Source organism: Carcharhinus amblyrhynchos, unplaced genomic scaffold (genome assembly GCF_965287045.1).
Source record: "Carcharhinus amblyrhynchos unplaced genomic scaffold, sCarAmb.v2.hapA scaffold_66, whole genome shotgun sequence".
NCBI classification, from domain to species: domain Eukaryota; kingdom Metazoa; phylum Chordata; class Chondrichthyes; order Carcharhiniformes; family Carcharhinidae; genus Carcharhinus; species Carcharhinus amblyrhynchos.
This window is the reverse complement of record NW_027649806.1, coordinates 639,670-783,848: the sequence shown is the minus strand read 5'-3', so window position 1 is coordinate 783,848 and position 144,179 is coordinate 639,670. Positions and strand designations below refer to the sequence as shown.

The following is a 144,179-nucleotide window of genomic DNA, read 5'->3' as shown; positions in this document are numbered from 1 at the left end:
TGCCTTCCACTTAGCAGAAGTCACTGTGTCTTCCCACGGACGCCATCCGTTAACTTTTTGACAGTTCCTGCCTTACACCGTCAACATTGGCCTTTCCCAAATTTAGAATATTAACTTTTGGGCCAGACCTATGGTAGTTCACTCTATCGTCCTTCGTCTCTCCCTCTATCTCGTTCTGATACCCATTTTTTTTACTGTTCTACCTCTCTTGGCTCCTTTATCTCACTGTTTCTGTCCGCTTTCCTCCCTGTTCTTCCTTATCATCCTCTCACACAATTTATCTCCGCCCTTTAGACTGCATTACTGTGAAACGTTTCTAACTGAAGCCACTGCCCGTTTTGTTTCTTACTTTCCTTCGAATGGGAACTGCCCTGTCTTCAGATGCTACCCTGCCTGACATTCTTTTAGCAATGTGTGAGCAATGAGCTCTCCTCGCATCGGAAACAAGAGAGCACTCGCTGTCTGTCCGGAGAAGGCAGAAACTCTTCAATAATGGCTGTCCAAATACCAGCAGAGGAATTCATTAAATATCTTGAAAATCTGGGTGTACATTTTTTGACAAGATGTACACACAGACACTTGAAGTATACAATCGTCAGCGGGCAGTTGTTCTTCTGAGCACATGGAAAGGATGCAGTAGGAAATGAGATAATTAAATCTTGATCATAAATTTGTTCTGGAGATGGTGGCGATAAGACATATTCCTGAACAGATAGATGCAGTCTGGACAGGAAAGGTAACTCACGATCCTACACGAGCTCCAGGATTTGAGCGGAACAGCAACAAAGATGCAGTGACATAATTTGATTCAGAACGGTGCCTCGCCTCGTAACAACGGTAGCAATGACTGTGTTCCCACAAGCCTACTCTCTTTATTCTAGCTATTGGTTAATATCAACGCTACTTGAAGGCCAGGCACCCCCGACACTCTTCCCTTTCATTCCCTAAACTGATATCGTGGGCAAGAACTTGTGAAATATTGAGGCGAGTGTGTATCCCACGCCTTGAGCTGAACCCCTCGCATGGGCTGATGGACCACTCAAACCATCCAGAGGGACCGTTACCTCTGATCAGTGTGACTGTGTTCAAACAAATTTCCAGCAGAGTCCATTGATCTGGACACCCGATCTCCACAAAGAAAATGTATCGAGTTGTCATTCTTGATATTAGCGGGAAAGACTCACATTCTAGTCAGTATTCTGTAAACTGTGGGTGCCTTTATATGCCCTGTTTGTGAGCAGAACTCTCCACTCACCTGACATTAATATATAACAATTTCTCCAAGTGCAGTTTGTGTTGGGAGATTGTTTTTCTTCTCATTGTTTCTCTTGAAGGGGCTCATGCATCATGTGGGTGAATGGTGTGGCTGGTGGGGGCATTGGAAACATTTCCTATCCGTGAGGGGTGTTGGAAGTCTGTGGAGTTGTGGAGGAGTAATATTTCACACGACAAGGAGGTAGGGAAGTGGTATTGAATGGAGTGTTCCAGCAATGATACGCATTGTAGCACTCAGCTGGGGTTCAACCTTTGTGTTAGCCGGGTGATCTTGTGCAAGGGCTGGGGGGTTTATGGGGTGTTATATTGTGACTCAGGGGAACAACTGATCAGCGTTCACGCCGCGCACCCCCCACCCCACCCCAGCAGTACCCGGAGTGGCCCAGCAAATTTAATGATCCTACCCACATTCAAAATGCCAAATGTTTCATGAGTCGAGTCCACAAAAGGATTCCTACTAAAAGTTCCAATGTTGAAAGGAACAATAAGAACCAGCTAAAAACTGGAGTCATGAAAACAGCTTGGAGAAGGACATTGTGAAACAGTGTGAGACCCAGGTACAGAATTGTTGTTGAAGACAACTACTTAATTATGGGGATAACACATTTTCAAAGTTAATTGATTTATGTGCAAGTAATTCTCCAATATTTTAGGATTTTCCAGTTCCATTTCAGAGCCGATTCTCTACTCCCACTATGGGGATTTAACCTGGCGGTCTTTGGACCAGCACAGCCGTTTGGCACTTGAAGAAATGAAAAACAGATCACTGAAACTACCATGAGCAATGTGGCAACTGCAAATTCCCTTTAGAGACCCTACACTGTATAAACCTGAGAACCTGGCAAGCTTACGTCAGATTCTTAATTGGGAGATATTGCTTGCTGCAAGAAGGGATTGATCACTCAAAGTGAAAATGCTCGAAGCATTTTACAGAATCCGAAAAATATGGTATATCATTCTTGCTGCCACTGGTGTTCCCGCTAAGTGCAACGCATCATTTATATTGTGTTAAGCTGTGTGTGAGCTGGTTTGTGTTTTTGCTGTGTTATTGACAATATGAAATCCTGGCCAGTGCTGAGCTCATTGTCTCTCATTCAGTCAATGTATCAACTCATTTTACTCCGAAATGCCCTGAAACTGCAATTTCTGCGCTGTTGTAACAACTGACAATAACAGTTCTTTTTTGGGTGAGGTGAGTAACAACTCAGACATGTTTATTTGGTCGAGTAACATGCACCGTAAAACCTTGTGGAGGGTTGTTACTGATCACATGTCATTAAGCTTGCAGTGGAACATTGTCCTAACTGCAGTTTAACTGCAGCGATCATGTCTGACTGGGAGAGTCTATACGCTAAATTTATACAGAATTTGGACCAATGACCAGAGGGTAACATTGATGTCAGAAGTCTTGTGTTACTTGGTGCACCTGTAACAGTACAATTGCTCTGAATGTTGGTTACTGGCAGTGGTAGAACAATGCTTTTCTACTTTGTAAAAATTGTTAGGATGACTAACATCACAACTGTGTTGACATGTCTGCTTTTTTAATGCATAAAATCGATAGCAACGGGGAATATTTTCGACCATTTGTTAAAGATGTTTGAAAAGAAGGGCATAAAACAAGATGGTTCTCTTCAGATTGCATTTCACCAACAGAAAACTTTACTAACAATTCACAGAGTGGGGACATAACAGTGCAGTGGTGAGACAGAACACGGATAATCACAATCAGCAAGAATTGATCTTATATTTGTCTATCCACACTGCACAAGTGAGTCTCTGTGCCAATGTGGGTAAATACAACACCTAATTCTTTTCTTTCAGATATTGTATCCAGCTTGTTATCAATGTTCCCAGACACACCTTGCTCAGAAATTCGTCATGAGTCAGCTCTTCCATTCATTATTATAAATCTGCCTCTGTTGTGTCCATTTTATTGTGTTTATCAAACATTTTTTTAATAATGTGGTAATGTTTGGCAAGCATCTCTTTCTGCTTCAGACTACATGCTGACTGCTCTTTATTGTACTTTGTGTTTCTATTACAGAGTTCAGGAAAGTTTCCAAAATGTTGATGTTTTTCTCTTTCACTCCACAGGTGTGTCGGTCCAACTTGTTGTCTAACGGGGGGGGGGGGGGGGGGGTGCATGCACACGGTGGGTCGTGCGTGGGCTGCTCTTGGATGTTTCGAGAGTAGCCCAGTACTTTGAGTTGTTGTGTATGCTTAAAACTGGACCAGCAGATGGGCACCACGACAGCTCAGTGACTATCACTGCGAGCTGTGCAGATACATGGATTTTGGCCGGTGTCTGTGGGAGTTTGTGCATTCTCCCCGTGTCTGCGTGAGTTTCCTCCGGGTGCTCCGGTTTCCTCCCACACCCCGAAGATGTACTCTTAGGCTGATTGGTGTAACAAATTGTCCCTAAATTATTCTCCCCTGAATCTGGTTTCCAATGGGGGTACCATAAGCATAGACAAGGGTCAAGGGTGGAGGAGAAGCACATTGTTAAGATGGCGGCGTGGAATCGTTGGGCCGAATGGCCTGTTTCCCGTACTGTGTTGTTCTTTGTTCTTTGTTACCTTTTTGTTGCTAATTGTCCTTTAGTTAATTACACTCCCATTTTCAATACATGAGAGTCTTGTTGATCTTTAATATTATTGGCTCCTCAATAAATATTTATAATGGTTTGATGGTGCATTTTTTAATTCTTTTTTTTCTCTGAAGTGATGGTTTTCAGCTGAATCAATGCTTTATCCGTTTTTTTATAACTGAACCAATTATTTCCCATCACATTGCATGTTTTGAGGTTGTTTGATTAATTTATCTGATTATCATTTGACAGTCTCGATTCCTTCCATAGATTCCTTCCACTTCTTCATACCAAATATCACACTTTCCACAGTGGCCTTACTGTCACAGAAACCACATACTGTCCTTCCAATTGACGTCATGATCTGGAGCAGATATCCAAGAGTATTACGGCATAAGGCAGTCAGACCCTACATATTTCCGAGACCAATCAGCCAGATACCCCACCTCCACTCCACCCTCACCACCTCCCTGAGTAAAGCGAATAGGATCCTGCTGGTCACAAGCATAAAGTCATTAAAAATAACCAAAGTATTGAGGATGCTGCAAATCCCAATTCACAGAAAATGCTGGAATGATTTAAGTCTGGCAACATCTGTGGAGCTGCAGAGAGGGTTACCGTTTAACGATTGTACGATTCTTTAATCGAATTTCCTAATCAGAATGTTAACTTTGTTTCTCTCTCCACCGAGTTTGCCAGATCTACTGGCAATTTATGATTTTATTTAGCAGAATATCATTGTCTATCATTCAGTTCTCAGACATGCTGATTTATATATCAGTTATTTACTTTTTGTTTCCCCTTCTTGTTTTTACAGTTAATTTAATGACAATCGTAATTTTTTCCCGTGGTAAGTGTGGCCTCTCCAACTGCACCACTCGCTACCTGGTGGCCATGGCAGTGGCAGATCTACTGGTCATTGTTTTTGATGTCCTGATGAAACGAATCAATGTTTACTACACCCCGGGATCGTTGCTGAATATTACCTATGTTTGTGCAGTGTTGACGGTTCTCACTCGTGCGTCTACAGACTCTTCTGTCTTGTTCACAGTCACTTTCACCATTGATCGATTCGTAGCTATTTGTTGCCAGAGGCTGAAAATGAAATACTGCAATGAGAAAACTGCGACTGTGGTTCTAGCAGCAACAGGGATCCTGCTCTGTTTAAAAAACATTCCCGTCTACTTCTTATTTGAACCTGAAGCAATAATCGACAGAGTCCCGTGGTTCTGCAAGATAAAGCCAAACTGTTACACTGAGCCTGGATAGGTGGTATTTGACTGGTTTGACACAGCTTTAAATCCATTGCTCCCATTCATTTTAATTCTGCTACTCAACAGTCTGACAGTCAGACATATTTTACTGGCCAGTCGAGTCCGTAAAGGACTGCGGGGTCAGGACAAGGGTGAGAATTACAACGACCCAGAGGTAGAGAGCAGAAGGAAGTCTGTGATTTTACTTTTTGCCGTATCTGGCAGCTTCATATTGTTGTGGATTGTCTATGTTACACATTTTTTATATTACATCATAACAGGAATAAATCCCAGACACTACACTGATCCTGTATATATGTTTAAAGAATTTGGTTTTATGCTGCAGATTCTAAGTTGTTGTACAAACACATTTATATATGGGGTGACTCAGTCCAAGTTCCGGGAGGAGTTCAAAAGAGCAGTGAATTGTCTACTGAAATGAATTATTCAACTAATTAATAATCAATTCAAATGACCACAGCTCAGAGCTAGTTTTCCAGTAGAAGAATTTAGTTTATAAAGGAACAAACATTCAGTGTGAAAGGTACTATTTTTCAATCAGATTTCTGATACTTTGTTTTGACATAGGCCCATCTTATTTGCTGCATTTTGCCTGAACTCCGCTATAGCGACTCAGTTCAAAGTTTTAGGAGAAATTTCATTCTCACCTTTGAGAGGAATCGTATTCAACATGAAGATGGAGGTTGGCTGTGGTTTACAGGCCTGTTTTACACTCACAACACAGCAAAAAATGCCAATCAATTCAAATAATGACTACTGATGGTCATATTTAAAATGACCCCTGTCTTACTGTACTCCTGATGTGGAGATACTGGTGTTGGACTGGGGTAAACACAGTAAGAAGTCTGACAACACCAGGTTTAAGTCCAACCGATTTATTTGATAGTAAACTCACAAGCTTTCGCGGTTCCCCTCTTCGCTAGGTGAATGGAGAGTTCTGGCCTCAGACAGAGCATATAACAGCACAGACAGTTTACAGATTACTGATTACTGTGCTCGGTGCTCCTTCCACTCACGTTGTCGGCCACTTTCAGACTTGAACAGCAGGTAAGGTGTAAAGATTCGCATTCGTATCAGTAATCTGTGAACTGTCTGTGCTGTTATATGCTCTGTCTGAGGCCAGAACTCTCCATTCACCTGACACAGAGGGGAACCTCGAAAGCTTGTGAGTTTACTCTCAAATAAATCGGTTGGACTTAAACCTGGTGTTAATAGAACATAGAACATAGAACATTACAGCGCAGAACAGGCCCTTCGGCCCACGATGTTGCGCCGACCAGTTACAAAAACAATGACCCACTAGCCTATACCAATCCCTTTTCGTCCATAAACCTATCCAGAGATCTCTTAAACGCCCCCAAACTAGACGCATCTACAACTGCAGCAGGCAGGGCATTCCAATCCCTCACCACCCGCTGGGTAAAGAACCTACCCCTGACATCCGTCCTGTAGCTACCCCCCCTTAATTTAAAGTCATGCCCCCTCGTGCTAGCTTTCTCCATCCGAGGAAAAAGGCTATCACTATCCACCCTATCTAAACCCCTAATCATCTTATATGTTTCAATAAGATCCCCTCTTAGCCGCCTTCTTCCCAACGAAAACAACCCTAGATCCCTCAGTCTCTCCTCATAGGACCTCCCCACCATACCAGGCAACATCCTAGTAAACCTCCTCTGCACCCTCTCCAACGCCTCCACATCCTTCTTGTAATGCGGGGACCAGAACTGCACACAGTACTCCAAGTGCGGCCGCACTAGAGTAGTGTACAGTTGCAACATTACACTGCGACTCCTAAATTCAATCCCCCTACCAATAAACGCCAAGACACCGTACGCCTTCTTGACAACCTTATCTACTTGATTCCCAACTTTCAGGGATCTATGTACACACACACCTAGATCCCTATGTTCATCCACACTATTCAAAGTCCTCCCGTTAGCCCTATACTCGACACATCTGTTGCTCCTACCAAAGTGAATTACCTCACACTTCTCCGCATTAAATTCCATCCGCCACCTCTCGGCCCAGCTCTGCAACCTATCTAAGTCTCCCTGCAGACTATGACACCCTTCCTCACAATCTACCACACCTCCAACTTTGGTGTCATCAGCAAATTTACTAATCCACCCAACTATACCCTCATCCAGATCATTAATAAAAATTACAAACAACAGTGGCCCCAAAACAGATCCCTGAGGCACACCACTCGTAACTGCACTCCATGATGAATATTTACCATCCACCACCACCCTCTGTCTCCTATCTGATAGCCAATTCCTGATCCAACTTCCTAGATTACCCACAATCCCATACATCTGCATTTTCTGCAGAAGCCTACCATGGTGAACCTTATCGAACGCCTTACTAAAATCCATGTATACCACGTCAACTGCCTTACCCCCATCCACCTCTTTGGTCACCTTCTCAAAAAACTCAATAAGGTTAGTAAGGCACGACCTACCTGCTACAAAACCATGCTGACTATTTCTAATCAATTCATTACACTCCAAATAACTATAAATCCTATCCCTAATAATTTTTTCTAAAACCTTGCCCACAACAGAAGTAAGACTCACCGGTCTATAATTCCCGGCAAAGTCTCTGTTCCCCTTCTTAAACAATGGGACAACATTCTCTATCCTCCAATCCTCCGGGACTACACCAGAGACCAATGACGACCTGAAGATCTGTTGTCAGACTTCTTATTGTACTCTCTCATAACAACCACTCAGCGTATCTTTCCATTCAATTTTATCTTCTGTATTTGTCCACATTAAAGGTTTTCACTTTGTCCAATTTTTGTTGCTGCTTACTCCATATTTTATCAACTCACTGAGTGCAGTAAATGTTTATTTTAAATTTCCCGATCGATTTAATCAGTGACTGCCACTGTGTTTCTCCCACACATGAAAACTATCCTTTAGTGTCAACCAGGTCCAAATTAGTCTTTATATAAAAAGAATCCTGGACCAGGATTCCTCGAAAGGTGTTCCCCTTCTGAAGTAAAGGAATTTCTTCCATGTTCTTTATCCCTGATGGCTCACTTTGTCATTCCTGTTTCCGTGGAACGGAATGTTGAGAATGCCAGTCAAACGGACTCTTATTCCATCCGTGAACCCGATCACCAAAAAATAACACTCCCCTCACAACTGTCGGAGTTTCAAGCAGCGTTTCACAACTTTGGCGACAAATTTCACCTTGGTGTGTGGATCCAATGCATAAGCAAACCATCAGAAAGCTGACGTACATCCACATCGCGTAACGGCATTGCATTTCAGCTGAAATTAATCTGGCGACTTGACCAGATACTTGTTACGTGTCAAGTCTGTTTCGAGTCAATTTTTTTTTGTAAACTGTCCTAGTTTAATACAATTCATACACAAAGGCACTTCATTCCACAAGCACAGATTTAGTGTCTGTCATTAAAGGGCCATTCTAATATTGAACCCTTTGATTCACTGCTGTATATTGTCCTCAATTCTGAAACAAGTGCTGTTTGGCGACACTCTCTGTTCCATTTAAAATTATTTGTTATTCTAACTTATCAATGTCTGTATCAGTTCTGAAGTTTCATTTGTGAAAATCAAACCTGCTGTGTGATTTTTTTACCTGCCTTTTCAAAGTCCGGAGACACAGGACTTGGAACACTGCTCTCACAATATTTCAATGTTTTCTTGCAAAGCGTTTTTGAACCTGTCGTAAAATTAGTTTGTCATTTCATTGCCTGCTCGACACGATTCTGTATGTTGGGTGTCATGATTAATGCAGACCTTCATCGTTAGGATCAAAGCATTATTTTTATTAAAACAGAATTCAGAAAGGCAGACATTATAGTGGGAAGTTTGGAACGACGTAAAAATCTGTCTTCATGCACAGCAGACAAGACGATAACAATAAGAAGGGTGCTCACACTGAAGAACATGTTCATGACTGAATGTGATTTGAATGTGTATAGTATACAAAATAAAGTTAATTGACTTGTAGCACAGTTTGAAATTAGTAGAATGATTGTGTGGATGTCACAGAGACGTGGCTTCAAAGGGATTGGACTGGGACCTACCTATACAAGTGTACACATCATATCAAAATAATAATAACCATAATTCTATTAGTTTTAAGATACCAATGGGGAATGATAGGTCTGTCACAAAAAATAATATTCCAAATTAGGGCAAGGCCTATTTCGATGATATCAGACAGGAACATTCACAAGTTAATTGGGGAGGAAAAAGGATGTCTGGTAAGTGGCAGACTTTCAAAAGTGAGTTTGCCAAACTTCAGGGTAAAAATATTCCTCTTTGAGTGAAGGGGCAAGGCTGGCAGAGGTCGGCAACCCTGGATGACTCCGAGTGCTCCGGTTTCCTCCCACAGTCCAAAGATGAGCGGGTTAGGGAGATTGACCATCTCAACCTTCCGTCATTGCGAAAAAAACCCCAGATATTTGTCTGTGGTGGAATGGCCATGCCTTTCAATATCATGGGCCCAATTGTCTCTGTTTAAAATGTTCATTGCTTTGTCATCTGTCTAATCAGTGTGGCAAAGTTAAAGTTTATTTAGTCGTCAAAAATGAAGCTTACATGGACACTCCAGTGAAGAAAACTCGAAAGTCCACTTATCGCCACAATCCTGGTGCCTGTTCGGGTCAATTTTCCTATGTTTCTCACAATGTGGGAGGAATCCAGAACACCCAGAGGGAACGGACACACTCACGGGGAGAAGGAGTGGATTCCGCACATTCAGTGACCCAAGACGGGAATTGAAACCATAAAAACATATGACTATAAGATAAAGAAACAGAATTAGGAGCATCGAGTCCACTCCACATTTCAATCAAAGGTGATATTTTCCACATCCTTACCCTCCTGCCTTTTCCACATAACCACTGATCCTCTTACGAATCAAGAACCTATCTATCACTTCTTAAAGACACTCAGTGATCTGGCCTCCACAGCCTTCAGCCGCAAAGAGATCCACAGATTCTTCACTCTCTGGCTGAAAAAAAATCCTTCTCATTGCTGTTTTAAAGCATCGATTGTTTCGCCTGATATTTTGCCCTCTCGTTCTCGTTTTTCTTACTAGTGGAAACGTCCTCTCCACGTCCACACTATCCAGGCCACACAGCGCGCTGTAATTTTCAATATTTCTTCCCTCATCCACCTATCCTCCAATGAATACAGACCCAGAGTCCTCAACCGTTCCTCAAAAGACAATATCTCCATTCCAGGGATCATTCTCATCAACATCATGTGGAACTTTTTGAAGGCCAAGAACATCCTTCCTTAGACACAGGGCCGAAAGTTACTCACAATACTCCAAATGGGGCTTGACCAGAGCCTTATACAATCTCAGAAGTACATCCCTGCGCTTGTATTCTCGACCTCTCAACATGAACGCTCATTTTGCATTTGCCTTCCGAAATACTGACTGAACCTGCATGTAAACCCTAACCAGCACGTTAACCCTAACCAGCACGTAAACCCGAAGCAGCACGTTAACCCTAACCAGCACGTTAACCCTAACCAGCACGTAAACCCGAACCTGCAGGTTAACCCTAACCAGCATGTAAACCCTAACCAGCACGTTAACCCTAACCAGCACGTTCACCCTAACCAGCATGTTAATGCTAACCAGCACGTTAACCTTAACCAGCATGTAAACCCTAACCAGCACGTTAACCCTAACCAGCACGTTAACCTTAACCAGCACTTTAACCCAAACCAGCAGGTTAACCCAGGTCCCGAGCTCTGTGAGGCAGGATTACTAATCACTGTGCCACCGTGCCGGCCGTGTCATTTTGCACCAAATTCCTGGATAGTCCCCAGGTCTTGCTTCATCCGGCAATGGATTGCCGACGCGTTTGAGGAAGAGTGAACGGAGTTGAATAGTTTGGGGTGGCACGGTAGCACAGTGGGTTAGCACTGCTGCTTCACAGCTCCAGGGTCCTGGGTTCGATTACTCAGCTCGGGTCACTGTCTGTGTGGAGTTTGCACATTCTCCTCGTGTCTGCGTGGGTTTCCTCCGGGTGCTCCGGTTTCCTCCCACAGTCCAAAGATGTGCGGGTTAGGTTGATTGGCTGTGCTAAGAAATTGTCCCTTAGTGTCCAGGGATGTGTAGGTTAGAGGGATTAGTGGGTAAATATGTAGGGATATGGGGGTAGGGCCTGGGTGGGATTGTGTTCGGAACAGATTCGATGGGTCGAAGGGCCTCTTTCTGCACTGTAGGGTTTCTATGATTCTATGAATATTGTCCAATTATTAGCAACCCCCCCCCCCCCCCGACATGATATTCCAAATCTCAATCAGGAAGGAGCTGAATATTTTATTACGATCATCGTCTGCCTGTTTACTTTCTCTGAAAATACAATGAGCGATGCGGGACCACAATCTCCCAGAGGTGCTAATGTGGTTATAAATAAATGGATTTGACAATGTGTCCCCTCAGCCTGTGGGACAAAGCAGTTAAGTGTGGGACAAAGAACACACCTCTTCACTCTAAAAATAATGGAATCACTTGAAACGGTTAAGAGAATATTTTACACTTTTTTGGCAGTTCTCGGCATTCCTGGTAAGTGAAAATAACCAGTGAATTTGTGTAATTGTTGTGTGTTTGATGCAGTGACAAGTCACGTTTCTGTAGAAAAGTGATGTAATTTGCTTGAGGTGCGTGCCTTGAAGTATTTGTGTGTTTGAGTGGAATTTCTCAGTTGCGCTCTTTGAAATTCTGAATCTCCCTGAATTCTCAATCTATTCCCCAAATAAATTGTCCCAAAGACAGAACAACCATCAGCGCCCACAAAGGTGCATCTTTGTAGAATCCAGGTGATGCTTCAATACTTCAATGGCCAGAGAATTCCAGAGATCCACTACCCTTTGAGAGAAGAAGTTCCTCCTCAACTCCGCTCTAAACTGACCACCCCCTCCCCACACTTATTTTGAGGCTGTGTCCTCTATCCTTGTTTCCTTTCTAAGTGGAAAGAATCTTTCTGTCTCGACCCTGTCTAGCCCCTTCATTATCTTATATGTCTCTATAAGATCACCCCTCAGCCTTCTAAACTCCAACGAGTACAGGCCCAATCTACTCAATCTCTCCTCATAATCTAACCCCCTCATCTCCGGTATCAGCCTGGTGAACCTTCTCTGTACTCCCTCCAAGGCCAATGTATCCTTTCGCAAATAAGGGGGCCAAAATTGCACCCAGTACTCCAGCTGCGGCCTCATCAGTACATTCTTGTACATTCTTTTCATACTTTTCACAAAATTCTTTCCATTGCACATTCTTTCTGATGTACATCTCTGCACATTTCTGTTGGAATTCTGCCTTTTTTCAGAATCAAAGATATCAGCTGGTCCAGAATCAATTCATTTGAGATGCCTGTTCTGGGGCGCACATCACGTACATTTTGAGGGAATTTTGATCGGGCGTGAGGTCTGGTATTGAGCGCAACTCAGTTTTACTGAAGATGAAATGCAGTTTTGTCAATTTTGATGGAGAAATGCAACCCGCTGAGGGAGATCAGGCATGTAGATTCAACCAACCTTTGGGCAGTGTCAGAGCACTGTTCTCCGATTATGAATGGTTCAGAGAATGAACAGAATCAGTCATGACGAGGTTTCGAGTGCTTAAGATATTTCTAAAGCTGGCACTGGTGTTCTTGGGGAGAATCGAACCTTTCTCTGCGGCTCCCGCTCTGCAGATGGTCTATTCCTTGGAGTTGCACCCGCTGGGAATAGCTGAAAGCGTCTTGAATGAGGATCCTTGCGGGAAGTGTGTCTTGCTCTGTGTTGGTAACTATATTATGGTGAGAGATCTGACCTCACGATGTGTTTGCCAATCCGTGGGGATCACGATAAACGTGTGTTCAAAACGTCCAGTCGCAATTAGAGCCCAAACCACAACAGGATTCATGTATTTGGGTGGTGGGATAGTTTGATGCCATCCTCGAATATCGTCGGGAAGTTTGTGGATGGCTGTAGAGACAAGGGGCCCTTCAAAGACAAACAAATTAGCCACATGTCCTTCTCATTAACATATTTATAATAACAAATAATTCGTGGGAGTGGCAGTTTGTCTGATCCCAGTGCAAACGGCGGAGTGCTGGCACAGTGGTTAGCACTGCTACCTCACTGTGCCAAGGACACAGGTTCAAATCTGGCCTGGGGTCGCTCTCTGTATGGAGTTTGCACATTCTCCCCGTGTCTGCGTGGGTTTCCTCCGGGTGCTCCGGTTTCCTCCCACAGTCCGAAAGATGTGGTTTTGTTTGATTGGCCGTGTTAAATTGATGGCTGTGTCAGGGGGATGAGCAGGATAAATATGTGGTGTTGTGGAAATTGGACCGAGGTGAGATTGTGGTCAGTTCCGATTCAATCGGACAAATGCCCTCCTTCTGCATGCAGCGATTCCAGCCAACGTGAAATTTGCATGGAATAGAGGTGTGTTTTACTGGGATTCAGCTTCTTCTTCATAAAATAAAGTATTTCCAATGGGCAAACTGTTCGCTGTGAAAATATTCCTGTGTGCCAAGGAAAGGTTAGGAGAATATTAGATCATTAATTCAGAATATTTCCTCCATTCTGCTTGTTACAGTTAATTTAATCGGAATTATTATCCTGTCTCGGAGAAAATGTGGTCTCTCCACCTGCACCACGCTCTATTTGGTGGCCATGGTAACGGCGGATCTACTGGTGGTAATCGTTGTTCTCATCCTGAGCTACATGAATATTTATTATTTCCCAGTAACTTTCCTGTACATCACCCCTGTGTGTCGCACTCACAGTGTCCTCACCGGTGTAACACGGGATTGTTCTGTCTGGTTCCATGTCGCGTTTGCCTTCGACCGATTTGTTGCAATTTGTTACTCGAAGCTGAAAACAAAATATTGCACCAAGAAAATTGCTGCTGTGGTTCTGGCAACGACCAGTATTCTGAACTGTTTGAAAAATGTACCTTTCTACTTTACACAGAAGCATTTATTCATATTCCAGAATGTGCCCTGGGGTTGTCTAACAAGGGTAAGCCTGTTCACTGAGCTTGGATGGATTGCATTTACATGGTTCGATCGTGTTTTAACCCCTTTGATCCCATTTGGTTCAATTCTTTTGCTAAACACTCTAACAGTTCGTCACATCATAATAGCAAGCCGGACCCGTAAGAAACTGCGAGGTCAGATTAACACAGACGGAAATAGTGATCCAGAGATGGAGAGCAGAAGAAGGTCTATGATTCTACTCTTTGTTATATCCGGCACCTTCATTCTCCTTTGGTCAGTCAATGTCATAGAATTTGTATATGTTAAAATTATAGGAGTATTTTCTGTCACCACATCTGCCCGTACATTGCAAGATGTCGGATATATGCTGATTAATTTAAAATGCTGCACAAACACATTTATTTATGGGGTCACACAGTCCAAGTTCAGGGAGGAGATCAAGTTTGTGTTGAAATATCCACTGAAGACAATTGGTCGGAGACTCCGGCAATCCGATAGTTCTGCCCGCTGATGGAAAGCAAAATACGCCAACAGCGTCATCTGCTCACTCACGGCTCATTCAGGCAACAAGCGATGTTCATCCTGTCATTTTCTTCATATGTCGGTGTCACAATCCCACAATTCACTCTGGTAAACATTCCCTGCACTCGCTTTATGGCAAGAACATCCTTACGTATCCACCGAAACCAGAACTGCACAAAATATCACAGCTACGGCCTCAGCAAGGTCCTGCATTATAGCACCAAGACATCCTTACTCGAATCCTCTCACTTTAAAAGCTGACATACGATGGGCTTCATTTAACACTTGTGACACCTGTAGCATTCTGAGATCAAAATAACATCTCGGAAAGAGATTTCCCAAAGAGCGAAGGAAAACTCAGTGGACCCTCGCCAATGGAGAGATTGGAAAGGAAGCTCAGAGCTGGGGAGAATACAGGAATACGTTTAAAATGCAGATTGGCCATGGAGACTGGGAAAATGAATGTCCTTATGTGAGAAAGGTCCAGGCAAAGTTTCTGCTACAAGAATTGGAGTGTATTCTTTATTTCTATTCAGAGAGTTAACACACATTATTGCTAAGAACAGTCTTCCAGCCTTGAGTTCCATCCGGAAGTTGGGGCAGGGAATGGACAGGGAGTGGTCAAAAAGAACAGGAGGTGAATTGCGTTCACTGGACACCGGAACACGCAGAACTCCCAAAGTGGGTATGGGTTCAGCAAGATCCAAAAGGAACCTGATAGTGATGCACATGAACAAAAACTGTCTGAACGCGGAGAGGAAGCAGTGAGCGACAAAAGTAGGCATGGAAATAGTGAGGAAATGTAAGAATCAAAAAGGACGAAAGAATAGGGAGGTCTCCTGGGGCTTACGCCATGAGAGTGTGAAACAACAGAAAAGTACCACCATCCATCGAGAACAGGGAACAGAGACAAATGGTGATGGGACAGATGTTCCAAAGGAAATGTGGGCAAAGAGAAACTAATTCGAGATACTGTAAATGGAGTGGAGACCAGGAGCTGTTTAGATTGGGGAATAGAGTGGGAAATCAGGAGATGCCAGTGTCCATGGTGCTGAATGTGCAGTAAATGGTCAAGGTGGGATTGGGACTGCGGGATTTCTGACTTTAGAAAGGAGGTGATGATATCTCAGAGTGACAGGGGATTTGGCGCAGTCCACAACATCAAGTGTACAGGGCGCGGACCACAGTGGAAACGGCAAAAATAGAAAAGGAGGTAATGAAAGTGGCATGGGGAGGCGTGGGGGTATGGGGAGGCGTGGGGAGGCGTGGGGAGGCGTGGGGAGGCGTGGGGAGGGGTGGGGAGGTAAAGTGATCGGTCACTGTTTCCAAAGGCACAGCAATTGCGGGATTTCAGACAGGGAGCAGTCTGCGGAAGAACATAGTTTACTGCTCCCAAATGAAGAAGATAAGGCACTAAATCTCAAATATCTGGATTTCTAGTACAGGGGCATGAACAATCCACAACTTTCTTCCACTTATCTCCCTTACTCTCCGCTTTGAACAGAAGCTGTTTCTCTCCAGTGAGACGAGCCCACTTGTGTTGTGCATTTCTCGTTATATTTTAAATCTTCATCATTCATTCCCAGATTCCAATCACACTTGACCTGGACAGGAGACTCAGTCTATCTTCAACCGATTCTACATAAGAACATAAGAACATAAGAAATAGGAGCAGGAGTAGGCCATCTGGCCCTTCGAGCCTGCCCCGCCATTCAATAAGATCATGGCTGATCTGTCGTGGCTGATCTGTCGTGGCTCAGTTCCACTTTCCCGCCCTCTCCCCATAACCCTTAATCCCCTCTCTTATCAAAAACCCATCAACCCGCTTCTTAAAAATATTTAGCGAGGCAGCCTCCACCACTTCAACGGGCAGAGAATTCCAGAGATTCACCACCCTTTGAGTGAAGAAGTTCCTCCTCAACTCCGTTCTGAACCGCCCCCCCTTTATCTTGAGGCTGTGCCCCCTAGTCCTACTGTCTTTTTTGAGCGGGAAGAGTCTTTCCACCTCTATCCTATCCATCCCATTCATCATCTTATACGTCTCAATGAGATCTCCCCTCATTCTTCTAAACTCTAACGAGTACAAGCCTAGTTTATTCAGCCTCTCCTCATAGCTCAACCCCCTCAACTCCGGTATCAGCCTAGTAAACCTCCTCTGCACTCCCTCCAAGGCCAAAATATCCTTGCGCAGGTGCGGCGCCCAAAACTGCACACAGTACTCCAGCTGCGGCCTCACCAATGCCCTATACAGCTGCAGCAAGACCTCCCTACTTTTATATTCAATCCCCCTCGCTATGAAGGCCAGCATCCCATTCGCCTTCCTGACCACCTGCTGCACCTGCAGGCTGGGTTTTTGCGACTCATGCACAAGGACCCCGAGGTCCCTCTGCACCATCGCCTGCTGCAGTTTTTCGCCACGTAAGTAATAGTCCTTCCTACCATTCTTCCTACCAAAGTGGACCACCTCACACTTGCCAACATTAAATTCCATTTGCCATTTCCTGGCCCATTCGCCCAGCCTATCTAGATCCTTCTGCAGACTCTCCACACCCTCCGCACAATTTGCCTTTCCCCCAATCTTGGTGTCATCAGCAAATTTCGACACCCTACACTCGGTTCCCTCCTCCAGATCATCTATATAAATGGTAAATAGCTGAGGCCCCAGCACCGACCCCTGGGGCACCCTGATTCTCCTCCAGGTCTTCTCCAAGACTGTGTGATGAACAGACGGGTCAGTGAGCGCTGAGTTGGGACCTGAGTGTATTATTTTTCAGTCGAGTTAATACTGTGCAGTGACGTGTCCATGTGGCTGGAACAATAAATTTGTGATGATGAGAAATGGAATGACGGATTTGGTTCAGGAGATCAATTTGAGTCGCCTCAGTCACTTCAACACATTTTACTCAGTCACTGCACCCCCTCACCCCTCAGTCACTACACCCACACTCCCCTCAGTCACTGCACCCCCACTCCCCTCACTCACTACACCCCACTGCCCTCAATCACTACACCCCCACTCCGCTCAGTCACTACACCCCCACTCCCCACAGTCACTACACTCCACTCCCCTCAGTCACTACACCCCCACGCCCCTCCGCCACTACACCCCACTCCCCTCAGTCACTACACCCCCACTCCCCTCAGTCACTACACCCCCACTCCCCTCAGTCACTACACCCCCACTCCCCTCAGTCACTGCACCCTCACTCCCCTCAGTCACTACACCCCCACCCCCCTCAGTCACTACACCCCCACTCCCCTCAGTCACTACACCCACTCACCTCAGTCACTACACCCCCACTCCCCTCAGTCACTGCACCCCCACTCCCCTCAGTCACTACACCCCCACTCCCCTCAGTCACTACACCCCCACTCCCCTCAGTCACTACACCCCCACTCCCCTCAGTCACTGCACCCCCACTCCCCTCAGTCACTACACCCCCACTCCCCTCAGTCACTACACCCCCACTCCCCTCAGTCACTACACCCCCACTCCCCTCAGTCACTACACCCCCACTCCCCTCAGTCACTACACCCCCACTCCCCTCAGTCAATACACCCCCACTCCCCTCAGTCACTACACCCCCACTCCCCTCAGTCACTACACCCCCACTCCCCTCAGTCACTACACCCCCACTCCCCTCAGTCACTACACCCCCACTGCCCTCAGCCACTACACCCCCATTGCCCTCAGTCAATCTCACCCCCACTGCCCTCAGTCACTACACCCCCACTCCCCTCCGTCACTACACCCCCACTCCACTCAGTCACGACACCCCCACTCCCCTCAGTCACTACACCCCCACTCCCCTCAGTCACTACACCCCCACTCCCCTCAGTCACTACACCCCCACTCCCCTCAGTCACTACACCCCACTCCCCTCAGTCACTACACCCCCACTCCCCTCAGTCACTACACCCAACTCCCCTCCGCCACTACACCCCACTCCCCACAGTCACTACACCCCCACTCCCCTCAGTCACTGCACCCCCACTCCCCTCAGTCACTACACCCCCACCCCCCTCAGTCACTACACCCCCACTCCCCTCAGTCACTACACCCACTCACCTCAGTCACTACACCCCCACTCCCCTCAGTCACTGCACCCCCACTCCCCTCAGTCACTACACCCCCACTCCCCTCAGTCACTACACCCCCACTCCCCTCAGTCACTGCACCCCCACTCCCCTCAGTCACTACACCCCCACTCTACTCAGTCACTACACCCCCACTCCCCTCAGTCACTACACCCCCACTCCCCTCAGTCAATACACCCCCACTCCCCTCAGTCACTACACCCCCACTCCCCTCAGTCACTACACCCCCACTCCCCTCAGTCACTACACCCCCACTCCCCTCAGTCACTACACCCCCACTGCCCTCAGCCACTACACCCCCATTGCCCTCAGTCAATCTCACCCCCACTCCCCTCAGTCACTACACCCCCACTCCCCTCAGTCACTACACCCCCACTCCACTCAGTCACGACACCCCCACTCCCCTCAGTCACTGCACCCCCACTCCCCTCAGTCACTAAACCCCCACTCCCCTCAGTCACTACACCCCACTCCCCTCAGTCACTACACCCCCAATCCCCTCAGTCACTACACCCCCACTCCCCTCAGTCACTACACCCCCACTCCCCTCAGTCACTACACCCCCACTCCCCTCAGTCACTACACCCCCACTCCCCACAGTCACTACACCCCCACTCCCCTCAGTCACTGCACCCCCACTCCCCTCAGTCACTACACCTCCACTCCCCTCAGTCACTGCACCCCACTCCCCTCAGTCACTACACCCCCAATCCCCTAAGTCACTACACCCGACTCCCCTCAGTCACTACACCTCCACTCCCCTCAGTCACTGCACCCCACTCCCCTCAGTCACTACTCCCCCACTCCCCTCAGTCACTACACCCCTACTCCCCTCAGTCACTACACTCCCAATCCCCTCAGTCACTGCACCCCACTCCCCTCAGTCACTACACCCCCACTCCCCTCAGTCACTACACCCCCACTCCCCTCAGTCACTACACCCCACTCCCCTCAGTCACTACACCCCCACTCCCCTCAGTCACTACACCTCCACTCCCCTCAGCCACTGCACCCCACTCCCCTCAGTCACTACACCCCCACTCCCCTCAGTCACTACACCCCCACTCCCCTCAGTCACTACACCCCCACTCCCCTCAGTCACTGCACCCCACTCCCCTCAGCCACGACACCCCCACTCCCCACAGTCACTGCACCCCCACTCCCCTCAGTCACTACACCCCACTGCCCTCAGTCACTACACCCCACTCCCCTCAGTCACTACACCCCACTCCCCTCAGTCACTACATCCCCACTCCCCTCAGTCACTACACCCCACTCCCCTCAGTCATTACGTGACACTCAGTCGCTACTTCGCACTCCGATCAGCCTCTTCACCCTCGCCCCTCAATCATGACTCCCCTCTCACCTCAGTGACTGCATCCCACCCGACTCAGCCATTCCATTCCCCTCCATCTCGGCCCTACCTGCTGCTCCTGCATTCAACTCCCACTGTCTTTTGTCAGTATATCATCCTCCCCTCAGTCATTCATTCACAATTCACTCCATCCCACTGCCAGCAGCCAGTATCTCCCACCTCCCACAGGATCTAGGAGACACTCGGCTCACTCACCACATCTTATTTCAGTCGGTCCCCACAGCCCATTCATCACATTCACTCCAACCCCTCAACTCTACTCATTAAGAAGAGTCCTTCACCACTGAGTAGCTTTGTGTCACTCTGCTGGGTGACTGAGAACCTCACAAATAGAGCACTCAGCAATCCAGCCCCTCGAGCTGGCTCTGCTGTACAATACACTCATGTTAGACAATGCATTCCCATCCCCAAAATCACTCCATTCTCCTCCTCAGAATTACTCCAGTCATTTCACATCATCACCATAACCCACTCCCCTCAGTGACTGCTCCTCACCGGGCCCAGCCAATGCTTCACCCTCCGCTCATTTTCTCTCCGATCCGTTAAGACATTGTCCCCTCCCCTCAGTCAGTGAAACCCCTTCCCCCCAATTCACAAACGCTCGGGTTGCTGTCACAGCTCCATCGATACCTGCCCTCAGAGGCTGGAGGGACCTCCAGACCCACAAGTCAATTTAAAAGTGCCCTATCGGGTGGGTGGTTGGAAGGTGGGAGTTGGTGTTTAGAAGGGTGGGCCGGTTGTAACAGTGGGGAGTGGAGAGGAGGGGGCTCTGGCCTGCAGGAGGTCACAGCTCCCCCCAGTCAGAGGGTTTGGGAGCTGCGTTGTCTCTGTCTCTGGGAGTCGGCAGAGAGAAGGCTCTGACCCTGAGGGAGCTTGGCACTCGGATACCAGGAAAACGCCACCGAAGTCAGCAGCTCCAATCTGCTCGTCGCGAACGACTGCATTCCTTGGCCTACAGAGAGCTGCGACCTCAAGGAGAAAACGACAAAGAAAATTCCAGCACAGGAACAGGGCCTCCAGCCCCTCCAAGCCTGTCCCGACCCATGCTGCCCCCGACTGAACTAAAACCCCCTACCCTTCCGGGGACAATATCCCTCTAGTCCCATCCTATTCATGGATTTGTCCAGACACCCCTTAAAACTCACTATCGTATCCGCTTCCACTCCCTCCCCCAGCAACGAGTTCCAGGCACCCACTACTCTCCGTGTAAAAAAATCTGCCTCGTACATCTCCTTCAAACCTTACCCCTCACACCTTAAACCTGTGTCCCCGAGTAATAGATTCTTCCACCCTGGGGGAAAAGAAAGGCTTCTGACTATCCACTCTGTCCGTGCCTCTCATAATCTTGTAAACTTCTATCAGGTCTCCCCTCAACCTCCGTCGCTCCAGTGAGAACAAACCAATTTTCTCCAACCTCTCCTCATAGCTAATGCCCTCCAGCCCAGACAACACTCGAGTAAATATTTTCTGTCCCCTCTCCAAAGCCTCCACATCCTTCTGGTAGTGTGGGCGACCAGAATTGAACACAATATTCCAAGTGTGGCCTAACTAAGGTTCTATAAAGCTGCAACATGACTTGTCAATTTATAAATTCAGTGCCCCGGCCGATGAAGGCAAGCATGCCGTCTGCCTTCTTGACTGCCTTCTCCACCTGCGTTATCACTTTCAGTGACCTGTGTACCGATAGACCCAGATCCCTGAGAATCTTAACAGGTAATCAATCTTTCCATATACAGACACTGAAAGTGGAGAGAGGGTTTAAGTGCAGGTTAATTAAGTGTTAATTGTCTCAATCCAGGTCAGTTAGTCACATTTTGCAATTTATGGGGGTTACAGATAGTGTAATATGAACCTAAGATCCTGGTTGAGGCAATTCTCATGTGTGCAGAACTTGGCTATCAGTTTCTTGGAGAACACTTACCTAAAGATCAAAGACTGAATCCCCGTGACGGTGGAAGTGTCCCCAGACAGGAAGGGAACATTCCAGCCTGGTGACTGTCCAACAGCGTCCATACATCCCATCTTGTAGCGTTTGCATCATCTCACCCATCGACCAGGCCTCAGGACATCCTTTCCTGCAGCGGGTCAGGTAGACAACGTTACCCGAGACACAAGAGTTTGTCCTGTGTCCCTGCTGTCCACCTGAGATGGTGGAATCTGAATAGAGGATTGGACACACCTTGCAGAGGTTGCTGTGGTAGGATTGTGTTGTGTCCTGGTCACTGTTCTCCTGAAGGCTGGGTAGTTTGCTGCAGGCAATCGCCTTTCCGAGGCTGTGCGGTGGTTTGAAGGCAAGTTGTGGGTTTGTGGGTTTGTGGGGATCCACCCCCTCCCCAGTACTTGCCTTCGAACATCCCGACACCTCCACTACTGGCCTTCAAAGAAATGGGCAAACTCAAACCGAGTGTGTGTTTTTGTGCGTGCGTATCAGTACATGATTCCGTGTGTGTGTGTGTGTGTGTGTGTGTGTGTGTGAGGTGCCTGTGTGTATGTGTATATGTGTGTGTGTGTATGTGTGTGTGTGTATGTCTGTCTGAGGGCAGTGGTTTTGTGTGTGTGCGTGCGTGTGTGTGAGGTGTCTGTATCTGTGTGTGTATCTGCGTGTGTGTGTGTCTGTGTATGTGTGTCTGTGTATATGTGTGTGTGCATGTGTGTATGTCTGTCTGTGTGGGGGTGGTGGATTTGTGTGTGTGCGTGCGTGTGTGTGAGGTGTCTCTATCTGTGTGTGTATCTGCGTGTGTGTGTGTCTGTGTATGTGTGTCTGTGTATATGTGTGTTTGCATGTGTGTATGTCTGTCTGTGTGGGGGTGGTGGATTTGTGTGTGTGCGTGCGTGTGTGTGAGGTGTCTGTATGTGTGCGTGTGTGTGTGTGTGTGAGTATATGTGCATGGGAAGTGTGTGTGCACCCGTGCCTGTCAGTAAGTGTGTGAGAGAAATTGTGGGTGTGATTCTGTGTGTGGGTCTCCAGGAATTTATCTGTGTGGGTGTTAGTGTGTGAAACACAGGAATGGGAAGAGGGAGGAAACCATTCGGACCCAAGCAGGGAATCGAATCAAGGCTCCTGGCGCTGTGAGGCAGCAGTGACCGCCACTGTGCTACCCCTGTATGTGTGTGTGTGCTAGTGTTTGCCTGTATGGGAGTTAGTGTGTGAAACATATAAACTCAAAGCAGGAGGGGGCCATTTGGAAATTAAAACTGACTCTGTCATTCATTTTGGTCATAACTGATCATTAAATGCAATATCCTGATTCCCCCGTCCCCTCGATATCCCTTCATCCCTTTACCTTCAAAAGGGAAACCCAATTTCTTCTTGTTATCACATGTCACATGTGCAATTTCCTTGCTCTGTGTGTGTGTGTGTGTGTGTGTGAGTGTGAGTGTGTGAGTGTGTGTGTGTGTGTGTGTGTGTGTGTGTGAGTGTGTGTGTGTGTGTGTGTGTGTGTGAGTGTGTGTGAGTGTGTGTGTGTGTGTGTGTGTGCGTATGCATGGGGGAATATCCTTGTGTGTCAGTCCGTGTGTCTCTGTGTGTCTCTGCTCCCATTCTCCGTGTCTCTGGAATACAGATTCTGCCTGAGCATTTCAGCATTTGATCTTTTTATATTTCAACATCTGAACTTTCCCCAATGGGACTGAATCGTCTGTAAATTAGTGACATTAGGCCCTCATCTGCCATTGGCGGAGAGACAGAGAGGGAGATACAGAAAGAGGAAGAAATTGGGATATTTAATAAGGGCCAATCTTGCTCTCTCTCTCCCTCTCCTCTCTCTCTCTCCCCCTCTATCTTTCTGTTTCTGTCTCTCTTTCTGTCCGTCTGTCTCTCTCTCTCTGCCTCTGTATCTCTGTCCTCTCTCTCTCTTTCTGTCCCTGTCTGTCCTTTGTCTCTCTCTCTTTCTCTCTCTCTCTCTCTCTCTTTCTCTGCCTCTGTGTCTCTGTCCTCTCTCTCCTTCTCCCTCTCTCTTTCTGTCTCTGTCTGTCTTTTGTCTCTCCCTCTCTTTCTTTGCCTCTGTCTCTCTGATTCTGTCTCTCTCTCTCTCTCTCTCTCTCTGCCATTTGATAATTTGTTTTCGGAGTGTCCCGATGTGAAGTATCTTTGGGATGTTCCATTCTGTTTCTGGTTCCCCATTACACTCAATTCCTTTACTGTTCAAACAATTCTGTATCCTTGTCTTAAAGACGTTTATTGAGGTTGTTTCAACTACTTCGCTGGACAGGGAATTCCAGAGATTTACAAGCTTTGGGTGATGAAGTTCCTCCTCAACAAGATCCTAAATCTGCTCCCCCTTATTTTGAGGCTGTGTCCCTTAGTTCTATTCTCACTCACCAGTGGAAACCACCTTCCTGCTTCTATCTTATTTAGTCCTGTCATAATTTGATCTGTTTCGATGAGATCCCTCCCCATTCATATAAATTCCACTCCTAACTGCCTCCATCCGCTGGCGCCGCTCTCTCACTGCACTCAGTTGTCCCCTCACTATCTCCATTTCCTGGTGTTCCTGCCGCTGGGAAATTTGGAGAGTTTTTTTAGAAATTAAAGAGAAGCTTACACTCCAATAATCCAACGTCAATGTTTATTATAAAATTCACTTGTACCGTTTTGAGTTTCATATCTAACTATTTAGATTCGATCAATTTGGTTAAATCCGCGTTTTTAGTGAACCAAACTTTGTAATCGATGTGGAAATGTCAACGCTTACATCAAACTGTGCAGTTTTCATCAGCGGTGGACACTTTCAAGATGTGTTCAACATGGAAATCTGCTGCTTTCTCAGCCAACCGCAGTGGTTGGGGATGGGAGTATGAACTACCTTTAAAATAGACGTGTTAAATAAATTCTCAACCTGTAGACATTTTGACGTGCACTAAATTCTTGAATTTCATTTCCATCGGTTGCAACGGTGGATCTGAGCTGTTGGTGCACGGAAGTTAGCTGGGGGTTTTGCATAGAAAAGGTGAAAGTGACTGTGAACGACACAGAACAATCTGTTACTGTAAAAATGCAGGACAGTGTGGATGTTACACACTGGGATTGACTGCAGGAACAGAAACTGCTCCTTGTAAAGAATTGGAACTTGTCGAATGATCAGATGGAAGATAATAACTAGTTGATCCACCGCTGCCAATATTATGTAGTTATGGGTCTGTTTTATGTGATGTTTGCTGTGATTATTGAATGATCAAGGTTTATTTTAAATTTAGTCATTATATCCATTGCTTCCACGTAGTGAGATATTTTACTGTGATCAATTAATATCTATTTTTCTTTGTTAGTTTGATACATGTGGACTCTATAGATTCTGACTTCAGACACAGATACTTCTTTGTTACTGATTCACTGTTACTCACCAGAGCAAAACTGTCTAGACTTGATTCTGGAAATTAATATATTGAATTAATCGAGGTTTTTGATCACGCCAGTATTTTTTTTATCTAGAGTGAATGGATATTTAACCAGTTTTCGAAATTGTTCCCGGAACTTACTCTGTGTTACAGCATAAATATAAGTGTTTGTGCAGCAACTTAGGAGTTGGAGCATGTATGCCAGGTCTTGTACATATCCTGGAAATCTAAAGAACACAAACCCTATATTCAGCATTCGGACCCATATAAAATACCACATGTATAAGGACCATAACAAAATGAAATTGCCCGAGAGAAGAAATAGTAAAATCATAGATTTTCTTCGACTCTCCATTTCGGGGTCTCTGGTGGACGCCCCATTTCTCTGACCCCGGAGACTCGTGCGTGCTTTGCTGTTCACTACAACGTACCTCACTGTGCAAGCATTAAGCAGGACAATGAGAACAAACGGCAGTGCCGGAGTTAAAATGTAATGTGTGAATTCGATTGCTGCCCACACTGGAGAAAATTTATTTGCCAATGTCACCTCACAAAATGACGGGAAGTTCTGAAGCCAATAGTGGTCAGTTAGCATGAAATACCAAAAAATGTTCAATGAAAAGATCAGAAAAGCCACTGCCCCCAAAACCACTGTCGCCCGTTTCTCGGTGCAATATTTACTTCTCAGCGTCTGGCAACAAATGGCAACAAAGCGATCAAAGGTGAAAGTGACAGTGAACCATACAGAACAATCTGTTACTGTGAAAAGCAGGACAGCGTGGATGTTACACACTGGGATTGACTGCACGAACAGAAACTGCTCCTTGTAAAGAATTGGAATTTGTCTTAAGATCAGGTCGAAGATGATGACCAGTAGATCCGCCGCTGCCATGGCCAGTAGGTAACGATTGACACATTTGGAGATGTTGCAGTTCCCGCGAGATAAAATCACGAGCGTTATTAAGTTCACTGTGGAGAAGTTGAAAGAAAACGTAAACAGAAATCATTCACGTGGAAACAAAGTTAATATCACGGCAAACGATGTGTTGAAATATTCCAAATTTCACATTCATGTCGAGATCTGCAGAAAATCTAATCCTGCAAATAAATGACCTGCTGGGTTCAGTGACCAATAGAAAGTGGAAATGATATTTAAAGTGAAAGCTGAGATCACATTAACAAGAATGTGTTGCTAAAAATAGTAATGTTGGAACAGAAATTGTAGACCATGGGAGCTGTTTACTTTGATCAGCGTTGGAACCACCAGTCCTCACCGAGATCACCCCATCAGCAGGTCATCCTAAAGTCCAAATGTGTTTTTATTTCCCTGCTATCCATGAACACTGCTAGACACCGCTAAACCTTCCGAAATTCCTTCAGAATTTCTTATCAGATGTGACAAAAGTCAAAGTTTTTTTTGTTCAAGTGTTTTGAAAAGAGTGCAGGCAGCACAGTTTCCAAATAGATCTCTACAGAATATCGTTTCCATCCTTGGTAACACTGAAATCCAGGAATGACGGCATGATGTGTTTCCTTCTCAGCCAAAATTCGGCAACAGAATTATCAAGATGTTTTATTTTGTGTGAAACAGTTTAACCGACGGGTTGTGATGACTTTGATCCTGTGAGGGGGAAAATGTGTCCCTGTAATTCCTGCCAATGTTACTGAATAACAAGCCAAGCTTTCACTGTCCATCCCTGTAGCACTGCCTGTTGGAGAACTTACCGACTGGGGGAACGGATCCCAGCTTCTCCAGACACAGTTTGCAATCTCTCAAACACTGGGTTTCCAGAGGAATCACATGCTTTCTTGTGGAGTTGGCTGATAGAGGCTCCATCAGTAAATGTGGGATAAAGACCACGATAGAACCTGAGGCTTCCTTGGAGAAAGTGAGAGGGGATTTCTCCAGCACCGTTTGGTGTCACTTGTACCCAATCGATATATCAGCCCAGAACAGTCGGGTGGTTACATCAGCTGTCCTGTACAGTTGGAAATCTGATGGGATTTTGGGAATATTGCTGTAAAACATTCATCAATGTATCTAAGAAAATACTGAGCTGGTTTGGCCTGACTGATGAGGCTGATACTGGATAGTATTTTATCTTCAAGGATTACTTTCTCAGAGCGGAGGTTCCAAACACTTGAAATGTTGCAGCATTTCCACTTTCTGTGTAAATAGAATACGGAATATTTGGCAGAAAACGTCCTCATTTGACACTTGTCAACTTCATTTTGCACACAGCATTTAAGAGGTGAAAACTGACCTATATTTTCATATATGTGTGTGTGTGTGTGCGTGTGAGAGAGAGAGAGAGATTGTCTGTGTATGAGAGAGAAACTGTGAGAGACTGTGTCCATATCTGTATGTGTGTGTGTGTGTGTGTGTGTGAGAGAGAGAGAGAGAGAGATAGAGAGAGATTGTTTGTGTATTAGAGAGAGACTGTGAGAGACTGTGTCCGTGTCTGTATGTGTGTGTGTGTGTCTGTGTGTGTGTGTGAGAGAGAGAGAGATAGAGAGAGATTGTTTGTGTATTAGAGAGAGACTGTGAGAGACTGTGTCCGTGTCTGTATGTGTGTGTGTACTTGTGTGAAAGAGAGAGAGTGTCTGTGTGTGTTAGAGAGACTGTGAGAGACTGTGTCCATGTCTATATGTGTGTGTGTGTGAGAGAGATAGAGAGAGAGAGAGACAGAGAGATAGAGAGAGATTGTCTGTGTATGAGAGAGAGACTGTGTCTGTGTCAGTATGTGTGTGTGTGAAAGAGAGAGAGTGCCTGTGTGTGTTAGAGAGAGATTGTGTATGTTTCTGTATGTGTGTCTGTGGTGCACGCGTATGTGTTTGTGTTGTATGTGAGTGTGTGTGTGCGTGTATGCATATATGTGTGTGCGTGGTATGCCTGTGTATGGAGAGAGGGTGGGGATGGAGGAGGTGTGGGGCAGTAATGGATGACAAGCTGTTAATTCCCCATCCAAATCTCCAGAATGAGTTCCCATGATGTGAGAAAAGCTTTCCAGACTGGAAGCTCCACCTGGGACAGGGCGGTGACTGTGGGTGATGTTACATTCTGATGTGCCGTGGGCGCATGGTGGCACAACAGTTAACACTGCTGCCAGGGACCCGGGTTCGATTCCCGGCTTTGATCACTGACTGTGTGGAGTTTGCATGTTCTCCCTGTGACTGCTGGCTTTCCTCTGGCTGTTCCAGTTTGCTCCCACAGTCTGCTATGTCAGGTGCATTGACCCAACCAGACGCCGGAGTGTAGTGACAGTAATTTAATTGTAGTGATAATGTGAGCCTTATTTGTGAACAGTGTACACACTTTAACTGAAGGTCACATTCCTATATCTGTTTGAATGGAGGTTCCTCTTATCCCAGTGATGTTACAGGAGCCCAGACAGCAGTGCGGTAAAGTTTAGAGAATACCAGGGGCTCGTGCAGATTGATGCTGAGGAACTGCTGAAAATGAGACTTTCAACGCTGTCACGATAAGAAGACAAACACAGTGTGAGCGAAGAGAATTTCCTTCATTATTTCTTCAAAAACTCCAGATGGCGAGGTTAAAAAAACAACTATTTCAGGATTTATTTCAGGCTTTATATCATTCAGTTGTCTGTAAATTCTGGATTTGTGTTTGATGGTGAGTTTTGTGTTGGTTTGGAAACTATCTCCCTGGTTATCTCTCCTGTGCAGTGAACGCTGCTCCCTTTTCTCCTTCAGGAATATTCAATTTCTGATCAATGCTGGCTGATGGAGCCAGAAAGACATTGACTGGACACATGGTGATGGTAACAAAAGGGTGGAAATGATCTCAACCTTCTGTATATGAGTTGGGTTCTTAAATTAAATTTGATGCATACGGTAGCACAGTGGGTTAGCACTGCAGATTCACAGCTCCAGGGTCCTGGGTTCGATTCTCGGCTCGGGTCACTGCCTGTGGGGAGTTTGCACATTCTCCTCATGTCTGCGTGGGTTTTCTCCGGGTGCTCCGGTTTCCTCCCACAGTCCAAAGATGTGCGGGTTAGGTTGATTGGCCATGCTGAGAAATTGCCCCTTAGTGTCCAGGATAGACGGATTAGTGGGTATGATATGTCGGGATATGGGGGTAGGGTCTGGGTGGGATTGTGTTCGGTGCAGACTCGATGGGCTGAATGGCCTCTTTCTGCACTGTAGGGTTCTATGGTAACCCTACAGTGCAGATAGAGGCCCTTCAGCCCATCGAGTCTGCACCGAACACAATCCCACCCAGTCCCTACCCCCATATCCCTACATATCATACCCACTAATCCCTCTAACCTCCGCTACCCTGGACACTAAGGGGCAATATCTCAGCACGGTCAATCAACCTATGATAGCATTTTGCAGCAGACTGTCCTGACACTTGAAAGTCCCCATTTCCGGTTCCACACCTTCAGCGCTGACTCGGTGTTCATTTCCTTTAGACCACTGGGTCACATATTGTATTGTTTGCTGTCTGTACATTGTCGAGCAAAGCAGGAATGTCCTGCGGGGGAACAATTAAACATCCACCCCCTTCCCTGCGCCTCCCCCCCAACCCCCCCTCACCACCTCTACCACCCACACCTTGCAATGTAGATATGCGTGTTTTTTTTTAATAAGATCCAGGCATGAGGACATATATTTATTTCCTTCATAACATGAATGCAAAATAAATGTAGAATATCCAGATTCCCAAGTGGACGAGTGTTCTTTAACCTGTGTCAATGAGGAGAATGTGGACATGCAGCACCTCATTCAACATGTCACAGTGCGGACAGGGAATGAAAATTTGTTCGGCAGCAGGAACTCAAAGGATTGGAATGAAATTGATGTGAATTCCTCGCGAATTGCGCTGATAAATACAGAATGGAAATTCCAGAATACAATGCTCAGGATTACATTTGCAGTGGAATGAATAAGGCCAATCATTTTAATTAGAACCATCGCCATTACTGTTATTAGTATGGGTGGGAGTATAATTACTCTTGAAGATGCCTTGTTCAGCGAAGACTTGGCACTTTTCACAATCGGATGAGTGCGATGATCGGACTGTCAAATTCATGCAAGATTTTGTATTTTACGCACAGAGGAACAAAATAATAAAAGTGAATAGAGTAATAAGAACATAGAACATAGAACATAGAACATTACAGCGCGGAACAGGCCCTTCGGCCCACAATGTTGCGCCGACCAGTCTTATTTTTTTAAAAAAAACATTGACCCACTAATCTAAACCAATCCCTTTTCGTCCATAAACCTATCCACCAATCTCTTAAACGCCCCCAAACTAGGCGCATTTACAACTGCAGCAGGCAGGGCATTCCAGTCCCTCACCACCCTCTGGGTAAAGAACCTACCCCTGACATCCGTCCTATAACTACCCCCCCTTAATTTAAAGCCATGCCCCCTCGTGCTAGATTTCTCCATCCGAGGAAACAGGCTATCACCATCCACCCTATCTAAACCTCTAATCATCTTATATGTTTCTATATAAACATATAAGAGTAAATAACAAGAGTAAATAGATTTTTTTTTAATGTTCTTATAGATCTGGTTGACATGATGTGGAGTTTCCGCCGTTGGACTGCGGTGGGCACAGTTAGAAGTCTCACAACACCAGGTTAATTCCAAATAACCCTGTTGCATTTCACCTGCTGTTGTGAGACTTCTTACTTTATCCGGTTGAGTAATGTGTCTAAGTTCAGTTCCTTCCATACGTCCAGAGAAATAAGATCAGACTGATTTAAATCTGCAGGATTCGAGTTGTGTTGAAATCACATAGGATGGGATACTTGTATTTTTCTTACATTTAGAACCACGACATTAATAGGGGATCAGCTGCACAAAATATATTGCTGGAAATATCTTGATGCAGTAACTAGTGGACAGGTGGTTCCATGGACTGAAGAACAAAGTGTATCAGTGTTCAGAGTAAACTTAGAATACGCTCCAGATACTCAATGGATCAGGGGACTCCTCGGCGCTTAAACATTTTATAAATAACAACGTTCATGTTCGGGGTCACAAAACAGCCTGAAACGTCACATTATCCGTACCCACAGCCATGTCGATATGCAGACTACCGAGCCCACAGGTTCACAGGCAAACTGGCGGACAGCCATATGGACACGGAACAGCAACACATCTCTGAATCACTGTGTACTTCATAGTTCATTTAATGTGGTCACTTTAGATTAGCTCTATTCATATCACTAGTTACCCTTGAGACTGAGTGTGTAATCTGGATTTGTGCGTGGCTGAAATATTAGCGAAGTTATGCCGCCTGTTTGTGACTCATATTTTAACAGCAGATTGTTTGGATTCACTTTATGATTTGTCGGGATGATGGGAGTGTTTACAAACTATGGCGCTGATCATTACAACATTTTAACACACAGTAATCCAATGAGAAATGACTCCCATTGGCACAGATTGATATAATGTGGAGATGCCGGCGTTGGACTGGGGTAAACACAACAGGAAGTCTCACAACACCAGGTTAAAGTACAACAGGTATGTTTGTAGCAAACACCACTAGCTCTCGGAACTGGTTGTTCCTTGGTGAGATGGAGGGAGTTCTGTTCATAAACAGGGCATACAAAGACACAAACTCAATTTACATGAATAATAATTGGAAGTGAGACATTACTGCTAATCAAGTCTTAAAGGTACAGACAATGTTGGTGGAGAGAGCATTAAGCAAAGGTTAAAAGATGTGTATTGTTTCCAGACAGGAAACATAGTGAGATTTTGCAAACCCAGGTAAGTTGTGGGGGTTACAGATAGTGTGAAATGAACACAAATTCCCGGTTGAGGCCGTCTTCATGTGTGCGGAACTTGGCTATCAGTCTCTGCTCAGTGACTCTGTGCTCTCATGTGTGGTTAAGACCGCCTTGGAGAACGCTTACCCGAAGATCAGAGGCCAAATTCCAGTGACAGCTGAAGTGTTCCCCAACAGGAAGAGAACAGTCTTGTCTGGTGATTGTCCAGCGGTGTTCATTCATCCATTGTCACAGCGTCTGCATGGTCTCCTCAATGTCAAATGACTCGGGACATGGACTTGGCAAAATGTTCGTCGTCACCAATGACGAGAATCTTGCCAAGGCAATCTCCAGACTCCTACTTCTCGCCTTCAAACAACTGCACAACCTCAAACAGACCACTGTCCACAGCAAACTACCCAGCCTTCAGGAGAACAGTGACCACAAAACCACACAACCCTGCCACAGCAACCTCTGCAAAATGTGCCGGATCATCGACACGAACACCGTCATCTCACGTGAGAACACCATCCAGCAGGTACATTGTACATACCCTTCCAACGCGGGCAATGCTGTCTAAATGATACACTGCAGGAAAGGATGTCCTGAGGTTTGGTACATTGGGGAGACCGTGCAGACGCTACGACAATGGATGAATGAACACTGCTCAAAAATCACCAGGCAAGACTGTTCCCTTCCTGTTGGTGAACACTTCAGCCGTCACGGGCATTCAGCCTCTGATCTTTGGGTAAGCATTCTCCAAGGCAGCCTTCAAGACACACGACAACGCAGAGTCACTGAGCAGAGACTGATAGCCAGGTTCCGTACACATGAGGACAGCCTCAACCGGGAACTTGGGTTCATGTCGCACTATCTGTAACCCCCACAACTTGCCTGGACTTGCAAAATCTCACTAACTGTCCTGTCTGGAAACAATACACACCTGTTTAACCTGTGCTTAATGCTCTCTCCACTCACATTCTCTGTACCTTGAAGACTTGATTAGCTGTAAAGATTCACATTCCAATCATTATTCATGTAAATTGAGTTTGTGTCTTTATATGGCCTGTTTGTGATCAGAACTCCCACCCATCTGAGGAAGGAACAACCAATTCCGAAAGCTCGTGGCGTTTGCTACAAATAAACCTGTTGGACTTTAACCTGGTGTTGTGAAACGTCTCACTACAGGTTGATATAGACATTTACAGGATCTACCATCAGTAACACACAATGTAAGAACACATTACACGGTGTGTTGTATTGTTGGCAATGACCAATAATATTATTATCCATAAACATAACCTGTCAGGCCTAGAACAAGAGTAATGAAGGTGCGGCAAACTCAAGTAAAAACGCAGCGGTTACATATGAATAATAAAATAAATAGTTGGATATAAACTTACCAAGGACACTGACAATAGCGAGGATTGGATAGTAAAAGTGGAGGAAAATCTGAAGAACCAGCTGAATGCGTTGATTTTGTGACAGGGTGTCACCATAAATTGTTAATAAATCCATCTCCCAGAAGAAATTCCTGCCCATGGCTCTAACATTCCAATCCAATCCATTGCTCCAATCGATCATTATTGCAAACTGTTTCCGATTGATATTTATTTGTACATCAAGCTAATCATTACTCTCAGGATTGGTTTCTCCGGGAATGCACTCTGAAGATTCAGTGCACGGAAAATTCCAGAGTTATGTTCCACAGGCAGTGTGATAACACTTTGACAATCCCTTATGAAGAACAGAGCTAATATTTTCAGTTACACAATCACGTCCCATCGAGACCGGAATCATTAACAGTCAATGAATAAACATGTCCATTAACTCATTCCATTCCAATGTTTTTTTTAATAAGATTTATGTGGGGAGAGCTGAGAAGTCTGAGGTTGCCACGGAAGACATTGTGAAATTACTAACCCTCAATCCTTCCTGAGTCGGACGAAAAATAAGAGAGGTCTATAGCATGTTTAAAAATTGGTAAACGTTGCAAAAATCACGGGTTCAATCGTCCTGTATTTCGGGTAAAATCTCCGAACATTGATATGGGATCAGATTGGAAATGCCACAATTTCTGGAGAGAAATAATTTAATTGCGGCAAAGCTGTTTATTCTACAGTAATCAGCCGAATGTCAACCAAAACATGGTCCCACAAACCTGTATGAATTCTGGGATAAAGATGTGGGGGCCATCGCTGATAGTCACTGATCTTATATTATTTAACAGGATTTGGGAAAGACAATCAGTGCAATATTTGGAAGACTGAAATCAATGTATTAAAAGGGAAATCTCAATAATGGAAAGAATTTGACGACATTAAATTAACACTGTGAAGTTTGGACCGTATGCAATGATATTCACATGAACACCAACTCCATCTGATTGTAACATTAAGGTCCCACTTATACTGAGCTCTGTCTGTATTGTGTGAATCCAGCCTTGAAATATCCACTAATGTTACTAAATTCTGCCAAGACAGAAACAAAAGAGTGTTTGTGTTCCCGTGATGAGATCCGTTATTGATCAATAACGTGGTGGATGAATGGGGTGGAGAGAGAGGGAGAGATGCAGAGTAACAGAGAGGTAGGGAGACAGAGAAGAATGCAGTTGTCTGAATACACATTATATTTTATTGTAACATGTACGGAGCTCACCAGCATTTGCAGGCGCCATTATATAAATACCGTTCTGTCTGTATTGTGTGAATACAATCTTGAAATATCCACGAATGTTGCTAATTCTGCCAAGGCAGAAACAGAAAGAGTAAATTCTGCATGATTAGACTCCTTAACGACAACAACTTGGTGGATGAGAGGGACAGAGAGAGGGGAAGAGAGAAAGATATGGAACGATGAACAGTGACATATAAGGGGGATAGAGCAACGCAGAGAGTTACAGTTAAACACTGAGGAATTGAGATTAATTCAGATGGTTAGAGAGTGTCAGGGAAGTCCAAGAAACTACAGAATCTCTATAAAGATTTGGGATTGAGGATTATTTCTGACCCACTTTTAAAAGACAATGCACACTCATACCAGTCACATTTCAAATTCTCTGCTCAGTCCTGTGTTGGGGGGTGTGGACTGTGGGATCAGTGTTTGTTTTTCTAAAAACACAGCGATATTCTAACAAGGACAAGAGGTTTCAATGTTTAAAACATGTAAACATTTTAAAGAGGACCAGACAGAAATTGTTGAGGCCTCACACGCTCAATGTCGTGATCTTCCCCCAGAATCAGAGAGATTGCGGGTTCAGCTCAGAGCTTAAAATACTCGGCCCTTAACATCGAAACACACAGATACACAGAGGTAAATACACAAACAGAGAGAGACACAGATACAGAGGAATGCAGCGAAAGGGAGATGTAGAGAGACACAGATGCACATAAATACAGAGACAGAGAAACGCACGCAGATACACAGTGTTAAATACAGAGACAGAGACACACAGATACAGTGGGAGAAATGCTTATAGACACAGAGAGGGACACAGATATAGAGAAGTACAGAGATAGACACACACACAGATACACAGAGGGAAGGAGACAGAGAGGCAGAGAGAGACACAGATACAGAGGAATGCAGAGATAGAGAGATATAGAGAGACAAAGATGCACATAAATGCAGAGACAGAGAAAGGCATGCAGATACACAGAGTTAAATACACAGACAGAGAGACACACAGATACAATGGGAGAAATGCTTAGAGAGACAGAGAGAGACACGGATACAGAGATATACAGAGACAGAAACACACACAGATACACCGAGAGATAGAGACAGAAAGGCAGAGAGTGGCACAGATACAGAGAAATACACGACATCAACACATTACAGGAGATGAAACATTTTCTTCGCAATGTTCCCATCCTCACCAGATCTCATTCAACAATCAACAAATGTGTGTTGCTCTAATTTCATCAGTGAGAGATGGAGCGTTGTTGTCCACTAACTTGCGCTAACTTGCCCCAGAGATGGAGAAACAAGGACACAGGGGAACCCGAAACGCTACAGAAAGACGCTCTCTTGCACACACACACTCTCTCTCTCACACACCCTCTCTCTCTCACACACATACACACTCTGTCTCTCACAGACTCTCACCCACACACACGCTCTCTCTCACAAACACACACACTCCCTCATGCATATAATCTCTCACAAACTCTCTCAGCTATCTCATCCTCATACACACTCCCCCACACACTCAGTCACACACACACACTCCCTCACACGCACTCACTCCCTCACGCGCTCACTCCCTCACGCACACACTCTCCCTCTTGCCCACAATCTCTCTCTCACACACACTGTCTCTCTCGCACACACTCTCTCTCTCGCACACACTCTCTCTCGCACACACACACACTCTCTCACTCACAAACTCCCTCGCACATGAACTCTCTTCCACACAATCACACTCGCTCACAATCTCACTCGCACACAAACCCTTTTGCACTCAATCTCTCTCCCAGACATACCCTCTCACACACATACTCTCTCACACACACAATGTGTCACACACACAATCTCCCTCTCTCTCTCACACACACACACACACACATTCGCTCTCATACATTCTCTCCCTCTTTCACTCGTACTCTCTCTCAAACACACTCTCTCTCTCACTCTCTCTCTCACACACTCTCACACTGACTCTCTCTCACACACACACTCTCTCACACGCACTCTCTCTCTCACACACTCTCTCTCTCTGTGTGGTGTGTGTTCTGATAGGGGGTGGAGCAGTCTAAGTGTGGCTGGGGTGTGCGTTCTGATGGGGGGGTGGTGCAGTATAAGTGTGGCTGGGGTGTGTGTTCTGATGGGGGGGTGCAGTATAAGTGTGTCTGGGGTGTGTGTTCTGATGGGGGGTGCAGTATAAGTGTGGCTGGTGTGTGTGTTCTGATGGAGTGGGGAGGGGGTGCAGTATAAGTGTGGCTGGGTGAGAACATGCAAACTCCACACAGACAGTGACCCAAGGTGTGAATTGAAGCGAGGTCCCTGGCGCTGTGAGGCAGAAGTGCTGATTACTGCCCTCTTGGTTTGAGGGTAAGGGGGTAAACCTTTGAGTACAGGAGAAGGGATGTGTTGTAGCAATTACACAGGGCCTTGGTGAGGCCACAGATAGAGTATTGTGTGCAGTTTAAGTGTATTTATCTGAGGTAGGATGTCCTTGCTATAGAGGAGGTACAGAGGAGGTTTACCAGGCTGATTCCTGCGACGGCAGGTCCCTCATACGAAGAGAGACTGAGTCGGTGAGGATTATATTCACTGGAGTTTAGACGAGTGAGCGAGGAGCTGATAGAAACTTATAAAATTCTAACAGGGTTAGACAGGGTAGATTCAGAAAGAATGTTCCCCATGGTGGGGGGGAGTCCAGAACCGGGGTGGGGGGGACTCTCAGTTTGAGGATAAGGGGTGAACCTTTTAGGGACTGAGGTGAGGGAGAAATGTCTTCACCCAGAGGGTGGGGAATGTGTGGAATTGACTCCCACAGAAAGGAGTTGGGGATAAAACGATGTGAGATTTCAGGAAGGAATTAGATTTCACTCTTGGGGCAGAAGGGATGGAGGGATATGGGGGGGGGGGGATCTGGATATTGAATTGGATGATCAGCCATGATGGTAATGAATGGGGCAGCAGATTGGAAGGGCTGAATGGTCTCCTGCTGCTTGTAGTTTGTGTGCTGAGGGTGGAGAGGAGAGGAGTGCAGAGCAGGGAGCAGCACTGCAGCTTCTTTCCCTCCCATTGAAACTGGGACCATTGCTCCATCTGCTGCAACATCCCAAGCACAGCCACTGAGGGGGCTGCAGGGAGACCTCACTGCGCCTGCGCACTCCCGCCGGCCATCTTGGATTGTCCCCCGAGCTGAGAGAGGCTGGCGGCGGCCATCTTGCGTTGCCAGGGGAGACGCTGGGCCGCCATCTTGGGTTGCCAGGCGACGGCGGGTGTGCGGCCATCTTGCCCCTCCCGCACATGCGCACACTTGAACCTGCTGAATGCGGTGTATTTTATAAACAGGATGATTCTTTTTCACCTCCTCCCCCCACGGACGGGACTTTTGCTCCCTCAAGCGCCTTAATTCTCAATTTTTAATTGATTATTGTGATTTTATTAATTTTTAAACCGCGCGGTACTCGCTGAAAGAAGCGGCAGCACATGCGCAGTTCTGACTTCGGTTTCTAATAATGTTTTTATTCAAATTACATTTTAATTTAAATTAAATACCCTCCCTTTCTGCATTTCTCCTCTTTTCCCCCCTTTATTATTTTTAAATGCAAAGGAACGAGTTGGCGGTGACGTCACGGCAGTATGGCGGAGGGGGCGTTGCCTCCTTTGACGTCACCAGAATAGGGCGGAGGGGGCGTTCCCTCCACTGACGTCACGGCAACGTGAGGGTGGGTGGTGTTTGGTGACGTCAGGGCAATATGGCGGAGGGGGCGTTGCCTCTGGCGACATCACGGCAATATGGCGACGGGGAGCGTGGAGCCTCGTGTGACGTCGCGGCAATATGGCGTAGGGGCGGGCTTTATCCTGACGTCCCGGCAAGATGGAGGCCCCACTCCACAGCGACCCGGATGTTGCCGCCAACGAGCAGCGGGCGCAGTCCAAGAGGAGCCCCTGGGAGGAGCAGGACAGCGACCCCCCGGCGGCCGGGAAGGGAAACAGCAGCATTTCTGATCTGTGGACCATCCCGTGGAGATGCTGGAGTTGGGCTGGGGGAGCAGTGCTAACCACTGCACCACCCTGCCACTCAGGATCACTGCCCTGACACCTTGCTACCTGTATCCTGCTTCCAGCACCTCAGCCTTTTGTCTTCACCTGTGTAGTTTGTACATAGTCCAGTATTCCTCTTCACTCCTAACAATCATGGTGACAATCCCTTCCAAACTCACATTTCCATCATTTCTGTGGGTAGCAAATAGTAAGGGAGCAGCACTAAAATTGTCCGGTACTCTACTGGACACCAACTTCAGCCACTTCAACATCTCGCTCTACACATTGTTTTCAACCAATTTCGAATGCATTTCGTGAAATTTCCATCAATTCCATGTGTTGAAATCTTATGAACCAGTCTCCCATGTGGACCCTTCTCAAAGGCTTTGATACAATCCAGAAACTACATCATCAGCCCTTCCCTCAGCTGCAGAGTCGGTCACATTATCAGGAAATTCTGTCAGATCTTTTAGGCATGACTTCTGCCTGACAAAGCCAAGCTGAGTTTCCCTTATTTATCCCTCCTTTACTAAATAGAGATTAATTACCTGCTACAGAAGGCCCCCAACACTGATCCCTCTTCAACGCTTCTCGATCGAGTCCTGGATGGACATATCATCCTGGAGTCACTTTCACATCCGCAGAAGCGCCAGTCTGTGCCTCGAACTAGAGACCCCAATAACTATAGTTCCTCTGCACTTTGTCCCTCCCTGACTGACAACAGGGCCAGCCGTGGCACGCCCGTTACTGCTGCTGTTATCCTCTGTTACATTCTGACACACTTCCTGTGCTCACTGTTGTAAATAATGACACAATCTCTGTGGACGCTGTTGGAAAAACTGAAAACCGCCCTGTCACCACTGCTGTAACTAGTATCACATTCCCAAAGGGGGGCTGCTGTAAATACTGGCACACTACCTGTGGTCACTGTGGTAAATGCTGTCATACTGTGGTCAGTGCGGGTAGGAGTGGAACACTGCTTAGGGACAGTCAGCACCATGAGGAGAGTGTGAGAGGGAGACACTGGGACACTGGGACAGACAGACAGCACCTTGAGGAGAGTGTGAGAGGGGGACACTGGGACAGACAGACAGACAGCAGCTTGAGGAGAGTGTGAGAGGGGGATACTGGGACAGACAGACAGCACCTTGAGGAGAGTGTGAGAGGGGGACACTGGGGCAGACAGACAGCACCTTGAGGAGACCGTGAGTAGGGGACACTGGGACTGACAGACAGCCCCTTGAGGTGGGTGTGAGGGGGGGGGGACACCGGGACAGACAGACAGCACCTTGAGGAAAGTGTGAGAGGGGGACACTGGGACAGACAGACAGCACCTAGAGGAGAGTGTGAGAGGGGGACACTGGGACAGACAGGACCTTGAGGAGAGTGTGAGAGGGGACACTGGGACAGACAGACGGCACCTTGAGGAGAGTGTGAGAGGGGACACTGGGACAGACAGACAGCACCTTGAGGAGAGTGTGAGAGGGGGACACTGGGACAGACAGACAGCACCTTGAGGAGAGTGTGAGAGGGGGACACTGGGACAGACAAACAGCACCTTGAGGAGAGTGTGAGAGGGGGACACTGGGACACCGGGACAGACAGACAGCACCTTGAGGAGAGTGTGAGAGGGGGACACTGGGACAGACAGACAGCACCTTGAGGAGAGTGTGAGAGGTGGGACACTGGGACAGACAGACAGCACCTTGAGGAGAGTGTGAGAGGGGGACACTGGGACACACAGACAGCACCTAGAGGAGAGTGTGAGAGGGGGACAATGGGAGAGACAGACAGCACCTTGAGGAGAGTGTGAGAGGGGGACACTGGGACAGACAGACAGACAGCACCTTGAGGAGAGTGTGAGAGGGGGACACTGGGACAGACAGTCAGCACCTTGAGGAGAGAGTGAGATGGGGACACTGGGACAGACAGACAGCACCTTGAGGAGAGTGTGAGAGGGGGACACTGGGACAGACAGCACCTTGAGGAGAGTGTGAGAGGGGGACACTGGGACAGACAGCACCTAGAGGAGAGTGTGAGAGGGGGACACTGGGACAGACAGACGGCACCTTGAGGAGAGTGTGAGAGGGGACACTGGGACAGACAGACAGCACCTTGAGGAGAGTGTGAGAGGGGGACACTGGGACAGACAAACAGCACCTTGAGGAGAGTGTGAGAGGGGGACACTGGGACACCGGGACAGACAGACAGCACCTTGAGGAGAGTGTGAGAGGGGGACACTGGGACAGACAGACAGCACCTTGAGGAGAGTGTGAGAGGGGGACACTGGGACACACAGACAGCACCTAGAGGAGAGTGTGAGAGGGGGACAATGGGAGAGACAGTCAGCACCTTGAGGAGAGTGTGAGAGGGGGACACTGGGACAGACAGCACCTTGAGGAGAGTGTGAGAGGGGGACACTGGGACAGACAGACAGACAGCACCTTGAGGAGAGTGTGAGAGGGGGACACTGGGACAGACAGTCAGCACCTTGAGGAGAGAGTGAGATGGGGACACTGGGACAGACAGACAGCACCTTGAGGAGAGTGTGAGAGGGGGACACTGGGACAGACAGACAGCACCTTGAGGAGAGTGTGAGAGGGGGACACTGGGGCAGACAGACAGCACCTTGAGCAGACCGTGAGAGGGGGACACTGGGACAGACAGACAGCACCTTGACGAGAGTGAGAGAGGGGGACACTGGGACAGGCAGACAGCACCTTGAGGAGAGTGTGAGATGGGGACACTGGGGCAGACAGACAGCACCTAGAGGAGACCGTGAGAGGGGGACACTGGGACTGACAGACAGCCCCTTGAGGTGGGTGTGAAGGGGGGGGACACCGGGACAGACAGACAGCACCTTGAGGAGAGTGTGAGAGGGGGACACTGGGACACCGGGACAGAGAGACAGCACCTTGAGGAGAGTGTGAGAGGGGGACACTGGGACAGACAGACAGCACCTGGAGGAGAGTGTGAGAGGGGGACACTGGGACAGACAGACGGCACCTTGAGGAGAGTGTGACAGGGGGACACGAGGACAGACAGACAGCAGCTTGAGGAGAGTGTGAGAGGGGGACACTGGGACAGACAGACAGACAGCACCTTGAGGAGAGTGTGAGAGGGGGACACTGGGACAGACAGACAGACAGCACCTTGAGGAGAGTGTGAGAGGGGGACACTGGGACAGACAGACAGACAGCACCTTGAGGAGAGTGTGAGAGGGGGACACTGGGACAGACAGACAGACAGCACCTTGAGGAGAGTGTGAGAGGGGGACACTGGGACAGACAGACAGCACCTTGAGGAGAGTGTGAGAGGGGGACACTGGGACAGACAGACAGACAGCACCTTGAGGAGAGTGTGAGAGGGGGACACTGGGACAGACAGTCAGCACCTTGAGAAGAGTGTGAGAGGGGGACACTGGGACAGACAGTCAGCCCCTTGAGGAGAGTGTGAGAGGGGGACACTGGGACACCGGGACAGACAGCACCTTGAGGAGAGTGTGAGAGGGGGACACTGGGACAGACAGACAGACAGCCCCTTGAGGAGAGTGTGAGAGGGGGACACTGGGACACCGGGACAGACAGCACCTTGAGGAGAGTGTGAGAGGGGGACACTGGGACAGACAGCACCTAGAGGAGAGTGTGAGAGGGGGACACTGGGATAGACAGACAGACAGCACCTTGAGGAGAGTGTGAGAGGGGAACACTGGGACAGACAGACAGCACCTTGAGGAGAGTGTGAGAGGGGGGACACTGGGACAGACAGACAGCACCTTGAGGAGAGTGTGAGAGGGGGACACTGGGACACACAGACAGCATCTAGAGGAGAGTGTGAGAGGGGGACAATGGGAGAGACAGACAGCACCTTGAGGAGAGTGTGAGAGGGGGACACTGGGACAGACAGTCAGCACCTTGAGGAGAGTGTGAGAGGGGGACACTGGGACAGACAGTCTGCACCTTGATGAGAGTGTGAGAGCGGGACACTGGGACAGACAGACAGCACCTTGAGGAGAGTGTGAGAGGGGGACAATGGGACAGACAGACAGCTACTTGAGGAGAGAGTGAGAGGGGGACACTGGGACAGACAGACAGCACCTTGAGAAGAGTGTGAGAGGGGGACACTGGGACAGACAGACAGCACCTTGAGGAGAGTGTGAGAGGGGGACACTGGGAGAGACAGACGGCACCTTAAGGAGAGTGTGAGAGGGGGACACTGGGACAGACAGACAGACAGCACCTAGAGGAGAGTGTGAGAGGGGGATACTGGGAGAGACAGAAGGCACCTTGAGGAGAGCGTGAGAGGGGGACACTGGGAGAGACAGACGGCACCTTGAGGAGAGTGTGAGAGTGGGACACTGGGAGAGACACACGGCACCTTGAGGCGAGTGTGAGAGGGGGGACACTGGGACAGACAGACAGACAGCACCTTGAGGAGAGTGTGAGAGGGGGACACTGGGAGAGACTGACAGCACCTTGAGGAGAGTGTGAGAGGGGGATATCGAGGATTTAGTCTATTGGTTATTGTCATGAGCACTGGGTCCACGACCGTTTTTTTTTTCATGCTCTGTGGTGCTGAGGATTCTCTTCAGTATCGACTCCAAAGTCAGGTTTCAGGGAATACAACTCTTTATTCCATCTGTTCACACAACACTCCAAATATTGACTGCCCGATCTGGGAGGATCCCAACAGCTCACCCCACACCTGAGATCACATGGTCTGTCATTCTCTCTGTTCTGTTCTTCTCTGTATTTCCGGTTCGCGGGGTTTTTGTTTGTTATTTATTACCGTAGCAGAAGTTAGGCGAGGGGGCAGTCGGAATGGAGAGCGGGGGGTATAAAAAGAAGGCAATAATAGATAGCGGGCAGCGTCGGGAGCGGCAGCGGAGTGAGTTGGGAACAGGGTGAGAGCTATAAGGGCTTTGGATCGCTGGGCTTAGGCGAGAGCAGGCTTCGGCAAGGTGAGTTGCGGGTCCCATCTTTCCTGTGTTCCATTTCGGTGTATATAATTCCAAGGGAGGTCAGGACATGGCAGGGGCTATGGGGAGGAGCGTTAGCTGTGTTAGGTGCCACATGTGGGAGTTCCTGGAGGCATCACGTCTCCCGAAGGCCCACATCTGTGTCACGTGTTTAGAGCTGCAGTGCTTGAGGGGCCGGGTCAGGCAATTAGAGGTGCGTTTAGAGGATGCGTTTCCGGTCAGGGAGAATGAGGAGTTAATGGCTAGAAACCATGAACAAGTGGAGGTCCCAGGGGCTGAGCAGCAGGATGGGTGGACAACTGTAAAGAGGAAGAAGGACAATAGTCCTGGTCCAAAGACCACCCCAGTGGCCCCCCAAAAGGCATCGACAGGGGTACAAAAGGATAGACAAGAGGGCCAGAAGGACTCAGAGGGAAGGAAGGGGGCTGGCAATGAGATAGTGGTGGGGGATGGGAGGGTCAAAGGAATTGACAGGCGGTTCTGTGGGCAGAAGCGTGACTCCAGGATGGTGGTCTGCCTCCCTGGAGCAGGGGTACAGGACATATCGGAGAGGATAGAGGGAATTCTGAATGGGGAGGGGACCCAGGCAGAAGTAATTATACACATAGGAGAGAAGGATGTAGGAAGGCAGAGTAGGGCAGATGTACGCAGGCAATTTAGGGAGTTGGGGTCCAAACTGAAGAGCAGGACCTCCAGGGTGGCATTCTCTGGGCTGCTGCCGTGTACAAGCAGGGCTAGGAATAATGAGATCATGCAGCTGAATTCATGGCTGAGGGATTGGTGCAAGGTTTACTTTTGTCGATGACTGGGAAGTATTTGTGAGAGAAGGGCACCTGTACAGGAGGGATGGGGAACATTTGAATGGGAGAGGGACAAATGTCTGAGCAGGGAGGTTAGCTGGAGTGTTTAGGCAAGGTTTAAACTAATAGGGAGGGGGGGTGGGGATGAGACTGATAGCTCATTAGACACTGGGGCTGGGAGAGAGTTGGGTGACAGGGTAGGTTTGGTTGAAAGGACAATTATCAGGGGAAATGAGGATCCGAGTGGGCCTGGAGGTTTGGATTGTGTCTGTTTCAATGCGAGGAGTGTGACGGGTAAAACGGATGAGCTTAGGGCCTTGATGTTCGTGAGGAATTTAGATGTGGTGGCAGTGATGGAGATGTGATTAAAGGAAGGGCAGGACTGGCAGCTAAATATTCCTCGGTATAAGTGACCTATTAAGAGTATAAAAATGCAGAAGGACCTGGGAGTGCAAGTGCACAAGTCTCTGAAGGTGGCAACCTAGGTGGAGAAGATTGCGAAGAAAGCCTATGGTACGCTAGCCTTTATAGGAAGGGGTATAGAGTATAAGAGCTGGCGTCTAATGCTGCAGTTGTACAGAACGTTGGTTAGACCGCATTTGGAGTACTGCGTCCAGTTCTGGTCACCTTACTACCGGAAGGACGTGGAGACTCTGGAGAGAGTGCAGAGGAGGTTTACCAGGATGCTGCCTGGTATGGAAGGACTGGGGTATGAGGAAAGATTGGGTAAACTGTGGCTCTTTTCCTTAGAAAGACGGAGATTAAGGGGGGATCTGATAGAGGTGTATGAAATAATGAAGGGTATAGATAGAGTAAACAGTGGCAGGCTTTTTCCTAGATTGGAGACAAATATCACGAGGGGTCACGAGCTAAGGGTGAGGTGGGAGAAGTATAATTTGGATGCTAGAGGGAGGTTTTTCACACAGGGGGTCGTGAAAGTATGGAATGCACTGCCAAGTAAGGTGGTGGAGGCAGGCACGTTGGACTTGTTTAAGGTTTACTTAGATAGACACATGAGTGAAACAGGGATGGAGGGTTATAGGAAACAGTTTTAAATAAGGATCAGAGCCTCGGGACGTTCCTAGAAATCTAATGCTACACGTGTTGATGTTTTTCTCTTTTACTCTGCAGGTGTGTCGGTCCACCTTGTTGTCAAACGAGGGACATGCACACGGTGGGTCGTGCGTGGGCTGCTCTTGGATGTTTCGAGAGTAGCCCAGTACTTCGTGTCGTTGTGTGTGCATAAAACTGGACCAGCAGATGGGCACCCCGACAGCTCAGCGACTATCACTGCTAGCTGTACAGATACATGGATTTGGGCCGGTGTCTGTGGGAGTTTGCGCATTCTCCCCGTGGTTGCGTGGGTTTTCTCCGGGTGCTCCGGTTTCCTCCCACACCCCAAAGATGTGCTCTTAGGCTGATTGGTGTAACAAATTGTCCCTAAATTATTCTCCCCTGAATCTGGTTTTCAATGGGGGTCCCATAAGCATACACACGGGTCAAGGGAGGTGTAGGAAAAATACATTGTTAAGATGGCGGCGCGGGCTCGTTGGGCCGAAGGGCCTGTTTCCCGTGCTGTGTTGTTCTTTGTTTGTACTACAATCTCCAGACAATATCTCCCATAGGGAATGAGGGAACAGAGTTCATGTACAGTGTCTGGTGATAAAAGGGTTAATTCACCAGCCGAGGTTCCTGCTGTAAACTCCAATCCCTGCCAATATTGTTCAATATTCACACTGCAGTAACCGGTTCCCAGATGCAGACATGGGACTGACTGAACTTGTCTGAGGCTCACAAAGAGCAGCGCCTGCAGTAGGTGTGAGCCGCCAGCAGATGGTGGCATTGTGTGACTTTAATCCCCAGATAGTGAAAGAGGTTTTGAGGAGAGGCTGGTGGAGCCTTTAATTCATTCACAGAGACAGAGAGGAAACTCTGACAAGATTGACCAATCTGTCCTCTGCTAGGTACTGTCAGAATCACACACACTGTTCCCTCTCTCTGGAGAATGATCTCTGCTGCTCCATTTTGAAAGGAGGGTGAAGACTCTGTTGCTGAGAACACTGACAACACATTGCTGCTTAAACAATGGTTTGCAGCAATCTTTCCTTCAATGTGGAGACTAAAACTACAACAGTTTTCCAGCTGGGAAACCAGGTAAGCAGGGAAATCACTGCCAGGCCGGAGGGGCTGATGGAATAGGGAGGGAGAGGGGCAGGAATGAAGGGTTTGGAAGGAGCTGTCGAAGATCTTCACAATTCAGGATTTCACTGTAACCGGTGGAGCAGCAATGTTCATAGATTGAAATGTTCACACGTACACCGCCATTCCCAGTCTGGATCCCCGCAGTGACTGCAGCTGTCTCCTTCCATTTGGACTGAACTGATTCCTCTCCAGCCTGAAACAGATTAAAGATGAAACAGGAAATAAACAGATTGAACAACAGGGTAAATAACAGGAGACTGGAGTTAATGGGACAAATCTTCTGGTCTCTGGATCACTAGAGACCCAGACACACAACTGAAGATGAGCATCGGGACCCTGTGGATGTCCTGACACACTGATCTACCTGGGAATTGTCCCAGAGGTAGTAACTACTATTGGGGAAGTCCCCTGCTGCAGTTAGAGTCAGAGACTTGGGACAGATCCACAAAATTTACCTGGATAGTTACTCAGGTAATGTTAGACAGCTCACCACCTGGGCTAATACCTGAATAGCACAACCGAGTCCCCCAATCACTTCCCACTGATCCCCCATACTACACCTCCCACAATCTGACTAGACCCACTCATCCCTACCTCCCCTCCAGCCTGGCAACCTCCCATGAGCCCTCAAACTAATCGGACTAACCCTCCCAACTTGGCCTCATCCTGAGCCAACCTCTCCTCACCTGACATAGAAACATAGAAGATCGGAGCAGGAGGAGGCCATTTGGCCCTTCGAACCTGCTGCACCATCCATCACCATCATGTCTGATCGTCCAACTCAATAGCCTCATCCTGCTTTCTCCCCATAACCTTTGATCCCGTTCACCCCAAGTGCTCTATCCAGCTGCCTCCTGAATACATTCTTGACTAAACCTCTGACTTAAACTCATTCCCCCAGAACCAACCCCACCCCACTACCCTCTTCAAAGCTATTAACCAACCCCAACCCCCCACCACACAACCACATCTGTTTAGACCCCAACAACATGACCAACTCCCAGCCACCATCCAAACTCCCGATTAACCCTCCAACCCAACACAATACAACTCGTCCACTCCCCTGATATCCAGAACTAATCCTCCAACCTCTCCCCAGCTCCCTGACTAACCATTCATCCATCTACATACCAACCCATTCACTCCCCCAATCAACTAACACTGACGGAGCTCCCCGGGGTCACTGTGCTGTAAATAGGGTGTGTGCTCTCTCTTCCCCGACTCTGCTCTGACGGAGCTCCCCGGGGTCACTGTGCTGTAAATAGGGTGTGCGCTCTCTCTTCCCCGACTCTGCTCTGACGGAGCTCCCCGGGGTCACTGTGCTGTAAATAGGGTGTGTGCTCTCTCTTCCCCGACTCTGCTCTGACGGAGCTCCCCGGGGTCACTGTGCTGTAAATAGGGTGTGTTCTCTCTCTTCCCCGACTCTGCTCTGACGGAGCTCCCCGGGGTCACTGTGCTGTAAATAGGGTGTGTGCTCTCTCTTCCCCGACTCTGCTCTGATGGATCTCCCCGGGGTCACTGTGCTGAAGATTCTGGGAGAAATATGCAGCAGTTTCAGGTGGGGGGAATTTTCACACATTCCGGCAATCTGCAGACCATTGCTGCTGCTTGGAAGATTCAGGCCCATTTATATTTTAAATCCATTTATATTTTAATTATTACACTAAAAATTAACACAAACACTCACCAGATACATTCCAGACTCCTGCAGGTCAGTATGAGGTGGCGGAGAGCAGGGACACATTGATCTGTGAAGGAATTTAATCCCAGGTTCAGAAACCTCAGTGACTGGTTTGTACAGAGAGCGGAGACGAGATCCTCAGCACAAGAATCTGTTAGAATGTTCCAAAGCAGACTGGAGACCAGAGAGAGAAATAACAGGAATCAGGCTCAATCTCCAGTGTTTTATATAATACTGTTAATAACAATAATAATGTATTGTAGGAGACATTCCAAAAACACAACTTGCATTTCTGTAGAATGAGGAAATACTCAATGCTGAAAATGAAATATAAATAAACTGGAAATGCTCAGCAGGTTAGGGAAATATTTGTGAAGAGAGAAACAGGGGTAAAGTTTGAGCTTCCATTGGAACTGGGAACTGGCAGTGAATTGACAGGTTTGAAGGGACAGCGGTGGGTGGCTGGGGATGAAACAAAGAAAGGACAAACTGGAATGACAGGAGTGATTAAATGGTAAAAGTGATGATGGGACAGGACCATAATCACAGGATCCCCATGTCCTTACTCGGAGTGGCTCGGGAGGGACATGGGATGGTCAATGGTTTGGGAATGCAGTTTGTGGTGAGGGTGAAGATAATGGCTGTGATTTTCCCAGAAGCTGTGAATTCCCACATGGGGATTGGAAATGGGTGGTGTGTCTGTGTGGGCAGGATAGGCAGAGTTATGAAGGTGATATTGTCAGAGGCGGACAATTAACGGCTGGCAGGCAGGGGGAGCTGCCCACTGAGGCAGCCTGGGCAGGGGGCAGTCCCGGTTCAGGCAATGCTGGCACCATCTCCAAAGGCAGCCAGCAGGACTTTCAAACACAGCAGCTCTGGAGGGAGCAGCGAGGGAGCTCTGCTTACTGAATGAGGGGCTGAAATGTCAGAAAGCAGAGCAAGGATTATTCCCCCAATCACTAATTCCTCCCTGGAGGGACTCCTCCCGGCTGCTCAGGCTCGGAAGGAGGTCCTGTTCCCTCAGGATGGGAGGAGGTTATCCCATCATTACAAGCCAGTCTGGATGGAGATTGCTGGGAGGTGAGCAGGTTTCAGACACGTGGTTACAGTGTGGAAAAGGATCAATGTCCTGATGTGTTCTGACACGGTGAGTGCAGCACAGCCTGATATGTGAATAAGGATGAGAGGGAAATTGTAGAAAGAACATCTCCACCCAGACACTGGCAATGCAAAGGCAGCAGCATTGACCGTCAGAGACATGTCCGTTAGGCTGGCACCAGCATAGGTTAGAGCAGGGTTCACCAACATATTCACTGGGCAAACACATGGCAATGTTTTTCTCACTCAAGGGACCGATGAGTAAATTTCAGAATGATCAAGTTTGGCACAGCAGAAATTTCAATTAAAAACTAAACTGAGATATGAAAAGAAACAACTTGCTGAGCACAATAATGAGGAATAAATAAAGATGATGATTAGAGTTTAATCCTCATCAATCACAAATTGTTTCTCTCCCACATTTGCTGCAGATTGGCTCAAACAGCCAAACACTGATCCCTGCCGGATTCCACTCGTTAGAGGCTGCCAACCCAAAAATAACCCATTTATTCCAACTCCTTGTTTCTGTCCACTAACCAGTTTTCAATCCATGCTGGTACATTCCACCCAATCCCACGTGCTCCAATTTTCTTTATTAACCTCTTGTGTGTGAATCATCCAACTGTAGAATCCCTAGTGTAGGAGGTCATCCTTCAGCCCATCGAGACACTCTGACGGAGTTTCTTACCAAGGTCCGCTCCCCATTATCTCACAAATTTACGAGGGCTAATCCACCTAACCAACACATCTTGAGACACTAAGAGCAATTTTACCATGGTCAATCCATCTACCATGCATAGATACCATGCATAGATGGGGACTGCAATGCACGGCATCGTGGGGGTGGGGCGGAGCAGGGTTTGAAATGCGTATACTTTAATGCGAGGAGTATTCGCAATAAAGTGGATGAACTTGCAGCGTGGATCAGTACCTGGGACTTTGATGTTGTGGCCATTTCAGAGACATGGATAGAGCAGGGTTGTTGCAGGTTGTTGTTGGTTGTTGCAGGTTCCGGGGTTCAAATGCTTCAGTCGGAGCAGAGAAGGAGGTAGAAGGGGGGGTGGGGTAGCATTGCTAGTCAAGGATTGTATCACAGTGTCAGAGAGGAAGTTTGATGAGGACTTGTCTGTTGAGGTAGTATGGGCGGAGATTAGAAATAGGAGAGGAGAGGTCACCCTGTTGGGAGTCTTTTATAGAACTCCTAAAAGTTCTAGAGAGGTTGAGGAAAGGATTGCGGAGACGATCCTGGATAGGAGTGAAAGTAATAGGGTAATTGTTATGGGGGACTTTAACTTTACTAATATTGATTGGAATAGCTATAGCTCTAGCTCATTAGAGGGGTCAGTTTTTGTACAAAGCGTGCAGGAAGGTTTTTTGACTCAGTATGTAGATAGGCCAACTAGAGGTGAGGCTGTATTGGATTTGGTGCTGGGAAATGAGCCAGACCAGGTGTTAGACTTGGAAGTTGGTGAGCATTTTGGCGATAGTGACCACAATTCGGTTACGTTCACCTTAGTGATGGAAAGGGATAGACATGAACATCGGGTCAGTAGTTTTAGCTGGGGGAAGGGTAATTATGAGGCTATTAGGAGAGAATTAGGAAGTATAGGTTGGACTAGGAGACTACAGGGACTGGGAATGTCCGAAATGTGGAGTTTTTTCAAGGAGCAGCTACTGCGAGTCCTTGATATGTATGTCCCTGTCAGGCAAGGAGGAATTGGTCGAGCAAGGGAACCGTGGTGCACTTAAAAAGTTGATTCGCTGGTTAAAAAGAAAAAGGAGGCTTATGTTCGGATGAGACTTGAGGGCTCAGGTAGTGCACTAGAAAGCTTTAGATTGGCTAGGAGGGAGTTGAAGAGTGAGTTAAGAAGGGCTAAAAGAGGACATGAGAAGACTTTGGCTGATAGGATTAAGGAGAATCCTAAGGCGTTCTATAGATATGTTAAGAACAGAAGGTTGGTCAGGGAAAAATTAGGGCCAGTTACAGACAGCAGAGGGAAGTTGTGTGTGGAACCGGAAGAGATTGGAGAGGCATTGAACCAATATTTCTCTTCGGTATTCACGCAGGGGGACATAAATGTAGCTGTGGAGAACACTGGGTTACAGGGGTGTAAACTAGATAGTATTGCAATTGATAGGGGGGATGTGCTGGATATTCTTGAGGGTTTGAAAATAGATAAGTCCCCTGGGCCGGACGGGATTTATCCTAGGATTCTCTGGGAGGCAAGAGAGGCAATTGCAGAGCCTCTGGCTCTGATCTTCAGGTCGTCGTTGGTCTCAAGTATAGTGCCGGAAGATTGGAGGATAGCGAATGTTGTCCCATTGTTTAAGAAGGGGAACAGAGACTTCCCCGGGAATTATAGACCGGTGAGTCTTACTTCTGTTGTGGGCAAGGTTTTAGAAAAAATTATTAGGGATAGGATTTATAGTTATTTGGAGAGTAATGAATTGATTGGAGATAGTCAGCATGGTTTTGTAGCGGGTAGGTCGTGCCTTACTAACCTTATTGAGTTTTTTGAGAAAGTGACCAAAGAGGTGGATGGGGGTAAGGCAGTTGACGTGGTATATATGGATTTTAGTAAGGCGTTTGATAAGGTTCACCATGGAAGGCTTCTGCAGAAAACGCAGATGTATGGGATTGGGGGTAATCTAGGTAATTGGATCAGGAATTGGCTAGCAGATAGGAGACAGAGGATGGTGGTTGATGGTAAGCATTCGTCATGGAGTTCAGTTACGAGTGGTGTGCCTCAGGGATCTGTTTTGGGGCCTCTGCTGTTTGTAATTTTTATAAATGATCTGGATGAGGGTATAGTTGGGTGGATTAGTAAATTTGCTGATGACACCAAAGTCGGAGGTGTGGTAGATAGTGAGGAAGGGTGTCATAGTTTGCAGGGAGCCTTGGACAGGTTACAGAGCTGGGCCGAGAGGTGGTGGATGGAGTTTAATGCGTAAAAGTGTGAGGTAATTCACTTTGGCAGGAATAACAGATGTGTCGAGTATAGGGCTAACGGGAGGACTCTGAATAGTGTGGAGGAGCAGAGGGATCTAGGTGTATGTGTACATAGATCCCTGAAAGTTGGGAATCAAGTAGATAAGGTTGTTAAGAAGGCATACAGTGTCTTGGCGTTTATTGGTAGGGGGATTGAATTTAGGAGTCGCAGCGTCATGTTGCAACTGTACACAACTCTGGTGCGGCCGCACTTGGAGTATTGTGTGCAGTTCTGGTCCCCATATTATAGGAAGGATGTGGAGGCTTTGGAGAGGGTGCAGAGGAGGTTTACCAGGATGTTGCCTGGTATAGAGGGGAGGTCCTATGAGGAGAGACTGAGGGATTTGGGGTTGTTTTCATTAGAAAGAAGGCGGCTAAGAGGGGATCTTATTGCAACATATAAGATGATTGGAGGTTTGGATAGGCTGGACAGTGATAGCCTTTTTCCTCGGATGGAGAAAGCTAGCACGAGGGGGCATGGCTTTAAATTAAGGGGGGGGGGTAGTTATAGAACATAGAACATAGAACATAGAACATTACAGCGCAGAACAGGCCCTTCGGCCCACGATGTTGCGCCGACCAGTTACAAAAACAATGACCCACTAGCCTATACCAATCCCTTTTCGTCCATAAACCTATCCAGAGATCTCTTAAACGCCCCCAAACTAGACGCATTTACAACTGCAGCAGGCAGGGCATTCCAATCCTTCACCACCCGCTGGGTAAAGAACCTACCCCTGACATCCGTCCTGTAGCTACCCCCCCTTAATTTAAAGCCATGCCCCCTCGTGCTAGCTTTCTCCATCCGAGGAAAAAGGCTATCACTATCCACCCTATCTAAACCTCTAATCATCTTATATGTTTCAATAAGATCCCCTCTTAGCCGCCTTCTTTCCAACGAAAACAACCCTAAATCCCTCAGTCTCTCCTCATAGGACCTCCCCACCATACCAGGCACCATCCTAGTAAACCTCCTCTGCACCCTCTCCAACGCCTCCACATCCTTCTTGTAATGCGAGGACCAGAACTGCACACAGTACTCCAAGTGTGGCCGCACTAGAGTAGTGTACAGTTGCAACATTACACTGCGACTCCTAAATTCAATCCCCCTACCAATAAACGCCAAGACACCGTACGCCTTCTTAACAACCTTATCTACTTGATTCCCAACTTTCAGGGATCTATGTACACACACACCTAGATCCCTCTGTTCATCCACACTATTCAAAGTCCTCCCGTTAGCCCTATACTCGACACATCTGTTGCTCCTACCAAAGTGAATTACCTCACACTTCTCCGCATTAAATTCCATCCGCCACCTCTCGGCCCAGCTCTGCAACCTATCTAAGTCTCCCTGCAGACTATGACACCCTTCCTCACAATCTACCACACCTCCAATTTTGGTGTCATCAGCAAATTTACTAATCCACCCAACTATACCCTCATCCAGATCATTAATAAAAATTACAAACAACAGTGGCCCCAAAACAGATCCCTGAGGCACACCACTCGTAACTGTACTCCATGATGAATATTTACCATCCACCACCACCCTCTGTCTCCTATCTGATAGCCAATTCCTGATCCAACTTCCTAGATTACCCACAATCCCATACATCTGCATTTTCTGCAGAAGCCTACCATGGTGAACCTTATCGAACGCCTAGTTTGGGGGCGTTTAAGAGATCCGTGGATAGGTTTATGGACGAAAAGGGATTGGTTTAGGTTCGTGGGTCATTGTTTTTTAACTGGTCGGCGCAACATCGTGGGCCGAAGGGCCTGTTCTGCGCTGTAATGTTCTATGTTCTATGCATATCTTTGAGTGTGGGTGGAAACCGGAGCACCCAGAGGAATCACACACAGACACTGGGAGAATGGATTCTCAGAGGCTATTTCCCCGGGTTGAAATGGTCGCTACGAGAGGACACAGATTTAAGGTGCGGGGAGGAAAGTACAGAAGTGATGTTAGGGGTAAGTTTTTCACTCAGAGGGTGGTGAGTGAATGGAATTGGCTGCCATCAGGGGTGGTAGAGGCGAACTCGCTGGGGTCTTTTAAAAGACTTCCGGATGAGTATATGGGATTTAATGGGATTGGGGGTTATAGATAGGTGTATGGATTGGTAGGTGTTGATGTGATCGGTGCAACTCGTGGGCCGAATGGCCTGTTTGTGCTGTAGTGTTCTATGTTCTATGTTCTAATGCAGAAACTCCACACAGTCACCTAAGGCTGGAATTGAACCCAGGCCCATGGCTGTGATACATCAATGTTAACCACTGTGTCACCGTGCCAGCCTTTCATAAATCCATGTTGGCCCTGTCTAATCCTGCCATTAATTTTGAAGTGTTCTGTCCTCACTTCCTTTATTATAGATTATTATAGGATCTTCTATACTATCACTGTCAGACTAATAAATCTGCAGTTGCACGGCTCTCTGTAACCTCACATATTTACATTGCTAATCCCCTGAATTTACACATCTTGGACACTAACAGGCAATTTAGCGTGGCCAATCCACCAAACCTACACATTTTTTGGACTGTGGGAGGGAACAGGAGCAGCCGGAGGAAACCCACACAGACACGGGGAGAACGTGACAGCGCCACAGACAGTCGTCCAAGACTGGAATGAATCCGGGTCCCTGATGCTGTGAGGCAGCAGTGCTAAACCCAGTGCCGCGTCTCCACTTAATCTCATACACTCCTTGAATTAGTAATGGCTGGAACACTTCTGCTGCTGTTTTTCAAATGAAAGGAATCTATTTTTGCTGGAAAGGCCGCACATTTACACATCACCATGTCTAAAACAGCTTGTTTTGTGATTGGCACTGGAACGTGCTTCTCCAGGAAATTACTTGAATACATTCTGTGAACTAATCTTCTCTTCAACTTCTGACAATCTGAGCGATTTATACAGTAAATGGAAGAACCCACAGGAGCATTGACCTACAGAGGGATCTGTGTGTACAAGTCTACAGATCCCTAAAATGGTAACACAGGTGGATGAGGTGGTCAAGAAGGCAGACAGCATGCTTGTCTTCATCGACTGGGGCATCGAGTATAAAAGTTAACAAGTTATGTTTACAGCCAAATGAAACTTTAGTTGGCCACATGTGAATATTGCTTGCAGTTCTGTTCACCACACTACCAGAAGGATGGGGATGCTTTGGAGAGGATGTAAAGAAGGTTCACCCGGTCAAGGAGGCCATGGAGAGTTGTTATGAGGAGAGATTGTATAAACACAGATTGTTTTCACTACAGAAAGGGAGGCTGAGGGGTGACCTGATGGAGGTTACACAATTATGAGAGGCATCGACATGGTGGATAGTCAGAGACTTTTCTCATGGGTGGAATGGTTAACTACAAGAGGTCACAGGATGAAGGTGAGAGGGGTAAAGTTTAGGGGAGACGTGTGGGGAAAGTTTTCACAGAGGGTGGTGGGGCCTGGAATGCACTGCCAATGGAGGTGGTGGAAGCAGACATGTTACCAACGTTCAACATACATCTTTATAGACACAGGAACAGGAGATGAACAGAGGAATAGAAACCGCAAATGGGCACTAAGTACAGGGTCTGAATAAGGGTTCGGAGTTGCCATGGGCTTAGTGGGCTGAAGGGCCTGTTACTGTGTTGGATGGCTCTTTCTTCTTTGCACATGAAACGTGATTATTGCAGTTTGTGTTTACAAGACCCCATTATTTTTCCTGTGTACTGTGTCAGAGATTCTGAATATTGTTCGGGGCTTAAATGATTCCCACAAGTGACTTTTTAACTTTGTTAATTCTTATCTCTCCCCAAACTGATTCTGCATCTTGATCATTGGAACTAAGTTCACCTCTCGCTACTGTACTGTCATCTGTTACTAACAGCGAGACTCCACCACCATGTCCTGTCCTCCATTTACTGTCATCTATTCACTCTCCCCACTTTCACAAATCAATGGATGCTGTGTCCGGGGAGAGCTGTGCACATCTGAGGAGGAGGAGAGAACCTCAGAGGGTGCACCTTAACATTACTCAGAGGGTAGTAAGGGCGTGGAATGCCCTGCCCGCAGCAGTTGTGGAATTGCCAACTTTAAGGGCATTCAAATGGTCAGTGGATAGGCATATGGATAAGATTGGAATAGTTTAGGTTAGAGGGTCATTAGATTGGTTCCACTGGTCGGCGCAACATTGAGGGCCGAAGGGCCTGTACTGCGCTGGAATGTTCTATGTTCTATTATTCCCCCACACCCTCAACATAAGGATCTGTGGGACTGACATCCCATTGCTCAGGGATCAGAGAGAGAAGCAACAGGAGTCAGAGGAAAAGCAATTTTCCTTATTCATAACTGACACCAATAGTAATGGGCAGTGTTTTTATACAAATACCAGTGGTGAAATTATATTGTTGAATATTCAATTGTTATAAACACAATCTCACACAGTCTGCTACTTACCCCAGTTTCTGTATTTTACAGTCCGGATTCCTCAGAGCCACAGACAGCCGTTTCACTCCTGAATCTCCCAGTTTATTGTTATCCAGATTCAGATCTATCAGTGAGCGGTTTGTACTGAGAGCAGAGGCCAGGTCCACAGCACAAGAATTGGTGAGATCATTATCATAGAGACTGTAGATCAGAGAGAGAAAAATAACAGGAATCAGGGTAAATCCACAGTGTTTTTAAGAATAAGATCATTAACAATAATAATGTACAGCGCAGGACATTCAAGAAACACAACTTCAGTTCATACAGAAGGCAAAATTATATTAATGCTGTAAATCTGAAATATGAATAAATATGTTGGAAACTCTCATCAGGTCAGGCAATATCTGTGAAGACAGAAACAGATTTAGTTTCAGCTCAATTAGTTCAAATTAGAACTTGGAAGTAGCAGTGAATTAAATTGTTTGAAGTGACAGGGAGCTGGGGATGGGCGGGTGACAAGGAAAGAACAAAATGGAAGTGTCGGAGTGATTAAATGACAAAAAGGATGATGGTGAAAGGGAAGAGCTCAGGATTCCCATGTCCTTACCCTGAGTCACAGGGAGGGACATGGGATGGTCAGTGGCTCAGGAATGGAGTGTGTCGTGGGGTTGAAGATGATGAGAGAGAAACCTTTTTCACACTGCCAGTGGTTCGGGTCTGGAATTACAGCCGGGAAGTGTGGTGGAGGGAGGCTGATTCGAGGCATAACAGAGGGCAGTCGATGAACATTCGAATGAAACAATGTGTAAAGATACGAGGAGAAGGCAGAAGAATGAGACAAATTCCTAATACTAGTTTGGTGAGCCGGGGCAGACACACATTTCACCTTGTGGTGCTCGGCAATAATTCTGTGAAGATAATGGTTGGAAATGTATCGATATTTTAACTGGAAGCTGGTGATGTTGCACTGTTAACAGGGTCAGGTAATTTAACCAGTGTCCACTCAGGGCCATTGGCATCTCTCTCAGGTACAATCACAGAATTGTTACAGAGCAGAAGGAGACCATTCGGCCCACACTGTCTGTACTGGCTCTCTGAATCAGCAATTTACTCAGTGTCATTCCCCCAAATTCTCCCCATAACCCTGCACATTCTTCCTTTTCAGATAATAATCCAATTCCCTTTGGAAATTTTCAACTGAACGTGTCTCCACCACACTCTCGGACAGTGAATTCCAGCCGTTAACCACTCGCTGCAGGGGAAGTCCCGGTTCAGGCAATGCTGGCACCAGTAGCAATTTCATAGGCAGCAGCTCTGGAGAGAGCAGTGAGGAAGGCCTGGTTACTGAACACTGGGCTGAAATAGGAGGAGGAAGGTTAAACTCAATTCAATGATGCACTTGGCAACACTTGGTCGTGTTCCCCAAGGCTACGTGAGTTTGGAGCAAATTTCTGTTCTCTCAGGACTGGAGAGTATCTGCCACATCAATCCAAGTATAACGGGATGGAGATTGCCAGAGACCTGAGCAGGCGTGGGTTATATGGTTGCAGTGAGGCAAAAGGATGAAGAACCTGCTATGTTCTGACAAGGTGGTGAAGCATCCTATAACATGTAAGCAGAGGCATATGAGGTCAAGTGAGGAAGAAAGTGAAATGGTAGAAAGGTCATCCCCACACAGACACTGGCAATGTCCAGAGAGCAGCATCGACTGTCAGAGACATGTCAGTCTCTCTCTGCAGCGTTCTGGTTAGTCAGATAACTCTTGCACTGTGAGAATGGGATGGTCATATGCAGGAAACCTTTGCTCTGCAGACATGGTCAGTCAGGTTGTCACTAGCACAGGCTTGTGTCTTTGATGGGAGAGTAACAATGGAACTTTATATGCCTGTAGAAGAGAGCACGAAATGTCAGGAAATGAATTAAAAATGGTGACAGCATCCAGATCTTGCCATCCTTACACCTAGAATTCGCAGCGCTGGAACTGTGTAAACAGCAGACAGGGTGGGAAATCACTGATTGTGATATTTGTTGTGGAGCTGAGAGCGAGCGGTTGAATGGATGGACACAGGAGACTCTCTGGTACCCGCAACACCTGGGCAGGTGTGGGTTATATGGTTACACGAGGCAAAAGGATGAATAACTTGCTTTGTTCTGACAAGGTGGTGAATCATTTTATAGCACGTGAGGTTGAATCAGGGTAAATCCACCTGTTTGCCCATCACTGGTCACATGGAACCAGCTGAAGGATGTGTTGGAATGTACATTTTGTTACAAACTATACCCTGAAGAAATATACTCAATATTGAAGGATATTGAATTCGATGACCAGCCATGAACAAAATGAATGGTGGAGCAGGCTCGAAGGGCCAAATGGCCGACTCCTGCTTCTAGTTTCTATTTTAATCATGTTTCTATGTAGGTTATACTGTCCGCACTGTGCTATCTGTAACCGGTTTCCTTTATTGTTACTGAAGCAGTATAATTGACATCATGTTGATTTTAATCTGAACAAATGCAGTGTTCTGTTGTTTCAGTGTTCCCCTGGGATGGCAGAGTAGAGCTTGATTGTGGGTGATTGACAGGTTATGTCATGTGACTGAGGGACAGCTATTTTTCACAGAGCATTCTAGTTTTTATTCTGCTTTCAGAAGCTGCTTGAAGTTAAGACAAACAGCAGTGCTGATTCCCTCTCTGAAGTTGGAGTTTTTGCTGTTGAAATGTTGCTGTGTTGGAAGCTGTCAGAGACTGGGGTTACCTCTCTGCGATTGGGCCGTTCAGAGGCTAAATCCTTCTCTGAAAACAATTGTCGGTTGGCTGTCCGGAAGTGTTAAAAAGCTGGAAATCGGCAACACGTGAGCATACTTGTTTTTGTGCTAACTAATGTTGGTGACATCTGTCCCCCTTTAAGCATGTGAATGGTTCCTCATGGGGTCACCGTTACATTATTCCCCTACACCCAGGGCACAAAAATCAATGTGACTGACATTCCATTACATTGGGATCAGAGAGAGAAATAACAGGGATTCGTGAAAATTCAGGGTCTGGTTCATAACTTTCAATCCCTGGGCCTTTATAGAGGTTTTCAGCACAGAACGAGGCCCTTCGGCCCACCGTGTCTGTGTCAGCCATCAAGCACCAATCTATTCTAATCCATTACCAGCACTTGCTCCATAGCCTTGTACACTGCGGCATTTCAAGTGCTTGTCTGAATGCTTCTTAAATGTTGAGAGTGTTCCTGACTCCACCACCCTTTCAGACAGTGAGATCCAGATTCCCACTACTCTCTGGGTGAAAAACAATTCCACAGAACCAGAGAATCCCCACTGTGCAGAAGGCTCCCAATCGCCCCATCCACTCTACACTGACTCTCCGAAGATGCATCTTAACCAGGCCCACACAACTGCTTATCACTGGACATTTACCATGGCAAATCCACCAAAACTACACATCTTAGGACACTAAGGGATAATTTAGCATGGTCGATCCACCTAACCTACACTAGTTTGGACTGTGGGAGAAACCAGAGTACCTAACAGAAACCCGCACACACGGGGAGATCGTGCAAACTCCACAGGCAGTCACCCGAGGCTGGAATTAAACAAAGGTCCCTGATGTTGTGAGGCAGCAATGCTAACCACTGAGTCATCTTCAATTCTCCTCTGGAACTTCTGTTCAATGTCTTAAATCAATACAACTGGTTACTGCCCCCTAAAACGAAAGAGAAAGATTTCTTTCTATAATTTGATAGAACTCCACATGGTTGTCCCCCAGCCTTCCCTGTCTGAGTAAAACACCAGGAGCATTGACATACAGAGGGATCTGTGCGTACTTATCCACTGATCCCTGAAAGTGGTAACACAGGTGGATAACCTGGTCAACAAGGAATGCAGCCTGCTCGCTTCATTGGCCGGGACATCGAGTATAAGAGTTGGCAAGTTATATTACAGCTGTATTAAACTTTAGTTAGCCCCAATATGGAATATTGAGTGCAGTGCTGATCACCAGACAACCAGAAGGATGTGGATGCTTTGGAGAAGGGGAGAGTGAATAGATGACAGTAAATGGAGGACAGGACATGGTGGTGGAGTCTCGCTGTTAGTAACAGATGATGTAAGTAGAGAGAGTTGAACTTCGTTCCAATGATCAAGATGCAGAATCAGTTTGGGTACAGATAAGAATTAACAAAGTTAAAAGATTACTTGTGGGAATCATTTATAGGCCCCTATGGGACAGTTTGAAGGCAAGAGGGGGGAAGTTTTCACAGAGGGTGGTGGGTGCCTCGAATGCACAGCCAGTGAAGTTGACAGAAGCAGGCACGTTCCCAATGTTCAAGGTTTATCTCGATAGAAACATGAACGGGAGACGAACAGAGGAATAGAAACTGCGAATGAGCAACAAGTACTGGGCCTGAATAAGAATGAGTCGCTGCCACAGGGTTGATGGGCCGAAGGGCCTGTGTCCGGGGAGAGCTGTGCACATCTGAGGAGGAGGAGAGAACCTCAGAGGGTGCACCATAACATTATTCCCCCACACCCTCAACATAAGGATCTGTGGGACTGACATCCCATTGCTCAGGGATCAGAGAGAGAAGCAACAGGAGTCAGAGGAAAAGCAATTTTCCTCATTCATAACTGACACCAATAGTAATGGGCAGTGTTTTTTATACAAATACCAGTGGTGAAATTATATTGTTGAATATTCAGTTATTATAAACACAATCTCACACAGTCTGCTACTTACCCCAGTTTCTGTATTTTACAGTCCGGATTCCTCAGAGCCACAGACAGCTGTTTCACTCCTGAATTTCCCAGTTTGTTGTGACCCAGATTCAGATCTATCAGTGAGCGGTTTGTACTGAGAGCAGAGGCCAGGTCCACGGCACAAGAATCGGTGAGATCATTACCAACCAGACTGGAGATCAGAGAGAGAAAATTAACAGGAATCAGGGTAAATCCACAGTGTTTTTAAGAATAAGATCATTAACAATAATAATGTACAGCGCAGGACATTCAAGAAACACAACTTCAGTTCACACAGAAGGCAAAATTATATTAATGCTGTAAATCTGAAATATGAATAAATATGTTGGAAACTCTCATCAGGTCAGGCAATATCTGTGAAGATAGAAACAGATTTAGTTTCAGTTCAATTAGCTAAAATTAGAACTTGGAAGTTTCAGTGAATTAAATTGTTTGAAGTGACAGGGAGCTGGGGATGGGCGGGTGACAAGGAAAGAACAAAATGGAAGTGTCGGAGTGATTAAATGACAAAAAGGATGATGGTGAAAGGGAAGAGCTCAGGATTCCCATGTCCTTACCCTGAGTCACAGGGAGGGACATGGGATGGTCAGTGGCTCAGGAATGGAGTGTGTGGTGGGGTTGAAGATGATGAGAGAGAAACCTTTTTCACACTGCCAGTGGTTCGGGTCTGGAATTACAGCCGGGAAGTGTGGTGGAGGGAGGCTGTATCGAAACAGTCAGAAAGGAATTAGATGATTATTTGAATATAAACAATGAGCGAGGATACGAGAAAAAGGCTGGAGAATGACACAAACTCCTAATGCTAATTTGGTGAGCTAGTAAAGACACGATGGGCCAAATGGCCTCATTGTGCACCGCAACAATTCTGTGAAGGTAATGGTTGGAAATGTATTGATATTTCAGCTGGGAATTGGTGATGTTGCCGTGTGGGCAGTGTTAGTAGCCATAGTCCCCAAAGAAATGTTAATATTTCTCTCCAATAGAGAGAGAGACAATTTGTTACATGTAGCTTCAGGGTGACAAGTCTCCTCCTCCAGTCCTGAGGGAACAGAACCTCCCTCCAAACCGATATAGCCCTGAGAATTTCCAGGGAAGTGTCAGTGAATTGGGTTTAATCTGCCTTCTGCCATTTCAGCCCTTTGTTCATTAACCAGGGCTCCCTCACTGCTCCCTTCAGAGCCTTTAAAAGTGCTGCTGGCTGCCTTTAAATCTGGTGCCAGCTTTGCCCGAATGGGATCTTTCCCTGCAGCCAGTGGTTAAACTCTGGAACGACCAGAGCCCCAGAATAGATCACCAAACTTAAAAGAATGGGTCAAAGTACAGTAGGTGAAGTAGATGTTCATCTGTGATGAAAGAGTGTGAGAGTGTGTAAGAGGTCTGAACTGAACATACATGGACAAGGAGGCATTTGTCTTTACAGACCCAGCCTTAGACCGGTGAGAGGAATAGCCTCCCCCCACGTGAAGATCAGGATGTTGAAATGGGTGTGGAGAAAGATGCCTGGGGTGTGATGTTCAGATGTGAGTAAGAACGAACCTGAGTGGACAGTGCTCGTAGCCATAGTCCTCAATGAAATATCTGTATTTCTCTCCAATAGAGAGAGAGAGACAATTTGTTACATGTCACTTCAGGGACAAAACTTAATAAACGTGGGGCACTGGAAGGAGTTGTGTGAGAAGTAGTGTAATTTTTAAGGCTGCAAGAGCTAACAGTACAATCAGCAGTGATGGACGAGTTCAGCAGCATACAGAAAGGGGGAGGCACATGACAGACAGTTAACTAGGTTACACGAAACAGATAACCGCAGTGATGAGATTAAGCGCAAAATGGGAGTTGAGAGAGTGTTAATTGAAGGAATGACACAATACAAGCCATTTACAGTGTTTAAAGTTAACAAGGTTAACAGCCAAATAAGGGGGAATAACACAATACAAGCCATCACAATGTTTGAAAAACAGTATAAAATGTGCTGCAAATCTATGTAAGGTGTGCCTATTTTGACTAGACACCCGGTCTTGAAAGAACGACAAATAAAATCTTGCTCCTTCAGAACTTGACTTGACTAAATTGTTTAACTGTGAGCTGTGTTTCTCACAATTGGGGGCTCGTCCGGGATCCTAACATCCCTGGTAGGGAGGTTGCCGGTGACAACTGGGAAGACGCGTCCCGTTCCAAATTGAATGGTCCCAGGTGTTCATCGGTGGACTTCTCTGCCACTGACTGTTGAGAATCCTAGGAAAGTTGTTCTGAACGAGTAAGTGGGAAATGGTAGGCACCGTCGTGTGGTCGGGCAACGCTGCGGACCAAGGTAAGAAAAGTGACTTTTAAGTATTGCCTTGGCGACCGGGTCGTGGTAGGTAAACCATGGGAAGTGGGGGTAGTAGGACAAAGTCCCCCGGGAAAGGTGCTGGGAATCCGCGGAGAAAGGGTGGGGCCCCAGGGAACATCCCTCCAGAAAGTCCTTTGGGACGGATGTTGGAAGAAGGGTGGGGCCCCAGGGAACATCCTTCCAGAAAGTCCGTTGGGAAGGATGTTGGAAGGTTTGGGCACTAGTACTAGGGATAAAAACAAGACGACAATGATGAAATATTGTGTTTTGTTTGGGTGAAGGAACCAATCAGGAGTCCGTCCGTCTTCTGGCCAAAGTACGGTTCGGTTGAGGATTGGGTTTGTCAGATTCTTAATAAATATGTGAGACAGAAGCAGCCGGCGTCCCAGGAAGGAATTGATCATGCAAGTTGCTGGATAATGTTAATTTAGGGGCTGCGGGGGAGGCCATGTGATGAGGGAGCAGAGGAAAGTCGAATAAGGGAGGTGCCCCTAGAGGCACTGGAGTTTGTGGATGGGTCACAAAGTATATAGATGGATCAGCATGAATGGGATGGACCTACAATTGGTCTGAGCAGAAAGAGGTAGAGAGAAGTATGTCAGTGGAACTGGGAACCCTGACATGGGCTTTTACTGAGGTGCAGGGAGAACGCTAATAGTGGTTATGTATTTGGAATTGTGCATGACTATATGACTGTTTGAGAGAGAAAGGGATTTGTCACGACATGAGGCACCCAAATCAAACATGGTCAAATTTATTAGAGGCCAGTGAGCTCCCATCAGTAAAGGGTTAAAAAGAGACAAGCAGGCTGACTCTGTATGTACAGAGAGAGAGAGAGAGAGAGGGTGTAACTGTGTAATTGAGACCCTCATGTGATGTAATAGATATAGCCAATCAAAGTGAATTGCTTTAAGTTTTTAAGTTTACTAAATTATGTAGGGATCGGACAGAAATTTGAATTCTGCCAAGTGGGAAAGGTGGCATTATATTGCATCTTAAAGTTGTGAGGAGAGATAACCATTTAGGCACACAGTAGATTTGATTTTGTACTTGCCTGTGTTGGTTACAAAGGCAGAGCTGTAGAAATAATTAAACATGTAGATTGCACATTAGAATGCTTTCAGTATTTCTTCGTGCATCTGTGCTCCAAGTGATGTTTTGTTTTATTGTACCAGAATTGTAAGAAGGTGCAAGGGTCTTGATTTAGTGAGGATATTTAATGGTGATAAAAATAAATCTTATTTTGGATTTTCTGAATCAGGCTTTAGTTAATTAAACTGCTGTACTTTGACTCACAATTAGTCTCAGAGGTATCTTTACCTACAAGGATTGGTGCCGAAACCTGGGATTTGTTTACGGGTCCGGTTGAATGGCCACAACTGGAGCTCCGGAACAGATTACCAAATTTAAGGGAGTGAATCAAAGTACAGTAGGTGCTCATCTGTGATGAAAAAGTGTGAGTGTGTGTGGGAGGTCTGAGCTGAGCACATACAGACAAGGAGGCATCTGTCTTTACACCTAGCCCTAGACCAGTTGTTAAGAGGGGTAGCCCCCTACGCAAAGCTCAGGAGTTTGAAGTGGGTGTAAAGGCTAGAGAAGGATGCCTGGGATGTGGTGTTCAGACGTGAGTAAGAAAGAAAGCCAGCTTAATAGTGTGAGCTTAAAGGTGTAAGCTCACGAGTGTAAGCGGTGGTACGGAGGGGACTGATCACCCGTGATAGGTATCACCGGACTGTGATAAGAGCGACCTAGGGGTGGGATCCATTTCACCCACTAGATCAACAATGGAAATGATTGAAAAAAAAAGGACAGAACTAAGAAAATTGGAATTCTCTTAGTTCGAATTAATTGAACAGGTTTAAACCAGATTAATTGAACACATCTCAGTCTTGGGTAAAAAAATATTGGGCTGACGACAAGGAGAAAATTAAAACGTCAGAATCACAGATTAGAGAGTTAGAAAAGAGAAACCAAACAAAGAAAATAGCAGTATTGTTAATACATCAGTTAGCTGGACTAATTGAACAAGTAGTCACTTCCACTAAGAAGTGGAGTGGGGATAAAAAAGATTAAGGAATTAGAATTCAGAGTAAGGGAACTGGAGAAACAAAACCAAGTGTTAGAAGACTACTGCAGAGGGACATCACCTCCCTACACCGGCAGTATTAACAGACGGACAGGAACAGCAAATAGACCCGATAGTCTGGGCAGGGGAAGGAAACCGAGGGGGATTAGACGCTCCTCCTCTGCAAATAAATTTAAAAATGGAGAGACGGTGTGTGTTAAGCAATACCCTATACCTTTGCAAGGAAAAAAAGGATTACAGCCAGTAATTGAAGGATTGGTTAGAGATGGACTGTTAGAACCCTGCATGTCCCCTTATAATACCCCTATATTGCCTGTAAAGAAGCCTGAGGGAACGTACCGCCTGGTACAGGACCTAAGGGCACTGAACCAGATAGTGACGATGCGACACCCCATTGTCCCTAATCCTTATATTTTATTAAGCAAGATTCCTCCTGATCACGGATGGTTCAGTGTAGTGGACCTAAAAGATGCATTTTGGACATGCCCACTGGTGGAAGAAAGTCGAGACTTATTTGCTTTTGAGTGGGAAAATCCTATCACAGCACGGAAACAGCAGTTCAGGTGGACAGTGCTCCCACAGGGGTTCACAGAGTCCCCAAATCTTTTCGGTCAAGTCTTAGAGCAGGTGTTAGAAAGATTTAAAAAGCCTGATGAAATTACGTTACTACAATATGTAGATGACCTACTAGTAACAGGAGGAGGAAAGGAAAAGGTAATAGAAGCCACAAATAGCTTATTGAATTATCTGGGACAACAGGGATTCAGGGTGTCAAAGAAAAAGCTGCAGTACGTAGAGAAGGAAGTTAAATACCTTGGACACCTAATCAGTGAGGGAAGGAGAAGAATAGATCCAGAAAGAATACAAGGAATCCTAGATCTAAATATACTATGGACTAAAAAGGAACTTAGGAGGTTCTTGGGATTAGTAGGATACTGTAGATTGTGGATCAAAGGGTACGCACAGAAAACTAAACAACTATATTTGAAACTGTTAGAAGAAGAACCTAATGTTTTAAAGTGGACAGAGGATCTAAGCTGATAATAGAAACGAAACTCCCTTGGACTAAGTGCTTACCAAAAGCACTTTTGCGTATTTGTACAGCTCCTCGAAAGGATTTGGGTTTATCCCCCTATGAAATGCTATTTGGACTACCTTATATGGGGGCAGTCGGGGAGTTACCGGTTCCTGAAATGAATGATCAATTTGTAAAGAAATATATACTGGGCCTGTCCTCCTCGATATCTTCCCTTAGGAAACAAGGATTATTGTCGCAGACTCCAGCCCTCGACTTCACGGTACATACAATTCAACCAGGAGATTGGGTCCTGGTAAAGTCATGGAAAGAAACTAAGCTGCAACCGGAATGGGAGGAACCATATCAAGCACTCCTAACAACTGAGACAGTAATCAGGACTGCTGAAAAGGGGTGGACACATCATACTATAATCAAGGGACTGGTAAAACCTCCAGATAATTCCAACACGTGGATGGTCAAACTGACTGAAGAACCTTTGAAGCTGAAATTTAAAAGACTCTAAATAATCAATTTTTAGTTGCGGCGTGAGCGCGGGAAAGGAACTGTTTTGAATTAAGTTCTCTCCTAAAAGGTAACGAGAAAGGGATAGAATGGAAGGGGTAACCTGGATAATGCTTTCCTTCCTCTTGTCCAAGAGAGTACTTACAAGTATGGGATATAATTCAGATAAGTTAGAAGAGGACAAGGGAAACACTATGAGCTCAGTTACGGTTCTGGATCTCACTACAACACAGGTAGTAGAGACAGACCTGTGTTCTTTGGTAATATGTGGGGATCTGGTGAGCCAGCAAAAATATTCGGTAGAATCCTTACAATTTTATGCCGACGGAAAGTATCCTTGGGGTAAACTCCCTTCCATAATATCCCTTCATCAGAAACATATGCAGCCAAGATCAGAATGCCTAGATAAGGAATACAATCTTATAGGGACCAAATGGACTGAAAAAAAAAAAGCAGTCCAGTCTTAGATCCTAAGAACCTCTCCCGGTACTCCATAGCTGGTGGGCCCTTCTTTACAGGTAACTGGACCAGGGACCAACAATTGCACCAGGCAGTATTTGGAATTAGGGTAAAGGAGGGAGGAAAATATAGCAAATTGAAATGTTGTTTCCGAATCTATGTAGATAAAAATTTGAAAACACCCGACTAGAATGATAAGGTTCCCCAAAACGACCCAAGGGCAGTAAGAGTGGTCGAAGTAAACAACCTAAAACAAATCCTTGAAATAGAGACTGGGTATGAGGAGACTAATGCCTGGGTAGAATGGGTCAAATACACTGTAAAAAGCTTAAATAAAAGCAATTGCTATGCCTGTGCGTCTGGGAAGCCAGTGGCCCAAATAGTACCCTTCCCTCTGGGATGGAAACGCGACAGAAGAGGTATGGAGTGCATGTTAGCCCTGTATCAAGAAAAGGAAGCATGGGGCAACCCGAACTGCACATCCCTATCCCTGATGTTCCCTCCTGTGGAAGCAAAGAACTTAAAAACTCCCCCTCAGTTTCTCACTGCCGTTGTGAATCACACTTCATGTGTGAACCGACAAAGGGCAGAGTTAACTCATAATATGGGGGAGTTAGAATCATGCTCAGAGGTCAGGAGCATTACAGAGAACGGAATGGGAGGGAACTATTCATCATTGAAAATCCCCAGAGCAGATATATGGTGGTATTGTGGAGGAAGGGTACTGAGGCCAACTCTACCCCCTCAGTGGAAAGGTACATGTGCAATTGTCCAATTGGCTATACCATTTACCCTGGCATTTGAAAAATCAAAAGGATCAGGAAAAACAAGAGATCAGTGATAGGAATTTCTTTTGATGAAAAGATATATCTAGATCCCATAGGAGTGCCTCGGGGAGTTCCAGATGAATTTAAAGCTCGAAATCAGATTACAGCTGGGTTTGAATCCTTGTTTTGGTGGGTAACAATAAATAAGAACGTAGATTAGATAAATTATATAAGATTGGGACGAGCAAGTGAATAGTATGTTAGCCAAACTGGAACAACCTACTCGCGCATATCTGGACTAAACCTGGAAAAAGGGATGCTAGTGAAAAATTACAGACAGTAAAAAGAAAAGGGGGGATTGTGAGAAGTAGTGTAATTTTTAAGGCTGCAAGAGCTAACAGTACAATCAGCAGTGATGGACGAGTTCAGCAGCATACAGAAAGGGGGAGGCACATGACAGACAGTTAACTAGGTTACACGAAACAGATAACCGCAGTGATGAGATTAAGCGCAAAATGGGAGTTGAGAGAGTGTTAATTGAAGGAATGACACAATACAAGCCATTTACAGTGTTTAAAGTTAACAAGGTTAACAGCCAAATAAGGGGGAATAACACAATACAAGCCATCACAATGTTTGAAAAACAGTATAAAATGTGCTGCAAATCTATGTAAGGTGTGCCTATTTTGACTAGACACCCGGTCTTGCAAGAACGACAAATAAAATCTTGCTCCTTCAGAACTTGACTTGACTAAATTGTTTAACTGTGAGCTGTGTTTCTCACAGTTGGGACTCCATGAACCCCACAGCCGGTACGAGGACCAAACCCTCAACATTAGCATCATTCCACATCACACTCCAGACACCAAACCAACTGAACTAACCAACTCCACACAGAACCAGAACGGACACATTAATATCTGACAGGTTAGGGGAATCCGTCCACTGAGGCAACACAGGCAGAATCACAGAATTGTTACAGAGCAGAAGGAGGCCACTCGGCCCATTGGGTCTGCACTGACTCTCCGAATGAGCAATTCACTAAGTGTCATTCCCTCACCTTCCCCCAAAACCCTGTGTATTCCAGAGCTTAACCACTGGCTGCAGGGGAAGATCCCATTCAGGCAAAGCTGGCACCAGATTTAAAGGCAGCCAGCAGCACTTTTAAAGGCTCTGAAGGGAGCAGTGAGGGAGCCCTGGTTAATGAACAAAGGGCTGAAATGGCAGAAGGCAGATTAAACCCAATTCACTGACACTTCCCTGGAAATTCTCAAGGCTATATCGGTTTGGAGGGAGGTTCTGTTCCCTCAGGACTGGAGGAGGAGACCTGTCACATCAACCCAAGCAAGTCTGGATAGAAACTGCCGAGGGCCAGAGCAGGCAGCACGTGGCTGCAGTGAGGCAAAAGGATCAATAACCTGATATGTTCTGACAAGGTGAGCGTTAAACTTACAGGCTGATATGTGAGTAAGGATGGAAGAGAAATGGTGGAAAGAACATTTCCACCCAGACACTGGCAATGTCCAAGCAGCAGCATCAATCTTCAGGAACATGTCAGCCTCTCTGTGAAGGGTTCCGATCAGTCAGAGATGACTGCTGTACTGCCCACACTAAGTGACCATCCTGGTGGGCCCATGATGGGCAGTCTGGCAGCACCATAGGCTTGTGTGTGTCTTTGATGGGTGAGTAACAATGGAAATTTATGTGCTTGTAGAAGAGGGCACAGAGCGTCAGAGAAGGAGCCAAGAGTGAGATTGTCTGGATTGTGTCATCCTTATGCCAATGGAAGATGAAGTGCTGGAGCTGGGAGACCTGGAGGCTGGGTGGGCAATCACTGATGGTGAGATGGGTTGTGGATCCAGAGACAGTGAATGAGTGAGTGATGGGCACAGGAGAGACTCTGCTGCTGAGTCCAAAACCTGGTGCTTGTGTGTTCACCATTGGTCAGATGGAGCACTGGGTTAGGAACAGTCTCCAGGACATGTTGGAATGTGCATTACCCTCTAACAATCTTCACTCTCTCACAAATCAACAGCTGTGGTGAGCGGGAGACGGGTGTGCACCTCTGAAGATGAGGAGGGGTCCATAAACTATAGACTGTGATATTATTCCCCATAACATCCGCCAGAGCAGATACTGTCTCACGCGAGTAGCAAAGGGGTTACAATCTGGCAGCACAGGACAGCACACACAAACCCGAGCAGCTGATGTGAGTTCACTCACACTCTTGAGGGGAGAGAGCAGAGCCAGCTTGTGGAAGGTGAAATGTGACTGGAGTCTTTAACAATGCAGCAGATACTGGAGCTGCAGTGTAAGGTATTTTAACATCCGGTGGAGTTTCCAAAGGCTGTGTGTATCCATACACAAAGGATGGAGGAGTCAATCCAGACCAGCAGTGTTACCATGTCTCAGGTATGAGCACAAATAACATCCTCCACAGAGAGATTGGTGACCTTCATGGAGAGTCACATCCAGCCTATCACCCACAGCAAATACACATGAGCTGCATGTTCTCACCACCTCCAGGAGCTCTGGGGAACACGGGCTGTGGGAGGGATGGGAAAATGTGCCTGGAGTCACTGTCAGGACCTCCCAGCTGAACAGGGAGGGTCCAGTTTGCCCTGAATGGATAGAGGAGTGGCTGCCTGCAGCATTTGGGAGCTCCTCTCAGGATGCCCCTGGTGTGGGCAGTGGGTCCTCTTCTGCTCCGACTGTAACACAAGCACTTCACGAAACTATGATGATGGAGACAACTCCAGTATCTGTGCAGAGGATTCACAGTTGGCTGGATCCTTCCAGGACTCAGGAAATCCGAGGACAAAGACCACGGTCATCGAAATTCCCAGACAGAGTAAAAGATCCTGCCTGTAGCTCAGTGGAAAGTGCGGGGATGGGGGTGGTTGTCATGGTGGGTTTGCTGCCTTGGGTTTCACAGGGTTATACTTTGTTGTTACTGGTCACTTTGTTTTGTTTGTATTTTCAGTAAATTCAGAGATGGAACACCACTAAATAAATCCTTCACCATATTACTGGGTCTTTAACAGTTCACTGGGAATGTGAGATGGGAAATACAGCACTGAATGAGCTCAAAACAATTCCAATGCCTTTGTTTCATGTAGTGACGGCTCCAGGGAAATTATAAAACATTCACAGAAACAGTAACAGTGCTGGAGATGGTGGAAGATTTATTAGACTGAATGGCTGTGTGAGTTAAGGTCCATGGAAAACATATCTGTATTACTGAATCTCCATCCTCCCTGACACATATCCCATGTCCCTGGCCTGTGGTCCATGGGGTTCCTCATCATGAAGCATCTGGTCAACATTGTATTGCATCGCACTTTGTTCAAAGCTTCTCCACTCTAACTCCAGGTTGTATAGAACACAGCACAACACCAGGACATTGAGACCCTCGCTGGGTATATAGAAGGGTTCCATCAGATCTATCTTTAGAAACCCTTTGGCCTATGCAATCGTCACAGCTGTGTGTCTCTCGTCTGTAACTGTGTCTGGGCACAATTACCCATCCCTTCAGTGGGTAGCTCTTGTCTTTATTAATTCTTTCAAAGGATGATGGTATGACTGGCAATGCAAACACTTGCAGCCCAACCACATTGTCCTTGAGAAGGGGATGGTGAACCATCTTGTTAAATTCTGAAGACCCTCTGGTACAATGCGGGAGGAAGGGACATCCAGGTTTATGATCCCACAATTGTGATGGAAAAGGAATACATTCTAAGTCAGGTTGGTGTCTGGCTTGGGAAGGAATCTGAAAGTGGTTGGTGTTCCATTCATCTGATATTTTCGCCCATCTCGGTGATAGAAAAGTCTTCTTATTTTCTATCACCGAACTAGCACAGGCTTGTGTCTTTGATGGGAGAGTAACAATGGAACTTTATATGCCCGTAGAAGAGAGCATGAAATGTCAGGAAAAGAATTAAAAATGGTGACAGCATACAGATCTTGCCATCCTTACACCTAGAATTCGCAGCGCTGGAACTGTGTAAACAGCAGACAGGGTGGGAAATCACTGATTGTGATATTTATTGTGGAGCTGGGAACGAGCGGTTGAATGGATGGACACAGGAGACTCTCTGGTACCCGCAACACCTGGGCAGGTGTGGGTTATACGGTTACACGAGGCAAAAGGATGAATAACTTGCTTTGTTCTGACAAGGTGGTGAATCATTTTATAGCACGTGAGGTTGAATCAGGGTAAATCCACCTGTTTGCCCATCACTGGTAACATGGAACCAGCTGAAGGATGTGTTGGAATGTACATTTTGTTACAAACTATACCCTTAAGAAATATACTGAATATTGAAGGATATTGAATTCGATGACCAGCCGTGAACAAAATGAATGGAGGAGCAGGCTCGAAGGGCCAAATGGCCGACTCCTGCTTCTAGTTTCTATTTTAATCATGTTTCTATGCAGGTTATACTGTCTGCACTGTGCTATCTGTAACCGGTTTCCTTTATTGTTACTGAAGCAGTATAATTGACATCATGTTGATTTTAATCTGAACGAATGCAGTGTTCTGTTGTTTCAGTGTTCCCCTGGGATGGCAGAGTAGAGCTTGATTGTGGGTGATTGACAGGTTATGTCATGTGACTGAGGGACAGCTATTTTTCACAGAGCATTCTAGTTTTTATTCTGCTTTCAGAAGCTGCTTGAAGTTAAGACAAACAGCAATGCTGTTTCCCTCGCTGAAGTTGGAGTTTTTGCTGTTGAAGTGTTGCTGTTTTGGAAGCTGTCAGAGACTGGGGTTACCTCTCTGCGATTGGGCTGTTCAGAGGCTAAATCCTTCTCTGAAAACAATTGTCAGTTGGCTGTCCGGAAGTGTTACAATGCTGGAAAATCGGCAACACGTGAGCATACTTGTTTTTGTGCTAACTAATGTTGGAGAAGGGTGTATGTCTGTGGGTATTGCTTTATATTGGAGCAACAGAGATAGCTAGCTGTTATGAGTTATACTGTGTCATCTTTATGTCTTGCAATTGGTAAAGGTTATGCTATTTTTTGTTGTTATATTCTAATTGCATTCTTAAATAAACTGTGTTTGATAAAAGCATCCTAGTGGGTCACTTGATTCATACCTGGAGTGAAACACCTCATGCTCATCAATACCAAAATCAAATGTAAAACCAAAGGTCCAGGCTAACTTCACAAAACACCTCAGAGTTTCTGGCCCGTGTCTTAACAATTGCCTCCATTCACGCTTTTCTCTTTCTCACAAAAGGATTGTGAGACTGGGTGACACCTGTCCCCCTGTAAGCATGTGAACGGTTCCTCACGGGGTCACCGTTACATTATTCCCCTACACCCAGGGCACAAAAATCAATGTGATTGACATTCCATTTCATTGGGATCAGAGAGAAATAACAGGGATTAGTGAAAATTCAGGGTCTGGTTCATAACTTCCAATCCCTGGGCCTTTATAGAGGTTTTCAGCACAGAAAGAGGCCCTTCGGCCCACCGTGTCTGTGTCAGCCATCAAGCACCAATCTATTCTAATCCATTACCAGCACTTGCTCCATAGCCTTGTACCCTGCGGCATTTCAAGTGTTTGTCTGAATGCTTCTTAAATGTTGAGTGTGTTCCTGACTCCACCACCCTTTCAGACAGTGAGATCCAGATTCCCACTACCCTCTGGGTGAAAAAACATTTCCACAGAACCAGAGAATCCCCACTGTGCAGAAGGGGCCCAATCGCCCCATCCACTCTACACTGACTCTCCGAAGATGCATCTTAACCAGGCCCACACAACTGCTTATCACTGGACATTTACCATGGCAAATCCACCAAAACTACACATCTTAGGACACTAAGGGATAATTTAGCATGGTCGATCCACCTAACCTACACTAGTTTGGACTGTGGGAGAATCCAGAGTACCTGACAGAAACCCGCACACACGGGGAGATCGTGCAAACTCGACAGGCAGTCACCAGAGGCTGGAATTAAACAAAGGTCCCTGATGTTGAGAGGCAGCAATGCTACCACTGAGCCATCTTCAATTCTCCTCTGGAACTTCTGTTCAATGTCTTAAATCAATACAACTGGTTACTGCCCCCTAAAACGAAAGAGAAAGACTTCTTTCTATAATTTGATAGAACTCCACATGGTTGTCCCCCAGCCTTCCCTGTCTGAGTAAAACACCAGGAGCATTGACATACAGAGGGATCTGTGCGTACTTATCCACTGATCCCTGAAAGTGGTAACACAGGTGGATAACTTGGTCAACAAGGCATGCAGCCTGCTCGCTTCATTGGCCGGGACATCGAGTATAAAAGCTGGCAAGTTATATTACAGCTGTATGAAACTTTAGTTAGGCCCAATATGGAATATTGAGTGTAGTGCTGATCACCAGACAACCAGAAGGATGTGGATGCTTTGGAGAAGGGGAGAGTGAATAGATGACAGTAAATGGAGGACAGGACATGGTGGTGGAGTCTCGCTGTTCGTAACAGATGATGTAAGTAGAGAGAGTTGAACTTAGTTCCAATGATCAAGATGCAGAATCAGCTTGGGTACAGATAAGAATTAACACAGTTAAAAGATCACTTGTGGGAATCATTTATAGGCCCCAAACAATATTCAGAACCAAAGAAGGTTTACAAGGATGTTGCCAGGTCTGGTTAAGGTATGAAGAGAAGTTGAATAAACTCGGATTGTTTTCACTGGAAAGACAGAGGCTGAGGGGTGACCTGACAGAGGCAGATATATGGTTGATAGTTGGAGTCTTTTCCCCAGGGTGGAAAGGTCAACTACAGGACGGGACAGTTTGAAGGCAAGAGGGAGAAAGTTTAGAGGAGATGTGCGGGGAAAGTTTTCACAGAGGGTGGTGGGTGCCTCGAATGCACAGCCAGTGAAGTTGACAGAAGCAGGCACGTTCCCAATGTTCAAGGTTTATCTCGATAGAAACATGAACGGGAGACGAACAGAGGAATAGAAACTGCGAATGAGCAACAAGTACTGGGTCTGAATAAGAATGAGTCGCTGCCACAGGGTTGATGGGCCGAAGGGCCTGTGTCCGGGGAGAGCTGTGCACATCTGAGGAGGAGGAGAGAACCTCAGAGGGTGCACCATAACATTATTCCCCCACACCCTCAACATAAGGATCTGTGGGACTGACATCCCATTGCTCAGGGATCAGAGAAGCAACAGGAGTCAGAGGAAAAGCAATTTTCCTCATTCATAACTGACACCAATAGTAATGGGCAGCGTTTTTATACAAATACCAGTGGTGAAATTATATTGTTGAATATTCAGTTATTATAACCACAATCTCACACAGTCTGCTACTTACCCCAGTTTCTGTATTTTACAGTCCGGATTCCTCAGAGCCACAGACAGCCGTTTCACTCCTGAATCTCCCAGGTTATTGGTACCCAGATTCAGATCTATCAGTGAGCGGTTTGTACTGAGAGCAGAGGCCAGGTCCTCGGCACAAGAATCGGTGAGAGCATTACCATCCAGACTGGAGATCAGAGAGAGAAAATTAACAGGAAGCAGGGTAAATCCACAGTGTTTTTAAGAATAAGATCATTAACAATAATAATGTACAGCGCAGGACATTCAAGAAACACAACTTCAGTTCACACAGAAGGCAAAATTATATTAATGCTGTAAATCTGAAATATGAATCAATATGTTGGAAACTCGCATCAGGTCAGGCAATATCTGTGAAGACAGAAGCAGATTTAGTTTCAGTTCAATTAGTTAAAGTTAGAGCTTGGAAGTTTCAGTGAATTAAATTGTTTGAAGTGACAGGGAGCTGGGGATGGGCGGGTGACAAGGAAAGAACAAAATGGAAGTGTCGGAGTGATTAAATAACAAAAAGGATGATGGTGAAAGGGAAGAGCTCAGGATTCCCATGTCCTTACCCTGAGTCACAGGGAGGGACATGGGATGGTCAGTGGCTCAGGAATGGAGTGTGTGGTGGGGTTGAAGATGATGAGAGAGAAACCTTTTTCACACTGCCAGTGGTTCGGGTCTGGAATTACAGCCGGGAAGTGTGGTGGAGGGAGGCTGTATCGAAACAGTCAGAAAGGAATTAGATGATTATTTGAATATAAACAATGAGCGAGGATACGAGAAAAAGGCTGGAGAATGTCACACATTCCTAATGCTAATTTGGTGAGCTAGTACAGACACGATGGGCCAAATGGCCTCATTGTGCACCGTAACATTTCTGTGAAGGTAATGGTTGGAAATGTATCGATATTTCAGCTGGGAATTGGTGATGTTGCCGTGTGGACAGTGTTAGTAGCCATAGTCCCCACAGAAATATTAATATTTCTCTCCAATAGAGAGAGAGACAATTTGTTAAATGTAGCTTCAGGGTGACAGGTCTCCTCCTCCAGTCCTGAGGGAACAGAACCTCCCTCCAAACCGATATAGCCTTGAGAATTTCCAGGGAAGTGTCAGTGAATTGGGTTTAATCTGCCTTCTGCCATTTCAGCCCTTTGTTCATTAACCAGGGCTCCCTCACTGCTCCCTTCAGAGCCTTTAAAAGTGCTGCTGGCTGCCTTTAAATCTGGTGCCAGCTTTGCCTGAATGGGATCTTCCCCTGCGTTCAGTGGTTAAACTCTGGAACGATCAGATCCCCAGAATAGATCACCAAACTTAAAAGAATGGGTCAAAGTACAGTAGGTGAAGTAGATGTTCATCTGTGATGAAAGAGTGTGAGAGTGTGTAAGAGGTCTGAACTGAACATACATGGACAAGGAGGCATTTGTCTTTACAGACCCAGCCTTAGCCCGGTGAGAGGAATAGCACCCCCCCCACGTGAAGATCAGGATGTTGAAATGGGTGCGGAGAAAGATGCCTGGGGTGTGATGTTCAGATGTGAGTAAGAATGAACCCGAGTGGACAGTGTTCGTAGCCATAGTCCTGAATGGAATATCTGTATTTCTCTCCAATAGAGAGAGAGAGACAGTTTGTCAGATTTAGCTTCAGGGACAAAACTTAGTAAACGTCGAGCAATGGGAGGAGTTGGGACTCCATGAACCCCACAGCCGGTACGAGGACCAAACCCTCAACATTAGCATCATTCCACATCACACTCCAGACAGCAAACCAACTGAACTAACCAACTCCACACAGAACCAGAACGGACACATTAATATCTGACAGGTTAGGGGAATCCGTCCACTCAGGCAACACAGGCAGAATCACAGAATTGTTACAGAGCAGAAGGAGGCCACTCGGCCCATTGTGTCTGCACTGACTCTCCGAACGAGCAACTCACTAAGTGTCATTCCCTCACCTTCCCCCAAAACCCTGTGTATTCCAGAGCTTAACCACTGGCTGCAGGGGAAGATCCCATTCAGGCAAAGCTGGCACCAGATTTAAAGGCAGCCAGCAGCACCTTTAAAGGCTCTGAAGGGAGCAGTGAGGGAGTCCTGGTTAATGAACAAAGGGCTGAAATGGCAGAAGGCAGATTAAACCCAATTCACTGACACTTCCCTGGAAATTCTCAAGGCTATATCGGTTTGGAGGGAGGTTCTGTTCCCTCAGGACTGGAGGAGGAGACCTGTCACATCAACCCAAGCAAGTCTGGATAGAAACTGCCGAGGGCCAGAGCAGGCAGCACGTGGCTGCAGTGAGGCAAAAGGATCAATAACCTGATATGTTCTGACAAGGTGAGCGTTAAACTTACAGGCTGATATGTGAGTAAGGATGGAAGAGAAATGGTGGAAAGAACATCTCCACCCAGACACTGGCAATGTCCAAACAGCAGCATCAATCTTCAGGAACATGTCAGCCTCTCTGTGAAGGGTTCCGGTCAGTCAGAGATGACTGCTGTACTGCCCACACTGAGTGACCATCCTGGTGGGCCCATGATGGGCAGACTGGCAGCACCATAGGCTTGTGTGTGTCTTTGATGGGTGAGTAACAATGGAAATTTATGTGCTTGTAGAAGAAGGCACAGAGCGTCAGAGAAGGAGCCAAGAGTGAGAGTGTCTGGATTGTGTTATCCTTATGCCAATGGAAGATGAAGTTCTGGAGCTGGGAGACCTGGAGGCTGGGTGGGCAATCACTGATGGTGAGATGGGTTGTGGATCCAGAGAGAGTGAGGGAGTGAGTGATGGGCACAGGAGAGGCTCTGCTGCTGAGTCCAAAACCTGGTGCTTGTGTGTTCACCATTGGTCAGATGGAGCTCTGGGTTAGGAACAGTCTCCAGGACATGTTGGAATGTGCATTACCCTCTAACAATCTTCACTCTCTCACAGATCAACAGCTGTGGTGAGAGGGTGACAAGTGTCTATCTTGGAAGAGGAGGGGTCCTCAGAGGGCGCTCTGTTGCATTATTCCCCATAACATCCGCCAGAGCAGATACTGTCTCACACGAGTAGCAAAGGGGTTACAATCTGGCAGCACAGGACAGCACAGACAAACCCGAGCAGCTGATGGAGGCAGTAGTAGCTGAGTTCACTCACACTCTTGAGGGGAGAGGGCAGAGCCAGCTTGTGGAAGGTGAAATGTGACTGGAGTCTTTAACAATGCAGCAGATACTGGAGCTGCAGTGTAAGGTATTTTAACATCCGGTGGAGTTTCCAAAGGCTGTGTGTATCCATACACAAAGGATGGAGGAGTCAATCCAGGCCAGCAGTGTTACCATGTCTCAGGTATGAGCACAAATAACATCCTCCACAGAGAGATTGGTGACCTTCACGGAGAGTCACATCCAGCATAGCACCCACTGGAGACACACAGAGACCTGCTTGTTATCACCACCTCCAGGAGCTCTGTGAAGCAGTGGCTGGACGAGAGGAGAAAATGTGCCTGGAGTCACTGTCAGGACCTCTCACTCCTCAGCTGAACAGGGAGGGTCCAGTTTGCCCTGAATGGATATAGCATTAACTGCCTGCAGCATCTGGGGGCTCGTCTCAGGATGCCCCTGGTGTGGGCAGTGGGTCCTCTTCTGCTCCGACTGTGACACAAGCACCTCATGAAGCTATGATGACAGGGACAACTCCAGCATCTGTGCAGAGGACCCACAGTCGGCCGAATCCTTCCAGGACTCAAAATCCAAGGACAAAGACCACGTTCATCGAAATTCCCGGAGGAGAGAGGGAAAGATCCTGCCTGTAGCTCAGTGGAAAGTGTGGGAATTGCTGTGTTTGTCAGGGTAGGGTCGCTTCCTTGGGTTTCACAGGGTTATACTGTTGTTGTTTGCCGGTCACCTTGTTATGCATGTGTTCTTAATAAATTCAGAGATGATGCACTACTAAAACAATCCTTCACCACATTAGTGGGTTTCCAACAGTTCACTGGGAATGAGAGATCAGAAATATTCCACTGAATGAGGTGAATACATTTCCAATGTCTTTGTCTCATGTAGTGACAGCTCCAGAGAAATGGTAGAACATTCACAGAAACAGCAATGGGGAGCAGAAGGGGGAAGGTTTATTACATTGAATGGCTGTGAGAGTAAGATTCATGTAAAACATATCTGTAATAGTTAATCTCCATCCTCCCTGACACATATCCCATGGTCCCTGGCCTGTGGTCCATGGGGTTCCTCATCATGAAGCATCTGGTCAACATCGCACTTGTTCATAGTCACACTTTGTTCAAAGCTTCTCCACTCTAACTCCAGGTTGTATAGAACACAGCACAACACCAGGATATTGAGACCCTCGCTGGGTATATTGAAGGGTTCCATCAGATCGATCTTTAGAAACCCTCTGGCCTGCTCAATGGTCACTCTATTTGCCGTGTCGCAGCTGTTTTCTCTCTCCTCTGTGACTGTGTTTGGGTTACACACAGGCACAATTCCCCATCCCTTCAGTGGGTAGAGCTGGTCTTTATTAATTCTTTGATAGGATGATGGTGTCACGGGCAATGTCAACACTTCCAGACAATCCCCAATTGCCCTTGAGAAGGGGGTGGTGAGTCATCTTCTTAAATTCTGCAGCTACCCAGTACAATGCCGTTAGGAAGGAACATCCAGGATTATGATCCCAGAGTAATGATGGCAAAGCAATTTTTTCCAAGTCAGGATGGTGTGTGGCTTGGAAAGGTATCTGAAGCTGGTTGGTGTTACCGTTTTCTGTTCTTTGTATATGAAAATTAAAATCACCCGTGATTATTGCAGTTTGTTTTTACAAGACCGCATTATTTTTCCTGTGTACTGTGTCAGAGATTCTGAATATTGTTAGGGGTCTATAAATGCTTCCCACAAGTGATCTTTTTAACTTCGTTAATTCTTATCTCTACCCAAACTGATTCTGCATCTTGATCATTGGAACTAAGTTCACCTCTCACTGCTGTACTGTCATCTGTTACTAACAGCGAGACTCCACCACAATGTCCTGTCCTCCATTTACTGTCATCTATTCACTCTCCCCACTTTCACAAATCAATGGATGCTGTGTCCGGGGAGAGCTGTGCACATCTGAGGAGGAGGAGAGAACCTCAGAGGGTGAACCATAACATTATTCCCCCACTCCCTCAACATAAGGATCTGTGGGACTGACATCCCATTGCTCAGGGATCAGAGAGAGAAGCAACAGGAGTCAGAGGAAAAACAATTTTCCTTATTCATAACTGACACCAATAGTAATGGGCAGTGTTTTTATACAAATACCAGTGGTGAAATTATATTGTTGAATATTCAGTTATTATAAACACAATCTCACACAGTCTGCTACTTACTCCAGTTTCTGTATTTTACAGTCCGGATTCCTCAGAGCCACAGACAGCCGTTTCACTCCTGAATCTCCCAGTTTATTGTTACCCAGATTCAGATCTATCAGTGAGCGGTTTGTACTGAGAGCAGAGGCCAGGTCCTCGGCACAAGAATCGGTGAGATCATTATCATAGAGACTGGAGATCAGAGAGAGGAAAATATCAGAAATCAGGGTAAATCCACACTGTTTTTAAGAATAAGATCATTGACAATAATAATGTACAGCGCAGGACATTCAAGAAACACAACTTCAGTTCACACAGAAGGCAAAATTATATTAATGCTGTAAATCTGAAACATGAAATTAGAAGTAGCAGTGAATTAAATTGTTTTCAGTAACAGGGAGCTGGGGATGGGTGGGTGACGAGGAAATAACAAAATGGAAGTGCCGGAGTGATTAAATGACAAAAAGGATGATGGAGAAAGGGGAGAGCACAGGATTCCCATGTCCTTACCCTGAGTCACAGGGAGAGACATGGGATGGTCAGTGGCTCAGGAATGGAGTGTGTGGTGGGGTTGAAGATGATGAGAGAGAAACCTTTTTCACACTGCCATTGGTTCGGGTCTGGAATTACGGCCGGGAAGTGTGATGGAGGTGGGCTGCATTGAAACAGTCAGAAAGGAATTAGATGATTATTTGAATATAAACAATGAGCGAGGATACGAGAAAAAGGCTGGAGAATGACACACACTGCTAATGCTAATTTGGTGAGCTAGTGCAGACACGATGGGCCAAATGGCCTCATTGTGAACCGTAACAATTCTGTGAAGATAATGGTTGGAAATGTATCGATATTTCAGCTGGAAGTTGGTGATGTTGCCGTGTGGACAGTGTTAGTAGCCATAGTCCCCAAAGAAATATTAATATTTCTCTCCAATTGAGAGAGAGACAATTTGTTACATGTAGCTTCAGGGACACAACTTAATAAACGTGGGGCAATTGGAGGAGTTGGGACTCCATGAACCCCACAGCCGATACGAGGATCAAACCCTCAACATTAGCATCATTCCACATCACACTCCAGACACCAAACCAACTGAACTAACCAACTCCACACAGAACCAGAACGGACACATTAATATCTGACAGGTTAGGGGAATCCGACCACTCAGGCAGCACAGGCAGAATCACAGAATTGTTACAGAGCAGAAGGAGGCCACTCGGCCCATTGTGTCTGCACTGACTCTCCGAATGAGCAACTCACTAAGTGTCATTCCCACACCTTCCCCCAAAACCCTGTGTATTCCAGAGCTTAACCACTGGCTGCAGGGGAAGATCCCATTCAGGCAAAGCTGGCACCAGATTTAAAGGCAGCCAGCAGCACTTTTAAAGGCTCTGAAGGGAGCAGTGAGGGAGCCCTGGTTAATGAACAAAGGGCTGAAATGGCAGAAGGCAGATTAAACCCAATTCACTGACACTTCCCTGGAAATTCTCAAGGCTATATCGGTTTGGAGGGAGGTTCTGTTCCCTCAGGACTGGAGGAGGAGACCTGTCACATCAACCCAAGCAAGTCTGGATAGAAACTGCCGAGGGCCAGAGCAGGCAGCACGTGGCTGCAATGAGGCAAAACGATCAATAACCTGATATGTTCTGACAAGGTGAGCGTTAAACTTACAGGCTGATATGTGAATAAGGATGGAAGAGAAATTATGGAAAGAACATCTCCACCCAGACACTGGCAATGTCCAAACAGCAGCATCAATCTTCAGGAACATGTCAGCCTCTCTGTGAAGGGTTCCGGTCAGTCAGAGATGACTGCTGTACTGCCCACACTGAGTGACCATCCTGGTGGGCCCATGATGGGCAGTCTGGCAGCACCATAGGCTTGTGTGTGTCTTTGATGGGTGAGTAACAATGGAAATTTATGTGCTTGTAGAAGAGGGCACAGAGCGTCAGAGAAGGAGCCAAGAGTGAGAGTGTCTGGATTGTGTTATCCTTATGCCAATGGAAGATGAAGTTCTGGAGCTGGGAGACCTGGAGGCTGGGTGGGGAATCACTGATGGTGAGATGGGTTGTGGATCCAGAGAGAGTGAGGGAGTGAGTGATGGGCACAGGAGAGGCTCTGCTGCTGAGTCCAAAACCTGGTGCTTGTGCGTTCACCATTGGTGAGATGGAGCTCTGGGTTAGGAACAGTCTCCAGGACATGTTGGAATGTGCATTACCCTCTAACAATCTTCACTCTCTCACAAATCAACAGCTGTGGTCAGTGAGAGACGGGTGTGCAGCTCTGAAGATGAGGAGGGGTCCTTAGACTATAGACTGTCACATTATTCTCCATAACGTCGGCCAGAGCAGATACTGTCTCACACGAGTAGCAAAGGGGTTACAATCTGGCAGCACAGGACATCACACACAAACCCGAGCAGCTAATGGAGGCAGTAATAGCTGAGTTCACTCACACTCTTGAGGGGAGAGGGCAGAGCCAGCTTGTGGAAGGTGAAATGTGACTGGAGTCTTTAACAATGCAGCAGATACTGGAGCTGCAGTGTAAGGTATTTTAACATCCGGTGGAGTTTCCAAAGGCTGTGTGTATCCATACACAAAGGATGGAGGAGTCAATCCAGGCCAGCAGTGTTACCATGTCTCAGGTATGAGCACAAATAACATCCTCCACAGAGAGATTGGTGACCTTCATGGAGAGTCACATCCAGCATAGCACCCACTGGAGACACACAGAGACCTGCTTGTTCTCACCACCTCCATGAGCTCTGTGAAGCAGTGGCTGGACGAGAGGAGGAAATTCACCTGGAGTCACTGTCAGGATCTGTCACTCCTCAGCTGAACAGGGAGGGACCAGTTTGCCCTGAATGGATATTGGTCCTTTAGAGGATGAGAAAGGGGACCTAGTGGTAGGGGATGGGGATATGGCTAAGGTATTGAATAACTTTTTTGTTTCTGTCTTCATGGAGGAGGACGTGAATAATATGCCGGGTGTTACAGATGGAAAGGTGGTAGGACTGGAGGGTCTTAATGACATTACTGTTACTAGAGAGGCGGTGCTCGACAGACTGATTGCGGACAAGTCCCCAGGACCGGATGGAATGCATCCGAGGGTTCTGAAAGAAATGGCGGAGGTGATAGTGGATGCCTTGGTGGTTATTTTCCAGACGTCGCTGGATTCTGGGGAAGTGCCGGAAGATTGGAAAACGGCTAATGTTACGCCTTTGTTTAAGAAGGGTGCCAGGCAAAAGGCGGGGAATTATAGGCCGGTTAGTTTAACGTCTGTGGTAGGTAAAATGTTAGAATCCGTCATTACGGAGGAAATTGCGAGGCATCTTGAAGGGAATTGCTTGATCGAGCAGACGCAGCACGGTTTCATTAAAGGGAAGTCGTGTCTGACAAATTTACTGGAGTTCTATGAGGATGTGTCTAGGGCGGTTGATAGAGGAGAGCCGGTGGATGTGGTCTTTCTGGATTTTCAGAAGGTGTTTGATAAAGTACCTCACAAGAGGTTATTGCAGAAGGTCGAGGGACATGGAGTTGGGGGTAGGGTGTTAGCGTGGATAGAGGATTGGTTGTCAAATAGGAGGCAGAGAGTGGGGGTCAAAGGGTGCTATTCGGATTGGCGGGTGGTGACTAGTAGAGTGCCCCAGGGGTCGGTGCTGGGGCCTCAGCTTTTTACCATTTATATAGATGATCTGGAGGAGGGAACCGAGTGTAGGGTGTCGAAATTTGCTGATGACACCAAGATTGGTGGAACGGCAAATTGTGCGGAGTGTGTGGAGAGTCTGCAGAAGGATCTAGATAGGCTGGGCGAATGGGCCAGGAAATGGCAAATGGAATTTAATGTTGGCAAGTGTGAGGTGGTCCACTTTGGTAGGAATAATGGTAGGAAGGACTATTACTTACGTGGCGAAAAACTGCAGCAGGCGACGGTGCAGAGGGACCTCGGGGTCCTTGTGCGTGAGTCACAAAAACCCAGCCTGCAGGTGCAGCAGGTGGTCAGGAAGGCGAATGGGATGCTGGCCTTCATAGCGAGGGGGATTGAATATAAAAGTAGGGAGGTCTTGCTGCAGCTGTATAGGGCATTGGTGAGGCCGCAGCTGGAGTACTGTGTGCAGTTTTGGGCGTCGCACCTGCGCAAAGATATTTTGGCCTTGGAGGGAGTGAAGAGGAGGTTTACTAGGCTGATACCGGAGTTGAGGGGGTTGAGCTATGAGGAGAGGCTGAATAAACTAGGCTTGTACTCGTTAGAGTTTAGAAGAATGAGGGGAGATCTCATTGAGACGTATAAGATGATGAATGGGATGGATAGGATAGAGGTGGAAAAATTCTTCCCGCTCAAAAAAGACAGTAGGACTAGGGGGCACAGCCTCAAGATAAAGGGGGGGCGGTTTAGAACGGAGTTGAGGAGGAACTTCTTCACTCAAAGGGTGGTGAATCTCTGGAATTCTCTGCCCGTTGAAGTGGTGGAGGCTGCCTCGCTAAATATTTTTCAGACGCGGGTTGATGGGTTTTTGATAAGAGAGGGGATTAAGGGTTATGGGGAGAGGGCGGGAATGTGGAACTGAGCCACGACAGATCAGCCATGATCTTATTGAATGGTGGGGCAGGCTCGAGGGGCTGGATGGCCTACTCCTGCTCCTATTTCTTATGTTCTTATGTTCTTATGATATAGCATTAACTGCCTGCAGCATCTGGGGGCTCCTCTCAGGATGATCCTGGTGTGGGCAGTGGGTCCTCTTCTGCTCCGACTGTGACACAAGCACCTCATGAAGCTATGATGACAGGGACAACTCCAGTATCTGTGCAGGGGACCCACAGTCGGCCAAATCCTTCCAGGACTCAAAATCCAAGGACAAAGACCACGGTCATCGAAATTCCCGGAGGAGAGAAGGAAAGATCCTGCCTGTAGCTCAGTGGAAAGTGTGGGAATTGCTGTGGTTGTCAAGGTAGGGTCGCTTCCTTGGGTTTCACAGGGTTATACTGTTGTTGTTTGCCGGTCACCTTGTTATGCATGGGTTTTTAATAAATTCAGAGATGGTGCACTACTAAAACAATCCTTCACCACATTAGTGGGTTTCCAACAGTTAACTGGGAATGAGAGATCAGAAATATTCCACTGAATGATGTGAGTGCATTTCCAATGTCTTTGTCTCATGTAGTGACAGCTCCAGAGAAATGGTAGAACATTCACAGAAACAGCAATGGGGAGCAGAAGGGGGAAGGTTTATTACGTTGAATGGCTGTGAGAGTAAGATTCATGTAAAACATATCTGTAATAGTTAATCTCCATCCTCCCTGACACATATCCCATGGTCCCTGGCCTGTGGTCCATGGGGTTCCTCATCATGAAGCATCTGGTCAACATCGCACTTGTTCATAGTCACACTTTGTTCAAAGTTTCTCCACTATAACTCTATAGCACAGCACAACACCAGTATATTTGAGACCCTTGCTGGGTATATTGAAGGGGTCCATCAGATCTATCTTTAGAAACCCTATGACCTGCTCAATGGTCACTCTATTTGCCCTGTAGCAGCTGTTTTCTCTCCTCTGTGACTGTCTTTGGGTTACACACAGACACAATTACCCATCCCTTCAGTGGGTAGCGCATCTTTCATAGGATGATGATGTCACGGGCAATGTCAACTCTTCCAGCCAATCCCCAATTGCCCTTGAGAAGGGGGTGGTGAGCCATCTTCTTAAATTCTGCAGCCACCTGGTACAATGCCATTCCGAAAGGACATCCAGGATTATGATGCCACAGTAGTGATGGCAATGCAATACTTTCCAAGTCAGCATGGTGTGTGGCTTGGAAAGGAATCTGAAGCTGGTTGGTGTTCTAGTTTTCTGATAACTTGCTAATCTCAGTGATAATTAGTACATATTTGGAACATGCTTTCTCAGGAAATTTGGTGAGTTGCTACAATCCACCTTGTATGTGGTACACACTGCTGGCACTGTGTGTCAGTGATGGAGAGAGTCAGTGTTTAATTTGGTGGATGGCCTGCTGATCCATTCAGCTCCTCTGACATGGATGAGCTTCTTGAATATTTCTGAAGCTGCACTCATTCCAGAAAGACGAGCGGATTCCATCACACTGCTGACTTGTGCCTTGTTGATGGAGAACAAGCATTTGTGAGACAGGAGGTGAGTTGCTCATCTCTGAATTCCCAGGCTGTGATCTACCCTTGGAACCACAATATTTACAGTTTAGTGTGTGTTCAATGGTCCCAGTGCACCCCCACCACCCAGATGTTGATGGTCGAGGATTCAGCAATGGTGCTGCCATTCAAAGTGAAGAGAATATGGTTCGATTGTCTTCTGTTTGAGATGATCTTTCCCAGCCACATGTGCAGTGAAAAATTACTTGTTATTTATCAGGTTAACCCTGAATGCTCTTCAGCCCCCGAGCTCCAATGAAAGGCCATTCGAACTCAAAGAGTTAGCTGTTCTCTCTCCACAGAAGCTGTCAGGATGCTGGGATTTTCCAGCATTTTGTATTTTGTTCAGGTCTTGCTGTTTCTGGACATGGACTGCTTCAGTATCTGAGGAATTGTGATCAGTACTGAGCATTGTACAATCATTAGTGAGCATCCTCACTCTGACCTTATAATGGAAGGAAGGACATTGATAAAGCAATTGAAGGTGGTTGGGCTTCGGACATCACCCTGAGGAACTCCTGCAGTGATGATCATGAGGCACTGGAAGGATTCCACATTCCGGAGCAACTGGCGGAAACCCACACAGACATGGGGAGAATGTACAAATTCCACACGTACAGTCACCCAAAGTCGGAATTGAACCGTGGTCCCTGGCACTGTGAGGCAGCAGTGCTGACCACTGTGCCACCATGTCGCCTAATGTTAGCGGCATGTCCAACATTTGTTCCATGTCTAACACTATTTATGAGTGGATATGGCAAGACTGCAGGTCTCTGATCTGATCCAGAGCTCGGTCTATCATATGCTGCTTCCAGTCTCTGGGCTGCAAGTGGCCGTGTGCTGGAGCTTCACCAGGTTCACATCTCATTTTTAGATACACCCCAGTCTAATTTGTTAATATATGTAAAGACAATTAGCCACAGTAACACTGTACTGATTGCTGGGAAAAGCCACTGTATGCTTCCTCTAACTGAAAGAGTACAGTTCACCCACTCCTGTCTGTCTCACAGATAACTTCATACCCATGCTGTCATTGTCTGTTTTATTTCATGGTCTTTAATTTTACTGCCAAGCTGGTTATGTGTCTATTAACAGTGGACAGTGTTTCTAACACGAATATTGATAGCTATGGTGCTTGTAGAATCATTATTTGTGTTATTAAAAACACTGCCCATTATTAACATTGATATAATTCTGACTATTCCGTACTGTGATTATTACCATTGACAGCTGAGCTGAGCCTTGAGCTCATTAATTCACCAGTTCATAAGATACAGGAACAGAATTAGGCCATTCGGCCCATCAGGTCCGCTCCGCCATTCGATCATGGCTGATATGCTCCTCATCCCCATTTTCCTGCCATCTCCCCATAACCCTTCAACCCATTACCAATTAAAAATATGTCTGAATCCTTTGTAAATTTACCCACCGCACTTTGGGGTAGTGAATTCCACAGATTCAGAACCCTTTGGGAGAAGTAGTTTCTCCTCAACTCTGTTTTAAATTTGCTGCCCCTTATCCTACGATGAGGATTTCTCATCCTAGAATGTCCCATCAGTGGAAGTTACTTTATCCATACCTTTTATCATCTTCTATATTTCAATTTGATCTCCCCTCATTCTTCTAAATCCCAGAGGGTCTGAGCCTAAACTGTTCGATCTCTCTTCATACGACAAACCCCTCACCTCTGGAATCAATCTAATGAACCTCCTCTGAACTGTCTCCAATTCCACTACATCTTTCCTCAAATAAGGGGACCAAAACTGTGCACAATACTCCAGGTGCGGCCTCACCTTGTATCGCTGCAACAATACTTTCCTAGTTCTATATTTTATTCCTTTAGCTATAAATGCCAACATTCCATTCACTTTCTTTATTATCTGCTGTAGCTACATTGCTAGTTTACTGGGACTCATGAATGAGGATATCCATGTCCCTCTGCACCGGAGCACCCTGAAGTCTCTCCCCATTTGGATAATAAGTCACTCTGCCAATTCTCCAACCGAAATACACAACATCACACTTATCCACATTAAAGTCCATCTGCCCGATTTTGGCCCACTCTCCTAACCTATCTATATCCATTCTTATTTCCTCATTGCAACTTACTGTCCCACCTCCTGGGGTGTAAGAGCTCCTGGGCTGTAAACTCTGGAACTCCCTTCCTAATCCTCTCCACCTCGATCTCTGCCTTAACTTTTAAAGTGATCCCATACTTGAGAGTGAATCCCTCGGGATATAACTCAACATGATTTGTTAACTGCCTCACCGATATTCAGCAGTTTTATACATTTAATCAAACTGGGAAGCTTACAGACTTAAACATTTATAATCAGAATGACAAATTAACTCGTTTGAACACGTGACTTCCCAACTATGGTATTTCTACAAGCATTTAATTGTTTTGTTTATCTTTTTTATTCTGATGAATGCTTTGCAAATAATTATAAATGAATATTTAAAGCTTTCACTCCTGAATCTCGCTGCTTATTGTAATTCAGGTTCAGACACATCACTGACTGGTTTGTACTGAGTGTGGAGGTGAGAATATCTGTGGCTGTCACACTCCGACCTGGAGATCAGAGAGGGAAAGATTACAGGAAGCAGAGTAAATCCGTGGTGTTTAACAATAGCACTAATACTGACAGGAATGATGTGTAGTGATTGGTAATGACACTATTACTGACACTGATAATCATTTACAGTGTCAGACACCCAATTATTATAAACATTCTCACAGAGTCTGACACTTACCTCAGTGTCTGTATTTTACAGTCTGGATTCCTCAGAGCCTCAGACAGAACCTTCACTCCTGAATCTCCCACGTTATTGTGATCCAGGCTAAAAGGATAGAGTAAAAAAATAAATAAAATCAGTTGAAATTTTACCAGGAAAAGAAACTTGGCCTATTTTTGTGTCAGAAACTTAGCACCAGTGGTGAACTGATTCAAGTTACGATACTAAACCTTCACCAATTGTCATCTGAGCTGAATGGGGGGTGGGGGGCGGGGAGGAGAAGCATAAGCACTGGAAAATGATTTAAAAACAAACAAAAAAAATCGCTATTACTGGTTTGCCTGCTGGTGAAAACCATCTTTACACCTTTCAAAATATATACTTTTGTTCAATTGCTCTTGGATATGGGCGTCACTGGCTAAACCAACATTTGTTGCCCACTGTTGATGGCTCCTAGAGGAGTACTGTGTGCAGTTTTGGTTGCCACACTTGCGGAAGGATGTATTGGCCTTGGAGGGAGTGCAGAGAAGGTTCACCAGGCTGATACCAGAGATGAGGAGATTGCCTATGAGGAGGGATTGAATAGACTGGGCCTGTACTCGTTGGAGTTTAGAAGGCTGAGGGGGGATCTTATAGAGATGTATAGGATAATGAAGGGGGTGGATAGGGTAGAGGTAGAGAGATTCTTCCTGTTTAGAAACGAAAGCAGAACTAGAGGGCACAGCCTCAAGATAAGGGGGGGGGGGGTGCAGTTTAGTTCAGAGTTGAGGAGGAACTTCTTTACTCAAAGGGTGGTGAATCTCTGGAATTCTCTGCCCATTGAAGTGGTGGAGGCTACCTCGCTGAATATATTTAAGTCACGGGTAGATAGGTTTCTGATAACAGGGGAATTAAGGGTTATAGGGAGACGGCGGGAAAGTGGAACTGATCCACTTCAGATCAGCCATGATCATATTGAATAGCGGGGCAGGCTCGAAGGGCTAGATGGCCGACTCCTGCTCCTGTTTCTTATGTTCTTATGTGAGGGTAATCAGGAACCGGCAATGAATGCTGGTCTAGCCAGCGATGTCCACATCCCGTGAACAAGCAAGTAATTTTTAAACATGTCCCACATTCCGGTCTCATTTCCTGATCATCAGAATTCCCTTCCTGAATCTGACTGACCCTGCCAAGTTTCCGGAAATTCAAATCATTTCTGTTGTTACATAAATCCAGGATTTTATGAGAATTGCATAACTTCCTGAGAGTTAAATGATAAATTTGTGATTACTTGTACTTCTTAACTCTTGACACATTAACCTGTATAATATCTCAGGGTGAGTTAAAATGTGAAGTTGTGCTAAGTTTTGTTGGAAGATCCATCCCCTGAATTTTATACAATAAGGAAAGATTATTCCCCATTAGGAAGCTGGAATATTTCTGCTTGAACAATTGATGGGGGAAGGAGTGTCTCCCACTTTATTCCACATTAAACAGGCTCCCCATTCACTGCCGGTATGGCTAGTGTTCTATTTCCCGGGAGTTCCCTCTTCCCGGTAGATCCTCACATAGGAAAAGGATTATCAGAAAATCCTGTTTCATATCACTGACAGTTTGACTGGAGATTTTCCTCATTCAGGAAATGCTGGTTTCCTCGGCTCAGATCTAAGCTCTGCAGTCCTGCCACATTTAACTGTGAATGGTAGTGGATGATGAAACAACAGAAGGAGGAGGGTCCACAAATATCCCATCCTCATGGACGGAGGAGACTAACACATCAGTGCAAAAAATATGGCTCAAATATTAGTAACTAACTTCAGTGGCTAAACCGTCCAGAGGTCCCCACATCACAGATATGGCTTCAGCTAATTTGATTCACTCCGAATGGTGTCAAGAAATAGCTCGAGGCTCAGGATACTGCAAAGATCATGAGTCTTGCCAATATTCCAATAATTATACTGAAGCTTTCTGCTCCAGAAGTTGTTGTGTTCCTAGCCAAGTTGTTCTCGTACAGCTGCATCACTGACATTTACCCAAAATAGTAGGAAATTTCCCAGGTATGACTGTACACAAAAGAAGTAGAGAACAAATCCAATCTGTCCATTTCCCACCCTATCAGTCTATTCTTGATCATCAGCACAGTAATGGAAGGCACCATTGAGACTAACAAGCAGCACTTAATTAGCAATGATCTGCTCGCTGACTCTGAGCTGGTGCTTACTCAGGGTCCCCTACCTCATTGCAGCCTTGATGCAAACACGGCCAATAGCGCAGGACACAAGATGAGAGGGGAGAGTGTCTGCCCTTGGCATCAAGGCAGAATATGACTACGTGTAGCAAACAAGAGCCAGAAAAAAAACTGAAGACAATGAAAATGAGGGGGGGGGGGGGGGGAAACCTCTGCTGCTTGGAGTAATACCAGCACAAAGGAAGATAGTTGTGGCTGTTGGATCATCGACAAGATGCAAAGCAACAACTCACCATGGCCCGTTACACAGCACTTTCCAAACTGGGGATTTCTATCCCTGGAAGGACAAGGACAGCAGATGAATGGAAACATCACCACCTGGAAGTTCCCTTCCAAGATACGCACCATCCTGACTTGGAAATATATCATCATTCAGAATGCTGAGACTCTCTTTCTCACAGCACTGTGGGTGCACCTACACCCACAGGAGTCCCTAAATGCAATGATGGTGATATAATGGTGAGCACAGTTGCTTTCCAAGCCATTGATACAGGTTTAATTCCCAGCTATTTCAGTTTGTTGGAGTGGATGAAGAGAGGGCCAAGAACCAATAACCACAAACTAAAAGAATGGGTCAATTCAGTTTCGTCAAGTCTGCGGCTTCAGCCTGGAGCAGTAGTGTTAAACGTAGCAGAGGGTGTGGGAGGGGAGTTGATCATTTAACTACTCTGAGCCAACACACGCTGAGTTCAAAGTGGAAATGGTGAAGCTAATAGTGACACAGAGGAAAACTAAATTCATTGGTTGGTAAATAAATGGATTTTAGTAAGGCGTTTGATAAGGTTCAACATGGTAGGTTTCTGCAGAAAATGAGATGTATGGGATTGGGGGTGATCTAGGGAATTGGATCAGGAATTGGCTAGCAGATAGGAGACAGAGGGTGGTGGTTGATGGTAAATATTCGTCATGGAGTTCGGTTACGAGTGGTGTGCCTCAGGGATCTGTTTTGGGGCCACTGCTGTTTGTAATTTTTATTAATGATCTGGATGAGGGTATAGTTGGGTGGATTAGTAAGTTTGCTGATGACACCAAAGTCGGAGGTGTGGTAGATAGTGAGGAAGGGTGTCATAGTTTGCAGGAAGACTTGGACAGGTTGCAGAGCTGGGCCGAGAGGTGGCGGATGGAGTTTAATGCGGAGAAGTGTGAGGTAATTCATTTCGGTAGGAGTAACAGATGTGTTGAGTATAGGGCTAACGGGAGGACTTTGAATAGTGTGGAGGAGCAGAGGGATCTAGGTGTATGTGTACATAGATCCCTGAAAGTTGGGAATCAAGTAGATAAGGTTGTTAAGAAGGCGTACGGTGTCTTGGCGTTTATTGGTAGGGGGATTGAATTTAGGAGTCGCAGCGTCATGTTGCAACTGTACACAACTCTGGTGCGGCCGCACTTGGAGTACTGTGTGCAGTTCTGGTCCCCACATTACAGGAAGGACGTGGAGGCTTTGGAGAGGGTGCAGAGGAGGTTTACCAGGATGTTGCCTGGTATGGAGGGGAGGTCCTATGAGGAGAGACTGAAGGATTTGGGGTTGTTTTCTCTGGAAAGAAGGAGGCTAAGAGGGGATCTTATTGAATCATATAAGATGATTAGAGGTTTAGATAGGGTGGATGGTGATAGCCTTTTTCCTCGGATGGAGAAAGCTAGCACGAGGGGACATGGCTTTAAATTAAGGGGGGGTAGTTATAGGACGGATGTCAGGGGTTGGTTCTTTACCCAGAGGGTGGTGAGGGACTGGAATGCCCTGCCTGCTGCAGTTGTAAATGCGCCTAGTTTGGGGGCGTTTAAGAGATCTGTGAATAGGTTTATGGACGAAAAGTGATTGGTTTAGATTAGTGGGTCAGTGTTTTTTTTAAAAAAACTGGTCGGTGCAACATCGTGGGCCGAAGGGCCTGTTCTGCGCTGTAATGTTCTATGTTCTATGTTTGCTACTGGCTTTATATTGCTGTGAACTGGAGGAAGCAACAGAAAGTGTCAATGACAGTTCTGCTGTTGATGTGGTGAACGCGGATATTCAAAAATCATCTGATGCACTAACACAGGCTTGAGGCATAAGCTCATTAAATAAATGGGAAAGTCACAACATGGATACAAAATTGGATGAACAATCAGTAATGGATGTTTTCCACGCTGGAGGATGTCTGTAGTGGAGAACCCTAGCAGTCAGTATTGGGATCCTTTCTTTTCCCTGTTATATATGAGTGATCTCGGTGTTTACAGTTTTGAGGAAAATTTCAAAGCTTGATGATCACAGAAATGTTTGCAGCATCATAAACTGTGAGGAGGAGAGCTTGCGACTGAAAAACAGACCATTGTGGAGTGTACAGATAGGAGGCAGATTAAGTTCAATGCAGAGACGTGTGAGATGATACTTTCAGGAAACATGTACATGAGGGAGCAACATAAAATAATTGGTAGAATTGTTAACGGATTGCAGGATCATCTTATATGTTTCAATAAGGTCCCCTCTTAGCCGTCTTCTTTCTAATGAAAACAACCTCAAATCCCTCAGTCTCTCCTCATAGGACCTCCCCTCCATACGAGGCAACATCCTGGTAAACCTCCTCTGCACCCTCTCCAAAGCCTCCACATCCTTCCTATAATGTGGGGACCAGAACTGCACACAATACTCCAAGTGCGGACGCACCAGAGTTGTGTACAGTTGCAACATAACGCTGCGGCTCTTAAATTCAATCCCCCTACCAATAAACGCCAAGACACCGTACGCCTTCTTAACAACCTTATCTACTTGATTCCCAACTTTCACGGATCTATGTACACATACACCTAGATCTCTCTGTTCATCCACACTATTCAAAGTCCTCCCGTTAGCCCTATACTCGACACATCTGTTATTCCTACCAAAGTGAATTACCTCACACTTCTCCGCATTAAACTCCATCCGCCACCTCTCGGCCCAGCTCTGCAACCTGTCTAAGTCTTCCTGCAAACTATGACACCCTTCTTCACTATCTACCACACCTCCGACTTTGATGTCATCAGCAAATTTACTAATCCACCCAACTATACCCTCATCCAGACCATTAATAAAAATTACAAACAGCAGTGGCCCCAAAACAGATCCCTGAGGCACACCACTCGTAACCGAACTCCATGATGAATATTTACCATCAACCACCACCCTCTGTCTCCTATCCGCTAGCCAATTCCTGATCCCATTCCCTAGATCACCCCCAATCCCATACATCTGCATTTTCTGCAGAAGCCTACCATGGTGAACCTTATCAAACGCCTTACTAAAATCCATATACACCACGTCCACTGCCTTACCCCCATCCACCTCTTTGGTCACTTTCTCAAAAAATTCAATAAGGTTAGTAAGGCACGACCTACCCGCCACAAAACCATGCTGACTATCTCCAATCAATTCATTACTCTCCAAATAACTATAAATCCTATCCCGAATATTTTTTTCTAAAACCTTGCCCACAACAGAAGTGAGACTCACCGGTCTATAATTCCTGGGGAAGTCTCTGTTCCCCTTCTTAAACAATGGGACAACATTCGCTAACGTCCAATCTTCCGGTACTATACCAGAGGCCAACGACGACCTGAAGATCAGAGCCAGAGGCTCTGCAATCACTTCTCTTGCCTCCCAGAGAATCCTGGGGTAAATCCCATCCGGACCAGGGGACTTATCTATTTTCAGACTCTCCAGAATATCCAGCACATCCTCCTTATCAACTGTAACACTGTCAATTCTACTCCCCTGCATCCCAGTGTCCTTCTCAGCTATATCCATGTCCCCCTGCGTGAACACCAAAGAGAAATATTGGTTCAATACCTCTCCAATCTCCTCCGGTTCCACACATAACTTCCCTCTGCTGTCTATAACTGGCCCTAATCTTGCTCTAACCAACCTTCTGTCCTTGACATACCTATAGAACACCTTAGGATTCTCCTTCACCCTATCAGCCAAAGTCTTCTCATGTCCTTCTTAGCTCACTCTTCAACTCCCTCCTAGCCAATCTAAAGTTTTCTAGTGCACTACCCGAGCCCTCACGTCTCATCTGAACATGTGCCTCCTTTTTCCTTTTAAACAACGAAACAACTTTTTTGGTGCACCACGGTTCCCTAGCCCTACCAATTCCTCCTTGCCTGACGGGGACATACCTATCACGGACTCGCAGTAGCTGCTCCTTGTAAAAACTCCACAATTCGGACGTTCCCAGTCCCTGTAATCTCCTAGTCCAACCAATGCTTCCTAATTCTCTCCTAATAGCCTCATAATTACCCTTCCCCTAGCTAAAACCATTGGCCCGAGGTTCATGCCTATCCCTTTCCATCACTAAGGTGAACGTAACCGAATTGTGGTCACTATCACCAAAATGCACACCAACTTCCATGTCTAGCACCTGGTCTGGCTCATTTCCCAGCACCAAATCCAAGAAAGCCTCACCTCTAGTTGGCCTATCTACATACTGAGTCAAAAAACCTTCCTGCACGCTTTGTACAAAAACTGACCCCTCTAACGAGCTGGAGCTATAACAATTCCAATCAATATTAGTAAACTTAAAATCCCCCATAACAATTACCCTATTACTTTCACTCTTAACCAGGATCGTCTCCGCAATCCTTTCCTCAACCTCTCTAGAACTTTTAGGAGGTCTATAAAAGACTCCCAACAGGGTGACCTCTCCACTCCTATTTCTAATCTCCGCCCATACTACCTCAACAGACAAGTCCTCATCAAACTTCCTCTCTGACACTGTGATACAGTCCCTGACCTATAATGCTACCCCTCCCCCCCTTCTACCTCCTTCTATACTCCGACTAAAACATTTGAACCCCGGGACCTGCAGCAACCATTCCTGACCCTGCTCTATCCATGTCTCTGAAATGGCCACAACATCGAAGTCCCAGGTACTGATCCACGCTGCAAGTTCATCCACTTTATTGCGAATACTCCTCGCATTAAAGTATACGTATTTCAAACCCTGCTCCACCCCACCCCTGCGATGCTGTGCATTGCAGTCCCCATCTATGCCCCCCTCACTTTCACCCCCTCTACTCAGGATCCCACCCCCCCTCCGAATCAGTTTAAACCTCCCTGCATAGCCTTAGCAAATTTACCCCCCAGGATATTGGTCCCCCTCTGATTCAGGTGTAGACCATCACTCTTATAGAGGTCCCACCTTCCCCAGAATGAGCCCCAATTGCTCAAGTACCTGAACCCCTCCCTCCTGCACCATCCCCTCAGCCACGTGTTCAAACTTTCCCTCTCTCTATTCCTCTCTAAACTATCTCGTGGCGCAGGCAAGAGTCCGGAGATAACCACTCTATCAGACTTGGCCTTTAGTTTCCACCCCAACTCCATAAATCTCTGCTTAATATCCCCTTCCCTTAACCTCCCTATGTCATGTGTCCCCACATGAACTATAACTTGGGGTTGATCTCCCTCTCCCCTAAGAGTCCTGAATACCCTTTCTGATACATCCCGGACCACAGCCCCTGGTAGGCAACACACCAGCCCTGAGTCCCTACCTTTACTTCCGACCCTCCTATCTGTCCCCTTAACTGTGGAGTCCCCAATCACGAGGCCCAATCGTTTACAGCCCCTAACCACCTGAGCTTTCACACTAGGCTCACCCCCAGAGACCTGCTCCCTTTGGCTATCCCCAGTTGATTCCTCCTCAACTGTAGCCTCCAGGACCGAAAACCTATTTTGGAGGGGAACAGCCCCAGGGGATTGTCCCCCCAACTGCTTCTTTCCCCTCTTCCTGGCAGTGACCCAAGACTGATTTCTAGGAGTGACTATCTCCTTATAACTCCTATCAATTTCCACCTCCGCCTCCCGAATTATGCGGAGTTCCTCTAATTCCACCTCCAGCTCCTTTACACGCTCCTCCAGAAGCTGCAATCTAACACACTTCCTTCAAGTAAAATCACCTGAAACACTACTAGATTCCCTCACCACATACATCCCACAGGAGATGCAGCTTACTGCCTGAACTGCCATCCCTGAAGCAATTACCAGCAGAAAAATAAAAATAAAATAAAAAAAAACTTCCCCCACACTTATAATTAGGTTAGAGGAGGTGGGAGGGTGGGATTCTCTACCAGTGTAGAGGATCGGGTATCCTCTCTACACTAATTTATAGGGTTAGGGGCCCGAGACAAAAAAACAACAAAAAAAGCAAGCGTCCTAGTGACGATTTCGATTATGTTTGTGGGTATCAGATAATAATTCATGGGTTTTAGTTTAATTTGTGTTTCTGTGCTTGTGAGCTCAGAAAGGGCCAAAACTTTAATTTCCCTTCATGTTAAACAAAGCTGCCTGCCTGGTTTCACTTTAAACTGTCCCTGCATTTTAATTTAAGGTTTACGATGTTGTAAGTGTTATGGAGGTTAAAAAAAAAAGTCGTTGCTTATATTGAGAGGTCTCAATGAATGATATAAACACTGAGTTTCAGTTACAACCAGTTAATCCAAGAAGCAAGACGGTGTTGACAGAGGCTGCCAGTAGAGGCAGAGCAATGCAGAGATTCAGAAAGCAACCCTGACTGAGGATGTCACCGGTGATCACGTGACTTATAAAGGGACATTGTCCCAATATAACACACACCTACCGTAATATATAACAGAGAGAGAGCTCAGTAAAATAATCCTGATAATAATTAAACACAAACTATAAGCTGTACCGAACAAGAGAAACTAATTTCTGTACAGCATCGTACACAATCAGATGGTTTCTGTTGGGAGGGGGAAAGATCCTTTTTCAGATTTTGGAGGGAGGCCTTTACAGCTCTAATTATTTAAAATTCATCCCAATAATGTTTTTATTCATTCAAGGAACGTGGGCATCGCTGGTTTTGCCAACATTTACTGCCCATGCCTATTTGCCCACGAGAATCTGCCTTCTTGAAATGATGTAGTTTTATCAGAGAATCACAGATTTATTACAGGTTCAGAATGAGGCCAATTGGCCCATCATGTCTCCAGCTGCTCTCAAATGAACATTATTACTTTACACCATTCTCCCACACTTTCTCTGTGACCATTGGACATTGTTTCTCTCTTGACGTCCTCGAATGAACATGCCTGTGGTTTATTGGAACAAAGCAAATGGCTTCTCAACAATGAAAATATTCGCTATGAGACCAAACAGTTACCTCAACTCCTGACACTTGTGCAGAATGGGTCCCAGCCGCTGGATCCCTTCACGCTGAATGTAGCATTGCCATAGATTGAGCTGTTCTATTGTATCACAGAGTCCAATGACATGAGGCAGGACTGCACAGTCAATCGGGGTCAGTCGCAATTCACTAAATGAAAGTGTTTTCACAGATCCCACTGTGTTCTGAGCCAGTGCTCTATTCTGAGACTCAAACAGGTAGTGGAATGTGTTCAGGAGCTTCCTTTTCCCAGTTTCAGTCTTTGTGTCTCCAATCTGCCCTTCAACCTTCTCCTTCACCCAGTCAATCACTCGGCAGGTTGTTTGATGAAGAAATGGACCCAGAAACTCCTCCAGGGGTCGAGCTGACTGTGGGGAGGAGAGACCAGCAACAAAACGGAGAAATATCTCAAATCGCCCATCTTCCTCACTGTGGGCTTCACTGAGGAGTTTCCCGATCTCCCCGGGATCTGGAGTCAGGAATTGTGTGAGTGCAGATACAAACTCTTGGATGGTGAGATGTGGGAATGTATAAACCACACTCTGGGCAGAATCATCTCTCTCTAAAAGTTCCATCAGGAACCCAGACAGGAACTGGGAAGGTTGTAGATTGTACTCAATCAAATCTTCATTTCCAAACACAATCTTCTTCTGGGAGACTCCTGTGTAGGCCATCTCACCAAGCTTCAGTAACACATCACGGGGGGTTTCAATCTCTCGGCGATGGTTTTTCAGAATGTTGTAAATATAGTAGGAATATAGTTGGGTGAGGGTCTTGGGAACTTGCTGCTGTTTCCTGTCTCTTTGTGTAAAGAAGGGACCCAATGACAGAGCGAGGATCCAGCAGTAGGAAGGGTTGTAACACATGGTGTACAGGATCTTGTTCTCCTCCACGTGTTTGAAAACAGCTGCTGCCACCGCCTGATCTTCAAAAAGCTTGTTGAAATATTCCTTCCGTTCATCACCAACAAATCCCAGGATTTCAGCCCAGACACTGATCTCAGCCTTTTCTAATAAATGTAATGCAGTGGGGCGGCTGGTCACTAGCACTGAACATCCTGGGAGCAGCTTGTGCTGTATTAAACTGTACACAATGTCAGACACTTCACACCAGAATTCAGGATCTGTGCACATGGACTGAGGTTCTGTATTTCTCCGATTGTCGGCAAAATCAATCCTGTCCTTGAATTCATCCAAACCATCGAATATAAACAGCAATCCCTCTGGGTTCTTCCAGAGCTCTCCCAGAATATTCCCAAAGTAAGGATACTGATCCAGTATCAGATTCCTCAGGTTTATTCTACCGTTAATAGTGTTCAAATCCCGGAATTTAAAACTGAAGACAAATTGAAAGTGTGGGTATATTTTCCCAGTGGCCCAGTCATAAACAATCTTTTGTACCATTGTTGTTTTCCCAATTCCTGCCACTCCGCTCACTGCTGCTGAATTCCCACATTTGGATTTTCTCAGGGAAAAGCTGCTCTGGAACAATTGATCTGTTCGGATTTTTTCCAGTTCTCTCCGGAGAAGTTTCTCTCTCCATTCTTCATGGTCTCGGCCTCTCGCCAGCAGTTCATGTTCGACAAGTCTCCGATCTCGAACATCGGAAATAACCGTTAGCTCAGCGTATCGATCAACCAGCTGGAAAATCTTAACCTCCTCCTTTATGAGGATAGTGTTCACTCTCAGTGTTTCAGTTTGTACCCGGAGTGTCTCCTTGTGTTTCTGTTGAAGATCTTCAATCAGAACAGACAGAAAATGTTAGTTCCATTAAGACACTGTCTTTGCTGATTTGAGAGATTTATTTTACACTGTCAGTCAAGGTTTGAGTCAGATATAAACTTGAGTTGTTGAAAATCTCATTTGACAATGATTAATTTCCATTTAAAGTTTCAGATAATCACTTAATTCCAATATTTCTATAACATGCCGGGGGTGATTCTCCCAAACAGGAATCTAAATGTCGAATGTGTGCAAAAACTGGAGTAAATCATGCTGGAATTTTCAGCGGGAGTTTCAGAATGAATCTCCCACAATCTGTGCACAGCAGAGCGCACGAGCGTGAATGAGGTGGAAAATCAGTGGACGGAGCCTATTCCGGTTGGAGAGACCGGCAGCATCGCGCTGAGTGGCCAGTGTGTGTGCGATGATCTGTCAGCACAGAGATTGGCGCATGGATAGTGGCTCCACAACACCGGCAGCCAGTGTTTCTCCCCCTCCGACACAGTCCCAACACCCTCTCCCCCCTCAACCCAGCAGACTCACCCCGCCGTAATCTCAGCACCCGCCCCCCCCCCCCCCCCCCGCCCAGCAGGCTGGTCCCCTCTCCCCATCCTGATGGCCAGCCCCAATCGCTGTCCTCCCTCCATCACTCAGCCCGAATGCAGAGTGAAAGCGGGACTCCCCACCCTCACCCCCACAGGCCCAATCCCCATTAGGTCCTGAACCCTTGGCACTTCTCAATGCCCAGTCGGCAGTGCCAAGGTGTCCTGGACATTAGGACTTTGCCTATTTAGCAGTGCCAGGGGACCAGGCTAACAATGCCCAGGGTACTCCAGCAGCCTGCAACCTCCTGGGGGCCTCAATGTCATCCCCTTCACTCCAGCGGGGTCTGGTCTCCAGCTCCCTGCTAATAGGAGGTTGTACAAAACCCCTTCTGATGTGAGGGGGTGGTGGGGCGAGAGGCTAGAGGGCCTGGAAATTTCAGTCCTGGGCCCTCTAATGACTTTTACGCAGATTCAAATGCACATTGTAATAATTTATACAGCTCCACGCCGATCTCTCTGGCACAGAGCTGACGGTGCCCGAAATCCAGCTGCGGGAGACACATGCAGTCTATTCCCCCAGGGGGGAGCCTGTGAAACAGCTCTGCACCGGTCTCCTGGTCTCCTGCACTATAAAACCAGTCATGATGTGGGTATGCTGGCGTTGGACTGGCGTAAACACAGTAAAAAGTCTGACAACACCAGGTTTTAGTCCAACCTATATTATCAAATAAATAGGTTGGACTAAAACCTGGTGTTGTCAGACTTTTTACTATAAAACCAGCACAGTTGCGGATAGTGAAGAGGATTTTCGAAGGATACAACAAAATATAGTCCTATTGGAGACTTGGATGGAGAAATGGCAGATGGAGTTTAATCCAGATAAGTGAGAGATAATGCATTTTGGAAGGTCTAATGCATGTCAGAATTATACAGAAAATGGTAGAACCTTTGGAATACTGATAGTCAGAAAGATCTAGGTGTAGATGTCCACTGTTCATTGAAAGTGGCAAAGCAGAGGGATAAGGTAATCAATAAAGCGTACGGCATGTTCGTCTTTATTTTTTGGGTCATTGAGTATAAAAATTGGCAGTTTATGCTGCAGCTACAGAAACATAGGCCTCATTTAGAATATTGTGTACAATCCTGGTCACCGCAGTACCAGAGGATGTGGATGCTTTGGAGAAGGTACAGAAGAGGTTGACCAGGATTTTGACTGGTCAGGAGGGTATTAGTAATGGGGAGAATAAACTCGGTTTGTCCTCACTGGAATGACGGAGGTTGAGCAGTGGCCTGATCGAGGTCTATGAGATTATGATTGGCATGGACAGAGTGCACGGTCAGATGCTTTTTCCTTGGGTAGAAAAGTCAAGTACTCGGGAACACAGGTTTAAGGTGCGTGGGGAGAAGTTTAGAGCAGATGTGTGAGATAAATTTTTCTTTACACAAAGTGGTGAATGCTTGGGGCGTGCTGTCTGGGGAGGTGGTGGGAACAGATACGATAGCAGCATTTAAGAGGTAACTAGATGAATACATGAATAGGATGGGAATGGAAGGATACGGACTCCCTGTGTGCATACCAGTTTTCATTTAGCCAGGCATCACGATCAGCGCAGGCTGTGAGTGCTATAGGGTCTGTTCCTGTGCTGGACTTTAAATTGTTCTTTGATTTTGAACAGGCAGAGATATTTCCACGTCAGGGTGGTGAGTGACTTGCAGGAAAACATAGTGGTGTGTCCCTGTGACTGCTGCCCCTGATCTTCTGGATGGCAGCAGCCAGGAGTTTGGAAAGTGCTATCTAAGCAGCCTTGCTGTGTTCGGCTGTGCATCCTGTAGATGGTAAAACCTGCTGCTGTTTTCCGTCGGTGGTGAGGGGATAATTTTTGTGGGTGGGTATTAATCAAACAGTCTACTTTAAACTGGTATGTGAGGAATTCCATGTGTGTCGTTGAGCTGCACTTACCCAGGGTGAGGGCAGAGAATCCCATCACACTTCTGACTTGTACCTTGTGGATGGTGGAAAGTCTTTCGAGAGTAAGAGGTGATTTTTACACAGTAGAATTCTTAGCAGCTGATCTGTTCTTGTAGTCACACTATTTATATATCTAATCCAGTTCAGTGTCTGGTCAATGGTAACCCTCAGGTTGTTGATAGTGGGGGATACAGCAAACAGTAATGTCATCGATTGTCAAGGGGTGATGGTTAAATCCACTCTTGTTGGAGATGGTTACAGCTTGGCACTTGTCTGGTGTGAAATTTACACACAACCTTGTCAGATCAAACCTAGATTTTGTCCAGAACTTTCTGCATTTGGACTTGAACTGCTTCAGTATCTGAGGAGTTATCAATGTTACAGAACATTGTACAGTCATCAGTGGACATCTCCGTTTATGAACACAACCCTGGTGGTCTGGGTTTGGCTTAATGGGCCATCTGGGATTTTGCTGCTCACTAATTTGATATGTTTACACTGGGAATGATTTCTGAGGTACAGCAAACTCTTTACATCTGACTCAAGGCCCGACTCTTCACTGTGAGCCCAGAACATAAGAACTAGGGGCAGAAATAGGCCATCTGGCCTCTCAAGCCTACTCCGCCATTCAATAGGATCATGGTTCATCTTTTTGTGGACTCAGCTCCACTTACCCACCTGCTTCACTGGGCAGGGAATTCCACAGATTCACAATCCTTTGTGTGACGAAGTTTCTCCTCAACTCAGTCCTAAATCCGCTACCTCTTATTTTGAGGCCACGCCCCCTAGTCCTAGTTTCACCCACCAGTGGAAACAACTTTCCTGCTTCTATCTTATCTGTTCCTTTCATAATCTTGTATGTTTCTATAAGATCTCCCCTCATTCTTCTGAATTCCAATGAGTATAGCCCCAGTCTATTCAGGCTCTCCTCAAAACGCAACCCTCTCAACTCCGGAATCAACCTAGTGAATCTCCTCTGCACCCCCTCCAGTGCCAGTATATCCTTTCTCAAGTAAGGAGACCAAAACTGTACACAGTACTCCAGGTGTAGCCTCACCAGCACCTTATACAGCTGCAACACATTGGGAATGTGATGTGGTGGCCATTACGGAGACTTGGATGTCTCAGGGACAGGACTGGGTACTTCAGGTGCCAGGATTCAGATGCTTCAGGAAGGACAGGGAGGGTGGCAGAAGAGGTGGTGGAGTGGCACTGTTGATCAGGGACAGTGTCATGGCTGCAGAGAAAGAGGATGCCGTGGAGGGACTGTCTACAGAGTCTCTGTGGGTGGAAGTTAGGAACAGCAAAGGGTCGATAACTTTGCTGGGTGTATTCTATAGGCCGCCCAATAGTGACAGGGAAGTTGAGGTGCAGATAGGGAAACAGATCCTAGAGAGATGTAGAAATAACAGAGTTGTCGTGATGGGAGACTTTAATTTCCCAAACATCGACTGGAATATCCCTAGGGTAAGGGGTTTGGATGGGGAGGAGTTTGTTAGGTGTGTTCAGGAAGGTTTCCTGACACAGCACGTGGATAAGCCCACGAGGGGAGAGGCTGTACTTGACCTGGTGCTGGCGAATGAACCTGGACAGGTGATGGATCTCTCGGTAGGAGAGCATCTTGGGAATGGTGACCATAATTCTATCTCCTTCACAATTGCATTGGAAAGAGATAGGATCAGGCAGGCTAGGAAGGTGTTTGTCTGGAGTAAGGGGAAATATGAAGACATCAGGCAGATAATTGGACAAATAAACTGGAAGGAGGTGTTCTTGGGGAAAAGTACTGAAGGAAGGTGGCGGATTTTCAAGGAATGTTTGTCTGGAGCTCTGCACGACAACGTTCCGATAAGACAAGGGGGTTTTGGTAGGTCACGGGAGCCGTGGTGCACGAAGGTTGAGGTGAACCTGGTCAGGAAGAAAAGAAAGGCGTATAAAAGGTTCAGAGAGCTAGGAGATGTTAAGGATCTAGAGGAGTATAAGGCTTGTAGAAAGGAGCTTAAAAAGGAAATTAGGAGAGCCAGAAGGGAACATGAGAAGGCCTTGGTGGGTAAGATTAAGGAGAATCCCAAGGCCTTCTACAAATATGTGAAGAGTAAAAGGATGAGAAGAGAAGGGATAGGACCTATAAAAGGTGAAGGGGGAAAGGTCTGTGTGGAACTGGAAGAAATGGCAGAGGTGTTTAATGAGTACTTTGCCTCGGTATTCACGGTGGAAAGTGATCTGGGGGGTTGTACTACAGGTTTGCGGCAGACTGAAAAGATTGAGTATGTGGATATTAAGAAAGAGGATGTGTTGGAACTTTTAAATTCTATCAAGATAGATAAGTCGCCGGGACCAGATGGGATGTACCCCAGGTTTCTGTGGGAGGTGAGGGAGGTGATTGCGGAGCCCCTGGCGATGATCTTTGCATCGTCGATGGAGACGGGAGAGGTTCCGGAGGATTGGAGGATTTCGGATGTGGTTCCTATTTTCAAGAAAGGGAATAGGGATAGCCTGGGAAATTACTGACCGGTGAGTCTGACCTCAGTGGTTGGTAAGCTGATGGAGAGGATTCTGAGGGACAAGATTTATGAGCATTTAGAGAAGTTTAATATGATCAGGAATAGTCAGCACAGCTTTGTCAAGGGCAGGTCGTGCCTTACGAGCCTAGTTGAGTTCTTTGAAAATGTGACTGCGCACATTGACGAAGGAAGAGCGGTGGATCTGGTTTACATGGACGTCAGCAAGGCATTTGATAAACATAGAACATAGAACATAGAACATTACAGCGTGGAACAGGCACTTCGGCCCATAATGTTGCGCCGACCAGTCTTATTTTTTAAAAAAAACATTGACCCACTAATCTAAACCAATCCCTTTTCGTCCATAAACCTATCCACCAATCTCTTAAACGCCCCCAAACTAGGCGCATTTACAACTGCAGCAGGCAGGGCATTCCAGTCCCTCACCACCCTCTGGGTAAAGAACCTGCCCCTGACATCCGTCCTATAACTACCCCCCCTTAATTTAAAGCCATGCCCCCTCGTGCTAGATTTCTCCATCCGAGGAAACAGGCTATCACCATCCACCCTATCTAAACCTCTAATCATCTTATATGTTTCTATAAGATCCCGTCTTAGCCGCCTTCTTTCCAGTGAAAACAACCCCAAATCCCTCAGTCTCTCCTCATAGGACCTCCCCTGCATACCAGGCAACATCCTGGTAAACCTCCTCTGCACCCTCTCCAAAGCCTCCACATCCTTCCTGTAATGTGGGGACCAGAACTGCACACAGTACTCCAAGTGCGGCCGCACCAGAGTTGTGTACAGTTGCAACATGACGCTGCGACTCCTAAATTCAATCCCCCTACCAATAAACGCCAAGACACCGTACGCCTTCTTAACAACCTTATCTACTTGATTCCCAACTTTCAGGGATCTATGTACACATACACCTAGATCCCTCTGCTCCTCCACTCTATTCAAAGTCCTCCCGTTAGCCCTATACTCAACACATCTGTTATTCCTACCGAAATGGATTACCTCACACTTCTCCGCATTAAACTCCATCCGCCACCTCGCGGCCCAGCTCTGCAACCTGTCCAAGTCACCCTGCAAACTTCGACACCCTTCCTCACAATCTACCACACCTCCGACTTTGGTGTCATCAGCAAACTTGCTAATCCACCCAACTATACCCTCATCCATCATCATGATAAGGTCCCCCATGCAACACTTCTTGAGAAGGTGAGAGGGCATGGGATCCAAGGGCCTTTGGCCTTGTGGATCCAGAACTGGCTTGCCCGCAGAAGGCAGAGAGTAGTTGTGGATGGGTCTTTTTCTGCATGGAGGTCGGTCACCAGTGGAGGGCCCCAGGGATCTGTTCTAGGACCCTTGCTGTTTGTCATTTTCATAAATGACCTGAATGAAGAAGTGGAGGGTTGGGTTAGTAAGATTGCCGACGATACGAAGGTTGGTGGTGTTGTGGATGGTCTGGAGGGATGTCAGAAGTTGCAGCGTGACATAGATAGGATGCAAGACTGGGCGGAGAAGTGGCAGATGGACTTCAACGCGGATAAATGTGTAGTGGTCCATTTTGGCAGGACCAATGGGATGCAGGAGTACAATATCAAGGGTAGGAGACTTAGCAGTGTTGAAGAGCAGAAGGATCTTGGGGTCCGGGTCCATAGGACTCTTAAATCGGCCTCGCAGGTGGGGGATGTGGTCAAGAAGGCATATGGTGTACTGGCCTTCATTAATCGAGGGATTGAGTTTAGGAGTCGGAAGGTAATGCAGCAACTTTATAACACCCTTGTCAGACCCCACTTGGAGTACTCTGTGCAGTTCTGGTCGCCTCACTACAGGAAGGATGTGAAGGCTATTGAGAGGGTGCAGAGGAGATTTACAAGGATGTTGCCTGGATTGGGAGGCATGCCTTATGAGGAAAAGTTGAGGGAGCTAAGTCTGCAGAGGGATCTAGATAGGCTGGTCGAATGGGCCAGGAACTGGCAAATGGAATTTAATGTTAGCAAGTGTGTGGTGGTCCACTTTGGTAGGAATAATGGTAGGAAGGAATATTACTTACGTGGCGAAAAACTGCAGCAGGCGACGGTGCAGAGGGACCTCGGGGTCCTTGTGCATGAGTTGCAAAAACCCAGTCTGCAGGTGCAGCAGGTGGTCAGGAAGGCGAATGGGATGCTGACCTTCATAGCGAGGGGGATTGAATATAAAAGTAGGGAGGTCTTGCTGCAGCTGTACAGGGCACTGGTGAGGCTGCAGCTGGAGTACTGTGTGCAGTTTTGGTCGCCACACTTACGCAAGGATACTTTGGCCTTGGAGGGAGTGCAGAGGAGGTTTACTAGGCTGATACCGGAGTTGAGGGGGTTGAACTATGAGGAGAGGCTGAATAAACTAGGCTTGTACTCATTAGAGTTTCGAAGAATGAGGGGAGATCTCATTGAGACGTATAAGATGATGAATGGGATGGATAGGATAGAGGTGGAGAGGCTCTTCCCGCTCAGAAAGGACAGTAGGACTAGGGGGCATAGCCTCAAGATAAAGGGGGGGGGGGTTTAGAACGGAGTTGAGGAGGAACTTCTTCACTCAAAGGGTGGTGAATCTCTGGAATTCTCTGCCCGTTGAAGTGGTGGAGGCTGCCTCGCTAAATATATTTAAGACGCGGGTAGATAGGTTTCTGACAGACAGGGGAATTAAGGGTTATGGGGAGAGGGCGGGAAAGTGGAACTGATCCACTTCAGATCAGCCATGATCTTATTGAATGGCGGGGCAGGCTCGAAGGGCTGGATGGCCTACTCCTACTCCTGTTTCTTATGTTCTTATGTTCTTATGTTCTCTTCTCCCTGGAGAGACGAAGGTTGAGAGGCGACCTGATAGAGGTTTATAAAATCTATACCTCTTATAGATAGGGTGGATTCTCGGAGGGTATTTCTCAGGGCTGAAATGGTCACTACGAGAGGACACAGGTTTAAGGTGCTGGGGAGCAGGTACGGAGGAGATGTCAGGGGTAAGTTTTTCACTCAGAGGGTGGTGAGTGAGTGGAATCGGCTGCCGTCGGTGGTGGTGGAGGCGAACTCGCTGGAGTCGTTTAAAAGACTTCTGGATGAGTATATGGGATCTAATGGGATTGGGGGTTATAGATAGTTCTATGGTTTGATTGGTATAGATGCGATTGGCGCAACTTGTGGGCCGAAGGGCCTGTTTGTGCTGTAGTGTTCTCTAACCTCGCTGTTTTTAAACTCCATCCGCCTATCAATGAAAGACAAAATTCCATTTGCCTTCCTAACTCCCTGTTGCGCCTGCAAACAAACTTGTGATTCTTGCACAAGGACACCCAGGCCCCTCTGCACAGCAGCATGCTGCAATTGTTTACCATTTAAATAATAGTCCATTTTGCTGTTATTCCTACTTAAATGGATGACCTCACATTTACCAATATTGTACTCCATCTGCCAGACCCTTGTCCACTCACTTAGACTATCTATATCCCTTTGCAGTCTTTCAGTGTCCTCTGCACACTTCGCTCTGCCACTTATCTTACTGTCATCTGTGAATTTTGACACACTGAACTTGGTCCCCAACTTCAAATCATCGATGTAAATCATAAACAATTGCGGTCCCAACACTGATCCCTGAGGCACACCACTAGTCACTGATCGCCAACCAGAAAAACACCCATTTACCCCACTCTTTGCTTTCTGTTAGTTAAAACACCCAGGCACACAGGAGCTCTGTACTGAGATTCACACAGTACTGGGTTTCAGCCAGGTGTGTACAAGACTTCAGAATTAATAGCAATTAACAGCTGGATTAAGTGTAAAGATGCAATGGTCACATATTCTTGGAAAAAAAAACAGATGATATGAATTGTAATTTGAAGCTGTGTATGATTGAGTATTAATGATAAAACTGAATCATGCTCTACCCAATTTCCACAGTCTTTAATTTTCAGTATCCTAGATTTTCACAATCTCTTAAAAAAGGCTCCAATCATTCAGATTCTCAGAAGTGAAATAATTTATAATCTCCATTTCCTCTCTTACCTTTCAGGTGACTGGGTAATTCAGATAAACCATGTGCGATGTCCATATAATCAAACGAATCTGCACCTGTTTAAATAAATGAACTTCCATGAAATCAGCTCTGTGTAATATTACAGTGATATCGGCAGTGTTTAAATGTGAAATTGAATTCACTGTGATTTTACTGTACCAAGCTCCTGTACTTCTTTCAGTATTTTATCCAATTTTGGGACTCCGTGACGCATTCTCACAAAGGATTCCCACATCACCCTTCGAGCCCGACCTCCTTTTTCCATCACCAGACTGAGGAGAAGTTTGGAACTGTCCGCCCGGTTTCCCTTATCCATGAGCTCAGTGACTTTCTATGAAGAATAATAATGAAGAATAATGAGACACAGAATGAAAGATAAACACTGAGAATGAGAAGGAAAGGATCTGCTCAGTGATGGGATTTCCCAGTTATTTTCAGCTCAGAAATCAGTCACTGGGCCAGGTCCTGATCCATAATAAACACGGACTGAAAATTCTCCTGAAATCTCCTTCCAATCATTAACAATAAACAAATGTGAATCAACTAAACTAGAAATCATGTGATTAGTTGTCTGTCCTTCAGTGTCCAACGCGATGGGACGGCACATTGGCACAGTGGTTAGCGCTGCTGCTTCACAGCTCCAGGGACCTGTATTCGATTCCTGGCTTAGATCACTGTCTGTGTGGAGTTTGCACATTCTCCTAATGTCTGTGTAGGTTTCCTCCAGATGCTCCAGGTTCCTCCCACAATCTAAAGATGTGCAGGTTAGGTTGATTGGCCATGTTAAAACTGCTCCTTAGTGTCCTGAGATGCGTAGGTTTGAGAGATTAGTGGGTAAATGTGTAGGGATGGGGGGGTAGGGCCAGGGTGGGATTGTGGTCAGTACAGACTCAATGGGCAGAATGGCCTCTTTCTGCACTGTAGGGTTTCTATGATTCTATGTCATTCGATTACTGATTGACAACATGATCCACTTTTTCCACACACTTCAATCCGGATGAGATGTGGCTATTTTTTTTTTCTCCAAAACACTCTTCCTGAAATGGTGTTCGGAACGGAGAGGGGGATGCTGTGTTGGTAAGCAAAGAGTTATGGGTATCGTTGAATAGACAGTCTGCAGATTGGAGGCTACAATCAAAACAGACATGATGTTATTAAAGAGCGGGACAGACTCGAGGGGCTGAATGGCCTATTTCTAGCCACACAGTGGTTACCATTGCTGGTCCTTGTGCACGAATCACAAAAACCCAGCCTGCAGGTGCAGCAGGTGGTCAGGAAGGCGAATGGGATGCTGGCCTTCAGAGCGAGGGGGATTGAATATAAAAGGAGGGAGGTCTTGCTGCGGCTGTATAGGGCATTGGTGAGGCCGCACCTGGAGTACTGTGTGCAGTTTTGGGCGCCGCACTTACGCAAGGATATTTTGGCCTTGGAGGGAGTGCAGAGGAGGTTCACTAGGCTGATACCGGAGATGAGGGGGTTGGACTATGAAGAGAGACTAAATAGACTGGGTCTGTACTCGTTGGAGTTTAGAAGGATGAGGGGGGATCTTATAGAGACGTATAAGATAATGAAAGGGATGGATAGGGTAGAGGTGGAGAGATTCTTCCCGCTTAGAAAGGACAGTATGACTAGAGGGCACAGCCTCAAGATAAGGTTGGAGGGGGGGGCGCAGTTTAGAACGGAGTTGAGGAGGAACTTCTTCACTCAAAGGGTGGTGAATCTCTGGAATTCTCTGCCCGTTGAAGTGGTGGAGGCTGCCTCGCTAAATATATTTAAGACGCGGGTTGATGGGTTCTTGATAAGAGAGGGGATGAAGGGTTATGGGGAGAGAGCGGGAATGTGGAACTGAGCCACGACAGATCAGCCATGATCTTATTGAATGGCGGGGCAGGCTCGAAGGGCTAGATGGCCGACTCCTGCTCCTACTTCTTATGTTCTGGCGAGTGCAGCCGAGCTCCTGTCCCCGGGCGGGGCGAGTGCAGCCGAGCTCCTGTCCCCGGGGCGGGGCGAGTGCAGCCGAGCCCCTGTCCCCGGGGGGGGCGAGTGCAGCCGAGCTCCTGTCCCCGGGGGGGGCGAGTGCAGCCGAGCTCCTGTCCCCGGGGGGGGGCGAGTGCAGCCGAGCCCCTGTCCCCGGGGGGGGCGAGTGCAGCCGAGCTCCTGTCCCCGGGGGGGGGGCGAGTGCAGCCGAGCCCCTGTCCCTGGGGCGAGTGCAGCCGAGCTCCTGTCCCCGGGGGGGGGGGGGGGGGCGAGTCCAGCCGAGCTCCTGTCCCCGGGGTGGGGGGGGGGGGGGGCGAGTGCAGCCGAGCCCCTGTCCCCGGAGGGGGGGGGGGGGGGGGCGAGTCCAGCCGAGCTCCTGTCCCCGGGGGGGGGTGAGTGCAGCCGAGCTCCTGTCCCCGGGGGGGGGTACCTGGGTCTGGTGTAGACTTACAGACAGGAATATTATTAGTCAATAACTCCATTATCAGTGCAGCTTGTGATTCCGTGTATACTCGAAGATTATCTCGATAGAACCTATTCTTTTACCATCATTTGTCAATATACCCTCAAAGTTCTGCACTGATTGAAATTCATTCTGTGTTCCTCACACGTACCCAATGTTCTTGTCCAGTGAAAATCCCCTCGTATGTTAACGAGAAGCTGACTCCATCCACTCCTCCTTCCATCGCCTGCTCTAGTCTGTCCTGGTAGAATTTTGTCAATTTGAACAGTTGGTATTCATCACAGTTTGTCAGGAACTCAGGGATTGTGGAGTTTGGATCTGTGAACACAAATGGAGAAAAATAAAATTGTCAATGAGTTTCTATCCATGTTGTTACACTTCACTTTACAAGAAGCAACTGAAGCCCCCTGTGAACCGTTTTATCAAACACCTTCTGGGAACACAGAAACATTCAGTGAAAATATATCTGACCTTATCCCTGTAACAAACTTAGCCCCAAATCCATGAAGATCCGTTGTTAAGAGGCTATCAATTCCAAATATAAAACCAACATTTTCTTTAATTGTTACTGGATGTGGGAGTTGCTGGTAAGGCCTGAGTTTGTTTTCTTTCCTGAACTGCCATTGGAGGGAAACTTGCAGTTAGTGGCCTTTCCATATATCTGCTGCCCTTGTCCCTCAAGGGTGACAGAGCTCGTGGATTGTGAAATGTTGAAGGAGCTTTGGTGAGTTGCCGCAGTTCTTCCTGTAAATGACACATATTACTATCTCTGTGCATATATTGGATATATTGCACTGGAAGAGAATAGTTCGATCAAGCAGACACAGCACGGATTCATGAAGGGAAAGTCGTGTTTGACGAATTTACTGGATTTTTTATGAGGATGTGACTAGTGCGGTTGACACAGGGGAACCGGTGGATGTGGTGTTTTTAGATTTCCAGAAGACGTTCGATAAGGTGCCTCACAAAGCATTGCTGCAGAAGATTAAGGTGCATGGAGTTGGGGGTAAGGTGTTAGCATGGAGAGAGGATTGATTGTCTTATAAGAAGCAGAGAGTTGGAATAAATGGGTGTTTTTTTCTGGTTGGCGGTTGGTGACTAGTGGAGTGCCGCAGAGATCGGTGCTGGGACCTCAACTATTTATCATATACACAGACGATCTGGAGGAGGGGACTGAGTGTAGGGTAACAAAGTTTGCTGAAGACACGAAGATGAGTGGAAAAGCAAATTGTGCGGAGGACACAGAAAGTCTGCAGAGAGATTTGGATTAGCTAAGTGAGTGGGCGAGGGCCTGGCAGATGGAGTATAACGTTGGCAAGTGTGAGGTTATCCACTTTGGAAGAAATAGTATTAAAATGGATTATTATTTAAATGGTGAAAAATTACAACATGCTACTGTGCAGAGGGACCTGGGGGTTTGTGCATGAATCGCAAAAACTAAGTCTGCAGGTGCAGCAGGTGATCAAGAAGGCAAATGGGATGTTTGCCTTTATAGTGAGGGGGATAGTTTATAAAAGTAGGGAGGTCTTGCTGCCACTGTACAGGGCCCTGGTGGGGCCGCAACTGGAGTACTGTGTGCAGTTTTGGTCGCCGACTTGCAAAAGGATATTTTGGCCTTGGAGGGAGTACAGAGAAGGTTCACTAGGCTGATACCGGAAATGAGGGGGTTCGCTTACGAGGAGAGATTGAGTAGATTGGGCCTGTACTCGTTGGAGTTTAGAAGGCTGAGGGGTGATCTATAGAGACATATAAGAATATGAAGGGGCTAGATAGGATAGAGGTAGAGAGATACTTTCCACTTAAAAAGGAAATCAGAACAAGAGGGCACAGCCTCAAAATAAGGAGGGGGGGTGTTCAATTTAGAAAGGAGTTGAGGAGGAACTTCTTCTCTCAGAGGATGGTGAACCTCTGGAATTCTCTGCCCATTGAAGTGGTGGAGGCTGCCTCATTGAACATGTTTAAGTCACGGGTAGATAGGTTTCTGATAGACAAGGGAATTAAGGGTTACGGGGAGCAGGCGGGTAAGTGGAACTGAGCCACGACAGATCAGCCATGATCTTATTGAATGGCGGGGCAGGCTCGAAGGGCTAGATGGCCTACTCCTGCTCCTATTTCTTATGTTCTTATGCATTGGTGGCTAGGGGAGTGAGGTGCTGTTCAATTGGACTATCTGTCCCTATACAACAGGAACAAGAACTGTATCCAGGCATGGGCAGATAAGTGGCAGGTAACATTATCAACTGCCACACAATGAGCATTGCCAACAGAAGAGAATCTAATCATCTCCCCATGGCATCCAACAAAATTACCATCACTGAATCTTCCACTGACCATATTCCCTGGGTCACCATTGAGACAAAACTGAACTTGACAAACAATATAAATTCTGTGGCTATAAGGGCAGGTATGAGGCTGGGAATTCTGCAGCAGATATTTCGCATTTCCCGATTCCCCAAAGCCTGTTCACTGTTTAAAATGCACAATCAGTAAAGTGATGGAATATTCATCTCTTGCCCAGAAGAAACCAGCTCCATTCACATGCAATAAGCTCAACATTATTAACGACAAAACAACATGTTCGATTGGCAATCACCATAGCACCTTCCAAGCCCATGACCTCTCCCCCTTAGCAGGGTGGCATATGTATGGGAACATGACCACAAGAGGACATGAGAAGACTTTGGCTGATAGGATTAAGGAGAATCCTAAGGCGTTCTATAGGTATGTCAAGAACAGAAGGTTGGTCAGGGCAAGATTAGGGCCAGTTACAGACAGCAGGGGGAAGTTGTGTGTGGAACCGGAGGAGATTGGAGAAGTATTGAACCAATATTTCTCTTCGGTGTTCACGCAGGGGGACATGAATATAGCTGAGGAGGACATTGGGTTGCAGGGGTGTAAAATAGACAGTATTACGGTTGATAAAGGGGATGTGCTGGAAATTCTTGAGGGGCTGAAAATAGATAAGTCCCCTTGTCCGGATGGGATCTACCCTAGGATTCTCTGGGAGGCTAGAGAGGTGATTGCAGAGCCTCTGGCTCAGATCTTCAGGTCGTCATTGGTCTCTGGTGTAGTCCCGGAGGATTGGAGGATAGCGAATGTTGTCCCATTGTTTAAGAAGGGGAACAGAGACTTTGCCGGGAATTATAGACCGGTGAGTCTTACTTCTGTTGTGGGCAAGGTTTTAGAAAAAATTATTAGGGATAGGATTTATAGTTATTTGGAGTGTAATGAATTGATTAGAAATAGTCAGCATGGTTTTGTAGCGGGTAGGTCGTGCCTTACTAACCTTATTGAGTTTTTTGAGAAGGTGACCAAAGAGGTGGATGGGGGCAAGGCAGTTGACGTGGTATACATGGATTTTAGTAAGGCGTTCGATAAGGTTCACCATGGTAGGCTTCTGCAGAAAATGCAGATGTATGGGATTGTGGGTAATCTAGGAAGTTGGATCAGGAATTGGCTATCAGATAGGAGACAGAGGGTGGTGGTGGATGGTAAATATTCATCATGGAGTACAGTTACGAGTGGTGTGCCTCAGGGATCTGTTTTGGGGCCACTGTTGTTTGTAATTTTTATTAATGATCTGGATGAGGGTATAGTTGGTTGGATTAGTAAATTTGCTGATGACACCAAAGTTGGAGGTGTGGTAGATTGTGAGGAAGGGTGTCATAGTCTGCAGGGAGACTTAGATAGGTTGCAGAGCTGGGCCGAGAGGTGGCGGATGGAAGTTAACTGGATTGATATCCCAGAAGAAGTGGGTTATCTTATGAGGAAACACAAGACAGACTGAGCTTGTTTCCTTCAGATTCCAGAAAAGTGAGCAGTGACTTGATTGAAGCCTCTAAAATCCAGCATTGACACTGAGGACATGGAAAGGATGTTTCCCCTTGTGGGTACGTCCAGGACACTATTTAAAACTGAAGCTGTCTTTTTAGGTCAGAGATGATGAGTTTTTTTTCTTTCAGAGGGCTGTTGATTTTGAAACACAAATAGATCAGTGATGATCTCAGTGAACGGCAGAAGCGATGAACGGGCCGAATGACCTCCTTCTGCTCCTATTTCAGACGTTCGTATGAATTGTTTGTTCTCCCTTTTCCACTTAGCCTTCCATTGTCCTTGATGGGTTCATGGTACAGACGCTGGGGCCCTTCCTTCTGAAGCCGACAATGAGAAACCCCACTCCTGTTCCAGCTTTGCAGTTTCACATTGACCAGCCTCTTATTTCCCTCCTGACCTGACCCAGCACAGAATAATCCCGATATCACTAACTCATGCTTTGTTTTTCATTCCAGTGCTTCAGTTTTAACATCTCCTCTATGAACATCTTTCCATCTGTGTCACTACTTCAAAACATGGATCTTTTTGGTCTTTCCTCCTTCTCAAAGACGATGCCACCAGTTCCAGGATATTCTTTCCTCTGGTACGAGGGGGTAACTTACCATGTGTGATGTGCCAGGGCAGTAGAAGAATCTGTCTATTCCCCTGACAACAGAATCTCCAACCACTATCACTCCTATTTCTGTGGCCCACGTCTCACACTGTTACTCAGGAACACTCTGTTTGAGTCATCCTTTGTCAACCTTACAATGCCCAGCTGTCGATTGGACAGTTTGAGGATGTCGAGACTCCCTCCACCTGTAAATTTGATCTCACTCTGGATCAGGCTTGTTCACTGTTACAGCTTGAGGATCAGATATGCATTTTTAATCACTCAAGAGGCCGAATCTTGGTGAGATAATGGGTGAAATGTCCTGATTATTTGGTCTGTTAACTCAGCTGGAAAAGTGGGATGTAGATGCCAGCAGCATTGGCGGATTTTCATGTCAGATTTTTTTGACAATTAACAAAGCAAAACAGGAGACGGCTCCCAGAGAACCAGCTCTCAAAATACTGGCATCCCAATGTAAAAAAAAAGACCCCACAGACCCCACCGACCCCCACCCCACTGAGACACAGAGAGCCCTCCCCACACTGAGACCCCATCCCCCCAATTAAGACAGTGAACCACCCCTTCACTGAGAGGCAGAGCTACCCCCACCCCAGTGACACAGAGCAAACTACCATCCCCCACTAATGCAACTGAGACACGGATGCCAGTCCTCGCACAGATTTTCTCCCTTTTACACACATAGACATGGAAGTGTCATGGCACGCACTCTCCTACCCTCTGAGACAGTGCCCTCGACAGTGATGTGGAGTGGGTGGGGATGAGTGAGATACATACACTCAGTCTAAATTTTCTCTCTCACTCTCACCACCCCACACAGATATACAGTCACTCTTTCTCCTACACATCCCCTCTCACACACCCTCATTCATTCACACATCCCTTTAGTCACCAGTCTCACAAAAAATATAAATTCTGTCTTTGACCCTGATTTGATTTTACCCTACTGACCTGCCAAGACTCCACCCACCCCGGCCCCGCCAGGCCTGTTCCCTCCCACCAGGCTCCAGCCTCACTGCAGTTTCCCCACCCAGAGATACCTTTGCTTCTTTTTCACACCAGCCTTCAGCACGCTGTTCACTGTGTCACCAATCATGGATAGTTTCTCCCATTCACACTCACTAGTCAGTCAATCAGCAGCAACGGCAGACAGAAACAACCTCTGATTAGAGGAACAGCTCCAAGGACAATCTTGAATTTGAACTCAGCTGTTTGACAACAATTTGAAAACTGCCTCCGGGGACACAGAGGAGATTCACAAATCACACCTGGCCCCTGGGCTGAACTTTGGATCACCCCGCTCTAGATGGTGCCTCACTCCCACTTTCTACTCAGTCCCTGTCCTGTTCCCTCTTCCTGTGTGAGCAGCAGACAAGACAGAAATTATATCTGTATTTTTTTGTGATCCTACCTGTGTCCAATCTCATTCTTTTTGGAGATGTTGAACATTCTCCCCTGTTTGAACCTTCAGCCATGATATTGACAGACGTTCCCTGATTCTGAGACTCTGTAATAAGGATAATATCAATGTCAGGGTCAGGTGTAAATATGAAAATCAGAAGCAGAGCATTAAGATCTTCACTGTGATGTAAGATATATTTCAGAATATTACAATTACACATGTTACCGCGATATTAGTGGCAGCTGTTTCACAAAATACCAGTCACCCTCATCAGGTCCCCTGAAAAATCCACCCTTCACCCTTGCGATCCTCTGTCCCATTCCCAGTTTCCACTTCACTCTCCAGAGTTACTGAACATGTTGTTCCCTCCCAAATCCGGGACCATTTTTGCAGAAGCTCCATACAGTCAAGTTTGTGCCCTGTCACTGCTGTTAAAAATCACAAATACTATCCTATCCGACTCTGAAGGGGGAAAAGTTTAAAGGGAATAGAGTAGTAGGTAAGTTACTGGAAGGAGTACTAAGCCATAGGATCTACAAATACTTGGAAGGACAGGGGCTTATTAGAGAGAGTCAACATGGCTATGTGCGTGGTAGATCATGTTTAAGCAACCTGTTAAAGTTTTTCGAGGAGGTCACCATAAGAACATAAGAAATAGGAGCAGGAGTAGGCCATCTAGCCCTTCGAGCCTGCCCCGCTATTCAATAAGATCATGGCTTATCTGTCGTGTCTCAGTTCCACATTCCCGCCTTCTCCCCATAACCCTTAATCCCCTTGCCTATCAAAAACCTATCTACCCGCGTCTTAAATATATTTAGCGAGGCAGCCTCCACCACTTCAACGGGCAGAGAATTCCAGAGATTCACCACCCTTTGAGTGAAGAAGTTCAGGAAAATATTGAGTGGTGGGAGTGTGGAATGAGCTGCCAGATGAAGTGGTGAAAGTGGGCTCACTTTCAACATTTAAGAAAACCTTCTTCAGGTACATAGATGAGATGGGAGTGGGGTGATATGGTCCAAGTGCAGGTGAGTGGGATTAGGCAGAACAATGGACGAGCAAAGCCAAGAAGGACCAAAAGGCCTGTTTCTGTGTAGTGTTCTATAGTTCCACGATTCTATGGCGGAGCAAGGGAATTCAAATCTGAAAAAGCATCAGTCAGCTAGACATCATCTGGAAAGCTCAGAGCAGATACAGGAGCAAAGGAATCCATATAATTCCAAAAGACTTTGGATCATAATGGATAAGGACAAGAGAGACTCTCGGTTCAATTGGACAAGGGCCAAATACATCCAAATTAGACAGGAACAGGGGAATGTGGATTGGGAGCAGCTCTTTGAGGACAGATCCACGCCTGGCATGTGGGAAGCTTTTAAAGGCCAATTGATTGAAATGCAGGACATACCTGACCCGGAGAAATGAAGGATAGAAATACCAGAATTCGGGAACCATGGATGACCAGGAAAATTGTAAGCTTAGTCGAAAAGAAAACATAAAATAGGTCTCGGCAACTAAAAAACTGACAAAGCCCCTGAGGAGTAGAGAGAAAATAGGAAGGAATTTAATTGTCAAATTATGAAGGCTGAAACGTTTTCAGCAAACAGGGCGAAGGAGAATCCCAGGTCTTTTATGCCTGTATACTGAGCAAGAGGGTAGCCCAAGGAAGAATAGGCCCACTCATGGCCAATGGAGGGAAGTTACGTGTGGAGTCACAGGAAGGTGGTGAGACCCTTAATGAGTAGTTTGTGTCCGTATATGGAGTTTAATGCGGAGAAGTGTGAGGTAATTCACTTTGGTAGAAATAACAGATGTGTTGAGTATAGGGCTAACGGGAGGACTTTGAATAGTGTGGAGGAACAGAGGGATCTAGGTGTATGTGTACATAGATCCATGAAAGTTGGGAATCAAGTAGATAGGGTTGTTAAGAAGGCATACGGTGTCTTGGCGTTTATTGGTAGGGGGATTGAATTTAGGAGTCGCAGCGTCATGTTGCAACTGTACACAACTCTGGTGCGGCCGCACTTGGAGTACTGTGTGCAGTTCTGGTCCCCACATTACAGGAAGGATGTGGAGGCTTTGGAGAGGATGCAGAGGAGGTTTACCAGAATGTTGCCTGGTATGGAGGGGAGGTCCTATGAGGAGAGACTGAGGGATTTGGGGTTGTTTTCGCTGGAAAGAAGGCGGCTAAGAGGGGATCTTATTGAAACATATAAGATGATTAGACGTTTAGATAGGGTGGACAGTGATAGCCTTTTTCCTCGGATGGAGAAAGCTAGCACGAGGGGGCATGGCTTTAAATTAAGGGGGGGTAGTTATAGGACGGATGTCAGAGGTAGGTTCTTTACCCAGAGGGTGGTGAGGGATTGGAATGTCCTGCCTGCTGCGGTTGTAAATGTGCCTAGTTTGGGGGCGTTTAAGAGATCCGTGGATAGGTTTATGGACGAAAAGGGATTGGTTTAGGTTAGTGGGTCATTTTTTTTTTACTGGTTGGCGCAACATCGTGGGCCGAAGGGCCTGTTCTGCGCTGTAATGTTCTATGTTCTATGTTCTATGTTCTATGTATTCATCAAGGAGATGGGTGTGAAGGATGTTGAGGCCAAGGATAGGTTTGTGAACACTCGAGAGAATGTCAATACATCGAAGGAGAAAGTGATAGGTGTCTAAATTAAATTAAGGTAGACAAGTGCTTGGGGCCAGATGGGATTGACCCCAGTTTACTGTGGGAGGAAAGAAATAGGGGAGTAAAAAGATATCTCCACATCCTCTTTAACCACAGGCAAGGTTCCAGACAACTGGAGAATAGCCATTGTTGATCCCTTGTTTCAGAAAGAAAGCAGGCATAATCCAGGAAATCAAGGGTTAGTGAGCCTAACGTCTGTGGTGGAGAAGCTTTTGGTGAGGATATGTGCACATTTGGAAGAAACTGACTAGCTTGTGTCAGGCAGCGTGGTTTTTATAAGGGAAAGTCATGTCTCACCAACTTGATTGAGGTTTTCAAAGAGGTGATAAAGATATCTGATGAGGGAACTGAGGTGGATGTAGTTTATATGGACTGTAGTAAGGTGTTTGACAGGATGCCACATGGCAGACTTGTACAACAACTGAAATCACAAGGAATCGGGTGGGCTGGCTAGACGGAAACAGAACTGGCTCAGTGATAGAAGACAGAGGGCAGGATGTTACGGCTGTGCTCGTCCCAAAACCGTAAAAGCCAACCCGAGGTCAACAAACCTTACCTCGGCTTTCCGATTCCCAGAAGAGGAAAATTCGCCCCAGAAAGCAGCAGGGCAAGGGTTTCTTTTTCAGAATGGTGATCTATAGTTAGTAGTGTTCTGCAGGAATTAGTGCTGGGACCTATTTCATTTGGAGAAAACTGGATGGGCTGATTAGTAAGTTTGCGGGTGACACGAAGATTGGTGGAGAGGGCAATAGTGTTCAGTTTACAACAGGATATAGATAGATTGGAAACTTGGGCACAGAAATGGCAAATGAAATGAAATCTGGATAAATGTGAGGTGGTGCATTTTGGAGGAACAAGTTTATGTGTGAATTGTACCGTAAACGGCAGAAGCCTTTGGAACATTAAGACACAGAGGGATCTGGGTGTGCAGGTCCACAGTTCCCTAAACTTGGCAACATAGATGGCCATAGTTATTGAGAAGATATATGGCCAAGGTATTGAGTACAAGCGTTGGCAAATCATGTTGCACCTATATAAAACCTTGGTTCGGCCACATTTGGAGTATTGCATGCAGTTCTGGTCACCACGCTACCAGAAGGGTGTGGAAGCTTTGCAGAACACAAATAAGGTTCACCAGGATGTTGTCTGGTCTGAAGGGTGTTGGCTGTGGTGAGAGGTTGAATAAACAAGGATTGTTTTCACTGGACAGCCAGAGGCTGAGTGGAGACCTGATAGAGGTTTAGAAACTTATGACATGCACAGACATGGTGCAAATTCAGAAGCTTTTTCCCCAGGGTGTAAGTATCAATAAAAGGGTTCAAGGTGAAAGGGGGGAAGTTTGAGACAGATGTGCAGGGGAAGTTTTTCACGCAGAGAATGGTTGGAGCCTGGAACATGCTGTCAGAGGAGATGGTTGACACAGGCACATTCGCAACATTTAAGGGCATCATAGAATCATAGAAACCCTGTAATGCAGAACCAGGCCATTTGGCCCATCGAGTCTGCACCGACCACAATCCCACCCATTCCCTCCCCCCATATCCCTACATATTTACCCGCTAATCCCTCTAACCTACACATTTCAGAACACTAAGGGACAATTTTAGCATGGCCAATCAACTAACCCGCACATTTATGGGAGGAAACTGGAGCACCCAGAGGAAACCCACGCAGACACGAGGAGAATGTGCAAAATCCACACAGACAGTGACCCGAGCCGGGAATCGAACCCAGGTCCCTGGAGCTGTGAAGCAGCAGTGCTAACCACTGTGCTACCCCTAGATGGCATCTGGATGGGTAGATGGATAAGGAAGGAATAGAGGGATACAGACCGAGTAAGGACAGAAGGGCTTTTTAATTCAGTTACTTGCAGGTTTGGGGGGCTGAAGGGCGTGTTCTTGTGTTGTACTTTTCTTTGCTCTAGGAGCACTCTTACAACATGTTTAATGTGACTGAGGGACATGTGAAACCTACCTATGCAATAGTGGAGGTCGGTGGAAAACAAACCAAGGTGGTGGTAGACACGGGAGCCTCTGCCTCTGTAATCAGTGAAAGGACCAACAAGACAACTTGGGACTCTAACAAGGCGCCAGCCCTTACTCAGTCAGCGAGCAAACTTCAGATGTACACCGGAGAGCCCATATTATTGTTTCAGGTGTTAGAAATGGGCATTACACACAATAGAAAAGAAGAACACATGTCCTGTGGTAAAAGGGAAGGAGCCTTATCCATAGGTCATGGCTGGCTCAGTGAAGTTCTGTAGAACTGGGATGAAATAAAGCACACAAAGGTGACAGAGGATACCATTCAGAAACATTCAGATGAACTGGGTACATTGCGTGGCACCATAGTGAAGTTGTTTGTTGATCCACAGATTATCCTCCTCACTTTTTCAAGTACTGGACAGTGCCCTTCACCATGAAAGGTAAAGTGGAGGAGGAGGAGTTTGATTCTTTGCAGCCACTCGATGAGTCCATTCAGTTGGCGAGCATCAAATATCCCTGTTATTAAAAATGATGATACTGTGTGTAGGTGATTACCTGGAGGCCTGGAGTTTCTGTTTTCAAACCGTGCTGGGAACAGTGGATAATCTGTGACAAGGTTTTCCTCCTGGAGGAGTTCATTTTTATTACATCTAATTACAGGGAAAACTGAGGAGGAGCACCTCAGCAACCCTGAATCAAGTGTCAGAGTCTTCAGAAACAGCATTGCATCTACAGCACAGCCTGGGAATTTTCCAGAAACAAAGTGTGGAATATCTCGGTCACAAAATCATAGTGCAGTGTTCATCACTCGCAGAGGAAAGAAGCTCCAAGAATGTATCCGAGCTCAGGCCATTTTTGGGTTTAGTTAGCTACTTCCCAAGCAAAATAACCACAATCTATTTAATCTCTCCTCTTAGGAAATCTTTCTTTCTCCCTGGCAACATTCTTGTAAACCTCCTCTAAATTCATTCCAGAGCAATTCTGTTCTTACTGTAATACGGTGACAAGAACTGCACACTATATTTCAGATGTGGCATCATCAGTATTTTATCCAATTCCAACATTACATCCTTACTTTTACCTCTGGCAATGAAGGAGAACATTCCCTGTGCCTTCTTTACAACCTTATCTACTTGAACTGCTGCATTTAGGCACTAATGTACTAGTACACCATTATCATTCACCTCATCTACCTCTCTTAATATATTCCCATTTATCATGTAATCTCTATAACTTCTTTACCTCCCTAATTGCAAGACGTCACATTTTTTTATATTCAAATCTGTCTGCCACTTCACCGCCTACTGCAGCAACCCATCTATATTATTTTGAAATTATAGCTACCCTCTACATTATTCACTACTTGGCCAATGTTTTGCCATCTGCAAATTTTAGACTCCCCTCCCCAAAGGCAGATGTGTCTAAAACTAGAGGTTTAAGGTGAGAGGGGAGAAATACAAAAGTTTACAGAGGGATTTTCTTTTCACACAGAGGGTAGTGAGTGTCTGGAATAAGGTGCCAGAGGTAGTAGTAGAGGCGGGTACAATTTTATCTTAAAAAAAATTAGATAGTTACATGGGTATGATGGGTATAGAGGGATATGAGTCAAATGCGGGAACTGGGATTAAACTAGGGGTTTAAAAAAATAAGGGCAGCATGGACAAGTTGGGCCGAAGGGCCTGTTTCCATGCTGTAAACCTCAATGGCTATGACTCTGTAATTTCCAAATCGTGCTGCCCCATTCATTTCCACAATGTTAATCTATAACACAAAGTGTAAGGAGCTGCAAAAGCGAGCACTGTGGAACATTTTATCCAGTTTGCCACATTGCACTGTACCCCGTGGGTTTATACACTTTTCACCAATCTGCCATACGGGACCTTTCCAAATGCCTGGCTAAGTTCCATGTACACAACGTACACAGCCCTACCTTCATCATCCTTTCTTATCACATCCTCAAAGAATTCAATGAAATTTGTGAGGCAAGATCTTCCATTAACAAATACACATTGACCATTCCTGATAAATCTGTGCCTTTCTCCTTGACAATTAATCCGCTCACTCAGGATTATTTCCATTAATTTGCCCACCACCAATTTAAGGCTAACTGGCCTATAATTGTTTGGCATTTCCCTTGACACCTTTTTTTTTGAAACAACTGAAGAAAATTTGCCTTTCTGCAGCCCTCAGTTAGCTCCTCTATACCTAGTGATGATTGGAAAATCAGTATCAGAATAGTCAGTGGGGTGTTGGCCCGGCTGTGGAAGATGGGCTGGAATTCTGTGCTATGTTGGGTGGTTCTCGATGGGTGCACTGAGCTGCAAGTGAGGCAGTGTGTATCCATTAGCTGGTGGGGGAGGGGACAGTTATGTTGCTCTATTCAGGATGGAGGGGCTAATCTTGTGGCAGAAGGGAAATCGTTTTCTCTTACAGATTTTGTTTTCTCTGAGAGATTTGTAGATAGGTCACGTAGTAGAAATGGGGTTGAGGTGTAGCGTGGGACCTATGGGGAATGTCAGGCCTTTGGGCGGTCAAGGAAGTTGCCAGAGGGACGGATGGCCAGGGGGATGGTCAGTGAAAGGCTTGGATAGGACATGTTCAGTGTGGTGTTGTCAGACGGTGAATGAAGTTCCTCTGGGGTGTCATATTTTCAATGACGTTGTTACTTGGTGGAGATCGGTCAGATTGTCAGCCGGGTCAGTCATTAGAATGGTCAAGTCTTTGGATGGTGCTCAGTGGGGAGGGTGGGCTGCAGGGGGATGTTCAGATGGTCTGGATGATCAGTGGGTATAGGGGTCAGTAGTGAATGGTGCTCAGTGGGGAGGGTGGGCTGCAGCAGGATGTTCAGATGGTCTGGATGATCAGTGGGTATAGGGGTCAGTAGTGAATGGTGCTCAGTGGGGAGGGTGGGCTGCAGGGGGATGTTCAGATGGTCTGGATGATCAGTGGGTATAGGGGTCAGTAGTGAATGGTGCTCAGTGGGGAGGGTGGGCTGCAGGGGGATGTTCAGATGGTCTGGATGATCAGTGGGTATAGGGGTCAGTAGTGAATGGTGCTCAGTGGGGAGGGTGGGCTGCAGGGGGATGTTCAGATGGTCTGGATGATCAGTGGGTATAGGGGTCAGTAGTGAATGGTGCTCAGTGGGGAGGGTGGGCTGCAGGGGGATGTTCAGATGGTCTGGATGATCAGTGGGTATAGGGGTCAGTAGTGAATGGTGCTCAGTGGGGAGGGTGGGCTGCAGGGGGATGTTCAGATGGTCTGGATGATCAGTGGGTATAGGGGTCAGTAGTGAATGGTGCTCAGTGGGGAGGGTGGGCTGCAGGGGGATGTTCAGATGGTCTGGATGATCAGTGGGTATAGGGGTCAGTAGTGAATGGTGCTCAGTGGGGAGGGTGGGCTGCAGGGGGATGTTCAGATGGTCTGGATGATCAGTGGGTATAGGGGTCAGTAGTGAATGGTGCTCAATGGCATTTAGTCAGCGACAAGTTGACTGGGGGTAATTAAATTTGTAGTCGTGAGGAAGGGAGGTGGGGTTTCCTCAAGGGGCTCATAATAACTTATGTGGTAGTGTCTGGTAGGCAGGCATGGTCTGGTGGGTTCACACGGAAGACACTGTCAGAAGTGCTCTGTAGATCAGATGGTTTTCCGTGGGATCCAGTGGAATGTGGAGGTGGTGAAGTCGGGGCACTGGGAGGGGAACAGATGTCCTATGGATTTGTCCAGAGGGGATCGAGGGGACGGTCAGGATGTTAGGAAGTTAGATGTGGAATAACATGGAGTGTCATGGTGGGAAGACAGGATGCCATGTGGTATCAATGGGTAGTCAGAAAGGAGGGTGGGTGTTTCAAGAAGGTAGTCTGTTGTTCCTATTGGGTTATTAGCCACTGGTGGGTGGTTTGTGGATCTATCGATCTATCGATCACCGTGTTATCGATAGATACCTCAGTAATCTAGTGAGATCTAAATCTGAGGTGGATTTAATTCTTCTAAATTTGTCTAAGTGATGACTATTTAAGGCAGTCTGAACAATCGGAAGTTTGTAATTAACATCACAATATCTGGTGGTTCCATTACAGGACGATGGGCTCAATAAAAGATTGAACTTCTCGGGCAATTGTCACACAAGATTTACCGGGGATTTCTGGGGCGTGGTGTGGGTGTCCCCAGCATCTTTTTTGGGTATGCCCAATTCGGATGTCTCAGAGTGTGAAAAATATGAGCCCGAATTGAATATAACCTAAAACATTAGTTCAGCATTAAGCAGGAATATTGAGTTGAACATTGGACACATACTTAAAAAAGAACATAACCTGTTCAGAGAGGTGAAGAAAATGTTGATAAAAATGGTCCCAGAAATGACAACCTTCAGTTACATTGGTAACATTACATTCAGTTACATTGATAGTATTAATTTACATTAGCAGCATGGAGAATAGCATTGAGAAGTATTTTCAATAGATGTTCAAAGTTCTGAGCAGTTTAAATGAAGTATAGAGAAACTGTAACTATTGCTGGAAAAACTGAATGTACTTGTCTCAATTTCTCCGATCTCTTCCATAGAAGATCAATCGATTTGAAGGAAACAGGGTGATAAGGGAGGCGGGATATTTGGGCTAGAAGGATTGATCTTGCACTGTCCAGCATAGACTCGCTGACGTTCCTCAGTGCTGTTAACCATTCAATTAATCTACTGGACCACTGTGTAAAATGCTACAAAGGCTCGTGTTTCCTTTCTTAAATCACTGTAATAGTTGTTAGTATATTCTCGGTTCTTACCTTGCGCTGCGATTCTTGATTCTGGTTCCAGAGAGTCCTGATAAATTAGTGTAGAGCTTAGAGCAGATTATCGAACACACCCTGGGTAAAGAGTAACTACACATCAGAGTCATAAACAAAACCTTCAGCCCGATCAGCACAAACCATTCACACATTGTACTTTTATTTAGAGCTGGATCTGAATTAAACGGCGTATCATTTTAATTGAATTATTCTGATTATTCATTGATCAATTTTGACAAGGATGTTCATTTTGTTGCCTGTTGATAGTGATTACATTTCCCCCCTGCTCTTTTAGACACACAGATACACAGTCTCCATTTACTGGCTGTGATTTTTGTTTTCTCTTTGTATTATGTATTGTATAACGTCTTTATTATTGGACTATCAACTTTCAAACATAGCAAAGTTCAAAACTCAAACATTGTTGGTTTATTGGGTTCAGACACCAAAGGATAGGAAACACTGAGACTTCCCGTTAAAATATCTTCATTTTCAATTGCTAGATTTTCACTCTATTTTGCCACAATTCTATCCGTGTAAATATAATTTATTGATATTGTTGATCCATTATTCTTGGTAACCAGGCTTCTATCATATTCTACTGCCCTGAACGTGTGCGTTTTCCATCATCAATTATTCTCTCAGCAACAGTAGATAAATGATGAGAATGTCTCAGACTAGTCTCGAGTTGGTTATCTGCGCTTTATTTTGTTCACAGCCTGAGATGTGATCAGGAATATAGCAGCTAATTAGCCTCAATATCTGGTAATTAGCTTTGTCTGTTGGTTGCAGCTTTTGAAATGGAATCACTCAATGTCTGTCACATGAGAGAACAGATCTACCAGAGGGAGTGGCAGTATTATCGCAGGAGAGGGGGTGGGAACACTCAGAATTGAACTTCTCGGGCAATGTCGTACAACCCTGACTAAAGGACCTCTGGCCTGTTGTAGGGACATCTTTGGATACCTCACAGTCAGGATGTCCCCGGCCCCACACTGCATGTCAGACGTGACTTGCTCAGACCTAGGAGGTTACGATGAAACTTTATGAAACTTTGTTCTGGCTTCAAGCAGGAATATTGCCTCGAATAAAAGACACACACGAGAGTGAAGATGTAAGGTTCACAGAGAATGAAGAATAAAAGTAGGAAAATCATACATGGATGAAGGAACTCAGTTGCATGATTACTGTTGGCACATGTAAAAAAAAGGTTCAACAGAAGGTTTCATGTGATGTTACAAATTCTGAACAGTTCAATATTAAATGCAGACAAACTGCTAAAATTGTTAGAAGGATTGGGAAGCATTTTTATCCCATTTCACCTTGTTTAAACAGAAACAAAGAAGTATTGAAGGAAAGGATGAGGGGGTACATGGACAAATAGGGGAAAGATGGACTGGCTGGATTGTTCTTGGGGAAAACTAACACCGACACACTGACCTCCTTGAACTTTCTAACCTATGGGTCTATGGAACTACTGCACCAAAACTCGAGATTGTTCAGATTCCCTACATTAAAACAATGTAAAGGTGGTGAGGATATTCTGGGCTCTTACCTTGAGCAGCCGTTCCCGCTCCTGGTTCCAGGAAGTCTGAACAAATTAGTACAGTGGATTCAACGGTTTATCAAACACACCCTGGGTAAAGATCAGTTACACACAGTCATAAATACGACCTTCAGCCTGATCAGTGCAACTCCTCACGACACCTTTCTCTTAATGCCAGCTGGGTCTGAATTAAACAGTATAATTTTACTGAATCGCTTCAATAAATCCGTAATCAATTTAAACGAAGACATTCATCCTGTGTGCCTAATAACAGAGAGTATTTTCCACAGACTCTTTAAGACCCACAGAGAAATAGTCAGCAGTTGTTAGATGTTATTACCCACTGTCTAACTTATCTATTACTTAATGAGCCAATTCCCGGGAGAACGAGGTTCAAAGAACAATGCTCATTTATGGGTTTCATCCGGCAGAGAATAGGACACAATAAACTCTCTTCTTTGAAACATACTTGCTTTCAATCACTAAATTTAAATGTTGTACAAAATGATGGACATTTTGAGCATTAACTCATGTGACTCTGTTACAATTGGTGACAGGATTCAGAAACTTCTTATCCAATTTCACAGAGGGCTTATATACGTGTGTCAGATAGATAGACAGATAGATAGATAGACAGATAGATAGACAGGTAAATAGATAGATAGACAGATAGATAGACAGGTAAATAGATAGATAGACAGGTAAATAGATAGATAGGCAGATAGATAGATAGATAGATAGATAGATAGATAGATAGATAGATAGATAGACAGGTAAATAGATAGACAGATAGATAGACAGGTAAATAGATAGACAGATAGATAGACAGGTAAATAGATAGATACACAGGTAAATAGATAGATAGACAGATCGATAGGCAGATAGATAGATAGATAGATAGACAGATAGACAGATAGATAGGCAGATAGATAGATAGGTCGCTAGACAGACAGGTAAATAGATAGATAGACAGACAGATAGATAGACAGATAGATCGCTAGATAGATAAGTAACGACTGCACCAAAAAGTCAATATTTCACAATTTCACAACGTTAAAATTTGATAATTGTTGTCACACAGCAGAGTCATAAACATGAACTTCAGCCTGCTCAGTACAAATCCTCATCACATTTTCCCCTAATTTAGTGCTGGGTCTGAATCACTCATATCCTCATGTATATTAACTTATACTGATAATTCACTGATCAAGTTAAATAAAGTCAGTCATTTTGTGTGCCTGTTGAGAGAAATACATCCCCTGGTAAATTCAGATCTACCGGGAAACATTATGCAGTTGTTAGATTTGATGTTTTCCTTATTTTATTACCCACTGTATAATGTCTTTATTATTTGACTATAAACATCCAGAGAGAGCAATGTGCAGAGAGTATTGTTCCTTTATTGGGTTCAGACATCATCATGTAGGAAATGTGTTGAAATATGTGTTAATAAAAAAAACTTTGTTTTCAGCCATTTGATCTTTAATTCTATTTTGTTACAATTTTATCTCAGTGAATGAAATGTATTTGCAACTTGGTTTGATTTATCTCGGTGTCAGGTTTCTATCATGTTACCTCATTTATACAGCCTTGACTATGTGCAGCTCCCTCCATTATTTCTTTGTTTTACCATCTAACAGTCGAGTAATGACTGGAATGTCCTGGAGACGGTCCTTATTTAGTTACATGCGATATTTCTGTTTTTTAAGCCTTACCTCTGAACAGTAACATTACAACTAGTTAACTTCAATATCTTGTTATTATTCTTGTCTGCTGCCTACACTTTCTGTAGGTGGCAGACAAGTACTGAGCGATGTAGACGAAGTACAGAGAAACTGTAACTGTTGTTGGGAAAATGAAAATCTTTGTCTCAATTTCTCCAATCACTTCCAAAGAAATCAAATCGATTTGAAGGAAACAGGGTGATAAGGGAGGCGGGATATTTGGGCTAGAAGGATTGATCTTGCACTGTCCAGCACAGACTCGCTGACGTTCCTCAGTGCTGTTAACCATTCAATTAATCTACTGGACCACTCTGTAAAATGCTACAAAGGCTCATGTTTCCTTTCTTAAATCACTGTAATAGTTGTTGGTATATTATCGGTTCTTACCTTGTGCTGCGATTCTTGATTCTGGTTCCAGAGAGTCCTGATAAATTAGTGTAGAGCTTAGAGCAGATTATCGAACACACCCTGGGTAAAGAGTAACTACACATCAGGGTCATAAACAAAACTTCAGCCCGATCAGCACAAACCATTAACACATTGTACTTTTATTTAGAGCTGCATCTGAATTAAATGGCATTTCATTTTAATTGAATTATTTTTATTAGTTGTGAAAAAGCAATGAAATTTGCTTAAAAACCTCTTTTCACTGTCTGTTTATCACACGTTATACTGAAATGGTGTTAATACAGAAGTTGGCATTTTGCACTTTAAGGTGTCTTTCCCAGAGCGATTTCATTAAATGGCAAGTGGAGAAGATTGGATTTCCACTGTGGGAGATTGTCATCATTGAGCAGCTGAGTGATTTGGAATAATACTTTCCCAAATAGACAAAACCTGGATGCTGTCTAGAACTTATTGCACCTGGGAAACAATTGAATCAATATCAGAGGGGCCCTGAATCGGGCTGAGCATTTATTGATGAAGGAACTAAAGATGGTACCTCTTTGTGCCCTAGCTGGGAACTCCTGGTTGATGTACTGTGTGTGTAATAACACCAATAACTGGGAAAGAAAATCCCTCATTAGCATTCATTTCAGTTTTAATAAAGATTGTTAAAGCTTTACTCGGTGAAAGCAATCATGGCATCAAGGGTGTTAGACACATCTCTGGAGATATTTTTTATGTGTTTGGATCCATGTTGAAATGCAGTCAGGATATGGGTTTGACAATATTCACAGGGAACTTCGTGAGTCGGTCTTTGTTGATTAAGTGCTACTTGATTGCATGGGCACAGGCCTCACATGTCTGGTATTGGAGAATAGACTGATGGGACAGCCATTGGCGGGGTTCTATTTGTCCTGTTTTATGTGAACGAAAAGAAGGTTCAAACACATGCTTGATGATCACTTAGCAACTGAGTCAACTCCAGTGCCGTGAATTAGGCACTGGATATATTCCTTAGAGGAACTCTCATTCACACTATTTTGCTGCACAGAAAAACGATTATTGAGTGATAAACACTCAGGGATATTCCTTCCTACCTGCCTACAACTGCAACCCTGCCACTTACACGCTTCCTCTGACCGGGGGTCACCCATTCAGGGAATCCGAATATTGAGATATCACAAAAGAGGCCATTCACCATCGCGTCTGCACTGACAAGTTGTGAAGACCTGATATAACTCGCTAATCCCTTTTACCAGCACTTGGCCAATAACCCTGAAATTCATGATGTGCAAAGTGCTCATCCAGTAACTTTTTAAAGATGTGAGACAATTCATCTCTACCAGTCCCCCAGGGTGTGTAATTCGGAACATCACGACCTTTGGGTTAATTATAAAAGTGTTTTGCCCACACCCCATAAATCTCTTACCTATCACTATAAAAGTTGTCACCTCATTACTGACTTTCCAACGAAGGAGAATAGCTGCTCCCTATTCACTCTGCTCAATGTCCAGTTTAATTTTGTACATCTAAATCGGTCACTTCTCACTCCTTTCTGTTGCAAGGAAAACAACCCAAGTCTATTGAAATGTTATTTATAATTTTGAAGTTCCAGCCCAGGCAGCACTCTGGTGAATTTGCTCTACAACCTGTGAGCAACAGGTAAAGATGCTGTTAACACATATATCTGTACACCATAGAGAAATAGCCTAAAGTCAGGTAGACTGGGTATAGTCAGGCACATTGCTAACCCACGTTATGGGAACAACTGTGATTTTAGTCACAAACAAAGGATATAAAATTCACTGATGCTAACAGAGCAATAGTCAGGGACAGTGAAGAAACTGCCTGTAGTGAAGGAATAACACCAGATGTGTGGTGTGCAGTGAGGCACATCCACCTCATCCTGTAAGAATGTATAAGGTCCAGGTTGTAAAAACAAATGGTATGCAAGATGTGTTGTTTCTACAACTGAGCATACTCCCTAAAGGGGAAGAAGGTCACTGAGATAGTCGGGACAGCAGTGATTCAGTTAGCAAAAGATTGAGTACAGCCGGTCTGAACTGGACATGTAAACAGTTTTAGATAAGATGGATGGGTACCCATGAGGACTAATCAAGTAAGGACATTAAATCAACACGACAAACATGCACTCTTGTGATAACAGGAGACATGGTTAGAAGGGGAGTAGAGGGGATGGGAACTTGGGGCACCTTGAGCCAATAGGGGAATGACAACACATAAATGGGATAGGGACCACCAATTAGGGGAGAACAATGTATTGTGTAATTGATGAACATGCTTGTAGAAATAGTATAAAACCCCTGCTTAAACTCGATGTAAGGGGTGCCTATTTTGTTGGACACCCGGTCTTGCAAGAACGTTAAATAAAATATCTTGCTCCTTCGGAACTTGACTCGACTAAATTGTTTGACTGTGAGCTGCGTTTCTCACAACTGGGGGCTCGTCCGGGATCCTAACATCCCTGGTGGGACGGTCGCCGGCGACGACTGGAAAGACGCGTCCCGTTCCTCATTGAACGGTCCCAAGTACTCATCAGTGGGCCTCTCCGCCAGCGGACTGTTGAGAATCCTAGGAAGGTCGTTCCGAACGAGTAAGGGGGAGACGATAGGCACCGTCGTGGTCGGGCAACTCCGTGCATGGACCAAGGTAAGAAAATTGACTTTTAAGTATTGCCTTGGCGACCGGGTCGTGGTAGGTAAACCATGGGAAATGGGGGTAGTAGGACGAAGTCCCCTGGGAAAGGTGCCGGGAATCCGTGGAGAAAGGGTGGGGTCCCAGGGAACATCCCTCCAGAAAGTCCTTTGGGATGGATATTGGAAGATTGGGATTATAACACTAGTACTAGGGATAAAGATAGGAAAACTATGATTAAGTATTGTTGTTTTGTTTGGGTAAAGGAACCAATCCGAAGTCTGTCCGTCTTCTGGCCAAAGTACGGTTCGGATGAGGATTGGGTCTGCCAGACCCTTAACATATATGTGAGACAGAAGCAGCCGGCGTCCCAGAAAGAAATTGACTATACAAGTTGCTGGGTAGGAGGAGGAGAATATCGATTATATCCCATGGATATAATAAACAAGGAAAAAGAAAAGGATCCTCCCACTGCCCCTCTGCCATCAAGGGACGTTCTGAACCACCTACCCCCACCTTACCCCCCTTTGGTGGATAACTAGAATCCACCGGACAATGATGTTAATTTAGTGGCTGCGGGGGAGGTCCAACAACACCTAGTACAAGATGAGGGAGCAGAGGAAAGTAGAATAAGGGAGGTGCCCCCAGAGCCACTGGAGTTTGTGGATGGGTCACGAAGTATATAGATGGATCACCATGAATGGGATGGACCTACAATTGGTCCGGGCAGGAAGAGTAGAGGGAAGTATGTCAGCACAAATGGCGGAACTGGTAATCCTGACATAGGCTTTTACTGAGGTGCGGGGAGAACGCTAATAGCGGTTATGTATTTGGAATTGTGCATGACCATATGACTGTTTGAGAGAGAAAGGGATTTGTCACAACATGAGGCACCCGAATCAAACATGGTCAAATTTATTAGAGGCCAGTGAGCTCCCATCAGTAAAGGGTTAAAAAGAGACAAGCAGGTTGACTCTGTATGGTACAGAGAGAGAGAGCGTAACTGTGTAATCGAGAGCCTCATGTGATGTAATAGGTATAGCCAATCAAAGTGAATTGCTTCAAGTTTAATAAATTACGTAGGGATCGGGCAGAGATTTGAGTTTTGCCGAGTGGGAAAGATGGCATTACATTACATCTTAAAGTTGCAAGGAGAGTTAACCATTTAGGCACACAGTAGATTTGATTTTGTACTTGCCTGTGTTGGTTACAAAGGCAGAGCTGTAGAAATAATTAATCATGTAGATTGCACATTAGAATGCTTTCAGTCTTTCTTCGTGCATAACATCCAGTTGTGTGCGAGAGCGTCTTTCTGTAGCGTTTCGGGTTCCCCTGTGTCCCTGTCTCTCCATCTCTGGGGCAAGTTAGCGCAAGTTAATGGACAACACCGCTCCATCTCTCACTGATGAAATTAGACCAACACACATTTGTTGATTGTTGAATGAGATCTGGTAAGGATGGGAACATTGCTAAGAAAATGTTTCATCTCCTGTAATGTGTTGATGTCGTGTATTTCTCTGTATCTGTGCCACTCTCTGCCTCTCTGTCTCCATCTCTCGGTGTATCTGTGTGTGTTTCTGTCTCTGTATTTCTCTGTATCCGTGTCTCTCTCTGTCTCTCTAAGCATTTCTTCCACTGTATCTGTGTGTCTCTCTGTCTGTCTGTGTATTTAACACTGTGCATCTGCGTGCGTTTCTCTGTCTCTGTATTTATGTGTATCTGTGTCTCTCTATATCTCTCTATCTCTGCATTCCTCTGTATCTGTGTCTCTCTGTGTGTGTGTATTTATCTCTGTGTATCTGCGTGTTTCGATGCTAAGGGCCAAGTATTTTAAGCTCTGAGCTGAACCCGCAATCTCTCTGATTCTGGGGGAAGATCACGACATTGAGCGTGTGAGGCCTCATCAATTTCTGTCTGGTTTTCTTTAAAATGTTTACATGTTTTAAACATTGAAACCTCTTGTCCTTGTTCGAATATCGCTGCGTTTTCAGAAAAACAAACACTGATCCCACAGTCCACACCCTCCAACACAGGACTGAGCAGAGAATGTGAAATGTGACTGTTGTGAGTGTGCATTGTCTTTTAAAAGTGGGTCAGAAATAATCCACAATCCCAAATCTTTATAGAGATTCTGTAGTTTCTTGGATTTCCCTGACACTCACTAACCATCTGAATTAACCTCAATTCCACAGTGTTTAACTGTAACTCTCTGCATTGCTCCATCCCCCTTATCTGTCACTGTTCATCGTTCCATATCTTTCTCTCTTCCCCTCTCTCTGTCCCTCTCATCCACCAAGTTGTTGTCGTTAAGGATTCTAATCATGGAGAATTTACTCTTTCTGTTTCTGCCTTGGCAGAATTAGCAACATTCGTGGATATTTCAAGATTGTATTCACACAATACAGACAGAACGGTATTTATATAATGGCGCCTGCAAATGCTGGTGAGCTCTGTACATGTTACAATAAAATATATTGTGTATTCAGACAACTGCATTCTTCTCTCTCTCCCTACCTCTCTGTTACTCTGCATCTCTCCCTCTCTCCCCACCCCACTCATCCACCACGTTATTGATCAATAACGGATCTCATCACGGGAACACAAACACTCTTTTGTTTCTGTCTTGGTAGAATTTAGTAACATTAGTGGATATTTCAAGGCTGGATTCACACAATACAGACAGAGCTCAGTATAAGTGGTACCTTAATATTACAATCAGATGGAATTGGTGTTCATGCAAATATCATTGCACACAGTCCAAGCTTCACAGTGTTAATTTAAAGTCGTCAAATTCTTTCCATTATTGAAACTTCCCTTTTAATACATTGATTTCAGTCTTCCAAATATTGCACTAATTGTCTTTTCCAAATCCTGTTAAATAATATAAGATCAGTGACTATCAGCGATGGTCCCCACATCTTTATCCCAGAATTCATACAGGTTTGTGGGACCATGTTTTGGTTGACATTCGGCTGATTACTGTAGAATAAACAGCTTTGCCGCAATTAAATTATTTCTCTCCAGAAATTGTGGCATTTCCAATCTGATCCCATATCAATGTTCGGAGATTTTACCCGAAATACAGGACAATTGAACCCGTGAATTTTGCAACGTTTACCAATTTTTAAACATGCTATAGACCTCTCTTATTTTCGTCCGACTCAGGAAGGTTTGAGGGTTATTAATTTCACAATATCTTCCGTGGCAACCTCAGACTTCTCAGCTCTCCCCACATAAATCTCATTATAAAAAAAACATTGGAATGGAATGAGTTAATGGGCATGTTTATTCATTGACTGTTAATGATTCTCGATGGGGCATGATTGTGTAACTGAAAACATTAGCTCTGCTCTTCATAAGGGATTGTCAAAGTGTTATCACACTGCCTGTGGAACATAACTCTGGAATTTTCCGTGCTCTGAACCTTCAGAGTGCATTCCCGGAGAAACCAATCCTGAGAGTAATGATTAGCTTGATGTACAAATAACATCAATCGGGAACAGTTTGCAATAATGACCGATTGGAGCAATAGATTCGATTGGAATGTTACAGCCATGGGCAGGAATTTCTTCTGGGAGGTGGATTTATTAACAATTTATGGTGACACCCTGTCACAAAATCAACGCATTCAGCTGGTTCTTCAGATTTTCCTCCACTTTTACTATCCAATCCTCGCTATTGTCAGTGTCCCTGGTGAGTTTATATCCAACTATTTATTTTATTATTCATATGTAACCGCTGCGTTTTTACTTGAGTTTGCCACACCTTCATTACTCTTGCTCTAGGCCTGACAGGTTATGTTTATGGATAATAACATTATTGGCCACTGCCAACAATACAACACACCGTGTAATGTGTTCTTACATTGTGTGTTACTGATGGTAGCTCCTGTAAATGTCTATATCAACCTGTAGTGAGACGTTTCACAACACCAGGTTAAAGTCCGACAGGTTTATTTGTAGCAAACGCCACGAGCTTTCGGAATTGGTTGTTCCTTCCTCAGATGGGTGGGAGTTCTGATCACAAACAGGCCATATAAAGACACAAACTCAATTTACATGAAGAATGATTGGAATGTGAATCTTTACAGCTAATCAAGTCTTAAAGGTACAGAGAATGTGAGTGGAGAGAGCATGAAGCACAGGTTAAACAAATGTGTATTGTTTCCATACAGGACAGTTAGTGAGATTTTGCAAGTCCAGGCAAGTTGTGGGGGTTACAGATATTGCGACATGAACCCAAGGTCCCAGTTGAGGCTGTCCTCATGTGTACGGAACTTGGCTATCAGTCTCTGCTCAGTGACTCTGTGCTGTCGTGTGCCGTGAAGGCCACCTTGGAGAACGCTTACCCGAAGATCAGAGGCTGTATGCCCGTGACGGCTGAAGCGTTCCCCAGCAGGAAGAGGACAGTCTTGCCTGGTGATTTTTGAGCAGTGTTCATTCATCCATTGTCGTAGCGTCTGCACGGTCTCCCCAATGTACCAAACCTCAGGACATCCTTTCCTGCAGTGTATCATTTAGACAGCATTGCCCGCGTTGTAAGGGTATGTACAATGTACCTGCTGGATGGTGTTCTCACGTGTGATGACGGTGTTCGTGTCGATGATCCAGCACATTTTGCAGTGGTTGCTGTGACAGGGTTGTGTGGTGTTGTGGTCACTGTTCTCCTGAAGGCTGGGTAGTTTGCTGCGGACAGTGGTCTGTTTGAGGTTGTGCAGTTGTTTGAAGGCAAGAAGTAGGAGTCTGGAGATTGCCTTGGCAAGATTCTCGTCATTGGTGAAGACGAACATTTTCCCAAGTCCATGCCCCGAGGTATTTGACATTGAGGAGACCATGCAGACGCTGTGACAATGGATGAATGAACACCGCTGGACAATCACCAGACAAGACTGTTCTCTTCCTGTTGGGGAACACTTCAGCTGTCACGGGCATTCGGCCTCTGATCTTCGGGTAAGCGTTCTACAAGGCGGTCTTGACCACACATGAGAGCACAGAGTCACTCAGCAGAGACTGATAGCCAAGTTCCGCGCACATGAGGACGGCCTCAACCGGGATCTTGGGTTCATGTCACACTACCTGTAACCCCACAACTTGTGTGGACTTGCAAAATCTCACTACGTTTCCTCCCTGGAAACAATACACATCTTTTAACCTTTGCTTAATGCTCTCTCCACCGACATTGTCTGTACCTTTAAGACTTGATTAGCAGTAATGTCTCACCTTCCAATTATTATTCATGTAAATTGAGTTTGTGTCTTTGTACGCCCTGTTTGTGATCAGAACTCCCTCCATCTCACCAAGCAACAACCAGTTCCGGGAGCGAGTGGTGTTTGCTACAAACATACCTGTTGTACTTTTACCTGGTGTTGTGAGACTTCCTATTGTGTTTACCCCAGTCCAACGCCGGCATCTCCACATTATATCAATCTGTGCCAATGGGAGTCATTTCTCATTGGATTTCCCTGTGTTAAAATGTTGTAATGGTCGGCACCAGAGTTTGTAAACATTCCTAGCATCCCGACTAATCATAAAGTGAGTCCAAACAATCTGCTGTTAAAATATGAGTCAGAAACAGGCTGCATAACTTCGCTAATATTTCAGCCACGCACAAATCCAGATTACACACTCAGTCTCAAGGGTAACTAGTGATATGAATAGAGCTAATCTAAAGTGATCACATTAAATGAACTATGAAGTACACAGTGATTCAGAGATGTGTTGCTGTTCCGTGCCCATATGGCTGTCCGCCAGTTTGCCTGTGAACCCGTGGGCTCGGTAGTCTGCATATCGACATGGCTGTGGGTACGGATAATGTGACGTTTCAGGCTGTTTTGTGACCCCGAACATGAACGTTGTTATTTATAAAATGTTTAAGCGCCGAGGACTCCCCTGATCCATTGAGTATCTGGAGCGTATTCTAAGTTTACTCTGAACACTGATACACTTTGTTCTTCAGTTCATGGAACCACCTGTCCACTAGTTAGTGCATCAAGATATTTCCAGCAATATATTTTCTGCAGCTGATCCCCTATTAATGTCGTGGTTCTAAATGTAAGAAAAATACAAGTGTTCCATCCTATGTGATTTCAACAGAACTCGAATCCTGCAGATTTAAATCAGTCTGATCTTATTTCTCGAGACGTATGAAAGGAACTGAACTGAGACACGTTACTCAACTGGATAAAGTAAGAAGTCTCACAACAGCAGGTGAAATGCAACAGGGTTATTTGGAATTAACCTGGTGTTGTGAGACTTCTAACTGTGCCCACCACAGTCCAACGGCGGAAACGCCACATCATGTCAACCAGATATATAAGCACATTATAAAAAATCGATTTACTCTTGTTATTTACTCTTATTACTCTATTCACTCTTATTATTTAGTTCCTCTGTACCCAAAATACAAATCTTGCATGGATTTGACAGTCCGAACATCGCACTCACACGATTGTGAAAAGTGTCAAGTCTTCGCTGAACAAGGTATCTTCGAGAGTAATTCTACTCCCACCAATACTAATAACAGTAATGGCCATGGTTCTAATTAAAATAAGAACATAAGAACATAAGAAATAGGAGCAAGAGTAGGCCATCTAGCCCCTCAAGCCTGCCCCGCCATTCAATAAGATCACGGCTGATCTGTCGTGTCTCACTTCCACATTCCCGTCCTCTCCCCATAACCCTTAATCCCCTTGCCTATCAAAAACCTATCAACCCGCGTCTTGAATATATTTAGCGAGGCAGCCTCCACCACTTAAACGGGCAGAGAATTCCAGAGATTCATAAGAACAGAAGAACATAAGAAATAGGAGCAGGAGTAGGCCATCTGGCCCTTCGAGCCTGCCCCGCCATTCAATAAGATCATGGCTGATCTGTCGTGGCTCAGTTCCACTTTCCGGCCCTCTCCCCATAACCCTTAATCCCCTCTCTTATCAAAAACCCATCAACCCGCTTCTTGAAAATATTTAGCGAGGCAGCCTCCACCACTTCAACGGGTAGAGAATTCCAGAGATTCACCACCCTTTGAGTGAAGAAGTTCCTTCTCAACTCCGTTCTAAAACGCCCCCCCTTTATCTTGAGGCTGTGCCCCCTAGTCCGACTGTCTTTTTTGAGCGGGAAGAGTCTCTCCACCTCTATCCTATCCATCCCATTCATCACCTTATACGTCTCAATGAGATCTCCCCTCATTCTTCTAAACTCCAACGAGTACAAGCCTAGTTTATTCAGCCTCTCCTCATAGCTCAACCCCCTCAACTCCGGTATCAGCCTAGTAAACCCCCTCTGCACTCCCTCCAAGGCCAAAATATCTTTGCGCAGGTGCGGCGCCCAAAACTGCACACAGTACTCCAGCTGCGGCCTCACCAATGCCCTATACAGCTGCAGCAAGACCTCCCTACTTTTATATTCAATCCCCTTCGCTATGAAGGCCAGCATCCAATTCGGCTTCCTGACCACCTGCTGCACCTGCAAGCTGGGTTTTTGCGACTCATGCACAAGGACCCCGAGGTCCCTCTGCACCGTCGCCTGCTGCAGTTTTTCGCCACGTAAGTAATAGTCCTTCCTACCATTCTTCCTTCCAAAGTGGACCACCTCACACTTGCCAACATTAAATTCCATTTGCCATTTCCTGGCCCATACGCCCAGCCTATCTAGATCCTTCTGCAGACTCTCCACACCCTCCGCACAATTTGCCGTTCCCCCAATCTTGGTGTCATCCGCAAATTTCGACACCCTACACTCGGTTCCCTCCTCCAGATCATCTATATAAATGGTAAAAAGCTGAGGCCCCAGCACCGACCCCTGGGGCACTCCACTAGTCACCATCCGCCAATCCGAATAGCACCCGTTGACCCCCACTCTCTGCCTCCTATTTGACAACCAACCCTCTATCCACGCTAACACCCTACCCCCAACTCCAAGCCCCCTGACCTTCTGCAATAACCTCTTCTGAGGTACTTTGTCAAACGCCTTCTGAAAATCAAGAAAGACCACATCCACCGGCTCTCCTCTATCCACCGCCCGAGACACATCCTCAGAGAACTCCAGTAAATTTGTCAGACACGACTTCCCTTTAATGAAACCGTGCTGCGTCTGCTCTATCAAGCAATTCCCTTCAAGATGCCTGGCAATTTCCTCCTTAATGGCGGATTCTAACATTTTACCTACCACAGACGTTAAACTAACAGGCCTATAATTCCCTGCCTTTTGCCTGGCACCCTTCTTAAACAACGGCGTAACATTAGCCGTTTTCCAATCTTCCGGCACTTCCCCGGAATCCAGCGATGTCTGGAAAATAACCACCAATGCATCCATTATAACCTCCGCCATTTCCTTCAGAACCCTCGGATGCATTCCATCCGGTCCTGGGGACTTGTCCACAATCAGCCCCTCCAGTCTGTCGAGCACCGCCTCTCTAGTAACAGTAATGTCATTAAGACCCTCCAGTCCTACCACCTTTCCATCGCTAACACCCGGCAAATTATTCAAGTCCTCCTCCGTGAAGACAGAAACAAAAAAGTTATTCAATACCTTAGCCATATCCCCGTCCCCTACCACTAGGTCACCTTTCTCATCCTCTAAAGGACCAACGTTCACCCTAGCCAGCCTCTTCCTTTTTATATATTTATAAAATCTCTTGCTATCTTTTTTTATATTAAGCGCTAGCCCAGCTTCATAGTTTCTCCTACCCGCCTTTATCAACTTCTTTGTCAATCTTTGTTGATATTTAAACCTCTCCCAATCCTCTTCTCGCCCACTACTCTTAGCTACTCTAAATTCCTCCGCTTTTAATTTAACACTTTCCTTCACCTCCTTCGTTATCCACGGCTTATTACCTCTCCTCCTACAGCCCTTTTTGACCATCGGAATAAATTTCTGCTGAGCACCAAGAAAGATCTCCTTAAACATCCTCCACTGCTCCTCAGCAGACCCTCCCTCCAATGCACTCCCCCAGTCCACATTCGCCAATTCTTCTCTCATCCTACCGTACTCCCCTCTGTTCAAACAAAGGACCCGTGTCCGGGAACCCAATTTCTCCTCCTCCATCTGCACCAGAAACTCCACCATACAATGATCACTCTCTCCAAGAGGATCCTTCACCGCAAGGTCCCTAATTCTACCCGCCTCCCTACTTTTCACCACTCTTTGAGTGAAGAAGTTCCTCCTCAACTACATTCTAAACAGCCCCCGCTCCCCCTTTATCTTGAGGCTGTGCCCTCTAGTCCTACTGTCCTTTCTGAGCGGGAAGAGCCTCTCCACCTCTATCCTATCCATCCCATTCATCATCTTCTACGTTTTAATGAGATCTCCCTTCATTCTTCTAAACTCTAACGAGTACAAGCCTAGTTTATTCAGCCTCTCCTCATAGTTCAACCCCCTCAACTCCGGTATCAGCCTAGTAAAACTCCTCTGCACTCCCTCCAAGGCCAAAA

General features: G+C 46.0%; 1 protein-coding gene across 1 annotated transcript; it reads right to left on the bottom strand.

Moving 5' to 3' along the window:
• Window positions 1-46,275: 46,275 nt before the first annotated feature.
• On the bottom strand, window positions 46,276-119,143 carry LOC145337718 (NACHT, LRR and PYD domains-containing protein 3-like). Its single transcript, XM_080182557.1, has 12 exons — window positions 119,009-119,143; window positions 113,305-113,471; window positions 110,873-111,044; window positions 110,704-110,769; window positions 99,928-101,665; window positions 90,592-90,678; window positions 81,696-81,866; window positions 76,339-76,509; window positions 61,826-61,996; window positions 57,116-57,286; window positions 48,600-48,767; window positions 46,276-47,105 (listed from the first exon to the last, which is right to left on the bottom strand). The coding sequence occupies exons 1-12, from the start codon at window positions 119,070-119,072 to the stop codon at window positions 47,018-47,020; spliced, it is 3,234 nt and encodes a 1,077-aa protein (XP_080038683.1). The 5' UTR covers window positions 119,073-119,143; the 3' UTR covers window positions 46,276-47,017.
• Between the last annotated feature and the right edge of the window lie 25,036 nt (window positions 119,144-144,179).

What these genes read in the sequence shown, in the direction of transcription:
- LOC145337718 (XM_080182557.1), bottom strand. Translation starts at nt 119,072, where the DNA reads ATGGCTGAAGGTTCAAACAGGGGAGAATGTTCAACATCTCCAAAAAGA. An exon ending in TGTAAAATACAGAAACTGGA is followed by an intron (nt 76,510 to 81,695) that starts GTAAGTAGCAGA and finishes TCTGATCTCCAG; the next exon opens with TCTGGATGGTAATGCTCTCA. An exon ending in TGTAAAATACAGAAACTGGG is followed by an intron (nt 48,768 to 57,115) that starts GTAAGTAGCAGA and finishes TCTGGTCTCCAG; the next exon opens with TCTGCTTTGGAACATTCTAA.